The sequence below is a fragment of the Vidua chalybeata genome, chromosome 26, assembly GCF_026979565.1.
Source record: "Vidua chalybeata isolate OUT-0048 chromosome 26, bVidCha1 merged haplotype, whole genome shotgun sequence".
Taxonomy (NCBI): domain Eukaryota; kingdom Metazoa; phylum Chordata; class Aves; order Passeriformes; family Viduidae; genus Vidua; species Vidua chalybeata.
The window spans coordinates 4,034,306-4,173,338 of NC_071555.1; the positions used below are offsets into that span (position 1 = coordinate 4,034,306).

Sequence of the window (139,033 nt, forward strand, 5' to 3'; positions counted from 1 at the left end):
GTCAACCTTTGATTGACAGTCCACACTCACTTTGTGACCTCATTCCTCTGTTTGCACTGTACTGTGTTGTGATTGTCTCCAGAAGAAAGAACAAGTATGTTTGTTGCAAAAGTGGGCTGCCTACCTCTGTATGGCCCCTTCTCCAGCCACACTCCATTTCTCACAGTGCCTTCTTACCAACAGTCCTTGGTTGGGTCCCTGGCTATGTGTTATTGGTGTTTGAGACACTTTATCATCTGGGCTTCTGTGCCAGATGTGGCTCAAACATCCATATGGACTTGGACTGAAAAAGGAGAAGTAGAGAGAGAGATGGAGAACGGGGGAAAGCAATATAAGCTATTTCTGAATTTGGGGGTTAATTTCTTTATAATCCCCCACATTTTAATATACAATCTGATTACGAAAAGAAAAGGCAAAAAGGTTAACATCAGAAGGACAATCATAGGGTGCAACATTTTATTAAGAACTTCAGTTGCTCTTGGTGACCATCCAAATAAAATGTCCCAACAATGGTGTTCCCTATCTTTCTTTGGTTGCTCCATCACCCTGTGGATTTTTCTATATCAGGATGAATGGTAATCAAATTTTTCTGTCCATTTTCTCGAGCTTCCTTCAATAGCATTTTTCACATCCAAGTGAAGTTCATTCAGTAGGAATAGGCTGCTGCTCTTAAGTCGACGTATAAGTAAATCATAACAGTTCGTAAGATTTAAGAGGAGCTAAATAACTAAAATCACATCCCATAATGTCAACAAAGTTACAAGCACAAATACTAGGATACTTATATGTACAATAATGTTGCCTACAAATGCAAAATCACAAGGGGTTCTCACACAAGCACATCCATTCCATCAGGCCCATACTCTGTGCTCTAGGGTCTGGAGTGCATCTCCATTGGGACTTAATCCTGATACCATTATTTGGTATATGGTATATACTGAAGCACCATGTACTGTTATAATGAAAAGTGTGGCTTACTATTAGTGGGGTCATAAAGGAAAATTAATAGTTGCTACTATTATCTAGTTGCCAGAAGTGGAATTCCCTTTTGTATTATCCCAGGTTACCTTTAGAATGCCACCTTCCTTTGTAAATGCTGCCCCAGTAAATTGCACCCACAAGAGAGAAGTGTGTGTAGTGCAGAATGCATATGGTTACCATATTGATTAACATAAACAAAATAAGTGAGGGTTTCAACCTGTGGGTTGAGCTTGTTGATGTGTCAATCAAATTTGGTTCCTGCTGGCAATGACTGTTCCTACAAAAATGATAAGCAGTTCTTTGAGAAGTAACTCAATCTTCAGTGGGATGTGCTGGCACAATTCCCGGTAATGTTCCTGGAAAGATAAAACAGTACAAGTCTCAGCAGAGTTGGCCTAGACAGGTTACCCCTTAATTGCTCAAGGTGTATAACAGCAAGGAGTAACGACAAAAGTACCTTTTCCCACTCAGAGTATCTCTGTTCTGTCTCTTTAAATGCAGTGGAGTAGAATAATAAAAGTTACTTTATTATAAATAACACACTTGGCATGGAAATTGGTATAAATTATCTTCTACTGCAAAAACAGGGTAGTGCACTGTTGTTGGAAGTTAGGATTTTTCCTTTTTTTTTCCTTTCTCCCAGGGAATTTTTCTCCCATTTGTTGCCTAAGACATGGGAACAATGATACTTGGGAGAGAAAAGATGTGGCTTTGATGGGGAGGAGGGGGGAAGGGTGCACTTGGCTGCAGTCTCTGCACCCTCACTGGGGAGTGAGCTTGGTGGCTAGGGAGGTTTTCTCTTGGGAAGTGCAGAGACAATGTGGGACTTGGCTGGGGGTCAGGGACTGGGCTCAGCCCTTCTTGCCTTCTCTCTTGGGGGATCTGAGGGGAGACAGTTGTGGTCTTTGTGCTGGACTGCTGCTGTGGGGAGAATTTGATGCCACCTGCAGAGTTTCATCCTTCACTGCTTCTCCTTACCGTGGGTGAGCCTCTGCTCGCAAGGGCGGCCGTTGAACTGGGACCTTTCCTACTCCCGATCTCACTGGGAGGGACCCTCACCATCTGCTTGGGTGCTTCAGGGGAAGCCTGGGACCCTAATGTGCTCCCTCTCTCCAGAGGGAGCATCTCCTGGCTGCTTGCAGGAGCCCTGATGCTGCTGCCATCCCCAGGACATCACACGGGATACCTGTGAGCCAGGGAAAAACTCAAAACAACCCGCTCCCTCCACCGTTCTCGCTCCTTTTGGGGCGGCCCAGCTCCACTGTTTTCTGCCCCTGCTCTGGTGGTTTTTGCTACATTTTAATTCGACACCCTATCTCCACCTGGACCCCCGCTGCTCCTGTCATGGCTTCAGGGTTTTTTGCAATGCTTTGTTTGCCTCCACGAGCCTGCTCACTTCTGTTGTTCCAGCTTGCCACTCTGAGCTTCCTGCTGCAGCACATTTTGCCACCCGTAGTGGCACTGAGACCGGCTGCTCCCTGTGGGTTTTGCAAAGGGAGCCACCTCCCCTCTCCTCCATCGCCTGAGCCGCCATTACCGTGTGAGGGAGACACGGCCGAGCCGCGCCACAGCGCCCCCTGCTGGCACGGGGGAACCATCACACCTGCCCTGCCCGGCCGGGAGCCAGCAGCGCCCCTGCTGGCTGTGACCGGAACTGCACCAAAGGGGAAAGTGCCTGCGGCCGAGAGCGGCTGGGACTGGGTGTCTGGTTCTGTTTGCTGTTCCTGCCGCTGTCGTTGTTGTTTGTTTGCCTTGTTATACATATTCTAGTAAAGAACTGCTGTTCCTTTTCCTATATCTTGGTCTGACAGCCCTGTAATTTCAAAGTTATAATAATTTAGAGGGTAGGGTGTAATATTTTCCATTCCATGAAGGTTCTCACCTTCCTTGGCAGACACCTGTCTTTTAAAAAAGACAATTGTCAATATATGGTAGAGTGAAAGAGAAGCAAGAGAGAGACGTTAAATGAGAGAAAAAAAGGAAGACAGGTCACCAGTCCTGGCTCGAGCATTGATTCAGCTGATGGAGTATCCAGGCAGAACAAGGCCATTTATCTCAGAAAAGTGCTGTCCTGCCTCTACATGGCCCTTCTCCAGCCACATCCCATTTGTTCTCACAGCTTCTTAGCAAGAACCCTCAGGTTCTTGCACAGCCATCAATCTGTGGGTTTGAGACATGCGCAAGAGTCCCTCTTCTTCTGTGCTCCTACACCAGTGCTCAGTGAGATGGACACAGATGTTGTCTGTGCCATGAACTCTGGGCAGGAAGAGCATGGGGGAAACCAAACAAGATCCATGGGGACATTATGTGCCTGAATTCTTATTTTGAGTCCAGCTGTGCCTTCAGGAGTTTCTGAAGATGCTAAGAGAAAAAACAGGTTGTGGCTAGAGAAGGGGCCATACAGAGGTAGGACAGCATTTTCCTGAACAACCAGCCTTGCTGTAGTTCCTGAAGAGAAGCAAAATATGGGACAGTACAAGGAGATGAATGAGGTCACAATGTGCACATGGGCTGTAGGGGGGGATCAAGGTCACCAAAGACCCCTGAAACTTCCGATCCATTTCCAGAAAGGTCTGAAAGAACAGACTGTGTGTGAGAACTCATTTGCATAGAAAGCAAGAAACCTATAACTGGGGCAGACAAACCTATCCATGAAAAGGTGTTCCCCCAAATCTGGGCACTGCCCTCAGGACCTTGGACATCCAATGGACTGGACTAGCACAGATGGGTGGACGCTGAAGCCAGGACTGACATCTCACCCACTGGATTGATGCTGGTACCAGGATTTTTCATTCTCTCTGGTTCTCTCTCTTTATCTCTCTCTTTCCCTCTATTTCTTTCCATCTTTCCCTCATTAATTCATCTCTCCCTCTTTAATTTCTCTCTTCTCTTTCACCAAGCTACTTAATCCAAAACCGACTGCCATGTGCTTACATAGTAGGTCTGGGACTACTATACCATATCAAGATCCACAGTAAGTCTGTAATTTACAAATAAACCTTTATTTTTTAATGCAGACCCCCTGACTTTTGCCATGCCTTTTGACTGTGAGCATTTATGAACTTTAAGTGTTTTCTACACTTTAAGGGTGGGACTCCATGGTAACTTGATTGGCAGATACCGATCCCATCTTCTGCATCACCTCAGCCCTGCATGTCTGGACAGCAGCTGGGTCCTGCCAGGTGCTGAAGGACTCTGTGATGTACCTGTCTTGTCTGCCTTTGACCACATCTGCTGCTCATGGACCTTAGACTGGGTAATGCAGGGGAGGAGAAGGAAGAGATGAGGCTGTGGGCTGGTCCCAGACATTGCTGTTTCCCTTCCTCATTCATGCCACCCTTTGGAGCTATCTTTCCCCTGTTTGCCATTGGCCGTGGAGTAGCCAGGGATGTTCGTCATCAACTCCAATGGAAAAGGCAGAAAGGAAAATCCACTACAGGGACTCCCACACTCTGCCCATCCACCTTCTACCCTGAGCAGACTGAAACAGTTGCCACGGAAAGAAGGACAACTTAGAGGCCAAGGCTTGGATGCACAACTTTAATGAATATAAGGTAGAAACAGAGGTGGCTCACAGACAGCACCAGGAGCAGCCACAAAGATGCAGTGGAGTTCCTGCAGGGTGTCCACCTGCATGGAGGGAGAGAGGGCAACACGTCCCCATAGGCTGGCCTGGGGAGACACGGAGAGCAAAGGAAAGAAAAAAAAAGTAGAAGAGAACAATGGCTCAGACAGTAAATACCATGTCTTAAAGCTCTATCTGTGCCCAGAGCAAAGTTTTGGGGTGTTGGAAGTTCTTGCCTAAAGACTTCAGGCAGCTTTAGCAGGGAGAACATCTGCTACCACCATAGCGAGTGGTGATGCAGGAGAGGTCAAAGCCCCCGGAGCTGATGGACACTCCACCACAGCTGAGGATGCAGCCAACAGCAGCAGAGGTGGAAGATCCCACCACGGTGCTCTGTGGGAAGGAGCTGAGGATGGGGCCGGGCAGGGTCACCACCACAGCAGGTGGCTTAATGACAACAGTGGAGTCCTGGCACTGCCTGACACAGCACTCATTGCAGCTGCTGGCCAGCGGGCAGGGGCCGCAGGGCTGGTAGCAAGGGTGACAGGGCTTGCAGCAGGACATGGCTGATAAAATTCCATCATCCCACTGGGAGATGCTCTGCCCAGGTGAAGGAGCCAAACATTCCTACCTGGATACAATCTGACATTTGGAACACAACAGCAGCCTTTTCCCACTGCACTCACAGAAAAGCAACTTTCTTTTCCACTGGATTCCCAGAGGAAGGCCAGGCCCATCTATACCAACAGTGGACCTTCAGAGGAAAACTACACCCTTCTACAGGATCACTGCTTCAACAGAACCACACCTAGTACTGGAGGAGGGCTGCAGCCACCATTCAATGGGACTGCTGCCACCACCCTGATCCACAGGGTGTCAGGTTGTACTCTGACTCTGTCAGTTGTGATGCATTACTCCATTTTTATTTTATTTTTATTTTTACCCAATTAAAGAAATGCTATTCCTACTCCCATATCTTTGCCTGAGAGCCCCTTAATTTCAAAATTATAATAATATGGAGGGAGGAAGTTTACATTCTCCATTTCAAGGGAGGCTCCTGCCTTCCTTAGCAGACACCTGTCTTTTCAAACCAAGACTCATAGGGATACCCCAAAGAGAACCAGATCTTCCATACCTAATATCAGGTTGCCCATGGTCTCCAGGGAACAGCCTGTAGTGCCTGGGCCTTCTGTGCTGGCTCCAGAAAGCCTCCAGCAGGATGAGGGACCTGTGAGATGTTTAATCCTGCTCCTTGTTTCTCGTGCCTTGGGAAGTCTCCAAGGTTAAGGGAGAGAAAAAAAGCAAGCCCTGGCACTGGAAATGTGCAGGAGGAGTGGATAGTCAGGCCATGCTGCACAACACATGCCAGCTAGAGGAGAGACTGGGACACCCTAAGAATAAGTGGGATGAGAGAGCTTTTGTGTCCCTGCATCAACTATCAAAGGTCCTGTTTGTTTGGGTTGAAATGTAGGAAAATATTTACTACAAAGAGAGAACGAGATTCTGCAATACTTTTTCTTTGCATACGTCTTTGAAAGACTAGGCTGAGACAGATCAGGAGGAAGAGCCAGGAACAATGGAGGATTGGAGGAAGAAAAATGAGACAAGGGGTCTGAAATGATCAGGAGAGGAGATTGTTTTCCTCTCCCTTACTATTTCTAAATTTTCAAGTAGTAACAGCATCTAGACAAAACAGGCACAAACCAGCATATTAACTAATGTTTCCCATAATTTAAGACATAATTCAAGGCTTCAGTCAGGAAGACATTGATGGACAGGATATAGCCATCCATGAATGGGAGAAATGTGATTTAATACTGAAGCCATAAGTCCTTTGCAGTAACTCAACCAAAAGTCATTTACCAGACATTTACCCCGAGTATATGACTGGCACCAATCCTATCTTGTGAATTACCTCAGCCCTGCATGTCTGGACAGCTTTGCCTGCCTGTGCTGAGGGAGTGCATCTCATCTGCTTGTGCTCTTGTGTGGGAGCCACTGACCCTAGACTGTTGCAGTTCAAATTTATTTCATTGTTTCCTTGTTAAGTGGTTTGTTCTGTTGTACCCCTATGTTCTCCCAAGTGGGTTTGCCCCTGGATTGTACCCTCCCTCAAAGCTGTCCCTCATGCCATTCCCCACCCCTTGTTCCAGCTCTTTCCCTGCCTATCAAGGCAACCCAGCCCCTTATTCCTGAACCTTCCCTGCCACTCTTACCTTGGGCCAATCCCAGACTGCAACACTCCTTTGGAATTCTCCTAAACTTTGCAGCACCATTGGCCCACATGACTTGACCTCTCCTCCCACCTACTCTGACTGGTTCTGATCTGTTTATGTAATCCCCTCACACCTCCCCTGATAGCTCTCCATTGGTTGTTTGTTTGTATCCACCCCTCATGTGTAACTGTAGAAAACCCAAGCACAGTAGCACTTGAGGCTCTTTTCTTCCTGATCCCTTCACTTGGAACCTCACGTCTTCCCTGTTGGAACCTCAAGACTAGAGACCCTCTTCCTTCTCCTTTGCCTGATCCCTGCTGTGGCTGTGACATTCTTCACTATAGAGCAAGCTGCTCTTCAGGTTCAGTTGCAGGTAAAATTCAAACCTCAGTTGTTCCCCACTCCTGGTGTGGTGCCAGAGTTTCTCCAGAGGTAGCCCAGGATCCAGTGGCTGCATCACTAGACTAGGTAAGGGAGAAGAGGAGAAGGAAGAGATGAAGCTGTGGTCTGGACCCAAGAATTCCTGTTTCTCTTCACAACTGTTGCCTGATGGCCATCTCCCTGATGGCCTTTAGCTGCTGAGTAGCCAGGGGTGACCTTTTCAGCTCTAAGGAAAAGGGCAGGAAGAAAAATCCACTGCAGGGAATCCCACTCTCTGCTATCTCCACCTATTTTCCCTGAGTGGACTGGGAGATTTTCCAGAGAACAAAGAAGGACTTAGAGGCCCAGGCTTGGATGCAAAACAACTTTATTGAGTACAAAGAAGAAAAGGAGGTGGCTCACAGAGAGCATCAGATGCAGCCACTAAGATGCAGTGGAGCTCCTGCAGAGTGTGCATCTGCTTGCCCAAAAGAGGGAGCAAAGGTCACATGTCCCCATTAGACTGGCCTGAGGAGACATGGACAGCAAAGAGAAGAGGGACAAAAGGTGGAAGAAGGGAACAATGACTTGATGCTGTAAACACAATGTTCCAAATCTTTATCTCCTGCCCAGATCTATGTTCTGAGCTCTTGGAAGTTCTTGCCTAAAGACTTTGCCAACAGATTTAGCAGGGACGACATCTGCTGCCACCATAGCAGTTGGTGATGCAGGAGAGGTCAAAGCCCCCAGAACTGATGGGAACTCCACCACAGCTGAGGATGTTGCCAACAGCAGCAGAGGTAGAAGATCCCACGGCGGTGTTCTGTGGGAAGGAGCTGAGGATGGGGCCGGGCAGGGTCACCACCACAGCAGGCGGCTCAATGACAACGTGGGAGCTCTGGCACTGCCTGACACAGCACTCATTGCAGCTGTTGGCCAGTGGGGTGGGGCCACAGGGCTGGCTGCAAGGGTTGCAGGGCTGGCAGCAGGACATGGCTCGGGGTCACAGGTGCACCTGGCACAGAGGGCAGGGAGAAGCACAAAGTGAGGACACATGAGAAGCAGCACTGCACCCAAACGCCCTGCAGCCCAGGCACCTCCTGGCCCACACTGCAGTGCCCAGCTCAAAGCCCAGGAGCCACCTCAGCCAAGTCCCAGCCTCTCTCTGTCTGCACAAGACCTTCTCTCCCCTGCCCTCTCCCAGCAGAAGCAGCTGCCAGCCCTGGGCTATGACAGCCCCTCTCAGCTGAGACCCCCAGCCTGGCAAGAGCTGCTCTTGAAGCAGCAGCAGGAGGAGGAGAAGAGGCTTCCCACTCACCTGGTTCCTGAGGAGTAGGAGGTGAGAGAAGTGGTTGAGAGAGCAGAGACTTGGGCTGCCTTTTATAGCAGTCCTGGCCTGCCTCAGGCCCAGAGGCACCTTAGTGGAAGCAGTAATTTTCTGACCAGCTCATTTCAAATGCAAACTACCCCAGCTAATAATGGGGTTTCCTGCACTGCTGCCTTTTCATTTCCTGGCTAATTCCGCGTGCTTTTCTATATGAAGCTTTATTTCTGTAAGTGCTGGAATGAGAGCATCAGTGATTTCCGAGGCTGAAAGATGTCAGCACAGGCAGAAGTCTCAGATTGTTATTGGCCTCCCCTCTGGGCAGGTGATGTTTACCTCTGTCATTCCTGTGGTCTTTGCCGTGTCAAAGTTGTCAGAAAATGGGCATTGTTCTTGTACTTCTCTCCCACGTGCCCAAGGACTCTGCTCTGAGGGGACATACTGAGTCTTCACAATAGAGTTCTCATCTAATGATGTTTCCTGACCTTATTTGAATGTACAGGTTTTTTTTGTTCCATGAAGACATGTGTGAGCACACGCGTGTCAGTCTAGGCTTGTAGTAAAATCCCTGGTCAAATTAGCAGGAAGATAATTCTAAGAGGTATTCAGAAACACATGATTAACAAAGCAGTCATTTTTCACAACCAGTGTGAGTTCATGAGAGGAAAGTCCTGCTTGTCAAACCTAATTTCCTTTCACAACAAGGTAAGCCACCTAGCTGATGAATGGTAGCCAACTGATGCAATCTTTTTTGTATTTCTTTGAAATTTTTGATACTGGTTCTCACAGGATTCTTCTGGACAAAATGTCCAGGAGACAGCTGGATGAATACATTGTGTAAGGGGCGAGCAACTGGCTCATGGGTCAAGCACAAAGGGTGACAGTGGTGGAGTGACATCAGACTGGCAAATGGTCTCCAATAAGGTTCCTCACTTTTAGGGTCAATCGTCTTCAACACCTTTATGAACAACTGGCATGCAGAACTTGAACAAATACTATGTAAGTTTGCAGAGTATACAAAACTGGGAGGAGCTGTCAACTCCCTCAAAGGCAGAAAGGGTCTGCAAAGAGACCTCAACAAATTAGAGGTGGGCAATCACCAACCATATGAAGTTCAAGAAGGGCAAGTACCAGGTTCTGCACCTGGGATGGGGCAACCCTGGATGTACAGAGAGACTAGGGACAGAGAGGCTGGAGATCAGAGCTGAGGAAAGAGACCTGGGGGTCCTAGTTGATGGCAAGTTGGATATGAGTCAGCAGTGCCCTGGCAGCCAGGGGGGCCAATAGTGTCTGGGGGGGCATCAGGCGCAACAATGCCAGCTGGGCAAGGGAGGGGATTGTCCCACTCTGCTAAGCACTGGGGTGGACTCGCCTTGAGTTCTGGGGGTAGTTTTGGGCACCAAAATATAAGAAAGATTAAGCTGTTAGAGAGTGTCCAAAGGAGGGACACAAAGGTGGTGAAGGGTCTGGAGGGAAAGCCTTATGAAGAGTCACTGAGGTCACTTGATTTATTCAGTCTGGATAAGGGGAGGCTGAGGGGAGACCTCAGTGCAATCTATGACTTGTGGAGGGGCAGACACTGATCTCTTCTGTCTAGTGACCAGGGACAGGACTCAAGGGAAAGACATGAAGTTGTGTTAGGGGAAGTTTAGGTTGGCTATTAGGAAAAGGTTCCTCCCTCAGAGGGTTGTCAGGCACTGAACAGACTCCCAGGGAATGGTCACAGCCCCTATGGCTAACAGAGCTCAGGGAGCATTTGGACAATGTTCTCAGGCACAGGATGGCATTGTTGGGGTGTCTGTGCAGGCCCGGGTCCCTTCCAAATCAGGATATTCTGTGAGTCCATGAATCTATGACTTAATATCTGACAATGATATTAAGGAAATGGTCCTAATTAACTGCACCTGTTCCATTTCCTATAGGAATTAGAAAGGACATTAGATGGCTGGGTTTTTTGGAGCATTTCTTCCGATTCTTTAAGTGTGACTAATAATACAATTTTTCTTGAGAAGGTTTGGTAGTGGGGGAAGTAGATTGAAGGGGTGGTTATTGTAAGAAGAATCCAGGGACAGTCACACATAACAGAGTCTGCTTCAGCCAGCTCCTAAATGGATGCACTGTTGCCCCACATGAGCAAATTAGCAATGCTGGTGGTGTCTCCATGAAGGCACGTTCAGGAAAGGGCAGCACACTCCACCAGAAGTGAGGGATGACCCAAAAAATGTGAGACACCAAGATCAGAGAAAGGAGAGAAGGAGAAGTTGTGCCAGGTAATGGTGCAGAGGTTCCCAGGTAGCCCATGGAAGAGACCATGGTGCAGTAGATATCCACAGAGAAGCCCATGGATGGTCCCATGCCAGAGCAGCTAAATAGACCCTGTAGGAACTGTGGTCTGTGCAGAGCCCATGCTGAAGCAGGCTCCCGACAAACCGGTGGCCCCTGGAGGACTCAAGGTGGTACAACTGAAGCCCATGGACATGATGCACACTTGACATGATCCAATCTCAATAGTTTGCAGCCTCCTGCTTGAGCAGGAGAAAACAGTGAGAGGAAGGAACAGTTGTGTACAGACCACAACCCCACATTCTGCATCTCACTGCACTGCTTCAGGGTGGAGAAAATGGAAGAATGAAAGAGGGAAGTTGAAGCTGTGAAATAGGGGTGAGGATGGAATGAAGATGGAGGGGGGGGTTGGTGGCTTCTCACCATCCTGCTCTATTTTTAATTGGCAAAAAGTTAAATTAATGTTCCCCAAGTCAAGTCTCCTTTGCCCATGGCTGTTATTGATATGCAACCCTTCTGTCTTCATCTTGAGCCGTGACCATTTCCACCTTACTTTTGTTCGTGACCCACAGAGGAAGGAAAGGGAGGGGGCAAGCATCTGGGGCACTGGAAGCCAGCCAGGATCTTTCTGGTTTTACATTAACTATGGAAATTAGAGGTGCATGGAATATTTGTCCTTTACCTGCTATGTTTTCTGCTTCCTGTTTGTCCCAGCAGGAGCAGTCTTCTCCTACTGTTTTTCCCCTTGTTATGAATATTTTGATCAAATAATCAATTTTATTATATAAAAAAGGTTAGCTATGATTATAAGTAGAAAATAGTGAAGAATAAGGTATAGAGATATTAGGAGTGCTGTGTTTAGAATGTGCAACCATAGAAACCTCACCAAGAGGTTACTGGACCCTTATGTTTCAGTCAAGAAACTGTGGAGACCATTATGCTCACCTGTTATGCTTGGAAAGCCACTAGCCTTCCCATCTTGATTTTAATATCAAGGATTCCAATCAGTAGACCTTAGTTGAGATGAGCAATGATTGTTTTAGGATAAGAAAATTGATGAAGTTATTGACTATTGGAACCGATCAATGTAAAGGTTAAATTTAAGAGTAGCATAGTATGCATAATATGTAATTACAAGAACTTATGTAATGCTGATTCAACAGAAAAAGTTTATAAAATTAATGGGTTTTGTTTGTTAGGCAGAACATGATTTTGGAGGAGCTAGCCCTAGTGTTCTGGGCACTCACAACAAAGAAGCGTCTGCCTATTTGTATCAAATTGGTGCTGGATAAGTTTCTTAAGTGTCTGACTATTTGCATCAAATTGGTGCTGGATAAGTTCCTTTCGTCCCATTTGGTGATGTCCTCAGGGGATGGTGGGCAATGAGGTTAACTGGTCCTCGTACTTGTCAACCTGGAGACCAGTGGCAGGTTTACAGCTTTTCCTAACCCTCTGTCTCTCACTGTCTTTGACTTACAGCCATTCACTCTCCATGTTTCCCAGACAGGACAGTCCAGACTATCTCAGCTGTCTTTATAATCCCAAATTTCTGAGATTCCCCATGAGCTTCATGGGAGGTGGGAACTAGGAGGGCATGGTACAGTTCTCCTGTCTTGACACCCAAGCAGGAGGCCCTTCTGTGTGAGGCTGAGCTAGGGAAAAGGGCCTTAGTTCTCCCCTGACAGCCCAATTTCCCCCATACACCCAGAGATCAGCAAACAAAAATCCATTTTGTGTGAAGGTCTGGGGTTACTGCCTAAGGGAGAATGAAAAGGTGGTGTTCCAGTGCCTCACCAATGTCACAGTAAAGCATTTCTTCTTAATATTTATTTTAAAACTACCTTCCTTCATTCTAAAGCAATTTCCCTTTATCATATGACTACATGACCTTGTAAAGGTTCCCTCTCCAGCTTTATTTTAGAGGCTGTTTAGGTACTGGAAGGTGCAACAGGATCTCTCCAGAGCTTTCTCTTCTTCAGAGAACTCTTTAAACGTGTCTTCATAACAGAGGTGCTCCAGTCCTCTCATCTGCTTCATGGGCCTCTTCTGGACTCCTTCCAGCAAGTTCACATCCTTCCTGTGTTGGGGATCTGCTGTGATAGTGGTCCCAGACCTAGAGACAGTATTCCAGGTGGGGTTCAAGGCTGTTTGCTGCCTGGCACATGTAATGCAACATACATGTCAACACTTCACGCTTCCTTTTAGCCTTCTCTTGCAGTCTTGATTTGTATTAACTCAGGAAGCCAGAAGCTCCCTGAGGTGACAGAAGAAGCAGAATGCAACTTTGCAGCAACTGCCCAGGTCCTTCATTCCATTGGAAGAGTCCTGGTCCTAGCACTTCAGGCTCCTCCAGAGATTCTGAGTGGCTGCAGAGTGGTGATGTGAGAGCTGGGACCTCATCACAGTATTTTAGTAATTAAATGGGATCTACCAAGAACATTGAGAGTTTTTCAGCACAAGGACCCACATGGAGGGGCTGTCCATGGGGATCACATGCTGAGTGAAGAGGACCTGGAGATGATTTAAGTGCTGGCAACTGAGACTAGTGCGTGGGTCTCACTAGGAGCAGGTGAAGCCTTAGTTTCAGCAGATAGGGAGAGCGAATTCCTGATGGCTCTGAAGATCAACATGCTGGGCAAGATTGGGCCAATGAGAGAGGTCAGTAATGCCTCTGTGATGACATATTTAAGAAGAAAATCAAAACAAAGTCACACAGTTTTTCTCCTCGTAGGGAAGAGGAGGAGGTGAGAACATGTGAGGGAAACAACATGGCAACACAATGGTCAGTGGAGAAAGAGGGGCAGGAGGTGCTCCAGGCACCAGAGCCAAGATTCTTCTGCAGGCCGTGGTGAGACCATAGTGAAGCAGCTGTGCCCCTGCAGCCATGGGGATCCAGAGGGGAGCAGAGATCCACCCACAGCCCATGGGGATCCACGGGGGATGCAGAGATCCACCCACAGCCCATGGGGATCCATGGGAGATGCAGAGATCCACCCGCAGCCTGTGGGGATCCACAGATCTACCCACAGCCCGTGGTGGAGGTGCCCATGCTGGAGCGGGTGGATGCCTGGAGGACGCTGTGATCCAGTGGGAGACCCTGTGGAGAGAGGGGGCCCTGCTCCTCCAGCTTGCCCTTGAAGGACTGCACCCTGTGGAGAGACCTAGGTTGCACCAGTTTTGGGAGGACTGTGTGCCCATGAGAGGGACTCAAGTTGCAGCAGGTGTGGTAGGGCTGCTGCTCGTGAGAGTGGACCCACGCCAGAGAAATTCATGGAGAACTGTCTTCCATGGGAGGGGCCCCATGGCCTCACAGGGGAAGGACTCCTCTCCAGGAGCAGTGGAAGAAAATATTGGTGATGAGCTGATCCAAAAACCCCCATGCCCTGTCTCCCTGCACCGTCAGTGGGAAGGAGGGAGGGGCTGGGGAGGAAAAAGGTGTTCAAATGGATTATTTTGCTTCTCATTATCCTCCTCTGATTCTGGTAGTAATGAAGTCACTTTGCAACTTTAAGTTGAGCCTGTTTTGCCCTTGAAGTGTTTTCTCCTGGTTCTTATCTCACTTATAAATCCTTTGTTATATTTTTTTCCCTCTCCACTGCCCAGCTGTAGCAGAGGAGGGAGAGCTAGCGACTCTTCTGGGTGCCTGCCGTTGGGCCAGTGTCAAACCACGACACTTGCATAGCTTAAGCGTGCTTGATACCAATTCCAACTTCTGAAATATCTGAGAACTGAATATAACAACAGCAGCTGGATCTTTTAGCCATGTACTAAAGGAGGTATGAGGTACATATCTGTCCCTGTGTGCTGGCCATGTACACTGGGCAACAGAACAGAGAAAAAGGAAGAGATGAAGCTGTGAGCTGTTCCCCGGCACTATTGTTTTCTATCTCCACTGCCAATATATTTTGGATTGGTGGTCTAATTGCCATTGGCTGTAGAGTAGCCAGGGATGTCTTCATCAGCTCCAAGGGAAAGGGCACAAAGTAAAATCCACTGCAAGTACTCCCACCCTCTTCTTCCTCTATCTTTTTCCTGAGCAAACTGGAATAGTTCCTACAGGGAGTATGAGGGGCAGACACTAAGATGCAGTGGAGATCCTGCAGGTTGTCTGTCAGCCTCTCCTGAGGGAGCGCAACATGTCCTCACTAGACTGGCCTGGGAGATAAAGACAACAAAAGAAAGAGAAAAGTGGAAGAAGGAAATAGCAACCTGAAGCTCTGTCATGTGCCCAAACAATAGAGACCTTGGGCATGCAGGTGAGAAGCACAAGAGTGGTGCCCTTTCCTGACCATGTTGCCATAAACAAAGGCATGAAACAGGTTCACATCACCTGGCCACAGGGGATGCTGCCAGCCCTTGATCTGAGCATTGTGCCTGTGCTGATGTCTTCCTTCTTGAACCTCTCATCTTGACACTTACAGAAGTTTGCATAAAAGTAAGCACGTGAATTCATTAGGAAACAGGTTCACATCACCTGGCCACAGGGGATGCTGCCAGCCCTTGATCTGAGCATTGTGCCTGTGTGGATGTCTTCCTTCTTGAACCTCTCATCTTGACACTTACAGATGTTTGCATAAAAGTAAGCACGTGGAATGCATTAGGAAATGAAAAGGCAGCAGTGCAGGAAAACAGGACACAGCCCCATTATTAGCTGGGATAGTTTGCATTTGACATGAGCTGGTCAGAAAATTAGTGCTTCCACTAAGGTGCCTCTGGGCCTGAGGCAGGCCAGGACTGCTATAAAAGGCAGCCCAAGTCTCTGCTCTCTCATCCACTTCTCTCACCTCCTACTCCTCAGGAACCAGGTGAGTGGGAAGCCTCTTCTCCTCCTCCTGCTGCTGCTTCAAGAGCAGCTCTTGCCGGGCTGGAGGTCTCAGCTGAGAGGGGCTGTCGTAACCCAGGGCTGGGAGCTGCTTCTGCTGGGAGAGGGCAGGGGAGAGAAGGTCTTGTGCAGACAGAGAGAGGCTGGGACTTGGCTGAGGTGGCTCCTGGGCTTTGAGCTGGGCACTGCAGTGTGGGCCAGGAGGTGCCTGGGCTGCAGGGCGTTTGGGTGCAGTGCTGCTTCTCATGTGTCCTCACTTTGTGCTTCTCCCTGCCTTCCATCCTAGGTGTACCTGTGACCCCGAGCCATGTCCTGCTGCCAGCCCTGCAACCCTTGCAGCCAGCCCTGTGGCCCCACCCCGCTGGCCAACAGCTGCAATGAGTGCTGTGTCAGGCAGTGCCAGGACTCCCACGTTGTCATTGAACCCTCCCCTGTGGTGGTGACCCTGCCTGGCCCCATCCTCAGCTCCTTCCCACAGAACACCGTGGTGGGATCCTCCACCTCCGCTGCTGTTGGCAGCATTCTCAGCTCTGAGGGAGTGCCCATCAGCTCTGGGGGCTTTGACCTCTCCTGCATCACCAGCCGCTATGGTGGCAACAGATGTCGTCCCTGCTAAATCTGCAGCCAACATCCTTGGGCAAGAACCTCCAAGACCTCAGCACCTGGTCCTGGTCAGGAGATAGAGCTTTGGGACATTTTAATTAGAATTTCAAGCCATTGTTCCCTTCTTCTCCTCTCTCCTTTTGCTCTTTCTTTTGCTGTTCATGTCTCCTCAAGCCACTCCATTGGAGACCTGTTGCCCTCCCCTCCCTCTGCAGCGAAGCAGAGGGACACCTCCACTGCATCTTAGTGGCAGCTCCTGGTGCTCTCTCTGTGCCACTCTGAGTATTTTTTTCCTCTACAGTCAATAAAACTTTTTGCATCCATGTATGGGCCTCTGAGTCCTCCTTCATTCTGTAACAACCCTTTCAGTCTGCTCAGGGAAAATAGCTGGAGAAAGAAAATGGTGGGATTCCCTGTAGCAGATTTTCCTAGGTGCCTTTTCCCTTGGAGCTGACAGAGTCATCCATAGCTTCTCAGCAGCCAAAGGCCATCAGGGAGACTCTCTTCAAAGGGTGGCAGGAATGGGGATGGGAAAAACAATTCCTGGGACCAGCCCACAACCTCATCTCTTCCTTCTCCACCACTCCCTTACCTGGGTGAGGCTCCATGGCATGCAAACAGAAGCACAAGCAGATGAGATGCACTCCCTCAGCACAGGCAGGCAAAGCTGCCGTCCAGACAATGCAGGACTGAGACAATTCACAAGTTGGGATTGATATCAGCCATACTCAGGGTACGCAGTGGTAAATGACTTTTGGTTGAGTTTGTGCAAATGACTTACTGCTTCACTAAAGGTTCACATTTCTTCCACTTATGGACGGATGTTACCTGAACATCGTCTTCCCTCTTTACCAAACCAGTGCCCAGAGTATCAGGTAAAGGATGACAGATCCTGGTGAACAAATGGTCTGCCAGAGACAGCCCCGCGGATCATGATGTCATAGATGGTTTGGGTTAGAATGGATCATACAGAAAATCTAATTCCACCCAGGTGCCAGAATCACCAGTGCCTTTATCTAGATCAGGACATTCCCAGCCCCATATGTGAGAGACTGAAAGGATTGCTGGCTTGAAATATTTCACATGATTTTGCATGGAAGAAGGGGCAGCTTGGGCTCTGCCCTGGTGAGGCAATATCATACTCCATACACCCCATTCCCTGGACTTGTATCCCAACCCTTCAGAGGCTGCCAATCCCTGGAAAACCAGAGGCAATGCTCCACACCCTACCCCTGCAAAGCAAACTCACCCCAGGGTGTCCAGATGGGCTGGAAGTCCCACCAGGCCCTAGAAAAGTTAGAAGGACATTTAACCTTGTGAGACACAAGGCAAGCACGTATCTTGACCTTACTCTCACTGAAGCTGCAGGAAAAACACAAACCCTCCAACAACACTTCTAGTGATAGAGAATGAAAGTTTTACTTTATTCTGGCCAGGATGTGCAATGGAAATAATTTAGTCCACACATAGCCTCGCTGTGCAGAGAAAATTATTCCACGACACATTAATTTTACCAGATTTTTCAAAAACTTCATACAGTCAAAGCCCATAGAGATTCATTGGTTCAGTGATGATCAGTCCCAAGTTATGCCAGATGGCTGGAAGTCCCACCAGGACCCAGAAAAGTCAAAGGATATTTAATCTGAGACACAAGGCAAGCACGTGTCTTGACCCTACCTGTTCTTGGAATTTCTAGATGCTGAACACCATTGGAACCAGAAATGGTAGCTGTGTTTGTTACTTTCTATTTCTTTTCTTTCTCTCTTTCTCCTTCTTCTTCGAATTCCCCTCTCAGAATTTTGAGTAACTTAAAACAGATGGGCTTAAAGTCTGTTAAATTGAATAGATTTATGCTTTGAGAAGAAGTGTTTTGTATTGATTGTATGCTGCTTGAAACCTTTTGTCAAAGTTCTTTGATTTTCTAAAGTTGTCAGTAAAGGGTTTCTTGTTTTTTATGACCTCTTGAGAATATCTTCTTGGTGTTTCTCCCATATGTCTAACTCGGAGTACATGAAAAAACAAAACCCTTTTAAGTGTCACACTGAATGAGATTTTGGAGGGCCTTACATTTTAATTGGCACAGTGAGCAGGGTACTCTTGAGGTGATGAAGAGGTATTTTATACAGAGAGAACTGCTCCTTGCAGAATAAAGGAGAAATTAATTTTTGCTTGAAACCAGCAAAAAGATCATAAAATACTGAGTAAAAACTGATCTGACCTATTCTCCACTGTTATAATGTAATATATGTAATTGCTGGCTTTCGCATTTATGTACTGGCTTTTGCAAATTATTATTACTCACAACTATTTTAATATAGTACTATTTGTAACTATTTTTAACTGCTTTAATATAGTATAATATGTCAGTTTTTGTATGAAGTATGTAGTTTATATATAGCTTAGGCTTTTGCAAAGTATTAAAACAGAGACTGTGTATTAATGTTAAATGCCTTTATTTATGTTAGGAGCTATGTTGATTCAATGTGCTTGAGGAGTATCTTATCTGAATGATAACAGTGAAAAGAACCAAGAGAATAAATACCAAGAGAAAAATGCAAGGAGAGATTTAATACTGACCCTCCAGGTTATCAGAAAGTGTCAAACAACATAAAGAGCTTCGAGAAGAAATTAAATATATGAATTTCATTACAGGATGGCATGAAGACAAGTCAAAAGTCGAGCCAAGCAAAAAAATTCCCGGAACATGTAAACCCACAGGAATGTTTGAATATGTATAGTCCTCATGAATATGCATTTAACCGATGTAATGAAAAAATATGTAAGAAAATTGTTTTAAGTTAATGGGCTTCTCCTGGCAGTTTGCCAAGCACCTCAGCACTGGGTACTGTCTCTTTTATCCCTTATTAAACTTTAAAAAATTTTCAAGCGTGAGCCTTGTTTCTCACATCCACTGACAGAGCTGCTAAAAGCTTATAAACATTGTCCAACCTCATAAAGAGGGATGTGGGATAAGGAAAATTGGCAAAATCTGCAGTTAGTTGCAGAGAAAACTTGAAGTTTGGCAAAAGATGGGGGAAAACCCCAGCAAGGGAAAAGGCCTGGTATCCATACCAGTGGAGGCTGGACTCAAAGAGAAATATGTTGTGGAGCAGCAACAGAAAGATCTGATTGAGTTGCAAATAGCCTTGGGGGCTGAAACAATAGCCCACCTCAGGGCAGATTGAGGATGGAATGCCCAGAAGAAGCCAGCCTAAAACCTGAAAAACCAGTTAAACAGACCTGTCCAAAGCCAAAGAGTTTTGGAGTTGCAAATTAACAGTTGGGGAAGGTGTGGAAAATGAATTAGAGTTTGACAGCCCTGAGGAAAAGGTGGACCTCCTTAAACATGATGTCACAGTCCTCAGCCCCCGTGACTTTAATGCAGCAAAACCAAACCCTCCCTGCACTGTTAACTCCATCCACCTGTAAAAACTGAGGAGGCAGAGAGGAATGCAGGATTCCCTGAGCCTGGTATCACTCCACTCTCCAGACAAGGGGTTTGAATCAACAAAGCCAAGCCTCCTTCACTTCCCCCCAAGCTCTGCCCACTTCTAAAGACAAAATTCATTTATCAGGAGGCAGAGTACACAGCAATATTATCTCACTCTGCAACAAAACTGGTTAAGTTACAAGAGAAAATTTGCAATTGTCCCAGAGCAAATGCAACAGAGAAGGTTTTGAAAATTTCACTGATGGGAGTTGTCTTGGTTTAAGATAATTTAAAGAGCTGGGCAATCTAAAATGAGTAATCTTCCCTTAATTCCAACCAATCCCTTTCCACCAATAAAGAAAAAAAATATTAGTAGATATACGTGAACAAAATAACAGTTTACTAACAAACAGAACAGGCAAAAAATAACGTTAAATTACTGCTAGATTTTAATTACTAATTACTGCTATTGCTGAACCTCAAAAAAAATCCATGGGAACCAAGAGAGACATTAAATTCCAGAAATATCCTTCCCAAGATGTGTGCATGGCTTGAGGGACAAGGGGAAGATGGCATCACATCATTTCCTCCAAGATGGCAGGTGATCATGTGGGGAAAAAAGTGACAAGACAATGGTAAATCCTACCGGCAAAGCCAAGAACCTATAGAGCAGTTTTAGTGGTCGATGAAGACCACTAAAGCTCACGTGGGGTCTGCACTGCTGCTGCTTCCTCCTGCCATTCATGGGGCTCCCCTGGTACTGCTGCTGTGCTGTGCCTGTGGGCTGGAGTGAGGGGTGGTGCACCTGTACCCTAACTTGCCTCCTAAGCTGTAACCTGGAGCCCTGATCTCCACTGCACTGTCCAGCCCTCAAGCCCTCGTCCTTTACCCCTCAACCCCTCAGGCTCTGTGTGTCACCCTCGAGACCCCCTTTGCCCCTCAAGCCCCCTCTCAGCTGCCCCTCAGCTCCTGTGCGTCACCCTTAATCCCTCTCCTTTGCCCCTCAGCCCCCAGCTTCTCCGTGTCACGCTCCAGCTGCCCCTGCCCCCCTCAGCATCTCTCTGTCACCCACTGTCCCCTCTCCCTGTGCCTCCCTCAGCTCCCAGCCTGTCACCCTCAAGCCCCCACAGTGCCCCTCAAGCTGCCCCTCAGCCTTTATGTGCCATGCCATGAAAAGACCCCAAAAAAACATAGAAATTCCCTAAAAAAAAATCCTAATCTTCAAAATGTCCTAAAACCCCCACAAAAACATAAAAATAGCCTCAGAATACACATAAAATACAATAAAAATACCCTACTTCTAAAAAAACCCTAAAACACCCCTAAAAATCCCCAACAAACCTTTAAAAAACTCCTAAATATTCCTAAAAAAGCTCTAAAAATACCCCAAAAATCCTTAAAATGCCCTGATAAGACCCTAAAAAAACCTAAAAGTTCCCTCAAAAGACCTAAAAATACTCTAGTCCTAAGAGTCCTCCACATACCTGCAATAGTCCTAGAAAAGCCCTAAAAAATTTAAAATACTCCTAAAAAAGCCCCATGAACACTCAAAAAAGCCCATAACAATTATGATTAGTACTAAGAAAGCCCTTAAAATACCCTAAAATAAATATTTTACAAGCCCTAAAAGTATCCTAAATATTCCCAGAAAATTCCTAAAAAGCTCCGGTGAAAATAACCCTACAATACCCTTTAAAAGCCCTAAAAAAAACCAAAAAAAGTGCACAGTCCCCAACTTTTACCAGTCACTCTCTAGCCAGCAAACATCATCCCTACCTTTTCATTAGGGTCACTGCCTGCAGCTGCTGGGAGGGTTCTGGGGCTGGCCCAGCATTAGGGTCACTGCCTGCAGCTGCTGTTGAGGAACACTGGTGTTCCAGGGGTGTGTTTAGGGTGAGCTTAGGGTTGGGGTGAGGGCTGCTGCTGCACCCTAACCCTTCCTGGTACCCCGTGCCCTGTCCTTTGTACCCCTAACCCTCAGGGTCAGCTCTCCACCTGTCAAGTCCCCCCATTTTTGCCCCTCAGCCCGCAATGTCTGTGTGTCACCCCAAGCCCCCCGACACTGTCCCGTGGACCCCTGACCTCCACCGTGCACTCTCCACCCGGGTAGGGGTGGGTTTAAGGGTGAGGTTAAGGGTGCTGTGAGGGCTGGTTCACCTGTCACCCTCAGGCACCCCCCACTTTGTCCCTCAGGCACCCCCTGCTTCTCAGCCTCCTTGTGTCACCCTCAGGTTCCCACCGCAGCCTCTCAGCGTCCCTGTGCCACCCTGGAGCCCCCCTTTTTACTCCTAAAGACCCCTTCTGCCTCTCAGCTGCCCCCATGTTCTGTGTCACCCTCCAGCCCCTTCCCCTCAGCCCCAGCTGCCTTTGTGACACCGCACAGCCCACAGACGCCGTCCCTGCCTGTTTTCTTTGGGTGTTGTCCTGCTGCGAGGGCCGCACTATCCCCACGAGTCCGGGCTCCCATGTCCTGTTGCAGGGAGTCACACCTGGGCGGTGGGAGGAGTGAGGGATGGGGCAGGGGCGGGATGGGGAGGGGTGAAGGGTGGAGAGAGGGTGGGGATGGGGTGGGCTGGAAGGACAAGTAGGGGTGAGGGGTGGAGACCAGGAAACAGCAGAACAGGGCTGAGGGGAGGAGGTGAGGGTAGGAGGGGGCACCCCATATCTCCCAGACCAAAGCTGCAACACAATACAATTCTGATTGCTGGGGCAATGCCAAACACCACCTGCAAACTGACATCAGGATCCAGGGGTGGCAAGTTTTGTTTCCCAGGGAAAAGGGCCGGTGTTTGTGCTCAGGGGCCTGTGGCCCTGAGTGGGCAGCCGACTCCAAAAAATCCAAACAGCGAAGGATGTTTTGCGGACCCAACCTGCCCCCACCTCAAACTTGTGCTTCCCTGACAGTCCCAAGCGCACCCTGCAAACTGACGTCAGGAACCTGAAGTGGTGAGTTTTGTTTCCCAGGGAAAAGGGCCAGTGTTTGTGCTCAGGGGTCTGTGGCCCTGAGTGGGCGGCCACCTCCTGAAATTCCAGATGGCGCAGGATGTGTCCCAGACCCAGCCTGCCACCACTTGGAACTTGTGCTGCCCTGACAGTCCCAAGGGAACCCTGCAAACTGACATCAGGAACCTGAGCTGGTGACTTTTGTTTCAGAAGGCAAATGGCCCTCATTCGTGCCCAGGGCCCTGCACCCTCCCTGGGTGTCAGGCCTCGAGTGGCCTTTTGCCTCCTCTATTTCCAAACGTCATAAGATTTCTCCCAGACCAAATCTGCCACCCCCAAGGACTCAGAGTTTCCTTGGGGTGCCGAATGCCTCTTGCAAAATGACAGTACGAAGTTTGGGCCTTGGCTTTTTCTGTGCTGGATTTCTCCTTGACAAAGCTGCCAGCATGTAACCCTAACCCTATCCACAACCACTTCTCTGGGCCCAGAAATCACAACCTTCAGACCAGTGTGGGACCCAACCCCCTGCCCCTCCACTGCCACCTTTCCAAAGGATTCCACTGATACTCCGCATTTTCAGCGGGCATCCTGTCTGACCCTCATCCTGACCCTAAAAATACTCTAAGGAATTCTAAAGCAGCCCTTAAGAAGGTGTAACAATACCCTAAAAGATACCAGAAAAGTCCTAAAAAGACTTCCAAAATCCCCTAAATATTCCTAATAGTCCTGCAAAAAAACTCAAGGAAACCTGCTCTGCATCCAAACACTTTCTGTTGCTCTCTAGCCCACAGATGTCATCCCTACCTTTTTCTAGGGGGTCCCGTTGTCCTCTGAGGGTTCTGCCATTGTCCTGGTGTGAGGGTCACTGCCTTGTCCCAGCGGGAGGGTTCCGGTGTGCTCTCGCTATTAGGGTTGCTGTGTTGTGCTGCTGTTGGTAGGGGTGAAAAGGGAAAAAGCTGTTGTTAGGTGGGCTGTCCAGAGCAGCACAGGGTGGTCTGACCCCAGGAACTTGCTCGCTTCTTCACTGCTGGCAAAATTTTTGAAGTTCATTTCAAAAAAGTTTCTAATTGTGAAATGCAGTCTTTACAAGTGGCTACAGTTGTAAATTCAAAGTAACTACCTTCAAAGCCATGATCCCACCTCCACCAAAAGGTGAAGAAAAAGAGAAAAGAAGGTGAAGAAAAGAAAAAGGTGCCATGAAAGAGAAAGAGTCTCTGTTTCTGTATTCTTTCCTGGAGTGGGGGCTAATCCATCTTGACCAGCTTGCTGGGGCATGGCTGCCTGCAGTGACATGCAGCACCTGTGTGATTCACCTCCAGGCAGCTCAAAACTGCTACTTGTAGTCTCTCCGAGACAAGGGAAAAAAACAAAAAGAGAACCCAAAAATGAATGTCCTAGGGTGATGTTATGGTGCTTGTATCCCCAGTCATGTGTTCTGTTTATGCTTGATGTTTTGTACCTTCAGGACTGGCTCCAAAAAGTGAAAGTTTGTTTTGTCTTGTTATCAGCCGGCTCACCTCCTCCCATGGTTGGTGTCTAGGAGAGAGGCTAGGGCTTGCTGGCTTGCTTGCTGTGCTTTGCCCTCACTTCTGGTTTTTGCTTTTGCCCTTCCTTTTGCTTATTAGTTAGTTTAGCTAGGCAGACCAATTTTTTTTCCCTGGACTGTTTTCTTTCCCTTTCCTGAATACCATTCGAACCTGCTCCAGACTGGGACCTGGGAAACACCAAGAAACATCGAGAAACACTGAGAGCCTGCATTTTGTGATCTGCAGCAGCCATCCCCAGTGCCGGAGGGACCGATAACAGAGCGACCACCCACGGGAGAGACTTTCTGAATTTGTCATCTCTTCAGAGCAGTGAAAGATTTTTTGTCATCTGGTGTTGTTCATTTTTTTGTGCTGGGGAGTGCTTTGCCTGTTAAATAAACAGGTTTTTTCCACTACTCTCTGAGGAAATCCTTCCCAAACCAGGTGAGGGAAGGGGCTGTGGGGATTTGCTTTCTGGGGGGCTCCTTCCAGAGGTTTTCTCCCAAATTTGCCCGAAACCAGGACAATGAAGAAGCCTCTGCCCAAGCAGGACCAAAAGCCCAACCCATGGGGCTGTTTGGTTCACAAAAAGGGCAATGTGACTGCATAGCCTGAATATTGCAGATATTATTATTTTGTGATTCACCTCAGTCTTGCTTCAGTTCCAGTTCCTGTCTGGAAGGCAGCTAGGCCTTGCCAGGTGATGAAGTTTATGGGCTGCATATCTCATCTGTCTTTGACCATCTGTGCTCACCACAGACCTGTAGACTACGTGATGGAGGGGAAGAGAAGGCAGAGGTGAGATCACAGGCTGTTGCCAGGACTTTCCCATTTCTATTGCTGTGACCCTTCACAGCCAGGGTCTCCCTGAAGACCATTCTCTGTGGGGTAGCCAGGGAAAATTTTGACAGCTCCAAAAGAAAAGGCAGTAAAGGAGTAAAATTCACTGCAGGGAGTCTCAACACTTGCTTTCTCCAACTTTTTCCTTGAGTTGACTGGAAGAGTTGCCATGGAAAGAAGGAGGATTTGGAGGCCATGCCTTGGTTGCAAAACAACTTTACTAATTCTAAAGAAGAAAAGCAGGTGCCTCACAGAGAGCACTTGGAAGACCAATAAGATGCAGGTTGGCCATTTACCCACTCTAAAGAGGGAGGAAGGGGAAGGGCAACAAGTTCCCCATTCTGGTCAGAGGTGACACAGATAGAAAAAGAAAGACATTAAGAGGAGAGAGGAAAAGAAGGGGACAGAGGCTTGAAACTCAAATTACAATGTCCCAAAGGTCTGTCTCCTGCCCAGAACCATGTCCTGAGGTCATGGAGGTTTTAGCCAAGTATGTTGCCAGTAGATTTAGCAGGGACGACAACATCTGCTGCCACCATAGCAGTTGGTGATGCAGGAGATGTCAAAGCCCCCAGAGCTGATGGGCACTCCACCACAGCTGAGGATGTTGCCAACAGCAGCAGAGGTGGAGGATCCCACGGCGGTGTTCTGTGGGAAGGAGCTGAGGATGGGCCCGGGCAGGGTCACCAGCACAGCAGGCGGCTCAATGGCAACGTGGGAGCTCTGGCACTGCCTGACACAGCACTCATTGCAGCTGTTGGCCAGCGGGCAGGGGCCGCAGGGCTGGCAGCAAGGGTCGCAGGGTTTGCAGCAGGACATGGCTCGGGGTCACAGGTGCACCTGGCACAGAGGGCAGGGAGAAGCACAAAGTGAGGACACACGAGAAGCAGCACTGCACCCAAACGCCCTGCAGCCCAGGCACCTCCTGGCCCACACTGCAGTGCCCAGCTCAAAGCCCAGGAGCCACCTCAGCCAAGTCCCAACCTCTCTCTGTCTGCACAAGACCTTCTCTCCCCTGCCCTCTCCCAGCAGAAGCAGCTCCCAGCCCTGGGCTACGACAGCCCCTCTCAGCTGAGACCTCCAGCCCGGCAAGAGCTGCTCTTGAAGCAGCAGCAGGAGGAGGAGAAGAGGCTTCCCCCTCACCTGGTTCCTGAGGAGTAGGAGGTGAGAGAAGTGGATGAGAGAGCAGAGACTTGGGCTGCCTTTTATAGCAGTCCTGGCCTGCCTCAGGCCCAGAGGCACCTTAGTGGAAGCAGTAATTTTCTGACCAGCTCATGTCAAATGTGCACCATCCCAGCTAATGGTAGGGGCTGTGCCCTGGTTTCCTGCACTGCTGCCTTTTCATTTCCTGGCTAATTCTCTGTGCTTTCCTACATGAAGGGTCATTTCTCTAAGTGCCGGCAGGAGAGATTCAAGGATTTCCTGGGCAAAACCAATGCTGAGTGCATTTAGAATGCTCAGACCATCAGCTGGCAGCGTCCTCTGTGGACAAAGGTGTTCACCTGTGTCATTCCTGTGGGTTTGTTTTTGTCCAGGTTGTCAGGAAATGGGCATCAGTCTCGTGCTTCTTGCCCACATGGCCAAGGTCTGCCACGTGAGGGGTCATGACACATCCTTTTCTGTTGCTTTTCCCATCTCTCCATGATGCTCACTCACTGTTGCACACAGCTCTGCGTCTGCTGGGAGGGTTGGACCCTGTTGCTACTCTAAGAGTGCTCAGAGAATAATTGTGTTGGCCTCAGTTGGCTCATCATCTTTCTGTGCAATCTCTGTGGGTCCTCTGGGAATGCCAGGAGTGGTCTGGGGCCTGTTCCTTCTCCAGGATACCTGAGTAATTTTAATGAGCAGGACATCATCAAGTCTGTGCACGTGTGCAGAGCTGGGACCTTACTGGGATTTTGGAGAAAGCTGGGGTAGTAGCTCTCCTGTCTGTGATGTGCAGTGGTTGTGTAGAACAGAAGGCAAAATTGCTACCCTGAACTCCATAAACATTGTTTTTTATTGCCTTTGGGACCTGGCAAGAAGAATCCTTTAGGAAAGTGCCCTGGGGGTTCAAAGAGGCCCAGGGAGAATGTGAGATAATGCAGATTTCCAGGTAATAACATTATGGAAATGACCATAACTAGCTTGGTCTGTTCAACTTGCCAAAGACATGAAGTAGATCCACCAAGGGCTTTAGATGGTTGTATTTTCTTAAGTATTTCTTTCCAAATCCTACAGCATAATATCTCAATTTGAGATTATTCCACGTTGCATCTGCCCTTTATTGAAACCAAAACATTGTTTTCCTGTGGAATTTGAAAGTGACTAAATGAAATTTGCTTTCTAGTCTATTAAACCAGCCTGAACTGGTTCTTTCCTTCTACTTTTTTTTATTCACCCAAATTTGCTTTATACTCCCTTGTACCCCCTGTTATATGACCAGGTTTTTGTAACAGTGGGGAGCCTACGAGAAGATCTCAAGCGCTGCCCCCATGTTCTACAAAGCCCGATTCGGACAGCTAAAGAATGCAGTCAGTGCTGGCCAAGCCTGGACCTCTCAGGGACACTGGTCAAGTCTTCATGAAAACATATTTAAGAAAAGGCAAAGCACTGCACAGGAAGTGTGGGACGAAGAAAAACCATGTCTTCGGTCTCTTGATCGCTGTCCAGCCATCATCTCCCTGGCACCAAATGGGATGAAAATTCCCCTAGGGAAAATATACCCCAAAAACCTAAGCCCCAAGAGAAAGACTGAAGGAATGCAGTCTTTTCTCCCTGGAGAGCCAGAGGCTTGTGGAGGACCTCATCACAGTATTGTAGGAATTGAATGGCAGCTACCAAGAGGACTGGGACTTTCTCAGCACAGTTATAGACTCCTAGACTCATAGAAGATGCCGAGTTGGAAATGACCCATCAGGAGCATCAAGTGCAACTCGTGGCCCTACACAGGACATGCCAAGACTCCCAGCAAGCACCTGAGAGTGTTGTCCAAACACTTCTTGAGCTCTGTCAGGTTTGGTGCAGAGACCACTTCCCTGGGGAGCCTGTTCCAGTGCTTGACCACCAAATACCCTCTGGGTGAAGAACCTTTTCCTGATATCCAAGTGCAACCTCCCTCAACTCAGCTCCAACCCACTTCCTCAAGTCTTGACACTGGTCATGAGCGTGAAAAGTTTGGCTCTTGCCCCTGTACTGCCCCTCAGGAGGATGTCAAAGATGACAGTGATGTCTGACCTCAGTCTCATCTTCTCCTGGATGGATGGGTTTAGCGTCCTCAGGCACTCTTCATAGGGATCCTCCAGACCCTTTCCCATCCTTGTAGCCTCTTTTGGGCATTCTGTAGTAGCTTGTAGTCTTTTTTATGTTGTGGTTCCCAAAAGGAGCCATGCGGAGGGGTGGCCCGTGGGGGTCACACACACAGAAGGATGTGGAACTGGGGATGGTTTGGTTGTGGCAACTGAGACCAGTGCTTGGGCAGCAGGTCTCACGAGGAGCAGATGAAGCCTTGGTTTTGGGACAGAGCAAGGTGTGTCAGCATCCCATGAGATGGACAAAGGCTCTGTCTCTGCCTGGAGACGCCAGCAGGAGGAGCATGTGTGGAATGTCACGTGCATCACAGAGACCTGTGAACCCAAGCCCAGGGTATTTGGAGCCCAGCAATACCGTTAGGAGTTCATTTTCTGCACCCAAGAGAACCTGGCTACCCAGGGAATGATATTTGGACCATTGCCTGGGGCTGAAGGCCAAGGATTAATCAGAAATTTTCAAGTAGGGCGGAAAACATTCCTAAATGTTGGCATTAGGAGTGAAGCCACAAGTCATTTGCAAAGGGAAGATGGACACCTAGAAGAAAACATGAGATCCTTTTGGAGGTGTTGGGTTCCCAGCGATGGAGACTCCAGTGCACAGACTGAGTGTGTTACCAATCCTTTACTTGTGAATTCCCTCAGCCCTGCGGGTCTGGGCAGCCGCTGGGCCGTGCCGAGTGCGGAGGGAGCGTGTGAGGTTTGGATCTCATCTCCTTGTTGCCAGGTGTGCTGGCCACAGACCCGAGGCCAGGCAATGAAGGAAGGATAGGAAGAGATGAGTTGTGGGCTGTCCCTAATTGTTGTTGTTTCCCATCGCCACTCCTTTGGAGCCAAAGTCTCCATCGTGGCCTTTGGCTGCTGAGGAGCCAGGGATGTTCTTCACCAGCTCCAAGGGAACAGGGCACCAAGTAAAATCCACTGCAGCGAGCCCCAGGCATTTTATGTCTCCACTTTTTTCCTGAGCAGACTGGAGGAGTTGGCCCAGAACAATAGACGACTCAGAGGTCAAGGCTTGAATGCAACACAGTTTTAATAAGTTTAAAGAAGAAAAGGAGATGGCTCACAGAGAGCACCAGGAGCCGCCACTAAGATGGAGCTCCCATGTGCTGTTCTTTGCACTGCTCCGCGGAGGAAGGAAGGACAACAAGTCCATATTAGCCTTGGGAAGAGAAGGACAGAAAAGGAGAGGAGAGTAGAACAAGGAAGCGATGGTCCAAGGCTGTGAATACAATTTTCTGAAGCTCTATCTCCTGCCCAAAACCGTGCTTTGAAGTCTTGGACGTTCTTGCTGAAAGACATTGCCAGCAGCTTTAGCAGGGACGACATCTGCTGCCACCATAGCAGTTGGTGATGCAGGAGAGGTCAAAGCCCCCGGAGCTGATGGGCACTCCGCCACAGCTGAGGATGTTGCCAACAGCAGCAGAGGTAGAAGATCCCACCACCGTGTTCTGTGGGAAGGAGCTGAGGATGGGGCCGGGCAGGGTCACCAGCACAGCAGGCGGCTCAATGGCAACGTGGGAGCTCTGGCACTGCCTGACACAGCACTCATTGCAGCTGTTGGCCAGCGGGCAGGGGCCGCAGGGCTGGCAGCAAGGGTCGCAGGGCTTGCAGCAGGACATGGCTCGTGGTCACAGGTGCACCTGGCACAGAGGGCAGGGAGAAGCACAAAGTGAGGACACACGAGAAGTAGCACTGCGCCCAAACGCCCTGCAGCCCAGGCACCTCCTGGCCCACACTGCAGTGCCCAGCTCAAAGCCCAGGAGCCACCTCAGCCAAGTCCCAACCGCTCTCTGCCTGCACAAGACCTTCTCTCCCCTGCCCTCTCCCAGCAGAAGCAGCTCCCAGCCCTGCGCTATGACAGCCCCTCTCAGCTGAGACCTCCAGCCCGGCAAGTGCTGCTCTTGAAGCAGCAGCAGGAGGAGGAGAAGAGGCTTCCCCCTCACCTGGTTCCTGAGGAGTAGGAGGTGAGAGAAGAGGATGAGAGAGCAGAGACTTGGGCTGCCTTTTATAGCAGTCCTGGCCTGCCTCAGGCCCAGAGGCACCTTAGTGGAAGCAGTAATTTTCTGACCAGCTCATGTCAAATGGGCACCATCCCAGCTAATGGTAGGGGCTGTGCCCTGGTTTCCTGCACTGCTGCCTTTTCATTTCCTGGCTAATTCTCTGTGCTTTCCTACATGAAGGGTCATTTCTCTAAGTGCCGGCAGGAGAGATTCGAGGATTTCCTGGGCAAAACTAATGCTGAGTGCATTTAGAATGCTCAGACCATCAGCTGGCAGCGTCCTCTGTGGACAAAGGTGTTCACCTGTGTCATTCCTGTGGGTTTGTTTTTGTCCAGGTTGTCAGGAAATGGGCATCAGTCTCGTGCTTCTTGCCCACATGGCCAAGGTCTGCCACGTGAGGGGTCATGACACATCCTTTTCTGTTGCTTTTCCCATCTCTCCATGATGCTCACTCACTGTTGCACACAGCTCTGCGTCTGCTGGGAGGGTTGGACCCTGTTGCTACTCTAAGAGTGCTCAGAGAATAATTGTGTTGGCCTCAGTTGGCTCATCATCTTTCTGTGCAATCTCTGTGGGTCCTCTGGGAATGCCAGGAGTGGTCTGGGGCCTGTTCCTTCTCCAGGATACCTGAGTAATTTTAATGAGCAGGACATCATCAAGTCTGTGCACGTGTGCAGAGCTGGGACCTTACTGGGATTTTGGAGAAAGCTGGGGTAGTAGCTCTCCTGTCTGTGATGTGCAGTGGTTGTGTAGAACAGAAGGCAAAATTGCTACCCTGAACTCCATAAACATTGTTTTTTATTGCCTTTGGGACCTGGCAAGAAGAATCCTTTAGGAAAGTGCCCTGGGGGTTCAAAGAGGCCCAGGGAGAATGTGAGATAATGCAGATTTCCAGGTAATAACATTATGGAAATGACCATAACTAGCTTGGTCTGTTCAACTTGCCAAAGACATGAAGTAGATCCACCAAGGGCTTTAGATGGTTGTATTTTCTTAAGTATTTCTTTCCAAATCCTACAGCATAATATCTCAATTTGAGATTATTCCACGTTGCATCTGCCCTTTATTGAAACCAAAACATTGTTTTCCTGTGGAATTTGAAAGTGACTAAATGAAATTTGCTTTCTAGTCTATTAAACCAGCCTGAACTGGTTCTTTCCTTCTACTTTTTTTTATTCACCCAAATTTGCTTTATACTCCCTTGTACCCCCTGTTATATGACCAGGTTTTTGTAACAGTGGGGAGCCTACGAGAAGATCTCAAGCGCTGCCCCCATGTTCTACAAAGCCCGATTCGGACAGCTAAAGAATGCAGTCAGTGCTGGCCAAGCCTGGACCTCTCAGGGACACTGGTCAAGTCTTCATGAAAACATATTTAAGAAAAGGCAAAGCACTGCACAGGAAGTGTGGGACGAAGAAAAACCATGTCTTCGGTCTCTTGATCGCTGTCCAGCCATCATCTCCCTGGCACCAAATGGGATGAAAATTCCCCTAGGGAAAATATACCCCAAAAACCTAAGCCCCAAGAGAAAGACTGAAGGAATGCAGTCTTTTCTCCCTGGAGAGCCAGAGGCTTGTGGAGGACCTCATCACAGTATTGTAGGAATTGAATGGCAGCTACCAAGAGGACTGGGACTTTCTCAGCACAGTCATAGACTCCTAGACTCATAGAAGATGCCGAGTTGGAAATGACCCATCAGGAGCATCAAGTGCAACTCGTGGCCCTACACAGGACATGCCAAGACTCCCAGCAAGCACCTGAGAGTGTTGTCCAAACACTTCTTGAGCTCTGTCAGGTTTGGTGCAGAGACCACTTCCCTGGGGAGCCTGTTCCAGTGCTCGACCACCAAATACCCTCTGGGTGAAGAACCTTTTCCTGATATCCAAGCGCAACCTCCCTCAACTCAGCTCCAACCCACTTCCTCAAGTCTTGACACTGGTCATGAGCGTGAAAAGTTTGGCTCTTGCCCCTGTACTGCCCCTCAGGAGGATGTCAAAGATGACAGTGATGTCTGACCTCAGTCTCATCTTCTCCTGGATGGATGGGTTTAGCGTCCTCAGGCACTCTTCATAGGGATCCTCCAGACCCTTTCCCATCCTTGTAGCCTCTTTTGGGCATTCTGTAGTAGCTTGTAGTCTTTTTTATGTTGTGGTTCCCAAAAGGAGCCATGCGGAGGGGTGGCCCGTGGGGGTCACACACACAGAAGGATGTGGAACTGGGGATGGTTTGGTTGTGGCAACTGAGACCAGTGCTTGGGCAGCAGGTCTCACGAGGAGCAGATGAAGCCTTGGTTTTGGGACAGAGCAAGGTGTGTCAGCATCCCATGAGATGGACAAAGGCTCTGTCTCTGCCTGGAGACGCCAGCAGGAGGAGCATGTGTGGAATGTCACGTGCATCACAGAGACCTGTGAACCCAAGCCCAGGGTATTTGGAGCCCAGCAATACCGTTAGGAGTTCATTTTCTGCACCCAAGAGAACCTGGCTACCCAGGGAATGATATTTGGACCATTGCCTGGGGCTGAAGGCCAAGGATTAATCAGAAATTTTCAAGTAGGGCGGAAAACATTCCTAAATGTTGGCATTAGGAGTGAAGCCACAAGTCATTTGCAAAGGGAAGATGGACACCTAGAAGAAAACATGAGATCCTTTTGGAGGTGTTGGGTTCCCAGCGATGGAGACTCCAGTGCACAGACTGAGTGTGTTACCAATCCTTTACTTGTGAATTCCCTCAGCCCTGCGGGTCTGGGCAGCCGCTGGGCCGTGCCGAGTGCGGAGGGAGCGTGTGAGGTTTGGATCTCATCTCCTTGTTGCCAGGTGTGCTGGCCACAGACCCGAGGCCAGGCAATGAAGGAAGGATAGGAAGAGATGAGTTGTGGGCTGTCCCTAATTGTTGTTGTTTCCCATCGCCACTCCTTTGGAGCCAAAGTCTCCATCGTGGCCTTTGGCTGCTGAGGAGCCAGGGATGTTCTTCACCAGCTCCAAGGGAACAGGGCACCAAGTAAAATCCACTGCAGCGAGCCCCAGGCATTTTATGTCTCCACTTTTTTCCTGAGCAGACTGGAGGAGTTGGCCCAGAACAATAGACGACTCAGAGGTCAAGGCTTGAATGCAACACAGTTTTAATAAGTTTAAAGAAGAAAAGGAGATGGCTCACAGAGAGCACCAGGAGCCGCCACTAAGATGGAGCTCCCATGTGCTGTTCTTTGCACTGCTCCGCGGAGGAAGGAAGGACAACAAGTCCATATTAGCCTTGGGAAGAGAAGGACAGAAAAGGAGAGGAGAGTAGAACAAGGAAGCGATGGTCCAAGGCTGTGAATACAATTTTCTGAAGCTCTATCTCCTGCCCAAAACCGTGCTTTGAAGTCTTGGACGTTCTTGCTGAAAGACATTGCCAGCAGCTTTAGCAGGGACGACATCTGCTGCCACCATAGCAGTTGGTGATGCAGGAGAGGTCAAAGCCCCCGGAGCTGATGGGCACTCCGCCACAGCTGAGGATGTTGCCAACAGCAGCAGAGGTAGAAGATCCCACCACCGTGTTCTGTGGGAAGGAGCTGAGGATGGGGCCGGGCAGGGTCACCAGCACAGCAGGCGGCTCAATGGCAACGTGGGAGCTCTGGCACTGCCTGACACAGCACTCATTGCAGCTGTTGGCCAGCGGGCAGGGGCCGCAGGGCTGGCAGCAAGGGTCGCAGGGCTTGCAGCAGGACATGGCTCGTGGTCACAGGTGCACCTGGCACAGAGGGCAGGGAGAAGCACAAAGTGAGGACACACGAGAAGTAGCACTGCGCCCAAACGCCCTGCAGCCCAGGCACCTCCTGGCCCACACTGCAGTGCCCAGCTCAAAGCCCAGGAGCCACCTCAGCCAAGTCCCAACCTCTCTCTGTCTGCACAAGACCTTCTCTCCCCTGCCCTCTCCCAGCAGAAGCAGCTCCCAGCCCTGGGCTACGACAGCCCCTCTCAGCTGAGACCTCCAGCCCGGCATGAGCTGCTCTTGAAGCAGCAGCAGAAGGAGGAGAAGAGGCTTCCCCCTCACCTGGTTCCTGAGGAGTAGGAGGTGAGAGAAGAGGATGAGAGAGCAGAGACTTGGGCTGCCTTTTATAGCAGTCCTGGCCTGCCTCAGGCCCAGAGGCACCTTAGTGGAAGCAGTAATTTTCTGACCAGCTCATGTCAAATGGGCACCATCCCAGCTAATGGTAGGGGCTGTGCCCTGGTTTCCTGCACTGCTGCCTTTTCATTTCCTGGCTAATTCTCTGTGCTTTCCTACATGAAGGGTCATTTCTCTAAGTGCCGGCAGGAGAGATTCAAGGATTTCCTGGGCAAAACTAATGCTGAGTGCATTTAGAATGCTCAGACCATCAGCTGGCAGCGTCCTCTGTGGACAAAGGTGTTCACCTGTGTCATTCCTGTGGGTTTGTTTTTGTCCAGGTTGTCAGGAAATGGGCATCAGTCTCGTGCTTCTTGCCCACATGGCCAAGGTCTGCCACGTGAGGGGTCATGACACATCCTTTTCTGTTGCTTTTCCCATCTCTCCATGATGCTCACTCACTGTTGCACACAGCTCTGCGTCTGCTGGGAGGGTTGGACCCTGTTGCTACTCTAAGAGTGCTCAGAGAATAATTGTGTTGGCCTCAGTTGGCTCATCATCTTTCTGTGCAATCTCTGTGGGTCCTCTGGGAATGCCAGGAGTGGTCTGGGGCCTGTTCCTTCTCCAGGATACCTGAGTAATTTTAATGAGCAGGACATCATCAAGTCTGTGCACGTGTGCAGAGCTGGGACCTTACTGGGATTTTGGAGAAAGCTGGGGTAGTAGCTCTCCTGTCTGTGATGTGCAGTGGTTGTGTAGAACAGAAGGCAAAATTGCTACCCTGAACTCCATAAACATTGTTTTTTATTGCCTTTGGGACCTGGCAAGAAGAATCCTTTAGGAAAGTGCCCTGGGGGTTCAAAGAGGCCCAGGGAGAATGTGAGATAATGCAGATTTCCAGGTAATAACATTATGGAAATGACCATAACTAGCTTGGTCTGTTCAACTTGCCAAAGACATGAAGTAGATCCACCAAGGGCTTTAGATGGTTGTATTTTCTTAAGTATTTCTTTCCAAATCCTACAGCATAATATCTCAATTTGAGATTATTCCACGTTGCATCTGCCCTTTATTGAAACCAAAACATTGTTTTCCTGTGGAATTTGAAAGTGACTAAATGAAATTTGCTTTCTAGTCTATTAAACCAGCCTGAACTGGTTCTTTCCTTCTACTTTTTTTTATTCACCCAAATTTGCTTTATACTCCCTTGTACCCCCTGTTATATGACCAGGTTTTTGTAACAGTGGGGAGCCTACGAGAAGATCTCAAGCGCTGCCCCCATGTTCTACAAAGCCCGATTCGGACAGCTAAAGAATGCAGTCAGTGCTGGCCAAGCCTGGACCTCTCAGGGACACTGGTCAAGTCTTCATGAAAACATATTTAAGAAAAGGCAAAGCACTGCACAGGAAGTGTGGGACGAAGAAAAACCATGTCTTCGGTCTCTTGATCGCTGTCCAGCCATCATCTCCCTGGCACCAAATGGGATGAAAATTCCCCTAGGGAAAATATACCCCAAAAACCTAAGCCCCAAGAGAAAGACTGAAGGAATGCAGTCTTTTCTCCCTGGAGAGCCAGAGGCTTGTGGAGGACCTCATCACAGTATTGTAGGAATTGAATGGCAGCTACCAAGAGGACTGGGACTTTCTCAGCACAGTCATAGACTCCTAGACTCATAGAAGATGCCGAGTTGGAAATGACCCATCAGGAGCATCAAGTGCAACTCGTGGCCCTACACAGGACATGCCAAGACTCCCAGCAAGCACCTGAGAGTGTTGTCCAAACACTTCTTGAGCTCTGTCAGGTTTGGTGCAGAGACCACTTCCCTGGGGAGCCTGTTCCAGTGCTCGACCACCAAATACCCTCTGGGTGAAGAACCTTTTCCTGATATCCAAGCGCAACCTCCCTCAACTCAGCTCCAACCCACTTCCTCAAGTCTTGACGCTGGTCATGAGCGTGAAAAGTTTGGCTCTTGCCCCTGTACTGCCCCTCAGGAGGATGTCAAAGATGACAGTGATGTCTGACCTCAGTCTCATCTTCTCCTGGATGGATGGGTTTAGCGTCCTCAGGCACTCTTCATAGGGATCCTCCAGACCCTTTCCCATCCTTGTAGCCTCTTTTGGGCATTCTGTAGTAGCTTGTAGTCTTTTTTATGTTGTGGTTCCCAAAAGGAGCCATGTGGAGGGGTGGCCCGTGGGGGTCACACACACAGAAGGATGTGGAACTGGGGATGGTTTGGTTGTGGCAACTGAGACCAGTGCTTGGGCAGCAGGTCTCACGAGGAGCAGATGAAGCCTTGGTTTTGGGACAGAGCAAGGTGTGTCAGCATCCCATGAGATGGACAAAGGCTCTGTCTCTGCCTGGAGACGCCAGCAGGAGGAGCATGTGTGGAATGTCACGTGCATCACAGAGACCTGTGAACCCAAGCCCAGGGTATTTGGAGCCCAGCAATACCGTTAGGAGTTCATTTTCTGCACCCAAGAGAACCTGGCTACCCAGGGAATGATATTTGGACCATTGCCTGGGGCTGAAGGCCAAGGATTAATCAGAAATTTTCAAGTAGGGCGGAAAACATTCCTAAATGTTGGCATTAGGAGTGAAGCCACAAGTCATTTGCAAAGGGAAGATGGACACCTAGAAGAAAACATGAGATCCTTTTGGAGGTGTTGGGTTCCCAGCGATGGAGACTCCAGTGCACAGACTGAGTGTGTTACCAATCCTTTACTTGTGAATTCCCTCAGCCCTGCGGGTCTGGGCAGCCGCTGGGCCGTGCCGAGTGCGGAGGGAGCGTGTGAGGTTTGGATCTCATCTCCTTGTTGCCAGGTGTGCTGGCCACAGACCCGAGGCCAGGCAATGAAGGAAGGATAGGAAGAGATGAGTTGTGGGCTGTCCCTAATTGTTGTTGTTTCCCATCGCCACTCCTTTGGAGCCAAAGTCTCCATCGTGGCCTTTGGCTGCTGAGGAGCCAGGGATGTTCTTCACCAGCTCCAAGGGAACAGGGCACCAAGTAAAATCCACTGCAGCGAGCCCCAGGCATTTTATGTCTCCACTTTTTTCCTGAGCAGACTGGAGGAGTTGGCCCAGAACAATAGACGACTCAGAGGTCAAGGCTTGAATGCAACACAGTTTTAATAAGTTTAAAGAAGAAAAGGAGATGGCTCACAGAGAGCACCAGGAGCCGCCACTAAGATGGAGCTCCCATGTGCTGTTCTTTGCACTGCTCCGCGGAGGAAGGAAGGACAAGAAGTCCATATTAGCCTTGGGAAGAGAAGGACAGAAAAGGAGAGGAGAGTAGAACAAGGAAGCGATGGTCCAAGGCTGTGAATACAATTTTCTGAAGCTCTATCTCCTGCCCAAAACCGTGCTTTGAAGTCTTGGACGTTCTTGCTGAAAGACATTGCCAGCAGCTTTAGCAGGGACGACATCTGCTGCCACCATAGCAGTTGGTGATGCAGGAGAGGTCAAAGCCCCCGGAGCTGATGGGCACTCCGCCACAGCTGAGGATGTTGCCAACAGCAGCAGAGGTAGAAGATCCCACCACCGTGTTCTGTGGGAAGGAGCTGAGGATGGGGCCGGGCAGGGTCACCAGCACAGCAGGCGGCTCAATGGCAACGTGGGAGCTCTGGCACTGCCTGACACAGCACTCATTGCAGCTGTTGGCCAGCGGGCAGGGGCCGCAGGGCTGGCAGCAAGGGTCGCAGGGCTTGCAGCAGGACATGGCTCGTGGTCACAGGTGCACCTGGCACAGAGGGCAGGGAGAAGCACAAAGTGAGGACACACGAGAAGTAGCACTGCGCCCAAACGCCCTGCAGCCCAGGCACCTCCTGGCCCACACTGCAGTGCCCAGCTCAAAGCCCAGGAGCCACCTCAGCCAAGTCCCAACCTCTCTCTGTCTGCACAAGACCTTCTCTCCCCTGCCCTCTCCCAGCAGAAGCAGCTCCCAGCCCTGGGCTACGACAGCCCCTCTCAGCTGAGACCTCCAGCCCGGCAAGAGCTGCTCTTGAAGCAGCAGCAGGAGGAGGAGAAGAGGTTTCCCCCTCACCTGGTTCCTGAGGAGTAGGAGGTGAGAGAAGAGGATGAGAGAGCAGAGACTTGGGCTGCCTTTTATAGCAGTCCTGGCCTGCCTCAGGCCCAGAGGCACCTTAGTGGAAGCAGTAATTTTCTGACCAGCTCATGTCAAATGGGCACCATCCCAGCTAATGGTAGGGGCTGTGCCCTGGTTTCCTGCACTGCTGCCTTTTCATTTCCTGGCTAATTCTCTGTGCTTTCCTACATGAAGGGTCATTTCTCTAAGTGCCGGCAGGAGAGATTCAAGGATTTCCTGGGCAAAACCAATGCTGAGTGCATTTAGAATGCTCAGACCATCAGCTGGCAGCGTCCTCTGTGGACAAAGGTGTTCACCTGTGTCATTCCTGTGGGTTTGTTTTTGTCCAGGTTGTCAGGAAATGGGCATCAGTCTCGTGCTTCTTGCCCACATGGCCAAGGTCTGCCACGTGAGGGGTCATGACACATCCTTTTCTGTTGCTTTTCCCATCTCTCCATGATGCTCACTCACTGTTGCACACAGCTCTGCGTCTGCTGGGAGGGTTGGACCCTGTTGCTACTCTAAGAGTGCTCAGAGAATAATTGTGTTGGCCTCAGTTGGCTCATCATCTTTCTGTGCAATCTCTGTGGGTCCTCTGGGAATGCCAGGAGTGGTCTGGGGCCTGTTCCTTCTCCAGGATACCTGAGTAATTTTAATGAGCAGGACATCATCAAGTCTGTGCACGTGTGCAGAGCTGGGACCTTACTGGGATTTTGGAGAAAGCTGGGGTAGTAGCTCTCCTGTCTGTGATGTGCAGTGGTTGTGTAGAACAGAAGGCAAAATTGCTACCCTGAACTCCATAAACATTGTTTTTTATTGCCTTTGGGACCTGGCAAGAAGAATCCTTTAGGAAAGTGCCCTGGGGGTTCAAAGAGGCCCAGGGAGAATGTGAGATAATGCAGATTTCCAGGTAATAACATTATGGAAATGACCATAACTAGCTTGGTCTGTTCAACTTGCCAAAGACATGAAGTAGATCCACCAAGGGCTTTAGATGGTTGTATTTTCTTAAGTATTTCTTTCCAAATCCTACAGCATAATATCTCAATTTGAGATTATTCCACGTTGCATCTGCCCTTTATTGAAACCAAAACATTGTTTTCCTGTGGAATTTGAAAGTGACTAAATGAAATTTGCTTTCTAGTCTATTAAACCAGCCTGAACTGGTTCTTTCCTTCTACTTTTTTTTATTCACCCAAATTTGCTTTATACTCCCTTGTACCCCCTGTTATATGACCAGGTTTTTGTAACAGTGGGGAGCCTACGAGAAGATCTCAAGCGCTGCCCCCATGTTCTACAAAGCCCGATTCGGACAGCTAAAGAATGCAGTCAGTGCTGGCCAAGCCTGGACCTCTCAGGGACACTGGTCAAGTCTTCATGAAAACATATTTAAGAAAAGGCAAAGCACTGCACAGGAAGTGTGGGACGAAGAAAAACCATGTCTTCGGTCTCTTGATCGCTGTCCAGCCATCATCTCCCTGGCACCAAATGGGATGAAAATTCCCCTAGGGAAAATATACCCCAAAAACCTAAGCCCCAAGAGAAAGACTGAAGGAATGCAGTCTTTTCTCCCTGGAGAGCCAGAGGCTTGTGGAGGACCTCATCACAGTATTGTAGGAATTGAATGGCAGCTACCAAGAGGACTGGGACTTTCTCAGCACAGTCATAGACTCCTAGACTCATAGAAGATGCCGAGTTGGAAATGACCCATCAGGAGCATCAAGTGCAACTCGTGGCCCTACACAGGACATGCCAAGACTCCCAGCAAGCACCTGAGAGTGTTGTCCAAACACTTCTTGAGCTCTGTCAGGTTTGGTGCAGAGACCACTTCCCTGGGGAGCCTGTTCCAGTGCTCGACCACCAAATACCCTCTGGGTGAAGAACCTTTTCCTGATATCCAAGCGCAACCTCCCTCAACTCAGCTCCAACCCACTTCCTCAAGTCTTGACGCTGGTCATGAGCGTGAAAAGTTTGGCTCTTGCCCCTGTACTGCCCCTCAGGAGGATGTCAAAGATGACAGTGATGTCTGACCTCAGTCTCATCTTCTCCTGGATGGATGGGTTTAGCGTCCTCAGGCACTCTTCATAGGGATCCTCCAGACCCTTTCCCATCCTTGTAGCCTCTTTTGGGCATTCTGTAGTAGCTTGTAGTCTTTTTTATGTTGTGGTTCCCAAAAGGAGCCATGTGGAGGGGTGGCCCGTGGGGGTCACACACACAGAAGGATGTGGAACTGGGGATGGTTTGGTTGTGGCAACTGAGACCAGTGCTTGGGCAGCAGGTCTCACGAGGAGCAGATGAAGCCTTGGTTTTGGGACAGAGCAAGGTGTGTCAGCATCCCATGAGATGGACAAAGGCTCTGTCTCTGCCTGGAGACGCCAGCAGGAGGAGCATGTGTGGAATGTCACGTGCATCACAGAGACCTGTGAACCCAAGCCCAGGGTATTTGGAGCCCAGCAATACCGTTAGGAGTTCATTTTCTGCACCCAAGAGAACCTGGCTACCCAGGGAATGATATTTGGACCATTGCCTGGGGCTGAAGGCCAAGGATTAATCAGAAATTTTCAAGTAGGGCGGAAAACATTCCTAAATGTTGGCATTAGGAGTGAAGCCACAAGTCATTTGCAAAGGGAAGATGGACACCTAGAAGAAAACATGAGATCCTTTTGGAGGTGTTGGGTTCCCAGCGATGGAGACTCCAGTGCACAGACTGAGTGTGTTACCAATCCTTTACTTGTGAATTCCCTCAGCCCTGCGGGTCTGGGCAGCCGCTGGGCCGTGCCGAGTGCGGAGGGAGCGTGTGAGGTTTGGATCTCATCTCCTTGTTGCCAGGTGTGCTGGCCACAGACCCGAGGCCAGGCAATGAAGGAAGGATAGGAAGAGATGAGTTGTGGGCTGTCCCTAATTGTTGTTGTTTCCCATCGCCACTCCTTTGGAGCCAAAGTCTCCATCGTGGCCTTTGGCTGCTGAGGAGCCAGGGATGTTCTTCACCAGCTCCAAGGGAACAGGGCACCAAGTAAAATCCACTGCAGCGAGCCCCAGGCATTTTATGTCTCCACTTTTTTCCTGAGCAGACTGGAGGAGTTGGCCCAGAACAATAGACGACTCAGAGGTCAAGGCTTGAATGCAACACAGTTTTAATAAGTTTAAAGAAGAAAAGGAGATGGCTCACAGAGAGCACCAGGAGCCGCCACTAAGATGGAGCTCCCATGTGCTGTTCTTTGCACTGCTCCGCGGAGGAAGGAAGGACAAGAAGTCCATATTAGCCTTGGGAAGAGAAGGACAGAAAAGGAGAGGAGAGTAGAACAAGGAAGCGATGGTCCAAGGCTGTGAATACAATTTTCTGAAGCTCTATCTCCTGCCCAAAACCGTGCTTTGAAGTCTTGGACGTTCTTGCTGAAAGACATTGCCAGCAGCTTTAGCAGGGACGACATCTGCTGCCACCATAGCAGTTGGTGATGCAGGAGAGGTCAAAGCCCCCGGAGCTGATGGGCACTCCGCCACAGCTGAGGATGTTGCCAACAGCAGCAGAGGTAGAAGATCCCACCACCGTGTTCTGTGGGAAGGAGCTGAGGATGGGGCCGGGCAGGGTCACCAGCACAGCAGGCGGCTCAATGGCAACGTGGGAGCTCTGGCACTGCCTGACACAGCACTCATTGCAGCTGTTGGCCAGCGGGCAGGGGCCGCAGGGCTGGCAGCAAGGGTCGCAGGGCTTGCAGCAGGACATGGCTCGTGGTCACAGGTGCACCTGGCACAGAGGGCAGGGAGAAGCACAAAGTGAGGACACACGAGAAGTAGCACTGCGCCCAAACGCCCTGCAGCCCAGGCACCTCCTGGCCCACACTGCAGTGCCCAGCTCAAAGCCCAGGAGCCACCTCAGCCAAGTCCCAACCTCTCTCTGTCTGCACAAGACCTTCTCTCCCCTGCCCTCTCCCAGCAGAAGCAGCTCCCAGCCCTGGGCTACGACAGCCCCTCTCAGCTGAGACCTCCAGCCCGGCAAGAGCTGCTCTTGAAGCAGCAGCAGGAGGAGGAGAAGAGGTTTCCCCCTCACCTGGTTCCTGAGGAGTAGGAGGTGAGAGAAGAGGATGAGAGAGCAGAGACTTGGGCTGCCTTTTATAGCAGTCCTGGCCTGCCTCAGGCCCAGAGGCACCTTAGTGGAAGCAGTAATTTTCTGACCAGCTCATGTCAAATGGGCACCATCCCAGCTAATGGTAGGGGCTGTGCCCTGGTTTCCTGCACTGCTGCCTTTTCATTTCCTGGCTAATTCTCTGTGCTTTCCTACATGAAGGGTCATTTCTCTAAGTGCCGGCAGGAGAGATTCAAGGATTTCCTGGGCAAAACCAATGCTGAGTGCATTTAGAATGCTCAGACCATCAGCTGGCAGCGTCCTCTGTGGACAAAGGTGTTCACCTGTGTCATTCCTGTGGGTTTGTTTTTGTCCAGGTTGTCAGGAAATGGGCATCAGTCTCGTGCTTCTTGCCCACATGGCCAAGGTCTGCCACGTGAGGGGTCATGACACATCCTTTTCTGTTGCTTTTCCCATCTCTCCATGATGCTCACTCACTGTTGCACACAGCTCTGCGTCTGCTGGGAGGGTTGGACCCTGTTGCTACTCTAAGAGTGCTCAGAGAATAATTGTGTTGGCCTCAGTTGGCTCATCATCTTTCTGTGCAATCTCTGTGGGTCCTCTGGGAATGCCAGGAGTGGTCTGGGGCCTGTTCCTTCTCCAGGATACCTGAGTAATTTTAATGAGCAGGACATCATCAAGTCTGTGCACGTGTGCAGAGCTGGGACCTTACTGGGATTTTGGAGAAAGCTGGGGTAGTAGCTCTCCTGTCTGTGATGTGCAGTGGTTGTGTAGAACAGAAGGCAAAATTGCTACCCTGAACTCCATAAACATTGTTTTTTATTGCCTTTGGGACCTGGCAAGAAGAATCCTTTAGGAAAGTGCCCTGGGGGTTCAAAGAGGCCCAGGGAGAATGTGAGATAATGCAGATTTCCAGGTAATAACATTATGGAAATGACCATAACTAGCTTGGTCTGTTCAACTTGCCAAAGACATGAAGTAGATCCACCAAGGGCTTTAGATGGTTGTATTTTCTTAAGTATTTCTTTCCAAATCCTACAGCATAATATCTCAATTTGAGATTATTCCACGTTGCATCTGCCCTTTATTGAAACCAAAACATTGTTTTCCTGTGGAATTTGAAAGTGACTAAATGAAATTTGCTTTCTAGTCTATTAAACCAGCCTGAACTGGTTCTTTCCTTCTACTTTTTTTTATTCACCCAAATTTGCTTTATACTCCCTTGTACCCCCTGTTATATGACCAGGTTTTTGTAACAGTGGGGAGCCTACGAGAAGATCTCAAGCGCTGCCCCCATGTTCTACAAAGCCCGATTCGGACAGCTAAAGAATGCAGTCAGTGCTGGCCAAGCCTGGACCTCTCAGGGACACTGGTCAAGTCTTCATGAAAACATATTTAAGAAAAGGCAAAGCACTGCACAGGAAGTGTGGGACGAAGAAAAACCATGTCTTCGGTCTCTTGATCGCTGTCCAGCCATCATCTCCCTGGCACCAAATGGGATGAAAATTCCCCTAGGGAAAATATACCCCAAAAACCTAAGCCCCAAGAGAAAGACTGAAGGAATGCAGTCTTTTCTCCCTGGAGAGCCAGAGGCTTGTGGAGGACCTCATCACAGTATTGTAGGAATTGAATGGCAGCTACCAAGAGGACTGGGACTTTCTCAGCACAGTCATAGACTCCTAGACTCATAGAAGATGCCGAGTTGGAAATGACCCATCAGGAGCATCAAGTGCAACTCGTGGCCCTACACAGGACATGCCAAGACTCCCAGCAAGCACCTGAGAGTGTTGTCCAAACACTTCTTGAGCTCTGTCAGGTTTGGTGCAGAGACCACTTCCCTGGGGAGCCTGTTCCAGTGCTCGACCACCAAATACCCTCTGGGTGAAGAACCTTTTCCTGATATCCAAGCGCAACCTCCCTCAACTCAGCTCCAACCCACTTCCTCAAGTCTTGACGCTGGTCATGAGCGTGAAAAGTTTGGCTCTTGCCCCTGTACTGCCCCTCAGGAGGATGTCAAAGATGACAGTGATGTCTGACCTCAGTCTCATCTTCTCCTGGATGGATGGGTTTAGCGTCCTCAGGCACTCTTCATAGGGATCCTCCAGACCCTTTCCCATCCTTGTAGCCTCTTTTGGGCATTCTGTAGTAGCTTGTAGTCTTTTTTATGTTGTGGTTCCCAAAAGGAGCCATGTGGAGGGGTGGCCCGTGGGGGTCACACACACAGAAGGATGTGGAACTGGGGATGGTTTGGTTGTGGCAACTGAGACCAGTGCTTGGGCAGCAGGTCTCACGAGGAGCAGATGAAGCCTTGGTTTTGGGACAGAGCAAGGTGTGTCAGCATCCCATGAGATGGACAAAGGCTCTGTCTCTGCCTGGAGACGCCAGCAGGAGGAGCATGTGTGGAATGTCACGTGCATCACAGAGACCTGTGAACCCAAGCCCAGGGTATTTGGAGCCCAGCAATACCGTTAGGAGTTCATTTTCTGCACCCAAGAGAACCTGGCTACCCAGGGAATGATATTTGGACCATTGCCTGGGGCTGAAGGCCAAGGATTAATCAGAAATTTTCAAGTAGGGCGGAAAACATTCCTAAATGTTGGCATTAGGAGTGAAGCCACAAGTCATTTGCAAAGGGAAGATGGACACCTAGAAGAAAACATGAGATCCTTTTGGAGGTGTTGGGTTCCCAGCGATGGAGACTCCAGTGCACAGACTGAGTGTGTTACCAATCCTTTACTTGTGAATTCCCTCAGCCCTGCGGGTCTGGGCAGCCGCTGGGCCGTGCCGAGTGCGGAGGGAGCGTGTGAGGTTTGGATCTCATCTCCTTGTTGCCAGGTGTGCTGGCCACAGACCCGAGGCCAGGCAATGAAGGAAGGATAGGAAGAGATGAGTTGTGGGCTGTCCCTAATTGTTGTTGTTTCCCATCGCCACTCCTTTGGAGCCAAAGTCTCCATCGTGGCCTTTGGCTGCTGAGGAGCCAGGGATGTTCTTCACCAGCTCCAAGGGAACAGGGCACCAAGTAAAATCCACTGCAGCGAGCCCCAGGCATTTTATGTCTCCACTTTTTTCCTGAGCAGACTGGAGGAGTTGGCCCAGAACAATAGACGACTCAGAGGTCAAGGCTTGAATGCAACACAGTTTTAATAAGTTTAAAGAAGAAAAGGAGATGGCTCACAGAGAGCACCAGGAGCCGCCACTAAGATGGAGCTCCCATGTGCTGTTCTTTGCACTGCTCCGCGGAGGAAGGAAGGACAAGAAGTCCATATTAGCCTTGGGAAGAGAAGGACAGAAAAGGAGAGGAGAGTAGAACAAGGAAGCGATGGTCCAAGGCTGTGAATACAATTTTCTGAAGCTCTATCTCCTGCCCAAAACCGTGCTTTGAAGTCTTGGACGTTCTTGCTGAAAGACATTGCCAGCAGCTTTAGCAGGGACGACATCTGCTGCCACCATAGCAGTTGGTGATGCAGGAGAGGTCAAAGCCCCCGGAGCTGATGGGCACTCCGCCACAGCTGAGGATGTTGCCAACAGCAGCAGAGGTAGAAGATCCCACCACCGTGTTCTGTGGGAAGGAGCTGAGGATGGGGCCGGGCAGGGTCACCAGCACAGCAGGCGGCTCAATGGCAACGTGGGAGCTCTGGCACTGCCTGACACAGCACTCATTGCAGCTGTTGGCCAGCGGGCAGGGGCCGCAGGGCTGGCAGCAAGGGTCGCAGGGCTTGCAGCAGGACATGGCTCGTGGTCACAGGTGCACCTGGCACAGAGGGCAGGGAGAAGCACAAAGTGAGGACACACGAGAAGTAGCACTGCGCCCAAACGCCCTGCAGCCCAGGCACCTCCTGGCCCACACTGCAGTGCCCAGCTCAAAGCCCAGGAGCCACCTCAGCCAAGTCCCAACCTCTCTCTGTCTGCACAAGACCTTCTCTCCCCTGCCCTCTCCCAGCAGAAGCAGCTCCCAGCCCTGGGCTACGACAGCCCCTCTCAGCTGAGACCTCCAGCCCGGCAAGAGCTGCTCTTGAAGCAGCAGCAGGAGGAGGAGAAGAGGTTTCCCCCTCACCTGGTTCCTGAGGAGTAGGAGGTGAGAGAAGAGGATGAGAGAGCAGAGACTTGGGCTGCCTTTTATAGCAGTCCTGGCCTGCCTCAGGCCCAGAGGCACCTTAGTGGAAGCAGTAATTTTCTGACCAGCTCATGTCAAATGGGCACCATCCCAGCTAATGGTAGGGGCTGTGCCCTGGTTTCCTGCACTGCTGCCTTTTCATTTCCTGGCTAATTCTCTGTGCTTTCCTACATGAAGGGTCATTTCTCTAAGTGCCGGCAGGAGAGATTCAAGGATTTCCTGGGCAAAACCAATGCTGAGTGCATTTAGAATGCTCAGACCATCAGCTGGCAGCGTCCTCTGTGGACAAAGGTGTTCACCTGTGTCATTCCTGTGGGTTTGTTTTTGTCCAGGTTGTCAGGAAATGGGCATCAGTCTCGTGCTTCTTGCCCACATGGCCAAGGTCTGCCACGTGAGGGGTCATGACACATCCTTTTCTGTTGCTTTTCCCATCTCTCCATGATGCTCACTCACTGTTGCACACAGCTCTGCGTCTGCTGGGAGGGTTGGACCCTGTTGCTACTCTAAGAGTGCTCAGAGAATAATTGTGTTGGCCTCAGTTGGCTCATCATCTTTCTGTGCAATCTCTGTGGGTCCTCTGGGAATGCCAGGAGTGGTCTGGGGCCTGTTCCTTCTCCAGGATACCTGAGTAATTTTAATGAGCAGGACATCATCAAGTCTGTGCACGTGTGCAGAGCTGGGACCTTACTGGGATTTTGGAGAAAGCTGGGGTAGTAGCTCTCCTGTCTGTGATGTGCAGTGGTTGTGTAGAACAGAAGGCAAAATTGCTACCCTGAACTCCATAAACATTGTTTTTTATTGCCTTTGGGACCTGGCAAGAAGAATCCTTTAGGAAAGTGCCCTGGGGGTTCAAAGAGGCCCAGGGAGAATGTGAGATAATGCAGATTTCCAGGTAATAACATTATGGAAATGACCATAACTAGCTTGGTCTGTTCAACTTGCCAAAGACATGAAGTAGATCCACCAAGGGCTTTAGATGGTTGTATTTTCTTAAGTATTTCTTTCCAAATCCTACAGCATAATATCTCAATTTGAGATTATTCCACGTTGCATCTGCCCTTTATTGAAACCAAAACATTGTTTTCCTGTGGAATTTGAAAGTGACTAAATGAAATTTGCTTTCTAGTCTATTAAACCAGCCTGAACTGGTTCTTTCCTTCTACTTTTTTTTATTCACCCAAATTTGCTTTATACTCCCTTGTACCCCCTGTTATATGACCAGGTTTTTGTAACAGTGGGGAGCCTACGAGAAGATCTCAAGCGCTGCCCCCATGTTCTACAAAGCCCGATTCGGACAGCTAAAGAATGCAGTCAGTGCTGGCCAAGCCTGGACCTCTCAGGGACACTGGTCAAGTCTTCATGAAAACATATTTAAGAAAAGGCAAAGCACTGCACAGGAAGTGTGGGACGAAGAAAAACCATGTCTTCGGTCTCTTGATCGCTGTCCAGCCATCATCTCCCTGGCACCAAATGGGATGAAAATTCCCCTAGGGAAAATATACCCCAAAAACCTAAGCCCCAAGAGAAAGACTGAAGGAATGCAGTCTTTTCTCCCTGGAGAGCCAGAGGCTTGTGGAGGACCTCATCACAGTATTGTAGGAATTGAATGGCAGCTACCAAGAGGACTGGGACTTTCTCAGCACAGTCATAGACTCCTAGACTCATAGAAGATGCCGAGTTGGAAATGACCCATCAGGAGCATCAAGTGCAACTCGTGGCCCTACACAGGACATGCCAAGACTCCCAGCAAGCACCTGAGAGTGTTGTCCAAACACTTCTTGAGCTCTGTCAGGTTTGGTGCAGAGACCACTTCCCTGGGGAGCCTGTTCCAGTGCTCGACCACCAAATACCCTCTGGGTGAAGAACCTTTTCCTGATATCCAAGCGCAACCTCCCTCAACTCAGCTCCAACCCACTTCCTCAAGTCTTGACGCTGGTCATGAGCGTGAAAAGTTTGGCTCTTGCCCCTGTACTGCCCCTCAGGAGGATGTCAAAGATGACAGTGATGTCTGACCTCAGTCTCATCTTCTCCTGGATGGATGGGTTTAGCGTCCTCAGGCACTCTTCATAGGGATCCTCCAGACCCTTTCCCATCCTTGTAGCCTCTTTTGGGCATTCTGTAGTAGCTTGTAGTCTTTTTTATGTTGTGGTTCCCAAAAGGAGCCATGTGGAGGGGTGGCCCGTGGGGGTCACACACACAGAAGGATGTGGAACTGGGGATGGTTTGGTTGTGGCAACTGAGACCAGTGCTTGGGCAGCAGGTCTCACGAGGAGCAGATGAAGCCTTGGTTTTGGGACAGAGCAAGGTGTGTCAGCATCCCATGAGATGGACAAAGGCTCTGTCTCTGCCTGGAGACGCCAGCAGGAGGAGCATGTGTGGAATGTCACGTGCATCACAGAGACCTGTGAACCCAAGCCCAGGGTATTTGGAGCCCAGCAATACCGTTAGGAGTTCATTTTCTGCACCCAAGAGAACCTGGCTACCCAGGGAATGATATTTGGACCATTGCCTGGGGCTGAAGGCCAAGGATTAATCAGAAATTTTCAAGTAGGGCGGAAAACATTCCTAAATGTTGGCATTAGGAGTGAAGCCACAAGTCATTTGCAAAGGGAAGATGGACACCTAGAAGAAAACATGAGATCCTTTTGGAGGTGTTGGGTTCCCAGCGATGGAGACTCCAGTGCACAGACTGAGTGTGTTACCAATCCTTTACTTGTGAATCCCCTCAGCCCTGCGGGTCTGGGCAGCCGCTGGGCCGTGCCGAGTGCTGAGGGAGCGTGTGAGGTTTGGATCTCATCTCCTTGTTGCCAGGTGTGCTGGCCACAGACCCGAGGCCAGGCAATGAAGGAAGGATAGGAAGAGATGAGTTGTGGGCTGTCCCTAATTGTTGTTGTTTCCCATCGCCACTCCTTTGGAGCCAAAGTCTCCATCGTGGCCTTTGGCTGCTGAGGAGCCAGGGATGTTCTTCACCAGCTCCAAGGGAACAGGGCACCAAGTAAAATCCACTGCAGCGAGCCCCAGGCATTTTATGTCTCCACTTTTTTCCTGAGCAGACTGGAGGAGTTGGCCCAGAACAATAGACGACTCAGAGGTCAAGGCTTGAATGCAACACAGTTTTAATAAGTTTAAAGAAGAAAAGGAGATGGCTCACAGAGAGCACCAGGAGCCGCCACTAAGATGGAGCTCCCATGTGCTGTTCTTTGCACTGCTCCGCGGAGGAAGGAAGGACAAGAAGTCCATATTAGCCTTGGGAAGAGAAGGACAGAAAAGGAGAGGAGAGTAGAACAAGGAAGCGATGGTCCAAGGCTGTGAATACAATTTTCTGAAGCTCTATCTCCTGCCCAAAACCGTGCTTTGAAGTCTTGGACGTTCTTGCTGAAAGACATTGCCAGCAGCTTTAGCAGGGACGACATCTGCTGCCACCATAGCAGTTGGTGATGCAGGAGAGGTCAAAGCCCCCGGAGCTGATGGGCACTCCGCCACAGCTGAGGATGTTGCCAACAGCAGCAGAGGTAGAAGATCCCACCACCGTGTTCTGTGGGAAGGAGCTGAGGATGGGGCCGGGCAGGGTCACCAGCACAGCAGGCGGCTCAATGGCAACGTGGGAGCTCTGGCACTGCCTGACACAGCACTCATTGCAGCTGTTGGCCAGCGGGCAGGGGCCGCAGGGCTGGCAGCAAGGGTCGCAGGGTTTGCAGCAGGACATGGCTCAGGGTCACAGGTGCACCTGGCACAGAGGGCAGGGAGAAGCACAAAGTGAGGACACACGAGAAGTAGCACTGCGCCCAAACGCCCTGCAGCCCAGGCACCTCCTGGCCCACACTGCAGTGCCCAGCTCAAAGCCCAGGAGCCACCTCAGCCAAGTCCCAACCTCTCTCTGTCTGCACAAGACCTTCTCTCCCCTGCCCTCTCCCAGCAGAAGCAGCTCCCAGCCCTGGGCTACGACAGCCCCTCTCAGCTGAGACCTCCAGCCCGGCAAGAGCTGCTCTTGAAGCAGCAGCAGGAGGAGGAGAAGAGGTTTCCCACTCACCTGGTTCCTGAGGAGTAGGAGGTGAGAGAAGTGGATGAGAGAGCAGAGACTTGGGCTGCCTTTTATAGCAGTCCTGGCCTGCCTCAGGCCCAGAGGCACCTTAGTGGAAGCAGTAATTTTCTGACCAGCTCATGTCAAATGGGCACCATCCCAGCTAATGGTAGGGGCTGTGCCCTGGTTTCCTGCACTGCTGCCTTTTCATTTCCTGGCTAATTCTCTGTGCTTTCCTACATGAAGGGTCATTTCTCTAAGTGCCGGCAGGAGAGATTCAAGGATTTCCTGGGCAAAGCCAATGCTGAGTGCATTTAGAATGCTCAGACCATCAGCTGGCAGCGTCCTCTGTGGACAAAGGTGTTCACCTGTGTCATTCCTGTGGGTTTGTTTTTGTCCAGGTTGTCAGGAAATGGGCATCAGTCTCGTGCTTCTTGCCCACATGGCCAAGGTCTGCCACGTGAGGGGTCATGACACATCCTTTTCTGTTGCTTTTCCCATCTCTCCATGATGCTCACTCACTGTTGCACACAGCTCTGCGTCTGCTGGGAGGGTTGGACCCTGTTGCTACTCTAAGAGTGCTCAGAGAATAATTGTGTTGGCCTCAGTTGGCTCATCATCTTTCTGTGCAATCTCTGTGGGTCCTCTGGGAATGCCAGGAGTGGTCTGGGGCCTGTTCCTTCTCCAGGATACCTGAGTAATTTTAATGAGCAGGACATCATCAAGTCTGTGCACGTGTGCAGAGCTGGGACCTTACTGGGATTTTGGAGAAAGCTGGGGTAGTAGCTCTCCTGTCTGTGATGTGCAGTGGTTGTGTAGAACAGAAGGCAAAATTGCTACCCTGAACTCCATAAACATTGTTTTTTATTGCCTTTGGGACCTGGCGAGAAGAATCCTTTAGGAAAGTGCCCTGGGGGTTCAAAGAGGCCCAGGGAGAATGTGAGATAATGCAGATTTCCAGGTAATAACATTATGGAAATGACCATAACTAGCTTGGTCTGTTCAACTTGCCAAAGACATGAAGTAGATCCACCAAGGGCTTTAGATGGTTGTATTTTCTTAAGTATTTCTTTCCAAATCCTACAGCATAATATCTCAATTTGAGATTATTCCACGTTGCATCTGCCCTTTATTGAAACCAAAACATTGTTTTCCTGTGGAATTTGAAAGTGACTAAATGAAATTTGCTTTCTAGTCTATTAAACCAGCCTGAACTGGTTCTTTCCTTCTACTTTTTTTTATTCACCCAAATTTGCTTTATACTCCCTTGTACCCCCTGTTATATGACCAGGTTTTTGTAACAGTGGGGAGCCTACGAGAAGATCTCAAGCGCTGCCCCCATGTTCTACAAAGCCCGATTCGGACAGCTAAAGAATGCAGTCAGTGCTGGCCAAGCCTGGACCTCTCAGGGACACTGGTCAAGTCTTCATGAAAACATATTTAAGAAAAGGCAAAGCACTGCACAGGAAGTGTGGGACGAAGAAAAACCATGTCTTCGGTCTCTTGATCGCTGTCCAGCCATCATCTCCCTGGCACCAAATGGGATGAAAATTCCCCTAGGGAAAATATACCCCAAAAACCTAAGCCCCAAGAGAAAGACTGAAGGAATGCAGTCTTTTCTCCCTGGAGAGCCAGAGGCTTGTGGAGGACCTCATCACAGTATTGTAGGAATTGAATGGCAGCTACCAAGAGGACTGGGACTTTCTCAGCACAGTCATAGACTCCTAGACTCATAGAAGATGCCGAGTTGGAAATGACCCATCAGGAGCATCAAGTGCAACTCGTGGCCCTACACAGGACATGCCAAGACTCCCAGCAAGCACCTGAGAGTGTTGTCCAAACACTTCTTGAGCTCTGTCAGGTTTGGTGCAGAGACCACTTCCCTGGGGAGCCTGTTCCAGTGCTCGACCACCAAATACCCTCTGGGTGAAGAACCTTTTCCTGATATCCAAGCGCAACCTCCCTCAACTCAGCTCCAACCCACTTCCTCAAGTCTTGACGCTGGTCATGAGCGTGAAAAGTTTGGCTCTTGCCCCTGTACTGCCCCTCAGGAGGATGTCAAAGATGACAGTGATGTCTGACCTCAGTCTCATCTTCTCCTGGATGGATGGGTTTAGCGTCCTCAGGCACTCTTCATAGGGATCCTCCAGACCCTTTCCCATCCTTGTAGCCTCTTTTGGGCATTCTGTAGTAGCTTGTAGTCTTTTTTATGTTGTGGTTCCCAAAAGGAGCCATGTGGAGGGGTGGCCCGTGGGGGTCACACACACAGAAGGATGTGGAACTGGGGATGGTTTGGTTGTGGCAACTGAGACCAGTGCTTGGGCAGCAGGTCTCACGAGGAGCAGATGAAGCCTTGGTTTTGGGACAGAGCAAGGTGTGTCAGCATCCCATGAGATGGACAAAGGCTCTGTCTCTGCCTGGAGACGCCAGCAGGAGGAGCATGTGTGGAATGTCACGTGCATCACAGAGACCTGTGAACCCAAGCCCAGGGTATTTGGAGCCCAGCAATACCGTTAGGAGTTCATTTTCTGCACCCAAGAGAACCTGGCTACCCAGGGAATGATATTTGGACCATTGCCTGGGGCTGAAGGCCAAGGATTAATCAGAAATTTTCAAGTAGGGCGGAAAACATTCCTAAATGTTGGCATTAGGAGTGAAGCCACAAGTCATTTGCAAAGGGAAGATGGACACCTAGAAGAAAACATGAGATCCTTTTGGAGGTGTTGGGTTCCCAGCGATGGAGACTCCAGTGCACAGACTGAGTGTGTTACCAATCCTTTGCTTGTGAATCCCCTCAGCCCTGCGGGTCTGGGCAGCCGCTGGGCCGTGCCGAGTGCTGAGGGAGCGTGTGAGGTTTGGATCTCATCTCCTTGTTGCCAGGTGTGCTGGCCACAGACCCGAGGCCAGGCAATGAAGGAAGGATAGGAAGAGATGAGTTGTGGGCTGTCCCTAATTGTTGTTGTTTCCCATCGCCACTCCTTTGGAGCCAAAGTCTCCATCGTGGCCTTTGGCTGCTGAGGAGCCAGGGATGTTCTTCACCAGCTCCAAGGGAACAGGGCACCAAGTAAAATCCACTGCAGCGAGCCCCAGGCATTTTATGTCTCCACTTTTTTCCTGAGCAGACTGGAGGAGTTGGCCCAGAACAATAGACGACTCAGAGGTCAAGGCTTGAATGCAACACAGTTTTAATAAGTTTAAAGAAGAAAAGGAGATGGCTCACAGAGAGCACCAGGAGCCGCCACTAAGATGGAGCTCCCATGTGCTGTTCTTTGCACTGCTCCGCGGAGGAAGGAAGGACAAGAAGTCCATATTAGCCTTGGGAAGAGAAGGACAGAAAAGGAGAGGAGAGTAGAACAAGGAAGCGATGGTCCAAGGCTGTGAATACAATTTTCTGAAGCTCTATCTCCTGCCCAAAACCGTGCTTTGAAGTCTTGGACGTTCTTGCTGAAAGACATTGCCAGCAGCTTTAGCAGGGACGACATCTGCTGCCACCATAGCAGTTGGTGATGCAGGAGAGGTCAAAGCCCCCGGAGCTGATGGGCACTCCGCCACAGCTGAGGATGTTGCCAACAGCAGCAGAGGTAGAAGATCCCACCACCGTGTTCTGTGGGAAGGAGCTGAGGATGGGGCCGGGCAGGGTCACCAGCACAGCAGGCGGCTCAATGGCAACGTGGGAGCTCTGGCACTGCCTGACACAGCACTCATTGCAGCTGTTGGCCAGCGGGCAGGGGCCGCAGGGCTGGCAGCAAGGGTCGCAGGGTTTGCAGCAGGACATGGCTCAGGGTCACAGGTGCACCTGGCACAGAGGGCAGGGAGAAGCACAAAGTGAGGACACACGAGAAGTAGCACTGCGCCCAAACGCCCTGCAGCCCAGGCACCTCCTGGCCCACACTGCAGTGCCCAGCTCAAAGCCCAGGAGCCACCTCAGCCAAGTCCCAACCTCTCTCTGTCTGCACAAGACCTTCTCTCCCCTGCCCTCTCCCAGCAGAAGCAGCTCCCAGCCCTGGGCTACGACAGCCCCTCTCAGCTGAGACCTCCAGCCCGGCAAGAGCTGCTCTTGAAGCAGCAGCAGGAGGAGGAGAAGAGGTTTCCCACTCACCTGGTTCCTGAGGAGTAGGAGGTGAGAGAAGTGGATGAGAGAGCAGAGACTTGGGCTGCCTTTTATAGCAGTCCTGGCCTGCCTCAGGCCCAGAGGCACCTTAGTGGAAGCAGTAATTTTCTGACCAGCTCATGTCAAATGGGCACCATCCCAGCTAATGGTAGGGGCTGTGCCCTGGTTTCCTGCACTGCTGCCTTTTCATTTCCTGGCTAATTCTCTGTGCTTTCCTACATGAAGGGTCATTTCTCTAAGTGCCGGCAGGAGAGATTCAAGGATTTCCTGGGCAAAGCCAATGCTGAGTGCATTTAGAATGCTCAGACCATCAGCTGGCAGCGTCCTCTGTGGACAAAGGTGTTCACCTGTGTCATTCCTGTGGGTTTGTTTTTGTCCAGGTTGTCAGGAAATGGGCATCAGTCTCGTGCTTCTTGCCCACATGGCCAAGGTCTGCCACGTGAGGGGTCATGACACATCCTTTTCTGTTGCTTTTCCCATCTCTCCATGATGCTCACTCACTGTTGCACACAGCTCTGCGTCTGCTGGGAGGGTTGGACCCTGTTGCTACTCTAAGAGTGCTCAGAGAATAATTGTGTTGGCCTCAGTTGGCTCATCATCTTTCTGTGCAATCTCTGTGGGTCCTCTGGGAATGCCAGGAGTGGTCTGGGGCCTGTTCCTTCTCCAGGATACCTGAGTAATTTTAATGAGCAGGACATCATCAAGTCTGTGCACGTGTGCAGAGCTGGGACCTTACTGGGATTTTGGAGAAAGCTGGGGTAGTAGCTCTCCTGTCTGTGATGTGCAGTGGTTGTGTAGAACAGAAGGCAAAATTGCTACCCTGAACTCCATAAACATTGTTTTTTATTGCCTTTGGGACCTGGCAAGAAGAATCCTTTAGGAAAGTGCCCTGGGGGTTCAAAGAGGCCCAGGGAGAATGTGAGATAATGCAGATTTCCAGGTAATAACATTATGGAAATGACCATAACTAGCTTGGTCTGTTCAACTTGCCAAAGACATGAAGTAGATCCACCAAGGGCTTTAGATGGTTGTATTTTCTTAAGTATTTCTTTCCAAATCCTACAGCATAATATCTCAATTTGAGATTATTCCACGTTGCATCTGCCCTTTATTGAAACCAAAACATTGTTTTCCTGTGGAATTTGAAAGTGACTAAATGAAATTTGCTTTCTAGTCTATTAAACCAGCCTGAACTGGTTCTTTCCTTCTACTTTTTTTTATTCACCCAAATTTGCTTTATACTCCCTTGTACCCCCTGTTATATGACCAGGTTTTTGTAACAGTGGGGAGCCTACGAGAAGATCTCAAGCGCTGCCCCCATGTTCTACAAAGCCCGATTCGGACAGCTAAAGAATGCAGTCAGTGCTGGCCAAGCCTGGACCTCTCAGGGACACTGGTCAAGTCTTCATGAAAACATATTTAAGAAAAGGCAAAGCACTGCACAGGAAGTGTGGGACGAAGAAAAACCATGTCTTCGGTCTCTTGATCGCTGTCCAGCCATCATCTCCCTGGCACCAAATGGGATGAAAATTCCCCTAGGGAAAAAATACCCCAAAAACCTAAGCCCCAAGAGAAAGACTGAAGGAATGCAGTCTTTTCTCCCTGGAGAGCCAGAGGCTTGTGGAGGACCTCATCACAGTATTGTAGGAATTGAATGGCAGCTACCAAGAGGACTGGGACTTTCTCAGCACAGTCATAGACTCCTAGACTCATAGAAGATGCCGAGTTGGAAATGACCCATCAGGAGCATCAAGTGCAACTCGTGGCCCTACACAGGACATGCCAAGACTCCCAGCAAGCACCTGAGAGTGTTGTCCAAACACTTCTGTCAGGTTTGGTGCAGAGACCACTTCCCTGGGGAGCCTGTTCCAGTGCTTGACCACCAAATACCCTCTGGGTGAAGAACCTTTTCCTGATATCCAAGTGCAACCTCCCTCAACTCAGCTCCAACCCACTTCCTCAAGTCTTGACACTGGTCATGAGCGTGCAAAGTTTGACTCTTGCCCCTGTACTGCCCCTCAGGAGGATGTCAAAGATGACAGTGATGTCTGACCTCAGTCTCATCTTCTCCTGGATGGATGGGATTAGCGGCCTCAGGCACTCTTCATAGGGATCCTCCAGACCCTTTCCCATCCTTGTAGCCTCTTTTGGGCATTCTGTAGTAGCTTGTAGTCTTTTTTATGTTGTGGTTCCCAAAAGGAGCCATGCGGAGGGGTGGCCCATGGGGGTCACACACACAGAAGGATGTGGAACTGGGGATGGTTTGGTTGTGGCAACTGAGACCAGTGCTTGGGCAGCAGGTCTCACGAGGAGCAGATGAAGCCTTGGTTTTGGGACAGAGCAAGGTGTGTCAGCATCCCGTGAGATGGACAAAGGCTCTGTCTCTGCCTGGAGACGCCAGCAGGAGGAGCATGTGTGGAATGTCACGTGCATCACAGAGACCTGTGAACCCAAGCCCAGGGTATTTGGAGCCCAGCAATACCGTTAGGAGTTCATTTTCTGCACCCAAGAGAACCTGGCTACCCAGGGAATGATATTTGGACCATTGCCTGGGGCTGAAGGCCAAGGATTAATCAGAAATTTTCAAGTAGGGCGGAAAACATTCCTAAATGTTGGCATTAGGAGTGAAGCCACAAGTCATTTGCAAAGGGAAGATGGACACCTAGAAGAAAACATGAGATCCTTTTGGAGGTGTTGGGTTCCCAGCGATGGAGACTCCAGTGCACAGACTGAGTGTGTTACCAATCCTTTGCTTGTGAATCCCCTCAGCCCTGCGGGTCTGGGCAGCCGCTGGGCCGTGCCGAGTGCTGAGGGAGCGTGTGAGGTTTGGATCTCATCTCCTTGTTGCCAGGTGTGCTGGCCACAGACCCGAGGCCAGGCAATGAAGGAAGGATAGGAAGAGATGAGTTGTGGGCTGTCCCTAATTGTTGTTGTTTCCCATCGCCACTCCTTTGGAGCCAAAGTCTCCATCGTGGGCCTTTGGCTGCTGAGGAGCCAGGGATGTTCTTCACCAGCTCCAAGGGAACAGGGCACCAAGAAAAATCCACTGCAGTGAGCCCCAGGCATTTTATGTCTCCACTTTTTTCCTGAGCAGACTGGAGGAGTTGGCCCAGAACAATAGACGACTCAGAGGTCAAGGCTTGAATGCAACACAGTTTTAATAAGTTTAAAGAAGAAAAGGAGATGGCTCACAGAGAGCACCAGGAGCCGCCACTAAGATGGAGCTCCCATGTGCTGTTCTTTGCACTGCTCCGCGGAGGAAGGAAGGACAAGAAGTCCATATTAGCCTTGGGAAGAGAAGGACAGAAAAGGAGAGGAGAGTAGAACAAGGAAGCGATGGTCCAAGGCTGTGAATACAATTTTCTGAAGCTCTATCTCCTGCCCAAAACCGTGCTTTGAAGTCTTGGACGTTCTTGCTGAAAGACATTGCCAGCAGCTTTAGCAGGGACGACATCTGCTGCCACCATAGCAGTTGGTGATGCAGGAGAGGTCAAAGCCCCCGGAGCTGATGGGCACTCCGCCACAGCTGAGGATGTTGCCAACAGCAGCAGAGGTAGAAGATCCCACGGCGGTGTTCTGTGGGAAGGAGCTGAGGATGGGCCCAGGCAGGGTCACCAGCACAGCAGGCGGCTCAATGACAACGTGGGAGCTCTGGCACTGCCTGACACAGCACTCATTGCAGCTGTTGGCCAGCGGGCAGGGGCCGCAGGGCTGGCAGCAAGGGTCGCAGGGCTGGCAGCAGGACATGGCTCGGGGTCACAGGTGCACCTGGCACAGAGGGCAGGGAGAAGCACAAAGTGAGGACACACGAGAAGTAGCACTGCGCCCAAACGCCCTGCAGCCCAGGCACCTCCTGGCCCACACTGCAGTGCCCAGCTCAAAGCCCAGGAGCCACCTCAGCCAAGTCCCAGCCTCTCTCTGCCTGCACAAGACCTTCTCTCCCCTGCCCTCTCCCAGCAGAAGCAGCTCCCAGCCCTGCGCTATGACAGCCCCTCTCAGCTGAGACCTCCAGCCAGGCAAGAGCTGCTCTTGAAGCAGCAGCAGGAGGAGGAGAAGAGGTTTCCCACTCACCTGGTTCCTGAGGAGTAGGAGGTGAGAGAAGTGGATGAGAGAGCAGAGACTTGGGCTGCCTTTTATAGCAGTCCTGGCCTGCCTCAGGCCCAGAGGCACCTTAGTGGAAGCAGTAATTTTCTGACCAGCTCATGTCAAATGGGCACCATCCCAGCTAATGGTAGGGGCTGTGTCCTGGTTTCCTGCACTGCTGCCTTTTCATTTCCTGGCTAATTCCGCGTGCCTTCCTATATGAAGTTCTACTTCTGTAAATGCTGGGATGTGAGGTTAAACGATTTCCTGGGCAGAAAGACGGCAGCACATGCTGAAGACTCTGATCAAGGGCCAGTGGCATCCCATGTAGACACCTGATGTTTACCTGTGTCATTCCTGTGGGTTTGTTTTTGTCGAAGTTGTCAGCAAATGGGCTTCACTCTTGTGCTTCACTTCCACATGCCCAAGGACTCCCATGTGTGGGGTCATACTGTATCTCCACAGCAGAGTTCCCAGCTGGTTATGTTTCTTGGCCTTATATGAGAGTACAGATTTTTGTTTGCCTCCTTGCAAATATCTGTAAGCACACCTGTGTCTGTCTGAGCTCGGGAACCCTCCTCCTCAGGGCATGTGCAGGTCATGGCCAGGGGACTCTCCCCTGGTGTGTCCTTGAGCCCCACAGTGTTGCCCGTTGCACTTCTAGAAGGAGCCAATTTACAGCTGAATAGTGCAGCCTTTGGCCTTGTAGAGAAGTGTCCATGGGACTTAAACACAGCCTCTGCCTCCTACACCCTTCCTTTCTTGCTTTATATTCAGGGAGAAAGGCCCGTAAATCCTGCTGTAGGCTCTCATTCCAGAATCAACCCTTTCTGGTGCAGTGTTGCTGGTGACCAAGATGGGACACAGCCCTCTCATGTCAGTGCCAATGCAAGATGCTCTTCTACAGCTCAGCAACCTGGTGCTGAAGCAAAGGTTGAGACCTTTCTACAAGTATGTCTTGAACTGAAGGCACAATGTTCATAGTTTGCTTTTCTGTGAGATGTAGGAGAGTTTCTCTGGAGGAGTAAACAGATATGAGTCAAAACCCTTGGGTTTTCTAGCCCAGGTTTTCTACATACCCCCCTCAAAAAACTGAATCTCAGGGCCTAGCAATTCTGCCTTGGGAGCAAGAAGATGTGAGTTTGGACAAACTGATGAATTCCTGCTTCATTTTCTTATGCAGGTCTGGCAGTATTGCACAGAAAGAAACTGTTGCATACCAACTGCAACCCTCCATTCTGCATCCCACTGTGCTGCTTAAGGGTGGTGGAAATAGAAGAGCCAGGAACAAAGGAGAGGAAAAGAAAGAAAAATAGGTGGGGATGGAGTAAAGGCATTTTAGTGCTTTTTTTTTTTTTTTTTTTTTTTTTCTGTTTCTTGCAACAGGATGAATGTTCTCCAAGTCAAGTCTGGTTTTTCCTCTGATGGTAATGGTGAGTAATCCCACTGTTTTTACCTTAACTCACAACCTTTTTCAAGTTACTTTCCCATGACCCATAAAAGATGGAGAGTGAGACAGCAGCTGGGTGCGTCTGAAAGCTAGTTAAGGTCTCTGTTGTTTTGTAACAATTATGATAATGAGAAGTGTCTTTAGTGTTTTTCATTTACATGGGATTTTTCTGATTTCTATGTGTGCCAGCAGGAGCAAATCTCTTTCTCCCACTGTTCCCCTCAGAGGACAGTGGGCAATGCTGTCATTTTACTTTTGTGCTTGTGGTGCACCCTTTCTTGCAGGACATGTTGAGTGAGGATCCAGACAGAAAAGGACCACACTGTCCCAGTTTAGAGGCAAGTTTAGGAGAAAAACACTCTGGAATGAGTGTTTAGTCTAAAAAAATAGTTCCAGTAATCACTTTCCACCAACAAGAAATGAATGCTAGTGAATGAAAGTGAAGAAAACCCCAACCATTTATTGACAGAGTGCCCACACAGCATGGGAAAAGGTAAATAAATGGTAGATATTGAACTGTCAGACCTTGCTCCCCTCCTCCCCCCCTCCACCAGAACAAAAACCCAAAATGCCAGGGAAAGAGAGAAAAAAAAAAAAAAAAAAAAAGACCACAACGGTTTGTCATGTGGTGGGGAGAAAGATGGTGCTGGCTCCTTTCTCAGGGGAAAAAAAAATAAAAAAAATTTCATGCATCTTCTTGGGAAAACAGATGGGAACCTACTGAATCTCTGGTTTTGGTCCCCCCTTCACAGCAGATAAAGCAGGTGGGCTTTCTGTGCTTTGTCTCTCCAGCTCAGCTTTCTCCAAAGTCCAGGGCCAAAACAGAGCGGCCCCTCACGTTTCCCACCACCAGTCCTGGTCAACTCCTGTCCTGCTGGTCATTCTCCCTGATCTTGGACCAAAAGCAAACCATGCAGTTCACTTCAAAAAAGCTGCTGAAGAATTGCTGCAGCAGCTTCTCTAAGGCCAGGGAAGGGAAAAAAACTTCTTGCCTAAACTAACAAAAAAACAAGCTGACCAAGCAAAAAAATCAGTGTGCCAAGCACTCCTGATGTTTGGGGAGTGGGCTTGGAAAAAGTCGAACACCTGAAGGCTCCCCCCTCCCCTGTGACCCACCTTAGAGATAAAGCAACTATTTTTTGGACGTGAAGCAGATGATAAGGGAATAGACTAATCATGGTAAAACCACCCCAAGACACACACAGTGCCAGAAGCTGGAATGCAGTAGATTTTAGTGAGTCTAAAGAGAAAAATAAATTTTGGAGAGGAGGCAAGATTAAAAAAAGCTCAGCATGGACAGCTGAAGGTCAGTCCCCAACAGAGACAGAAGTGAGGGAAGTCTGCCCTAGGCAAGTATTAATAAGGATCAAGGCTAACAGCAGCAGAAAATAAAAAAAGGGAAAAGTGGGAAAGGAGAAAGCAGAGGAAAGAAATGAGAGGCAACACCCTTTGAAGCAGGAGAGACAAATGTTTAGTCCCTCTGAAAGCCACGGCCTCAAAATCCTTATTTGGAGTCTGGAATCATATTCAGAGCCCCTTGTCTGGGGTTTCATTGAAGTCTTTAGCAAGGAGGGCATCTCCTGCTGCAATCGTAGCAGTTGGTGATGCATAAGATGTCAAAGGCTCCGTAGCAGATGGGCACACCATCAGAGCTGAAGATGCTGCCAAGGGCAGCAGAGGTGAAGGATCCAGTCAGTACAAGACACCACACACTCAGCCTCCCGTTCCTTCTCTGCAGGAACCTGGAGAGGGCCACGGCACCCACATCTCACAAGGACAATCCCAAAGCCAGGCCATCCCTTTGATGCCACCTCCAGGCAGCCTTGGGGCCCCCAGCTGTTTCCCAGTGTCCTTGTACCTGCCTCATGGGGAGGCTTGGAGGTGACAGGGTTCTGGTGGCTCTGTGGGGACGAGGCAGTCCAGTGGCCACAGTGGCCTTTGGCCAGAGCCAGGAGCTGTGGGAAAATGATGCTGTCAAAGAGATTGAGTCAAGTGGAGAAAAACATTTGACCATGTCTGGGCAGCAGAAGCCGACAGATGGGAGAATTTCTCCTCTCCCACATCCAGAAGGGGAAAGAGTGGCAGACTCCACCACATTGGGAGGCTGGTTTTGGCTCTTTCCTCATGCTTAGTTGATCCTGGGACACCACTCAGCCCTGCCTGTCTGGTTAGAAGCTGAGCAGAAGGCTACTAATGTGAGAGAGGTGTTTGAAGAGTGGAGGTTGTGGACTATCCCCAGGCACTGCTGTTTCCCATTCCCACTCCTGTGACCTTTGACATCATCTTCTCGTGATGATCACTATTTTGGGGAAGCCAGGGATTTGTTTGGGAGCTCCCATAGAAAAGGCCCACGGTAATGGCCACCAGGAAATGTCCACCCTTGTCTTCCTCCAGCTTTTGTCCTGAGCTGAATGGAAGAGTTCTCACACAAGGAAGAAGAAAGCAGAGGGCCAGGTTTGGATGCAAGACAACTTTATTGAGTCTAAGGAAGAGAAGGAGGTAGCTCAAAGAGGACATCAGGAGCAGCCAGCGGGGTGCAGTGGGGGTGTCCATTTGCTGGGCTTGAAGAGGGACAGAGGGAGGCAAACAGGTCCCACAAGGCTGGCATTGCGTGGTGCTGACAAGAAATGAAGGGAAGAGAAGAGAGTGGAAGAAAACAGCAGCAAACCAAGGGCACAAATCCATTGTTCCAAAGATCCATCTTCAGTGCAGCTCCACATTTGAAGGTTCTGCAGGTTCTTGCCCAAGGATGTTGGAGGCAGATTTAGCAGGGGGGACAGCATCTGCTGCCATAGCAGTTGGTGATGCAGGAGATGTCAAAGCCCCCGGAGCTGATGGGCACTCCGCCACAGCTGAGGATGTTGCCAACAGCAGCAGAGGTAGAAGATCCCACGGCGGTGTTCTGTGGGGAGGAGCTGAGGATGGGGCCGGGCAGGGTCACCAGCACAGCAGGCGGCTCAATGACAACGTGGGAGCTCTGGCACTGCCTGACACAGCACTCATTGCAGCTGCTGGCCAGCGGGCAGGGGCCACAGGGCTGGCAGCAAGGGTCGCAGGGCTTGCAGCAGGACATGGCTCGTGGTCACAGGTGCACCTGGCACAGAGGGCAGGGAGAAGCACAAAGTGAGGACACATGAGAAGCAGCACTGCATCCAAATGCCCTGCAGCCCAGGCGGCTCCTGGCCCACACTGCAGTGCCCAGCTCAAAGCCCAGGAGCCACCTCAGCCAAGTCCCAGCCTCTCTGTCTGCACAAGACCTTCTCTCCCCTGCCCTCTCCCAGCAGAAGCAGCTCCCAGCCCTGCACTATGACAGCCCCTCTCAGCTGAGACCTCCAGCCAGGCAAGAGCTGCTCTTGTAGCAGCAGCAGCAGGAGGAGAAGAGGCTTCCCACTCACCTGGTTCTTGAGGAGTAGGAGATGAGAGAAGTGGATGAGAGAGCAGAGACTTGGGCTGCCTTTTATAGCAGTCCTGGCCTGCCTCAGGCCCAGAGGCACCTTAGTGGAAGTCATAATTTTCTGACCAGCTCATGTCAAATGTGCACCATCCCAGCTAATGGTAGGGGCTGTGTCCTGGTTTCCTGCACTGCAGCCTCTATTTCCTGGCTTCTGCCCTGTGCGTTCCTATCTGAAGACTCCTTCTCGGGCCAGGAATGGACGTCCAAGCAGTTCCAGGATATAAACACGTCAGAGTAGGCAGAATGCTGGGATGATGGTCTGGTGGCATTCCATGCAGACACATGACCTGAACCTGTGTCATTCCTGTGGGTTTCTTTGTGGCAAAGTACTCCGGGCATCACTCTCATTCTTCCTCTATCGCTGCCCATCTCTCCCGCATCTCTTTGTGACATCCCATGAGTTTTCACGTGCAGCCTGTTTTCCTGGCCCATTTGGGGAATGGATAGGGGACATAAGGTATTCTTTGTGGTCTTGCTTCCCCTCTAATACAACTCCCTTTGGTCAGCAGTCCATGCCTGCTTCTGCAGCTTGTTCCTGCTCTTGCCCTGGGCTGGATTAGCAGCTGTGCTCGGTGGCCCTTGGCTGGATGGATGGTGCCCAGCAAGTTGCTTTATCAATCCCCTTCCTTTCTCCAGGGAACAGAGCAGATAAATCAGAGAACAATTTGAAACTTGATAGAAGGCAGTTTGCTAAAGCAAAAGTGAAAGGTTATGCATGCACAAGTACACTAGGGAAAAAGAAAATTCCTGGCCTCCTTCGTCAGGAAATGATGGCTGGCAGTTTCCCAGGAAGCAGGGCTTCCTCCTGTGTTCTCGTTGCTCACAAGGAAAAACTTGGTAACTAAGGCTGCAGAAATGGGCTTTGTGAGAAGCATGCAGTGTCTCCAGCCATGTCTGACTGAGTCAGCTCCAGCTGTGTCCAAAGGGGACTCAGACCGGCCCAACACTGAGCACATTTGTCACACTGCTGATGCCTCTGGGAAAGCAGATTTCATTAGAAATGGTTTGGCCTGGAAGGCAACTTCAAGACATTTCTTTCCATTCCTCCCGCCCTTAACAGTTGGGCACCCACTAAAGCAGCTTGCTCAAAGCAGTGTTGCACCTTATCTTGCACACTTGCAGTGCTGAGCATCCAAAACCTTTCTGGGCAATTTAGTACCATGCCCCACCGTCCTCACAGAGAGGGACATGTTTGTGAGCTCCAAGGGAAAAGGAACTGACAAAATTGAACTGAAAAAAACTGCACCGAGAATGTTGCAGAGATGGCAATGCTGGGCTTCCTCCACCCTTTTGCAAGTGAGCAAACTGGAAGAGTTGCCACAGAAGGAAGGACAAATCACAGGCCAAGGTTTGAATGCAGAAGCAACTTTATTGAGTCAAAAGAAGAAAAGGAGGAGGCTCAGAGAGAGCACCCGAGGGCAGCAACTCAGATGCACCAGTGATGTCTGACATCCTGGCCTGCCAAGGGAAGGAGGCAACAGTCCCACTAGGCTGGCATTGAGTGTTGCAGACAGGAAAGGAAGGGAAGAGAGAAATGAGAGCAGGAGAAGAAGAAGAAGGAAACAACAGTCTGAAGCTCTAAATCCAATGTCTTAAGTTCTGACTTCATTCCAGCAGCATGTTCTGAGGTCTTGGAGGTTCTTGCCTAAGGATGTCGGCAGCAGCATTTTTAGCAGGGACGACAACATCTGCTGCCACCGTAGCAGTTGGTGATGCAGGAGATGTCAAAGCCCCCGGAGCTGATGGGCACTCCCTCAGAGCTGAGGATGCTGCCAACAGCAGCGGAGGTGGAGGATCCCACGGCGGTGTTCTGTGGGAAGGAGCTGAGGATGGGCCCAGGCAGGGTCACCAGCACAGCAGGCGGCTCAATGACAACGTGGGAGCTCTGGCACTGCCTGACACAGCACTCATTGCAGCTGCTGGCCAGCGGGCAGGGGCCGCAGGACTGGCTGCAAGGGTTGCAGGGCTGGCACTGCTGGCACTTCTCAGAGCAGGACATGTCTGGAGCCTGGCGCCGCACCTGGCACAGAGGGCGGGGAGGAAGCAGAGCACACGCACACCTGAGACACAGCCCGCAAGGCACCCCCAGCAGGACAAGGCCCCCGCTGCCTGCGGAGCTCCAGGCTGTGCAGGCCCAAGCTGGGCATCCTTGGCCTGAGCCCAGCACGGTCCTTCCGAGCTCAGCCAGGCCCAGCTGTGCTCCTGCCTAACCTGGATGAAAATCAGCACCTCAGCCCAGCCTCAGCCTCTGGCCAGAGCACACGGTCTCCCCTCTGCCCATACCACCACCACTGCAGAACACCCCCAGGAGGACAAGGAGCAGGAACAAGGGCCAGAAAGCTCAGTGCTGTTGTGGAGAGGGTGGAGGAGAAAGAGGCTTCCAACTCACCTGGTTCGCAAGGAGAAGGAGGTGACAGAAGTGGTTGAGAGAGCCACCAGTTAGGCTGCCTTTTATCCTGGCCCCACAGTGCCTCAGGGCCCACACTTGTGCTGTGCAAGTGACGATATTCCTGCATGATCCCAAATGAACGGAAACATCTCTGGGAATGGTATGGCATGAGTTGGTTTTTCCTTCTACAATGACTTTGCATTTCCTGGCTCACATCATTCCCATTCCCTCATGGACACTTCTTCTGAATGCTGGTATGCGAGATCCCATGTTTCCTGGGGCCAAGGATGTGTCAGTGCGAGTAAGAGACGTGAAATAAGTGGATAAAGCATCACAAGGAGCCCGGTGATTCCAGCCTGAGGCATTCTTTTGGATATTTTCTATATTTTCTGTTCCTGCTGGCTGCAAGGGCCTCCTCTGCTCTCAGCCCTCCAGTCTTTTGCTCACCACCTAATGGCTCCTCTGTGTGATTTGTCCTTTTAATGAAACCTCTTGGTCTTCCTCCTTGGCCTTCACAGTGCAGGAGACTCCTGTAGCACTGCTGCCTCCGTGTCTGTGCTGCTTGGGGTTCCCAGAATCTGCTCTGACTGGGTGCTTCCCAGCACCTCCTCAGTCACATCCCTTCCTAAGGCCTCTGCCCCGTGTGCTGCCCCGCAATAATGTGCGTGGCAGCGTGGCTGTGCCCCAGTGTGTGCGAGTGTCTGCACATGCCTGTGCTTGTGCCCTGCTGGGAACAGCCCCTGAGAGCCTCTGGCCTGCACGGGGATGGTTGTGCACAGGGCAGGGCAATTGTGTGCAACCCCCCTGCCCGTGTGCCTGTGCCCGTCTGCTGGGCTCCGTGCCTCTGGGGTCATCTCTGAGCACACCTGGGCAGGCTGGCAGTGTGGCAGTGCCCCTGTGTGTGTGTCCACAGCTGGGCCTGAGCTGAGCTCTCAGCCCAGCCCTTGCAAGCCCCGTAGGGCCTTCCCTGCCCAGCAGTGCCAGCCACTCCCACACACTCAGCCTCCCGTTCCTTCTCTGCAGGAACCTGGAGAGGGCCACGGCACCCACATCTCACAAGGACAATCCCAAAGCCAGGCCATCCCTTTGATGCCACCTCCAGGCAGCCTTGGGGCCCCCAGCTGTTTCCCAGTGTCCTTGCTCCTGCCTCAGGGGGAGGCTTGGAGGTGACAGGTTTCTGGTGCCTCTGTGGAGATGGAGGTGGCCTATGGCCACAGTGGCCTTTTTCCTGAGCCAGGAGCTATGGCAAAATATTTCTGGCAAAGAGAATGTGGCATGTGGAGAAAGGACTTTGACCATGTCTGGGAGGTGGAAGTAGGGAGGTTGAAAAGGACAATTGAATAGAACAGCATTTTAGTCTGATAAGAGTAGTATCCCAGAACACTACAGCCTTGGAGAAATACCTTAAGGATATAACTTAGGCAAATGGAAGTCATGCAAAAGGCAAGCTGGTTGCCATCTCAGCTCTGGAAGTGTGACAAAACAGAAGTTCTGCTAAACAATGATATTGAGCTTAGTCAAAAGTTGCACTTGAGTACCAGCTACCTAAAAAAGACATCAGACTTGAGGACAGACCCCAAAGAAGCATAGTAGTACAGCCAGTATATATGACAACTATATAAAATAACATCATGTGATTTGGGCTAGCTAATGAATATGTAATCAGTGTGTATGATAAAAACTCTCTTTACCTGATGCTGGTTGCTGAATTTGAGGAAGGATTCCCCGAGTGCACTCTGTTAGAGCATGAATCCCCTAGTGACCCCCACTGCAATGAAAAATTTCTTTCTTTAAGTAATTCTCATACTAAAACTTTCTAATACTCAAAACTAAGTTATAAATTGTCTGTCTGATTTGAGAATCAATTTTGGCCACTCAGACAGGACACTCTACCTGATCTCCTGTGGATCTGAGGTATCTCTGACAAGCACCTAGACTTTCCTGGAGAAGACCACAGACCCTTGGACCAGTCTGGGATGCAAGTAAGATGCCATTTGATAATAAGGTCTTCCTTTGGCAATCCTGCCTGTATAAGGAATGTGATCTTCTGGTGCTGGACATAGTTTTTTTTGTATTCTGGAATTTGATATTTGACTTGGTTTATCAATTGATAACAGTTTTGTGTTTGTATTTGCTTCAGTATAGTTATATTTTTGGTCTAGTACTTGGAAATCGGTAGTGGACAATCTAAAGGTGGCATGGTAAAAAAAAATCCTCACTTGGTTGCATTTTGTGACATTGGAGAAAGTTTGGCAGTTCTGGGATGAACCAGCAAAGGATCCCACAGAAAAGTTCTTCCAAATCAGTTATTTTGTATAGCTGATACAAATCCTAACACATGAAACCCCTCAGCACTATCTGTCACAACAGAAGCTGTGCCAAACATTAAGTGTGAGGGTGGTGTTGGAAGGGAGAAGGTTGTGGGCTATCCCAGGCCTTGCTGTTTTCCATTCCCTGCCACTTTCTACCTGATGGTCATTTCTGTGGAGTAGCCAGGGATGTGCTTGTCAGCTCCAATGGAAAGGACACCAAAATCCACTGCGTAGTGCCCACTCCTGTCTTCTTCCACCTTTTGCCCTGAGCTCAATGAAAGAGTTCCCACAGAAGGAAGAACAAAACAAAGGGCTATTGTGGTGTTATATTTTAGTTAAATGGTATGCTCTGTCTCACCCCTTGAAAATGTACAGTTTATTCCAAGCCTGTAATCTTCCCCTAAACTATCATGTATCTGTAATCCCACTGGCCCAAATCTTATTCCACACCCACTTTGAATCTCCCTGTTAAGTGTGCTGGGGGGACCAGGCTCTCTCTTGGCCCTTTTCTCCCTAGCTTCTCCCTCTCTCCCCCTGTCTCCTTCCCCCTCCCTCCCCCTTCCCCCCCCTCCCTCAGAAACCATGCTGCTTCCCGGGGGGAGGACCCCAAATAAACCCTCATCTAATTAGCACCCTCAGAAGCCGTGTGGAGTCTCCTTGCCTGCCTACTGCTACCAGAAAACATACAGCTTAGGGGGACCCCACCGGGGACCCCCCCGGGACCATAAACTCACTGCAAGTTTGCATGTAAAACAACTTTATTGAGTCTAAGGAAGAAAAGGTAGAAATTCACAGGGGGCAGCAAGGGCAGACGCTAAGATGCAATGAGGGTGTTTGTCTGCTTGGCCTGCAGAGGGAGGGAGGCAAAGAGGTCCTCTAGGCTGTCATTAAATGATGACAAGAAAAAAAGGGAAGAGAAAGGGAACAGAGTGGTAGAGGACAAAAGGAAGATAACAGAATAATGTTCCAAAAACTCCATTTTCATTCCAGCAGCATGTCCTGAGGTCTTGGAGGTTCTTGCCTAAGGATGTCAGCAGCAGCATTTTTAGCAGGGACGACAACATCTGCTGCCACCATAGCAGTTGGTGATGCAGGAGAGGTCAAAGCCCCCAGAGCTGATGGGCACTCCGCCACAGCTGAGGATGTTGCCAACAGCAGCGGAGGTGGAGGATCCCACGGCGGTGTTCTGTGGGAAGGAGCTGAGGATGGGCCCGGGCAGGGTCACCAGCACAGCAGGCGGCTCAATGACAACGTGGGAGCTCTGGCACTGCCTGACACAGCACTCATTGCAGCTGCTGGCCAGCGGGCAGGGGCCGCAGGGCTGGCTGCAAGGGTCGCAGGGCTGGCAGCAGGACATGGCTCGGGGTCACAGGTGCACCTGGCACAGAGGGCAGGGAGAAGCACAAAGTGAGGACACATGAGAAGCAGCACTGCATCCAAACGCCCTGCAGCCCAGGCACCTCCTGGCCCACACTGCAGTGCCCAGCTCAAAGCCCAGGAGCCACCTCAGCCAAGTCCCAGCCTCTCTCTGCCTGCACAAGACCTTCTCTCCCCTGCCCTCTCCCAGCAGAAGCAGCTCCCAGCCCTGGGCTATGACAGCCCCTCTCAGCTGAGACCTCCAGCCCGGCAAGAGCTGCTCTTGAAGCAGCAGCAGGAGGAGGAAGAGAAGAGGCTTCCCACTCACCTGATTCCTGAGGAGTAGGAGGTGAGAGAAGTGGATGAGAGAGCAGAGACTTGGGCTGCCTTTTATAGCAGTCCTGGCCTGCCTCAGGCCCAGAGGCACCTTAGTGGAAGCAGTAATTTTCTGACCAGCTCATGTCAAATGTGCACCATCCCAGCTGATGGTAGGGGCTGTGTCCTGGTTTCCTGCACTGCAGCCTCTATTTCCTGGCTTCTGCCCTGTGTTCCTATCTGAAGACTCTTTCTCAGGCCAGGATGAGACGTCCAACAATTTCCAGGATATAAACATATCAGAGTAGGCAAAATGCTGGGATGATGGTCTGGTGGCATTCCGTGCAGGCTCATGACCTGAACCTGTGTCATTCCTGTGTTGGAAGAAGCCAACACCAATCTCCACACTACCTCCTTCTAGGTAGTAGCAGAGATTGATATAGTCTACACTAACTCTTACAGATAGTGGTAGACAGTAATGGTAGGCCAAAAAAATCCAATTCCCTCCATAATGGAGACATTTCATCAGAGGTGATTTGGAAAAGAAGAGAACGCTGTGTGAGAGCTGCCAAAGAGCAAAAAGCTATGGTGGGACGCCTACTGAGCCAGGCATCTCTCTGCAGTCTGACATGGGAATGGATGGAGATCTGTCCATTTGGGGGTTGACACATTCCTGAGATAAGGCTGGGTCACCGTTACAGACAGCATGAAAGATGCTTCTTTAGGCAAAACACTCTGACCCCTTTCTGAAAAAGTAGAGAGAGGTGCTGGGAATGGCCTTCCTTCCACATCCCATGCAGAGACCAATTGCCTCTCTCTATGGAGCAGATACCAGGCACAGTCCTTCAATTCTTCCAGGAGGACAGGTGCTCTGAATAAGAAGATGTGGTCATGGAAAGCTCCGACCCCTGTTCCATAGAGGCCAAACCCCACTCTAGTGAGTACCAGCAATGAAGAGAGTTGTCTCCAGGCTCCCTGGATTGAATGTGCTCACCCCATCTTCCCTTCAGCAGGGACTCAAAGAATTAAGATCCTGGCATTCAGCTTCTTCCTGCTTTAATCCCCAAACCTCATGCTCATACAGACAAAGGAGCAAGCTCTGAAACTGAGCTGCCAATCACTAACATGTAGCCTTTAATCCCCAGGACACCCAGAGCCTCCAGGGAAGCCCAGAGTCCCAAGCCCAGCTCCAGCACCACTTTGGTGGCCCCTGAGCCTCTGAACTCCAGTCAAAACTTGGACTAGGAAGCACTGACCAACACTTCTACTTTTCCTTGCTGTAATCTGGAATATTGTTGTCTCTAGACATCACTCAGAGTGCAGCAATGCATAAATGGAATCCCCCAGCATGTGGTTGCAGACAAGTGCTCTCCCCTGTACAAAACACTCCCAATGTAGGACTGCAGCACTCGGGGATGTGTTTACGCAAGTGCAAAAGCACATGGCTGCGTAGATATTCACACACACTGTGATTCAGGCAGCAGTGCAACAGGTGCCACAGGGACTGTGCAGGCAGAGAAGGAATCCAAAGAGATTTTAAGAGAAGGACAAGGCACATAGTCAAGAGAGGCCAAGGGAGATAATCCAAAGACTGGAGAGCTGGCAAAGGAGGGGCCCTTGCAGGCATCAGGAATATAAAATATCCAAAATATTGCCCCATGTGGTCATCAGCTGCCTCCTCAAAATCCCTTCTACACTTAGTTCATGTCTATTGCCCAGTCTGACACATCTTCACCCCCAGGAAACATGTGATACAAGCATTCAAAAGAAGTGTCAATGAGTAATGATGTGAGCCAAGAAAGGCAAAGTCATGGTAGAGGGAAAAGCCAACTCATGCCATACCATTCCCAGAGATGTTTCCGTTCATTTGGGATCATGCAGGAATATCGTCACTTGCACAGCACAAGTGTGGGCCCTGAGGCACTGTGGGGCCAGGATAAAAGGCAGCCTAACTGGTGGCTCTCTCAACCACTTCTGTCACCTCCTTCTCCTTGCGAACCAGGTGAGTTGGAAGCCTCTTTCTCCTCCACCCTCTCCACAACAGCACTGAGCTTTCTGGCCCTTGTTCCTGCTCCTTGTCCTCCTGGGGGTGTTCTGCAGTGGTGGTGGTATGGGCAGAGGGGAGACCGTGTGCTCTGGCCAGAGGCTGAGGCTGGGCTGAGGTGCTGATTTTCATCCAGGTTAGGCAGGAGCACAGCTGGGCCTGGCTGAGCTCGGAAGGACCGTGCTGGGCTCAGGCCAAGGATGCCCAGCTTGGGCCTGCACAGCCTGGAGCTCCGCAGGCAGCGGGGGCCTTGTCCTGCTGGGGGTGCCTTGCGGGCTGTGTCTCAGGTGTGCGTGTGCTCTGCTTCCTCCCCGCCCTCTGTGCCAGGTGCGGCGCCAGGCTCCAGACATGTCCTGCTCTGAGAAGTGCCAGCAGTGCCAGCCCTGCAACCCTTGCAGCCAGTCCTGCGGCCCCTGCCCGCTGGCCAGCAGCTGCAATGAGTGCTGTGTCAGGCAGTGCCAGAGCTCCCACGTTGTCATTGAGCCGCCTGCTGTGCTGGTGACCCTGCCTGGGCCCATCCTCAGCTCCTTCCCACAGAACACCGCCGTGGGATCCTCCACCTCCGCTGCTGTTGGCAGCATCCTCAGCTCTGAGGGAGTGCCCATCAGCTCTGGGGGCTTTGACATCTCCTGCATCACCAACTGCTACGGTGGCAACAGATGTTGTCGTCCCTGCTAAAAATGCTGCTGCCGACATCCTTGGGCAAGAACCTCCAAGACCTCAGGACATGCTGCTGGAATGAAGACAATATATTGTAACATGGAATTTTGACACTTTTGCTATAAGTTCCTTCTTCTGCTCTCTGCTTTCCTGTCACCACCTGCCAATGCCATCCTAGTGGGTCTGTCCCCCCACCCCTCCTCTCCCTCTGTCCTGCAGCCTGGGCAGACACACACCCCCCACTGCATCTTAGCGGCTGCTCCTGCTGTTCTCTTTGAGAATCGACATCTTTTCTTCTTTAGACTCAATAAATTTCTTTTTGCGTCCACCCTTGGGCCTATTTTTTCTCCTTTATCTCTGAGGACTCATCCAGTCACCTCAGGAGAAAGTGGGAAAAGCAGAGAGCAGGACTCACTGCTATGGGTTTTCTTGTGCCCTTTTCATTGGAGCTGACACGGATACCCTGACATTGAGGGTGATGCGGCACTGGAGCAAGTTGCACAGAGAAATTTCTTCTCATTCCTGGAAATGTTAAGGCAAGGTTGCTGAGGACTTTGAGCCACTTGAGTTTGTGGGTGCCATCCTTGTCCATATTTTGTGGGGTGGGTGGAGTGTTGCAAATGAAAGAAAATGTTGTTTAGGTTCCCTTCCATCTCAAGATTTGGAGTTGACACTGTCAGGTAGATGGAACAACCACAAAACCATGGTAGAAAGGCAAAGAGCAAACTTATTTCCTTGCCTCTCTCCACAGAAAAGACCAAAGGAACGCTTAGGTGGAGATGCACAAATGGGAATATTTTTCCCCTTTGGCTCAGTCCTTGCTAGCAGGGCTCCTCTTTACACCAGTGCTGTGATCTCCCTGGGCTTTTTGTGATCTCTGAGCTTTGATCTTACCTCTCCCAAAACAGGGAACTCAAGCACATCTGTGAGAGGGCCTCCAAGTCTCTCCCAACACTGGCATTGTCTCTACACAGAGATTCTACTTCTCAAAACACAGGTTAAAGCAGTAGTGGGCATGCTTTTGCTGTTTCCCACACTGATACTCTCCAGGCTGTGGCATTCTCAGCTGCAAGGTCACTTGAGCCTACAATCATCCTCCTAATTCTTCTGAGTTTAACCCTTTCCTCCCAAACGAAACCATTCCTAATGAAATGTGCTTCCACAGAGGCATCAGCAGTGTGACAGATGTACTCTGTGTTGGGCTCAGCAGCGCTGAGTCCCTTTTGGACACAGCTGGAGCTGGTTCAGTCAGCCATGGTGGGACTCTTCAATGACACAGAGCCCATTCCTTCAGCCTTCTTCCCCAGCTTCCAAATCATTCAGCTTCCAAATCATTCCAAATCACTCTTCAATGACACAGAGCCCATTCCTTCAGCCTTCTTCCCCAGCTTCCAAATCATTCAGCTATTACACAAGGGACAGGATCCATCACAGTGTGAAGCAAAATGTCAAGAGGAAAGTATTATGGAAGTGTTACTGTCGCCAACCGCCTTACCTCACACTTCAAATTTTTTTTGCACCTCGGTTTTAACTCCCTGTCCACTTCAGAAGTTGGAGTGCTAGTGTGGCCGTAGAGCACTGGCCATCCAGCCAAGGTCAACGCAGCAGAGATGGTAATAATAAGCAAGGATTGTCAGTAAAGAATATATGGTGAGAAAGACCAGCATGTGGCTGGAGAAGAGACCCTATGGAGGTAGGGCAGCACTTTTGTGGGAGAAGCATTCTTGCTGTGGCTCCTGTAGAGAAGCAAAACACAGCACAGTGGAAGAGCAAGAATGTGGTGGAGAATGTGTGTGCATAGACTTGACAGAAGGCTGACCCAGTAGGGAGGAATTGAGATACATAATGTGACCTCATGGAATGCCACCAGACCATGATCCGAGCAGTCAGTCTGTGCTGATGAGTTTATATCCCGGAAATTCTTGAGCCTCTCATCCCAGCCCTAACAGAAGTCCTCAGATAGGAACGCACAGGGCAAAAGCCAGGAAATGAAAAGGCAGAAGTGCAGGAAACCAGGACACAGCCCCTACCATTAGCTGGGATGGTGCACATTTGACATGAGCTGCTCAGAAAATTATGACTTCCACTAAGGTGCCTCTGGGCCTGAGGCAGGCCAGGACTGCTATAAAAGGCAGCCCAAGTCTCTGCTCTCTCATCCTCTTCTCTCACCTCCTACTCCTCAGGAACCAGGTGAGTGGGAAGCCTCTTCTCTTCCTCCTCCTGCTGCTGCTTCAAGAGCAGCTCTTGCCTGGCTGGAGGTCTCAGCTGAGAGGGGCTGTCATAGCCCAGGGCTGGGAGCTGCTTCTGCTGGGAGAGGGCAGGGGAGAGAAGGTCTTGTGCAGGCAGAGAGAGGCTGGGACTTGGCTGAGGTGGCTCCTGGGCTTTGAGCTGGGCACTGCAGTGTGGGCCAGAAGGTGCCTGGGCTGCAGGGCGTTTGGATGCAGTGCTGCTTCTCATGTGTCCCCACTTTGTGCTTCTCCCTGCCCTCTGTGCCAGGTGCACCTGTGACCCCGAGCCATGTCCTGCTGCAAACCCTGCGACCCTTGCTGCCAGCCCTGCGGCCCCTGCCCGCTGGCCAGCAGCTGCAATGAGTGCTGTGTCAGGCAGTGCCAGAGCTCCCACGTTGTCATTGAGCCGCCTGCTGTGCTGGTGACCCTGCCCGGCCCCATCCTCAGCTCCTCCCCACAGAACACCGCCGTGGGATCTTCTACCTCTGCTGCTGTTGGCAACATCCTCAGCTGTGGCGGAGTGCCCATCAGCTCTGGGGGCTTTGACATCTCCTGCATCACCAACTGCTATGGTGGCAGCAGATGTTGTCGTCCCTGCTAAAGCTGCTGGCAACATCCTCAGGCAAGAACCTCCAAGCCCTCAGCATGTGGAGCTGGAATGAAGACAGAATTTTGGGACATTAAATGTAGGACTTATGACTTTTGTTTCCTTCTTGTCTTCTCTTTTTTCTCTTCCATTCCTTTCCTGTCACCAGCACTCAGTGCCCGCCTAGTGGGACCTCTAGGCCTTCCTCCTTCTTTCTGTCTGGAGGGCAGGCAGAGGGACACCCCAAATGCACCTCAGTGGCTGCTCCTGGTGCTCTCTGGGAACCACCTCCTTTTTCTTGCGTAGAGTCAATAAAGTTGTTTTGCATCCTAGCCTTGGCCTCTGATTCTCTCTCCATCTGTATCAACTTTTCCAGTGTGCTCAGGGCAAAAGGTGGAGGAAGCAGAGCTTGGAACTCCCTGCAGTGGATTTTACTTTATGCCTTTTCCCTTGAAGCTCACAAACACATCCCTCAGTACGCCACTACAACTACCAGGGGGGGAAGATGGTTCTCCAACTTGACAGAAATGGGGGGTGAAAGGGGTGCGTGGGAATCAGCAATGCTTGGGGACAGCCCACAGCCTCCTCTTTTCTGACACCTCCCCCACATTTACTGTTCTGCCCAGCTGCTGTCCAGACACACAGGACTGCGGGGTTTCATAGGTTGGGGTTGGCAGCACCCACACAGATGGGCTGATTGGGGTCAGCTGTTCTGTGGTGTCACCGTATGATGGGTTGGATTCAAACCTATACAGGGGACCCTCAGCCAACCCTGTTCAAGCTTAGATGCAGGCACATCACCAGCCAGACATCTGCGCAGAGAGTGATCTCAACCAGTCAGCTGTTTTAACCTGGAGTTTCAACCCCCCTACATGAAGAGCCTTCCCTAATAAACCGCTGCTCTTTGCTGATGACTCTCAGTGTGTGGTGTCATATGTCTGTCTCCACACACGGCCCCACGTAACCTCTGGGGCCCTTTGCAGGTGAATCTACCATGAAAGAAGCTGTGACCCCATGAGGAGCCTGCAGCAGAAAAGATTCCTGGCAGGAATGTCCACTGCAGTAGAGACAAGGCCACAGTGGTGAAGTCTTGCTCACAGGCATTCTTCCCCTGTTGGGGAGGTACCATGGAGCATTGTGTTCTTGAACAAGTGCACTCCTGGGAAATGACCCTCACTTCCCATGGGAATCCTTGGAATGAAAGCGGCCCCATCCTTTTTGTTGGAATCCTTGAACTGCTGGAAAACTGGATGGCGTTCTCCAAAACCTTTTACTTTCTAGAGAGAAAAGGCTCCGCATCATCACTCATAGCACAGGTTCTCCAGCACCTTGGTCTTCTCTGACACATGCAGAGGGGTTGCAGTGGCTGCTGGATTGGGATTTGACACATTCCTCACATAGTCCTGGCTCACTGCTCAGACTGGCACAAAGATGCATCTTTAGACAAAACAATGCCTTTCTGAAGAAACAAAAGAAGGGTGTGGGAATGGCCCCACTTGCCCACCCTGTGCAGTGAACATTTCACACTCCACGTGGAACTGTAGCCAGGCTCTTCAGTAGCCACTGGAGGAGAGGTGCTCTGTGCTGCCAGGGAAGCCCAGTTTCCCAAATCCAACTCCAGCACCCCCATCGTGGCCCCTGAGGCTCTGGGCATGAAGTAGGAAGCAATGTCCAACATTACTTGACCTGCTCTGTCTATGATATTGTTGTCTTTGGACATCGCTCTCAGCGCAACAATACATAAATGGAGTGGATCAGAGTGTGTATTTCTGCGTGTGCCTTGATTTCACTCCACTTAGTTTCCCCAAGGAAATACTGCTGCAGCAACAAAGCAAGAAAGTTACTCAGAGTACCTGGCACAGCATGAATACAGTAGTCATGCCAGATGATGGACCTGAACAAGCAGGATTGGAGGTATGCCAAGGAGAAACGCATTTTTACCGTTCACATTTGAATTTCCAAATGAAACACCTATGTCCACATATTCCAACTGCTTTGCCATTTAAGTTTCCTACATTTCTCTCATGATCCTGAAGCCTATTTTACATAAAACTGTAGGCTACACTAAGATTGAGGACAGAACCAAAACCATCCTCCCACCTTCCTGGAAGCTCCCACTGTTTTCCATTCTCAGTGTCACAGATGAGCAACTCTTCCATCTTCTGGCCACCACCGCCCAGAAAGGGTCAAACACTTTCTCCAGGTGCTTCACTCTCTTTAACAGCATCAATTTCTATACCTAGTGGTTCAGGCCAAAGGCCACTGTGGCCACTGGACCGCCCCGTCCCCACAGAGCCACCAGAACCCTGTCACATCCAAGCCTCCCCATGAGGCAGGAACAAGGACACTGGGAAACAGCTGGGGGCCCCAAGGCTGCCTGGAGGTGGCATCAAAGGGATGGCCTGGCTTTGGGATTGTCCTTGTGAGATGTGGGTGCCGTGGCCCTCTCCAGGTTCCTGCAGAGAAGGAACGGGAGGCTGAGTGTGTGGGAGTGGCTGGCACTGCTGGGCAGGGAAGGCCCTACGGGGCTTGCAAGGGCTGGGCTGAGAGCTCAGCTCAGGCCCAGCTGTGGACACACACACAGGGGCACTGCCACACTGCCAGCCTGCCCAGGTGTGCTCAGAGATGACCCCAGAGGCACGGAGCCCAGCAGACGGGCACAGGCACACGGGCAGGGGGGTTGCACACAATTGCCCTGCCCTGTGCACGACCATCCCCGTGCAGGCCAGAGGCTCTCAGGGGCTGTTCCCAGCAGGGCACAAGCACAGGCATGTGCAGACACTCGCACACACTGGGGCACAGCCACGCTGCCACGCACATTATTGCGGGGCAGCACACGGGGCAGAGGCCTTAGGAAGGGATGTGACTGAGGAGGTGCTGGGAAGCTCCCAGTCAGAGCAGATTCTGGGAACCCCAAGCAGCACAGACACGGAGGCAGCAGTGCTACAGGAGTCTCCTGCACTGTGAAGGCCAAGGGGGAAGACCAAGAGGTTTCATTAAAAGGACAAATCACATAGAGGAGCCATTAGGTGGTGAGCAAAAGACTGGAGGGCTGAGAGCAGAGGAGGCCCTTGCAGCCAGCAGGAACAGAAAATATCCAAAAGAATGCCTCAGGCTGGAATCACCGGGCTCCTTGTGATGCTTTATCCACTTATTTCACGTCTCTTACTCGCACTGACACATCCTTGGCCCCAGGAAACATGGGATCTCACATACCAGCATTCAGAAGAAGTGTCCATGAGGGAATGGGAATGATGTGAGCCAGGAAATGCAAAGTCATTGTAGAAGGAAAAACCAACTCATGCCATACCATTCCCAGAGATGTTTCCGTTCATTTGGGATCATGCAGGAATATCGTCACTTGCACAGCACAAGTGTGGGCCCTGAGGCACTGTGGGGCCAGGATAAAAGGCAGCCTAACTGGTGGCTCTCTCAACCACTTCTGTCACCTCCTTCTCCTTGCGAACCAGGTGAGTTGGAAGCCTCTTTCTCCTCCACCCTCTCCACAACAGCACTGAGCTTTCTGGCCCTTGTTCCTGCTCCTTGTCCTCCTGGGGGTGTTCTGCAGTGGTGGTGGTATGGGCAGAGGGGAGACCGTGTGCTCTGGCCAGAGGCTGAGGCTGGGCTGAGGTGCTGATTTTCATCCAGGTTAGGCAGGAGCACAGCTGGGCCTGGCTGAGCTCGGAAGGACCGTGCTGGGCTCAGGCCAAGGATGCCCAGCTTGGGCCTGCACAGCCTGGAGCTCCGCAGGCAGCGGGGGCCTTGTCCTGCTGGGGGTGCCTTGCGGGCTGTGTCTCAGGTGTGCGTGTGCTCTGCTTCCTCCCCGCCCTCTGTGCCAGGTGCGGCGCCAGGCTCCAGACATGTCCTGCTCTGAGAAGTGCCAGCAGTGCCAGCCCTGCAACCCTTGCAGCCAGTCCTGCGGCCCCTGCCCGCTGGCCAGCAGCTGCAATGAGTGCTGTGTCAGGCAGTGCCAGAGCTCCCACGTTGTCATTGAGCCGCCTGCTGTGCTGGTGACCCTGCCTGGGCCCATCCTCAGCTCCTTCCCACAGAACACCGCCGTGGGATCCTCCACCTCCGCTGCTGTTGGCAGCATCCTCAGCTCTGAGGGAGTGCCCATCAGCTCCGGGGGCTTTGACATCTCCTGCATCACCAACTGCTACGGTGGCAGCAGATGTTGTCGTCCCTGCTAAAAATGCTGCTGCCGACATCCTTAGGCAAGAACCTCCAAGACCTCAGAACATGCTGCTGGAATGAAGTCAGAACTTAAGACATTGGATTTAGAGCTTCAGACTGTTGTTTCCTTCTTCTTCTTCTCCTGCTCTCATTTCTCTCTTCCCTTCCTTTCCTGTCTGCAACACTCAATGCCAGCCTAGTGGGACTGTTGCCTCCTTCCCTTGGCAGGCCAGGATGTCAGACATCACTGGTGCATCTGAGTTGCTGCCCTCGGGTGCTCTCTCTGAGCCTCCTCCTTTTCTTCTTTTGACTCAATAAAGTTGCTTCTGCATTCAAACCTTGGCCTGTGATTTGTCCTTCCTTCTGTGGCAACTCTTCCAGTTTGCTCACTTGCAAAAGGGTGGAGGAAGCCCAGCATTGCCATCTCTGCAACATTCTCGGTGCAGTTTTTTTCAGTTCAATTTTGTCAGTTCCTTTTCCCTTGGAGCTCACAAACATGTCCCTCTCTGTGAGGATGGTGGGGCATGGTACTAAATTGCCCAGAAAGGTTTTGGATGCTCAGCACTGCAAGTGTGCAAGATAAGGTGCAACACTGCTTTGAGCAAGCTGCTTTAGTGGGTGCCCAACTGTTAAGGGTGGGAGGAATGGAAAGAAATGTCTTGAAGTTGCCTTCCAGGCCAAACCATTTCTAATGAAATCTGCTTTCCCAGAGGCATCAGCAGTGTGACAAATGTGCTCAGTGTTGGGCCGGTCTGAGTCCCCTTTGGACACAGCTGGAGCTGACTCAGTCAGACATGGCTGGAGACACTGCATGCTTCTCACAAAGCCCATTTCTGCAGCCTTAGTTACCAAGTTTTTCCTTGTGAGCAACGAGAACACAGGAGGAAGCCCTGCTTCCTGGGAAACTGCCAGCCATCATTTCCTGACGAAGGAGGCCATGAATTTTCTTTTTCCCTAGTGTACTTGTGCATGCATAACCTTTCACTTTTGCTTTAGCAAACTGCCTTCTATCAAGTTTCAAATTGTTCTCTGATTTATCTGCTCTGTTCCCTGGAGAAAGGAAGGGGATTGATAAAGCAACTTGCTGGGCACCATCCATCCAGCCAAGGGCCACCGAGCACAGCTGCTAATCCAGCCCAGGGCAAGAGCAGGAGAAGCAGGCATGGACTGCTGACCAAAGGGAGTTGTATTAGAGGGGAAGCAAGACCACAAAGAATACCTTATGTCCCCTATCCATTCCCCAAATGGGCCAGGAAAACAGGCTGCACGTGAAAACTCATGGGATGTCACAAAGAGATGCGGGAGAGATGGGCAGCGATAGAGGAAGAATGAGAGTGATGCCCTGAGTACTTTGCCACAAAGAAACCCACAGGAATGACACAGGTTCAGGTCATGTGTCTGCACGGAATGCCACCAGACCATCATCCCAGCATTCTGCCTACTCTGACGTGTTTATATCCTGGAACTGCTTGGACGTCCATTCCTGGCCCGAGAAGGAGTCTTCAGATAGGAACGCACAGGGCAGAAGCCAGGAAATAGAGGCTGCAGTGCAGGAAACCAGGACACAGCCCCTACCATTAGCTGGGATGGTGCACATTTGACATGAGCTGGTCAGAAAATATGACTTCCACTAAGGTGCCTCTGGGCCTGAGGCAGGCCAGGACTGCTATAAAAGGCAGCCCAAGTCTCTGCTCTCTCATCCTCTTCTCTCACCTCCTACTCCTCAAGAACCAGGTGAGTGGGAAGCCTCTTCTCCTCCTCCTGCTGCTGCTTCAAGAGCAGCTCTTGCTGGGCTGGGGGTCTCAGCTGAGAGGGGCTGTCATAGTGCAGGGCTGGGAGCTGCTTCTGCTGGGAGAGGGCAGGGGAGAGAAGGTCTTGTGCAGGCAGAGAGAGGCTGGGACTTGGCTGAGGTGGCTCCTGGGCTTTGAGCTGGGCACTGCAGTGTGGGCCAGGAGCCGCCTGGGCTGCAGGGCATTTGGATGCAGTGCTGCTTCTCATGTGTCCTCACTTTGTGCTTCTCCCTGCCCTCTGTGCCAGGTGCACCTGTGACCACGAGCCATGTCCTGCTGCAAACCCTGCGACCCTTGCTGCCAGCCCTGTGGCCCCTGCCCGCTGGCCAGCAGCTGCAATGAGTGCTGTGTCAGGCAGTGCCAGAGCTCCCACGTTGTCATTGAGCCGCCTGCTGTGCTGGTGACCCTGCCCGGCCCCATCCTCAGCTCCTCCCCACAGAACACCGCCGTGGGATCTTCTACCTCCGCTGCTGTTGGCAACATCCTCAGCTGTGGTGGAGTGCCCATCAGCTCTGGGGGCTTTGACATCTCCTGCATCACCAACTGCTATGGCAGCAGATGCTGTCCCCCCTGCTAAAAATGCTGCCTCCTACATCCTTGGGCAAGAACCTGCAGAACCTTCAAATGTGGAGCTGCACTGAAGATGGATCTTTGGAACAATGGATTTGTGCCCTTGGTTTGCTGCTGTTTTCTTCTACTCTGTTCTCTTCCCTTCATTTCTTGTCAGCACCACCCAATGCCAACCTAGTGGGACCTGTTTGCCTCCCTCTGTCCCTCTTCAAGCCCAGCAAATGGACACCCCCACTGCACCCCGCTGGCTGCTCCTGATGTCCTCTTTGAGCTACCTCCTTCTCTTCCTTAGACTCAATAAAGTTGTCTTGCATCCAAACCTGGCCCTCTGCTTTCTTCTTCCTTGTGTGAGAACTCTTCCATTCAGCTCAGGACAAAAGCTGGAGGAAGACAAGGGTGGACAATTCCTGGTGGCCATTACCGTGGGCCTTTTCTATTGGAGCTCCCAAACAAATCCCCACCCTATGCCACCTTAGTGGGGCCTGTTGCCCCCACTCCCTTCCTCCATTTATGCAGACACGCAGATGGACACCCCCACTGCATCTTAATGGTTTCTCCTAATGTTCTCTCTGTGAACTGTCTCCTTTTTTTTCTTTATACTCAATAAAGTTCTTTTTGCATTGCAACCTGGGCCTCTGATTTCTCCTTCATTCTGTGACAACTCTTCCAGTGTCCTCATCAGAAAGGCAGAAATGCAGACAGCTGGACTCAATGGTATGGGTTTTCCTTGTAGCTGACAAAGATATCCCCGACAGTAAGAGTAATGAGGCACTGGAACAGAGATGTTATTTGTCATTCCTGGAAGTCTTTAAGGCAAGGTTACTCAGGACTTTGAGCCACTTGGTTTGGTGGGGGCAATTCTTGCCCATGGTTTGTGGGGTGGGTGGAGTGTTGCAAATAATAAATTATTTAAGTTCCCTTCCATCCCAAGTATTTCAGTCAACACAGTCAGGCACCTGGAACAACCACAAAACCATGGTGGAAAGACAAACAGTAAATTTATTGCCTTACTTCACTCCGCAGAGGAGGCTGGCTTAACGCTCGGGCAGGGATGTACATTGTCCTGCTTCAGATCAGTCCCACAGGGGTGCACGGGCAGGAATTTCATCAGCCTAAGGCACAGTCCTTGCTGGCAGGGCTCCTCTTTGCACCAGTGCTGTGATCACCCTGTGCTTTTTGTGATCTCTGAGCTTTGATCTTCCCTCTCCCTAAACAGGGAGCTCAGGAATTTACATGAGAGGGCCTCCAAGTCTCTCCAAACACCTGCCTTGTCTCTTCACAGAGATTTTACTTCTCCAAACAGAGAGAGGATAAACAGCAGGTGCAGAGTAAAATGATCTCTGCACAGGGTGGGCAAGTGGGGCCATTCCCACACCCTTCTTTTGCTTCTTCAGAAAGGCATTGTTTTGTCTAAAGATCCATCTTTGTGCCAGTCTGAGCAGTGAGCCAGGACTGTCTGAGGAATGTGTCAAATCCCAATCCAGCAGCCACTGCAACCCCTCTGCATGTGTCAGAGAAGACCAAGGTGCTGGAGAAACTGTGCTATGAGTGATGACGTGGAGCCTTTTCTCTCTGGAAAGTTGGAAAACTCTATCCAGTTTTCCAGCAGTTCAAGGATTCCAACAAAAAGAATGGGGCCTCTTTCATTCCAAGGATTGCCATGGAAAAGGGCGGAACCCCTTCTAAAGGGGTTCCTCTAGAAAATGGATTCAAGCGGCCCCTCCCCCAACTACTTCAGGAAAATATTTCCTGTGTGAAAAGTGGAAAAAACCTCTTTATTTAACAGGAAAAGTATTCACCAAAAAGTCCCCTTCTTGAGCTCACTCAAGTCTCTTATCAGTCCCTCCAGCACTGGAAATGCCACGACCCAGGGCCAACCCGGTGGGCCACGGGTGTGAACTGCTGGTGTTCTTTTGGGTGTTCAGCCCAGGGCAGGTTTAAACAGTTCCAAGAAAAAGAAAAACCGTAGTCCAGGGAACTTCTAAGCCTCAGCTAATTAAACTAAAAGCAAAGGACAGCTCTGTCCTGCAGTCTGTCCATCTGCAGACACCACAGACCAGGAGTTGGAATGTGGAGGAGTGAATGCAGTTTCTGAAAGCAAACTATGTGCTTCTTTCCCCCCCCCGATGCTCTCAGAACAAGTCTTAAAGGTGCAAAAGTTATTTCTGGGCTAAAGAGATGAATGAGGACACAATTAAGCTTAATAAAGTCACCCCAGGAGAGTGGGTCATTTCCAAAGGGTTCCCTTGTTCAAGAACATAATGCTCCAGGGCAGGTCACCAACAGGGGAAGAATTCCTGACAGTAGGACAGGCTCCATTTTGACTGTTTTTCCAGTGCAGAGGACATTCCTGGCAGGAATCTTTTCTGGCACATGTTCCTCATGGGGTCACAGCTTCCTTCATGGTTCATTCACCTGTAAAGGGCTCCACAGAACAGCTGACCCCAATCAGCCCATCTGTGTGGGTGCTGCCAACCCCAACCTATGAAACCCCGCAGTCCTGTGTGTCTGGACAGCAGCTGGGCAGAACAGTAAATGTGGGGGAGGTGTCAGAAAAGAGGAGGCTGTGGGCTGTCCCCAAGCATTGCTGATTCCCACGCACCCCTTTCACCCCCCATTTCTGTCAAGTTGGAGAACCATCTTCCCCCCCTGGTAGTTGTAGTGGCGTACTGAGGGATGTGTTTGTGAGCTTCAAGGGAAAAGGCATAAAGTAAAATCCACTGCAGGGAGTTCCAAGCTCTGCTTCCTCCACCTTTTGCCCTGAGCACACTGGAAAAGTTGATACAGATGGAGAGAGAATCAGAGGCCAAGGCTTGGATGCAAAACAACTTTATTGACTCTACGCAAGAAAAAGGAGGTGGTTCCCAGAGAGCACCAGGAGCAGCCACTGAGGTGCATTTGGGGTGTCCCTCTGCTGGTCTGCAGAGAAATAGAGGGAGAGAAGCCAACAGGTCCCACTAGACTGGCATTGAGTGCTATTGACTGGAAAGGAACGCAAGAGAGAGAAGAGAGGAGGAGAAGGAAACAAAAGTCAAAGGCCCTACATACAATGTCCCAAGGTTCAGTCTTAATTTCAGCTCCAAGTTCTGAGGTCTTGGAGGTTCTTGTCTGAGGATGTTAGAGGCAACTTTAGCAGGGACGACAACATCTGCTGCCACCATAGCAGTTGGTGATGCAGGAGATGTCAAAGCCCCCGGAGCTGATGGGCACTCCGCCACAGCTGAGGATGTTGCCAACAGCAGCGGAGGTGGAGGATCCCACGGCGGTGTTCTGTGGGGAGGAGCTGAGGATGGGCCCGGGCAGGGTCACCAGCACAGCAGGCGGCTCAATGACAACGTGGGAGCTCTGGCACTGCCTGACACAGCACTCATTGCAGCTGCTGGCCAGCGGGCAGGGGCCACAGGGCTGGCAGCAAGGGTCGCAGGGCTGGCAGCAGGACATGGCTCGGGGTCACAGGTGCACCTGGCACAGAGGGCAGGGAGAAGCACAAAGTGAGGACACATGAGAAGCAGCACTGCAACCAAACACCCTGCAGCCCAGGCACCTCCTGGCCCACACTGCACTGCCCAGCTCAAAGCCCAGGAGCCACCTCAGCCAAGTCCCAGCCTCTCTCTGCCTGCACAAGACCTTCTCTCCCCTCCTCTCCCAGCAGAAGCAGCTCCCAGCCCTGGGCTATGACTGCCCCTTGGAACTGAGACCTCCAGCCAGGCAAGAGCTGCTCTTGAAGCAGCAGCAGGAGAAGGAGAAAAGGCTTCCCACTCACCTGGTTCCTGAGGAGTAGGAGGTGAGAGAAGTGGATGAGAGAGCAGAGACTTGGGCTGCCTTTTATAGCAGTCCTGGCCTGCCTCAGGCCCAGAGGCACCTTAGTGGAAGTCATAATTTTCTGACCAGCTCATGTCAAATGTGCACCATCCCAGCTAATGGTAGGGGCTGTATCCTGGTTTCCTGCATTTCTGCCTTTTCATTTCCTGGCTTCTGCCATGTGCATTCCTATCTGAGGACTTCTCTTAGGGCCAGGATGAGAGTCCCAAGAATTTCTGGGATATAAACTCATCAGAGTAGGCAGAATGCTCAAGGATCATGGTCTCGTGGCATTCCATGCAGGCACATGTTGCATCTTAATTCCTTCCTACTGGGTCAGCCTACTTGGTCAACTGTCCATGTCCCTTTCTTCACCTCATTCCCACTCTTTTCTTGTGCTGTGTTTTGTTTCTTCCCAGGAGCCACAGCAAGGACACTTCTCCCAGAAAAGTGCTGACCTACCTCCACATGGCCCCTTCTCCAGTGGCATGCTGGTCTTTCTCACCACATGTTTTTACCAACAATCCTTGGTTGTTATTCCCAGCTGTGTTGGGTTGATCTTGGCTGGATGGCCAGTGCCCTGCAGCCACTCTATGAGTCTCCATTCTGAGGTGAACCGGGCTTGGGAAAATAAGAAGGAAAACAACTAGATTATTAAGATTTGAATATTTGCTAAAACATAATCAAAAGGTTGTGCATGCAGTAGTAAACTGGAAAAAAAAATCACTTCTTATGTTCTACTTCCAATCAGAAAGTTCTATCTGGCCACTTCCCAGGAAGCAGGGCTTGAGCACATGTAGTGGTGTTACTTGAAGGTAAACATTGCAAATTACAAATGCCTGCCTTTGTTTCTCCTTTCCCTAGCTCTTGTGTCTGAGATCATGTCATATGGCATGGAATATGCCATACTTTTACTCAGTTTGGGTCAACTGTCGGAGTTTTTCCACTCCCAGAATCTTGCCACCCTCCAGCTCCTGATGGGGAAAGGAATGCTGGAGAGACAGTGCTGGTGCTGTGTGAGCAGTGCTCAGCAGGAGCCAAAGGACTGGAGTGTTACCAGCACCTTTGTAACATCCAGCGCAGAGCACAGCCCTGCCAGGGCTGCTGTGGGGAACATGAACTGCATCTCTGCCAGACCCAACATGCCCACAAACCTTGGCTGGTTCCAGGGGCATCCATCTCTCTGTGTTTCAGGCATACACATCAGCCCTTATCTCCTAGACTTGTCCATTGGAATGGGACACAGTCTCTTCCTGTCCAGGCCAATGCTACCACTCAGAGTGGTGCTGAGTGAGGTGGGGGCCAAGACCTTACAACAAATGGGTGAATAGAATTGAAGGGATCAGGGTACAGATATTGCCTTGCTCTCAGTGGTAGGATAGATGTTCTGGGTGGCACTGGGACAGTCAAGAAGCTGTGAACTCTCTTTAGTGTTCAAGCATCAGGACATCCATATCGCCCGAAAATGGTGTTCCCAGCAACTATGTCCAGGAAAGCAATGACACATCATTCAGGACCAAAAGGCCAAAAACACAGCTCCTCTTTCAAGGAGGAGGTCAGGAAAATTCCCTCTTTGCTGTGGGACCACTAATATAATTTTTCTTTAGGTTATTGAAAGTTACATTCATCCCAGTCTTAAGCCTGGACTACTGTGTGGCTGTTAGAAATTTTATTCATTCATTGGTTTTCATACTGTGATGGATCTTCCCTCTTGTGTAGAAGTGGTGAAGTTTGGCAGCTGGGTAAGAAGGCTGCAGGAATGGGCTCTGGGACAACATTCCAGCAGCTCTCGCCACGTCTGACAGTCAGCTCCGACTGTGTCCAAAAAAAACCATAAAGGATACCTACTGCTGTTTTATCCTGAGTTTGAAGAAGCAGAATCTGTGTAGAAACAATGTCGGTGTTTAGAAAGCCATGGAGGCACTCTCACAGACATACTTGAGCACTGGTCAAAGAGGAGCATTGCCAGCAAGGACTGAGCATAAGGGGGACAATGTTCCTACTTGTGTATATCTCCCAAGCATTGCTTCGACCTCCTCCATGGAGTGAGGTATGGAAATAAATTGAATCTTTGCATTTCCACCTGGTTTTGGGTGTTCCTTCTGTGCAACTCTGTCAACTCAAGGGAACCTAAATAACATTTAATTTCATTTTCAAATCCACAGCAACCCCACAAATGAGGCATTGACTGCATCCAACAAACCAAGAGGCTCAATGTCCTCAGCAGCCTTCCTTGAATATTTCCAGGAATGAGGAATCTACAATTTCTCAAGGCAACTTGTTCCAGTGCCTCATCACCCTCACTGTCAGGGATGTCTTTGTCAGTCCGAAGGGAAAGGGCACAAGGAAAATCCATAGCGGTGAGTCCCAATCCCTGCTTTTCCAGTGTACTCCTGAGGAGACTGCAAGAGTTGTCACAGAATGAAGGAGAAATCTGAGGCCAAGGTCTCAATGCAAAAAACTTTATTGAGCCTAAAGAAGAAAAACGGGTAGGTAAGGGAAAGCACCAGGAGCAGCCACAAAGATGCAAGGTGGGGGCGTCCAGAGGCCTGGCCAGCAGATAGAGGGGGGGAAGGGGTTGGGGAAGACGGTACCATGAGGCTGGTAATGGGTGGTGGTGAAAGGAAGGGAAGGGAAGAGAAGGGAAAGGAAAGGAAAGGAAGGGAGGAGAGAAGAGAATATGGAATTAATAGCAAAAAAGTCTAAATTTAATGTCCCAAAATTCTGTCTTCATTCTAGCAGCATGTTCTGAGGTCTTGGAGGCTATTGCCTGAGGACATTGGCGGCAGCATCTCTAGCAGGGACGACAACATCTGCTGCCACCATAGCAGTTGGTGATGCAGGAGATGTCAAAGCCCCCGGAGCTGATGGGCACTCCGCCACAGCTGAGGATGTTGCCAACAGCAGCGGAGGTGGAGGATCCCACGGCGGTGTTCTGTGGGAAGGAGCTGAGGATGGGGCCGGGCAGGGTCACCAGCACAGCAGGCGGCTCAATGACAACGTGGGAGCTCTGGCACTGCCTGACACAGCACTCATTGCAGCTGCTGGCCAGCGGGCAGGGGCCGCAGGGCTGGCAGCAAGGGTCGCAGGGCTGGCAGCAGGACATGGCTCAGGGTCACAGGTGCACCTGGCACAGAGGGCAGGGAGAAGCACAAAGTGAGGACACATGAGAAGCAGCACTGCAACCAAACACCCTGCAGCCCAGGCACCTCATGGCCCACACTGCAGTGCCCAGCTCAAAGCCCAGGAGCCACCTCAGCCAAGTCCCAGCCTCTCTCTATCTGCACAAGACCTTCTCTCCCCTGCCCTCTCCCAGCAGAAGCGACTCCCAGCTCTGGGCTATGACAGCCCCTCTCAGCTGAGACCTCCAGCCCGGCAAGAGCTGCTCTTGAAGCAGCAGCAGCAGGAGGAGAAGAGGTTTCCCACTCACCTGGTTCCTGAGGAGTAGGAGATGAGAGAAGTGGATGAGAGAGCAGAGACTTGGGCTGCCTTTTATAGCAGTCCTGGCCTGCCTCAGGCCCAGAGGCACCTTAGTGGAAGTCATAATTTTCTGACCAGCTCATGTCAAATGTGCACCATCCCAGCTAATGGTAGGGGCTGTGTCCTGGTTTCCTGCATTGCTGCTTTTTCATTTCCTGTCTAATTCCATCTGAATTCCTATCTGAAGACTTCTGTAAGTGCTGGGATGAGAGGCCCAAACATTTCCAGGATATAGACATATCAGCTCAGGCAGAAGGCTCAGATGGTGGCATTCCATGTGGTCAGTTGATGTGAACCTGTGTCAGAAGCCCTGTGTGAGTTTTTGTACTGGAATTGCCAGGAATGTACACTGCTCTCATTCCTGCATGCTCAGGACTGCCATGTGAGGGGACATTAAGCATTCTTTTCTTTTTTTCTCCCTGAATCTCCCTGACAGTCAGTCATTGCTGCACTGAAAATTTTCTTACATACTCTTTCTTTACATTATTTAGATTCATGATCATAGGGAATATACATATTGAAACATTCCTGCGCGTTGTTATACATGTTCCGGGAATTCTTTAGCTTTTTTCAACCCTCGACCCATCATGCAATAGTGTAGATTTGATTTCTGGCAGTCGTGGATGTCATTTCCTCACAATGTATATGCCATTTTCTTACAACATGTATGCCTTTACCCCACAATGATAAACAAGGAATTATCGATCGCCGTAGGGTCAGTGGCAGGAGTCTTTTTCACATACTTTCTTTCAATTTTATTTATGTGGTTCCTTCAATGTTATCTAATCATAGACAGTTTTAGCTATTTCCACAAACTTATCTGAGCTTCCTCATGATTGTCAGCTAGCTACAAAGATAAAAACATTCTGCAGAAGTTCATATTACATAGTCTGTATTTTATATTTTATGAAAGCCAAAACTACAATATATTTATCAAACTAATATATATAAACTACAGATGGCCAGAGCATTGGCCGCAAAAGCAGACAAATTACACTATATCCAAAACCAGTTAAAAATGACTACAAATTGTACGGCATCAAAAATGTTGTGATTAATAATAATCTGCAAAAGCTAATACATAACAGCAAAAGCCAACAACTATCCAGTTTATTTATAACACACTTAATTCTCCAAGACTACATTGTTCCATTAATTTGGTAAGAGTAAAATGCTGTTCTGTTCTACTGTTCTTACCAGGCATTCAAACATTTGGCCTTGATTTCAGGGCCTCATGGCCTCAGGGAACAGAGGGGAACTCCAGCATCAGCTGGCATCACCACACAGGGAAACCACCCACTGTCTCTCCTCTTGAAAGGTTTTCATTAAAAGCAAGCTTCCTGGCAAAATGATTTGGCCTTTGGCAGATGCAGCCTTTCCTCTGCAGAAGCTGCACCTCCCTACTCTGACTCCTGCCAAGTTCAGCTGCTTGCTATCAGTGTTTCCAGGTAACCTGCAGCCTTCCTTTCCCCAGAGGCTTACATTCCTAGAAAGGCCACTATCTACATCTGAACCCAGTCCCTAAGCCACTTCCTTCACTCCTTTTGACCTTGAGCATTTAAGAATCCTGAGCATTTCCCTCTCCTTAATGAAGGAAAGGTGCCACCCCACAGTCTGCTCAACTTGATTGGCAGATACCGATCCCATCTTCTGCATCACCTCAGCCCTGCATGTCTGGACAGCAGCTGGGTCCTGCCAGGTGCTGAAGGACTCTGTGATGTACCTGTCTCGTCTGCCTTTGACCACATCTGCTGCTCATGGACCTTAGACTGGGTAATGCAGGGGAGGAGAAGGAAGAGATGAGGTTGCGGGCTGGTCCCAGACATTGCTGTTTCCCTTCCTCATTCATGCCACCCTTTGGAGCTATCTTTCCCCTGTTTGCCATTGGCAGTGGAGTAGCCAGGGATGTTCGTCATCAACTCCAATGGAAAAGGCAAAAAGGCAAATCCACTACAGGGACTCCCACGCTCTGCCCCTCACCCCTTTACTCTGAGCAGACTGGAAGAGTTTCCATGGGGAAAAAAGGAAGATATGGAGGCCAAGGCTTGGATGCAAAACAACTTTATTGAGTGTAAAGTGGAAAAGGAGGTGGCTCACAGAGGCCAAAAGGAGCAGCCACTAAGATGCAGCAGAGCTTGTGCAGGGTGTGCATCTGCCTGCCCTGCAGAGGGAGGGAGGGAGGGCAACATCTCCACACTAGACTGGCCTTGGAAGACACAGAGAGTGAATGAAAGAGAGGGGAAAGTAGAAGAAGGAAAGAGAAGCCTGCAGCTCTAAATACAACGTCCCAAAGCTTTATCTGTGCCCAGAATCGGGTTCAGAGGTCAGGAGAGGTGCCCAAGGATGCTGCCAGGATATTTAGCAGGGACGGCATCTGCTGCCACCATAGCAGTTGGTGATGCAGGAGATGTCAAAGCCCCCGGAGCTGATGGGCACTCCGCCACAGCTGAGGATGTTGCCAACAGCAGCGGAGGTGGAGGATCCCACGGCGGTGTTCTGTGGGAAGGAGCTGAGGATGGGGCCGGGCAGGGTCACCAGCACAGCAGGCGGCTCAATGACAACGTGGGAGCTCTGGCACTGCCTGACACAGCACTCATTGCAGCTGCTGGCCAGCGGGCAGGGGCCGCAGGGCTGGCAGCAAGGGTCGCAGGGCTGGCAGCAGGACATGGCTCGGGGTCACAGGTGCACCTGGCACAGAGGGCAGGGAGAAGCACAAAGTGAGGACACATGAGAAGCAGCACTGCGCCCAAACGCCCTGCAGCCCAGGCACCTCCTGGCCCACACTGCAGTGCCCAGCTCAAAGCCCAGGAGCCACCTCAGCCAAGTCCCAGCCTCTCTCTATCTGCACAAGACCTTCTCTCCCCTGCCCTCTCCCAGCAGAAGCAGCTCCCAGCCCTGGGCTATGACAGCCCCTCTCAGCTGAGACCTCCAGCCAGGCAAGAGCTGCTCTTGAAGCAGCAGCAGGAGTAGAGGATTCCCACTCACCGGGTTCCTGAGGAGAAGGAGGTGAGAGAAGTGGATGAGAGAGCAGAGACTTGGGCTGCCTTTTATAGCAGTCCTGGCCTGCCTCAGGCCCAGAGGCACCTTAGTGGAAGCAGTAATTTTCTGACCAGCTCATGTCAAATGGGCACCATCCCAGCTAATGGTAGGGGCTGTGTCCTGGTTTCCTGCATTGCTGCTTTTTCATTTCCTTTCTAATTCCATCTGAATTCCTATCTGAAGACTTCTGTAAGTGCTGGGATGAGAGGCCCAAACATTTCCAGGATATAGACATATCAGCTCAGGCAGAAGGCTCAGATGGTGGCATTCCATGTGGTCAGTTGATGTGAACCTGTGTCAGAAGCCCTGTGTGAGTTTTTGTACTGGAATTGCCAGGAATGTACACTGCTCTCATTCCTGCATGCACAGGACTGCCATGTGAGGGGACATTAAGCATTCTTTTCTTTTTTTCTCCCTGACTCTGACATTCAGTCATTGCTGCTCTGACCCCATTGCTGCACAAACGTTGCTCTTAGGAAAATTCATTTGGTCTCATTTGCCTCATACTCTTACTGTGGCATTTCTGTTGGTCATCTGTGGACACCAGCAGTGTGTCTGCGACCTGGTCTTTCCCTGGTATACCTGAGTCCTCTCCCACCAGAGTTGCTCCCAACATGTCCTCAGCAGAGTTCTGAGTTCCTAGTATTTGTATGGCCTTCTGTGAATACATAGAGTTTGCTTGGCTCCATGCAGCCATGCATGAGCACACATGAGCACACAGTCTCTGTGTGTGTGTATGCATTTGTGTGTGTGTGAACCTCATCATGAGGGCACATGAGGATTCCCTCTGTCAGCCCTGCCCATGGTGTGTCCTTCAGCACCACAGAGTAGCTGGGTATCTTTGCCAGAAGAAGCCAATCTACAACTGAATGATGCTGGCAGAGAAGTACCCACAGAACTGAAATGCAGCCTCTGCCTCTATCAACCTCCATTTCTTGTTATATGTTCAGGGAAAATAGTCCAAGAATGTCTTCCCACCTCTGCAGATTTTCATTCCTTAATTGGAAATTGAAGATGGAGATAATGGCATTGTCTCCATTTGAAAGACAGATGTCTGCCAAGAAAGGCAGGAACCTCCCTTGGAATGGAAAATATGGCCCCCTTCCCTCCAAATTATTGTAACTTTGTAATTAAAGGGCTTTCAGGCAAAGATAGGGAAAAGGAGTAACAGTTCTTTACCAGTATGTATGTATCTAACACGGCAAACAAACAAACAACAACGGCAGCAACAACAAACAAGAACCCAGAAAACCCAATAAACAATCTCTTCCTGCTCTCCAAGCAATTTCCCCTTTGGTGCAGTTCCGGTCACAGCCAGCAGGGGCGCTGCTGGCTCACGGCCGGGCAGGGTGGGTGCGATGATTCCCCCGGGGTTGCAGGGGGCGCTGTGGCGCGGTTCGGCTGCCTCTCCCTCACACGGTAATGGTGGATGGGACGGATGGCGAAATGGGCTGCAGCAGGAACCACGCAACTGTGGCTGGAACGGCAGGGCGGGCTCACCCTGGGCAGCATGTTGGTAATGGCAGCACAGCCAGCAGAGATGGAGAAGGGGCTGTCTTTACAAACCCACAGGAGCAGCCGGTCCTGGTTTCCCTCTGGATGGCAAAAGGAGATGTAGCAGGAACATCAGAAGCAACAAGCTGGAACAGCAGGGACGAGCAGACCCTGGAGCAGCAAACAAAATATATCAGAGGCTCTGCACTGTAGCAGGAGCTTCGAGGTGTCCCGGTGGGCAGGGCATGTGGGCTTATAGTTCAGGGAAGAACCCAGAGCTGTGGCAGAGATGTGGTGGAGCTGGGCCAGGGCAGCCAGGCTCCTGAACACAGCAGAGAGGCTCTCTTGAAAAGGAAAGGGGCTCGTGGATCCTGGGCTTCCCCTGAGGCACCCAAGCAGATGGTGAAGGGTTGCCTGTTTGATGAGGTAGGGTGTTAATAAGGTCCCAGTGCAGTGGCCACTCTTAAAGCAGAGCTCCACTCACCGTAGGAGAAGGCAGCAGGAAGCAGAACCCCACAGTGTTGGTGAGTTCTTCCCACAGCGTACACAGTCTCCTTCTCCTCCAAACGTAAGGGAGCAAGATACAGGAGCTACGCCCAGCCCCCTTTTTTTTCCCAGACCCAATTCTTAAGGTATCTCTGTCCCTCTGAAGGAAACCCTCAGATAAGAGAGTAGCCAGCTGCACCCTTTCTGGGGCAACTTTGTTTGTCTCTTGTGAAAAATGTGTATTCTATTATTGGCTTTTCACAAATATTAAAATGAATATTATATGTGTTATGTTAGAAAGTTATGCTGTATTAATTCTCTTAAGTAGTGTGTTAAATATAGCTTTAAGTTATAGCATAGTGTTAAAATAGAAACTATGCAATGTAAGATACTTTTTAACTAGCTCAAGCAAGAGATGAGATAATCAAGAAACTCTTTGCACAGAGATAACAGCGACAGGGCACATAAAGAGTTACAGCCTCCTTATTGGAAAAGGCAAACATCCTTCCACCTTCTCTCTGTCTTTATGCAACCACCAGGATTAAGAGGAAGAAGTTCACAAAAACCAGAAAAATTCTTAATTTGCAAAAAAATTATGCATCACGTATGAGATATATGAATATGCAACAGGCTGTTGCTTTTAAGCGTTATTCCTTTGTTCACAAGGCATGATTTGGCAGCTTAATGCCCAAAAACATCCAGACATCCCTAATTCTTTGCTTTTTATTGTCTCGTAGTGTCCTAATCCCAATTGTCCAAATTTTTATTACTCTAATTTTATTACTATTTTTTGACTATTTTGTTACTTTTAAAATTTTAAAAAACAAGTGATTACCATTTTTCACATCTCTCTTAAGTACCTGGTTGTTATTGTCTCTTAGCAACAACATGAGAGAAAATTCCCTAAAAGAAAGAAAACAAAAGGAAGAACTCTAACCTCCAACAGGCTAGAAGCTCTAAATACCATGTCCTAAAGCTCTGTCTTCTGGCCAGCATCATGTTCTGAGGTCTTGGAGGTTCTTGCCTCCAAGGACACGCCCAACATCTTTAGCACCCTTTCACCCTGGGTCTTCTGTGATTGAAAATAATTTCATGTCCCAATGGAGTGAAAAAGTAGAAATCCAGCAAGCACAGTTTGTGCAATCGTTGGGCAATATTTATACACATTTGGGAGTCTGATAAAGGTGTATTGCCTTCAATTCCAGTCAAGTCTGAATTGACATGTCATGTTCCCAGCATGGAATAAAAGCCCATTTCTTTTACATCCCCGGTTGCCATCCATGAGTGTGGGAGGCTTTCTGAATTTGAGTTTCCAGGTGTACAGAATTTAGCACAGCAGCAGTTAAAGATGCAGTGTTGGCATGATGCCAAAATCATTCCGATATAAATTTGTTCACACAGTGTTGACTACCAGGCATTCTTTATTGCAGTGCTGGGCACTCAGAGGATCCTTCTTCTAATCAAGTGCACCAAGAGTAGGGTAAACTCTTTCTTATTATACACACTGGTTACATATTCATTTTCTATCCCAGCTGAATTGATAGATATGCAAGACTTCATTTTACATAGTCACACCCCTTATTTCAAGTCCTTATTTGATCTTCTGGGGTCTTTTCATCATTGTGGTCATCAATGCCTGGTGTCCAAAAAATTTTAGGGGGCTGTTCCTTGACCTCAGCTTTTGAGTAATGCACAATACCATTGTTTTGTATGACTTCTGTTTTGTCAGCCTTATTGTGAGAAAAAAGGCTCACTACTTAAAATTTTTTAAACTTTAATAAAGGATAAAAGGGACAATATCAGTGCTGGGGGACCTGGCAAACTGCCAGAAGCACACTGTTAGCTTAAAACCATTTTCTTATATACTTCTCATTACATTACTTAGATGCATGATCATGAGGATTATACATTTTCAAACATTCCTGGGAGTTCTTTTACACGTTACGGGAATTCTTTAGCTTTTTTCAACCCTCGACCCATCATGCAATAGTGTAGATTTGATTTCTGGCAGTCGTGGATGTCATTTCCTCACAATGTATATGCCATTTTCTTACAACATGTATGCCTTTACCCCACAATGATAAACAAGGAATTATCGATCGCTGTAGGGTCAGTGGCAGGAGTCTTTTTCGCATCCTTTCTTTCAATTTTATTTATGTGGTTCCTTCAATGTTATCTAATCATAGACAGTTTTAGCTATTTCCACAAACTTATCTGAGCTTCCTCATGATTGTCAGCTAGCTACAAAGATAAAAACATTCTGCAGAAGTTCATATTACATAGTCTGTATTTTATATTTTATGAAAGCCAAAACTACAATATATTTATCAAACTAATATATATAAACTACAGATGGCCAGAGCATTGGCCGCAAAAGCAGACAAATTACACTATATCCAAAACCAGTTAAAAATGACTACAAATTGTACGGCATCAAAAATGTTGTGATTAATAATAATCTGCAAAAGCTAATACATAACAGCAAAAGCCAACAACTATCCAGTTTATTTATAACACACTTAATTCTCCAAGACTACATTGTTCCATTAATTTGGTAAGAGTAAAATGCTGTTCTGTTCTACTGTTCTTACCAGGCATTCAAACATTTGGCCTTGATTTCAGGGCCTCATGGCCTCAGGGAACAGAGGGGAACTCCAGCATCAGCTGGCATCACCACACAGGGAAACCACCCACTGTCTCTCCTCTTGAAAGGTTTTCATTAAAAGCAAGCTTCCTGGCAAAATGATTTGGCCTTTGGCAGATGCAGCCTTTCCTCTGCAGAAGCTGCACCTCCCTACTCTGACTCCTGCCAAGTTCAGCTGCTTGCTATCAGTGTTTCCAGGTAACCTGCAGCCTTCCTTTCCCCAGAGGCTTACATTCCTAGAAAGGCCACTATCTACATCTGAACCCAGTCCCTAAGCCACTTCCTTCACTCCTTTTGACCTTGAGCATTTAAGAATCCTGAGCATTTCCCTCTCCTTAATGAAGGAAAGGTGCCACCCCACAGTCTGCTCAACTTGATTGGCAGATACCGATCCCATCTTCTGCATCACCTCAGCCCTGCATGTCTGGACAGCAGCTGGGTCCTGCCAGGTGCTGAAGGACTCTGTGATGTACCTGTCTCGTCTGCCTTTGACCACATCTGCTGCTCATGGACCTTAGACTGGGTAATGCAGGGGAGGAGAAGGAAGAGATGAGGCTGTGGGCTGGTCCCAGACATTGCTGCTTCCCTTCCTCATTCATGCCACCCTTTGGAGCTATCTTTCCCCTGTTTGCCATTGGCCGTGGAGTAGCCAGGGATGTTCGTCATCAACTCCAATGGAAAAGGCAAAAAGGCAAATCCACTACAGGGACTCCCACGCTCTGCCCCTCACCCCTTTACTCTGAGCAGACTGGAAGAGTTTCCATGGGGAAAAAAGGAAGATATGGAGGCCAAGGCTTGGATGCAAAACAACTTTATTGAGTGTAAAGTGGAAAAGGAGGTGGCTCACAGAGGCCAAAAGGAGCAGCCACTAAGATGCAGCAGAGCTTGTGCAGGGTGTGCATCTGCCTGCCCTGCAGAGGGAGGGAGGGAGGGCAACATCTCCACACTAGACTGGCCTTGGAAGACACAGAGAGTGAATGAAAGAGAGGGGAAAGTAGAAGAAGGAAAGAGAAGCCTGCAGCTCTAAATACAACGTCCCAAAGCTTTATCTGTGCCCAGAATCGGGTTCAGAGGTCAGGAGAGGTGCCCAAGGATGCCGCCAGGATATTTAGCAGGGACGGCATCTGCTGCCACCATAGCAGTTGGTGATGCAGGAGAGGTCAAAGCCCCCAGAGCTGATGGGCACTCCGCCACAGCTGAGGATGTTGCCAACAGCAGCAGAGGTGGAGGATCCCACGGCGGTGTTCTGTGGGAAGGAGCTGAGGATGGGGCCGGGCAGGGTCACCAGCACAGCAGGCGGCTCAATGACAACGTGGGAGCTCTGGCACTGCCTGACACAGCACTCATTGCAGCTGTTGGCCAGCGGGCAGGGGCCGCAGGGCTGGCAGCAAGGGTCGCAGGGCTGGCAGCAGGACATGGCTCGGGGTCACAGGTGCACCTGGCACAGAGGGCAGGGAGAAGCACAAAGTGAGGACACATGAGAAGCAGCACTGCGCCCAAACGCCCTGCAGCCCAGGCACCTCCTGGCCCACACTGCAGTGTCCAGCTCTAAGCCCAGGAGCCACCTCAGCCAAGTCCCAACCTCTCTCTGTCTGCACAAGACCTTCTCTCCCCTGCCCTCTCCAAGCAGAAGCAGCTCCCAGCCCTGGGCTATGACAGCCCCTCTCAGCTGAGACCTCCAGCCAGGCAAGTGCTGCTCTTGAAGCAGCAGCAGGAGTAGAGGATTCCCACTCACCTGGTTCCTGAGGAGTAGGAGGTGAGAGAAGTGGATGAGAGAGCAGAGACTTGGGCTGCCTTTTATAGCAGTCCTGGCCTGCCTCAGGCCCAGAGGCACCTTAGTGGAAGTCATAATTTTGTGACCACCTCGTGTCAAATGTGCACCATCCCAGCTAATGGTAGGTTCTGTGCCCTGGTTTCCTGCATTTCTGCCTTTTCATTTCCTGGCACATGCCATATTCTTTCCTCCTTGAGGGGTTTTGTAATAGCAGGGAGGAAAAGCCCATATTTCCGAGACTTAAATATATCAGCACCTGCAGGTCAAGGGCTGTTGGCATTCCATATGGTCAGCTGATGTGAACCTGTGGCTTTGTCTTGTGGGTTTGTGTCAAAGTTGCTAGGAAATGGGCATCACATTTGTGCTTCTTGCCCAAGGGCTGCCATGTGAGGGGACATGCTGTGTCAGCAGAGACTCCAGGTGCTGACTTCTTCCTGTCCTCATATGAGCACACATATTTTTGAGTTGTTCCAGGCAGACCACTGAATTGAAGTCCCTGAATGGATCCTCTTATGCTGGAGTGTTGCTGGTGACTGGGATGGGACACAGGTTCCTCCACCCCAGACCAATGCCATATGCACTTGTACAGCTCATCTCCCTGGTGCTGAGTGAGGAAGTGGTTGCATCTCACAGCAAATGGGTGTTGACTTGAATGGACTGGGACTTGGGTTGTGCTCTTTTGTGAGATGTAGAACAGTCTCTCTTGTGTGGTACAGGGGAAGTCAAACATCTTTGGGTCAAACTCCTTTCATGTTCAAGGACCAGGACCTCCATACCCCCCCCCAAAATTGCATGTCTAGCAACTGTGTCTGGAAAGGTAAGAAGGTGTGATTTTTTTTTTTTTTTTAAGGCTAACTGCCAAAATTCTGCTGCTTTTTCATGATCAGTTCTGTTAAAGTTGATCTTTGCCCAAAAAATAACTGTTGTGTTCTGACTGCAAGCCCTTATTCTCTATCCTACTGTGCTGCTTAAACATGGAGGAAATAGAAGATAACCAGGGACGAGGAAGAACAATTGCATCACTGAAAAAGAGTTGGAGATGAAGTCATTTTAGTGGTTTTTTTGCACAGTCTTGCTTTGTTTTGTTTGTAAAGTGTACAATAATGTTCCCCAAATCAAGCCTTGTTTTTTCTGCTGCAAATTGGTAAGAAATCCCTCTGTCTTTATCTCAACCTACAATATTTTCTCCTTACTTTTTTTTCTGATAGAGAAATACCTCTTTCTCTCAGAGAAGCCAGATACTGCTCTTCGAGCACAGCCTTGGAGTGCCCTGTGCAGCCCCAGATGTTCATTGCACACATTTTCAGGGCTAAGGCATCTTGCAGAGAGCACATTCCCAACTCTCATCACACAGAGCACCTCTGGAAGAGGAAAGGTTATTCACATGGGCTGGCAAGATGACACAGACAAGCCACCACCTGTACCTGCCATGGTCCTGGAAAGAGAGCACCAATCAGAACAACCCTTGCTCTCTCACTGCAATTGCAATCCCATCCTGGAACAGTTCCATGGCAGAAGCTCTTTCCTCCACCATTTCCTCTTCCCTGAGGCAGTAATCCCTGCCCCTCACAGCAAGAGGAAATTTTCCCATCTCTGGGTGCATGGGGAAAATTGGAATGCCAGGGGAGAACTGAGGCCCCTTCCTGCAGAGCTCAGCCTTGCACCAAAGGGTGCAAGGTCCTCCTGCCTGGATGCCAACACAGGAGAATTCTACTTTGCGTCTCTCCCTCTATGGGTATTCTCAGTTCAGTCAGAGAGAAAAAGAGACATTTCTACCAGGCTGGGCCTGGGAGAGAGTTGGAAAAGAATGTAAATAATTCTCTCTCTTGTTCACATTGTTTATAGATAAGTTCTGCCACCGTGCATCATTCACTGTGCACCAATGGTGTGAGATGTTTTTACTTTAAGACCAATGAAATTAGTCTGCACGATGTTCTCTATAAACAGAGTGGTGCATTTGAAATAAGGGACTTTTCTTCTCACCTTCTGATCTTGGAGTTCTTCTGTTCCCATCCTGCCTCAACAGCAACATCCCTCTCTCCCACCTCTCCTGAAGTGTGGAGCTCATAGGGAACACCCTTTAGTGCTCAAACCTCAGAAATTTGGGACTACAAAGACAGTTGAGGTCTTCTGAAAGGCCTGTCTGGGAAACATACAGAGTGGACTGGCCAGAAGGGAAGGTCAGTGAGGGATAGATGGTTGGGAAAAGAAAAAAAATAGAGTTGAGTTGGGGAACATTTGTTTAAGACACTGACAATGAAAAAATAAAACAGGATATTGAGAAACAGCAGAAAAGAAAAGAAAAAAAAAAAAAAAAAAAAAAAAAAAAAACACGCAACCCCCTCTCCCCCAAAACAACCAAACAACCCTTGAATTAATTTCAGTGTCCTTGCCCATGGCAGGGGGGAGTTGGACTAGATGATCTTTAAGGTCCCTTCCCACCCTTAACATTCTATGATTCTATGATTCAGTTCATCCACACCTGTTTCTTAAAGATTCAACTTCCATCCTTCATTAATGAATTTGCTATTTCCTCCAGTCCTCCATGGCACTGTGAGGTGTGGAATGGGTGAGTTTTGGTCAGTGCACAACTGTTCTTTTCTGCCTCCTTACATTTTTCTCTGTTCCAAGATGAGCCCATCCTATATGCTGCAGTCCTTCAAGGTTGACATGCATGCCAATACAGGACAACTCTACTTTGCCACTTCAGCCTTGCCATATTTTTGAATTAACAATCCCATAGAAATTACACAGCTTTACATTACATGCGTGCATGGGATGCTACCAGCCCTGGACTTGAACATTCTGCCCATTTTTATGATCCCAGAAATTCTTGGCCCTCTCATCTCAGCACTTACAGAAGAATTCATATAGGAAAGCAAGTGGTATGTGCCAGGAAATGAAAAGGAGGCATTGTAGGAAACTAGGACACATCCGCCACCATTAGCTGGGATGGTGCACATTTGACATGAGCTGGTCAGAAAATTACTGCTTCCACTAAGGTGCCTCTGGGCCTGAGGCAGGCCAGGACTGCTATAAAAGGCAGCCCAAGTCTCTGCTCTCTCATCCACTTCACTCACCTCCTACTCCTCAGGAACCAGGTAAGTGGGAAACCTCTTCTCCTCCTTCTACTGCTGCTTCAAGAGCAGCTCTTGCCTGGCTGGAGGTCTCAGCTGAGAGGGGGTGTCATAGCCCAGGGCTGGGAGCTGCTTCTGCTGGGAGAGGGCAGGGGAGAGAAGGTCTTGTGCAGGCAGAGAGAGGCTGGGACTTGGCTGAGGCGGCTCCTGGGCTTTGAGCTGGGCAGTGCAGTGTGGGCCAGGAGGTGCCTGGGCTGCAGGGCGTTTGGATGCAGTGCTGCTTCTCATGTGTCCTCACTTTGTGCTTCTCCCTGCCCTCTGTGCCAGGTGCACCTGTGACCCTGAGCCATGTCCTGCTGCAAGCCCTGCGACCCTTGCTGCCAGCCCTGCGGCCCCTGCCCGCTGGCCAGCAGCTGCAATGAGTGCTGTGTCAGGCAGTGCCAGAGCTCCCACGTTGTCATTGAGCCGCCTGCTGTGCTGGTGACCCTGCCTGGCCCCATCCTCAGCTCCTTCCCACAGAACACCGCCGTGGGATCCTCCACCTCCGCTGCTGTTGGCAACATCCTCAGCTGTGGTGGAGTGCCCATCAGCTCTGGGGGCTTTGACCTCTCCTGCATCACCAACTGCTATGGTGGCAGCAGATGCCGTCCCTGCTAAATCTGCTAGCAACGTCCATGGGCACAGACCTCCAAGGCCTCAGAACCTAGTTCTGGGCAGAAGATAGAGCTTTGGGACATTGTATTTATATCTTCAAGCCATTATTCCCTTCTACTTTTCTTTCTCTGTTTGCTGTCCATGTCTCCCCAGACCAGTCTAGTGGGGACATATTGCCCCGCTGTCCTCTGCACACTCTGCAGTAGATGCACACTCTGCAGAAGCTCCACTGCATCTTAGTGGCTGCTACTGGTGCTGTGAGCCACCTCCTTTTCTTCTTTTGACTCAATAAAGTTGTTTTGCATCCAAACCTCGTCCTCCAAGTTCTCATTCTTTCTATGCCAACTCTTCCAGTCTGCTCAGGATAAAAGTTGGAGAAGCAGACGGTGGGAGTCCCTGCAGTGAATTTTACTTTGTGCCCTTTTGCCTTGGAACCGAGGAAAACGTACCTGGGCACTGCAGTCAATGGTCATCAGGAACAGCAAGGCTCCAAAGGGTAGCAGGAGTGGGTTTGTGTGTGAATTGATACGTCCAAGTCACCAAACCACAGCTGAAATGGAAAGAGTAGATTTATTTCATTACCTCATTAACTCAAGGGTCCCAAGGCACTGCCAGGCTGCAGAGACACATAAGAGAGGAACAGTGGCACCATTAGGGTCAGTCCAATCCTGGCGAGTCACTGACTGTCCCAATATCTCAAGGGGCCTCATGCACATACAGTTTATCACAATGCTGTGCTTTTATGACCTTTGAGTTTTTTGATCTCTCCCAGCAGGAGGCTCAAGACTGTCTGTGAGAGATGCCTCTTGTGAAAAATGCATGCTAAATTATTGGCTCTTCACAAATATTAAATTGAATACTACATGTGTTATGTTGGAAAGTTATATTGTATTGATTTCTTTGCAATATTACTGTACTAACCTCTTTTAAGTAGTGTGGTAGATATGGTTTTAAGTTATAACATAATGTTAAAATAGAAACCATGCGATGCAAGATATTTTTTTAACTAGCTCAAGAAACAGATGAGATAATCAAGAAGTTGTTCCCACAGAGATAACAGCAACAAGACACCTAAATGCCCAAAAAAAAGAGTTACTGCCTTCTTATCAGAAAAGACAAACATCCTTCCACCTCCTCTCCATCTTTAAGGAGCCACCAGGAATAAGGAGAAGAAGTTGACAAAAACCAGAGAACACCCTTTGTTTGAAAATAATTTATGCATCATGTATGAGATATATGAATATGCAACAGGCTTCAGCTTTTGAGGGTTAATCCTTTGTTAGCGTGAGTGCTTTCAGGACTACATTGCCCTAGAAGGCACCCAGACAGTCAGTATTTCTTTGCTTTTTATTGTCCTTTATTGTCTGAACTCCGATTGTCCAAATTCTTATTACTCTATTTTTATAACCATTTTATTACTAATAAACTTTTTAAAATTTTAAAACAAGTGATTGGCATTTTTCATACCTCTTAAGGTTCTGATAGCTTTTATATTATGTCTCAGAAGAGAGACAGGATAATCAGCAGTAAGTATGTGAAGTTTCCCACATGGATGTTCTCAGCCTCCCTACCTACAAGGTCACTTTGCGCAAATCTATCATCCTCCTCTCCAAGTCTTTCCGTTTCAACCTTTTCCTCCCAACAGCTGGGAAACGACAATGTGTGGAAACAGCAATGTGTGGAAACAGCCCACAACCTCATCCCTACCTTCTCCTCCCCTCCATTACCCAGTCTAGGGTCCACAGCCTGCACACAGCAGCACAGGCAGATGAGGCACACATCTCATAGGGGCTCTCAGCTCATGCAGTGCCCATCTGTGTCCTAAGATGAAGTGCTGAGATATTTCAGAAGTTAGAATTGGTATCAGCCATACTCAGGATATGCAGTGGTAAATGACTTTAGGTTGAGTTTGTGCAGAAGACTTAGGGCTTCACTATTAATTCACATTTCTGCCATGAACAGAATTACATCTGTCCATCAATGCCTTCCCAACTGAAGCCTTTAACCAAACCTGTGCCCAACGGGGACTGCAAGACAGACAAAGGAAGATGGACCGTGATGAAGACAGGGTCTGCCGTGGACCAACCACAGAGTCATTGAAGGGTTTAGGTTAGACAATCTTGTCTAACCGCTGCCATGGGCAGGGACACTGTCCACCAGACCAGGCTGTTCAAAGCCCCACTGCCACCAAAAACTGGGAAATAAACTCTCCAACCAATTTCCTGTGTCAGAAAGCTGACATTACTTTATTAGCAGAGCTGGATACATGGGGATGTTTCCTCTAAGCATGCCCACTGACCTAGCAGACCAGGCTGTATTCCAGAAACTAATACAAATTCATCACTTTTTTGAATACATGCGCATATGTTAATTATGTCCATGGACTTGATTGGATATGGTTCCAGATCTTCTGATGTATCTTTTCTTTTTGAGAGTATCCCAAATATGTGGTCAGGTCATAATGTACTTCTCTTATCATTCTTCACTCTGACAAACAATCCTTGTTCTCATGTTGGGGTTTAGGATTTTTCCTTTTGTTTCTCTCTCTCATGGGATTTTCTCCCATCTTTTGCCAAGAAACCATAACAACCAATACTTGCGATAGACAAGAGAAATTGCCATGGGAAGGGTGTGGCTGGCTACTCTTTCAACTGGGGAGTTTTTCTTGGAGAGGCAGAGATACTGCCAGGTTTCGGCTGGGTTAAAGGGAGCTGGGTACAGCTCCTAGCTCTCTTGCTCTCTCGGCATTCAGAGGAAAGCAGGCTGCGGTCACTGTGGGGTGAGTCCACCAGAACAGTGAGGCTCCCTCTCCTGCTGACTTCTCCTACCATGACTGAAGCTCTGCTTGTGGGGGCGGCTATTGCACTGGGTCCTTATTAACACTCCATCTCACTAGAGTGGGACCCTTTTCACCATCTGCTCACATGCCTCAGGAAAAACTTTGGGACCCCTGGGCCCTTTCCTTCTCCAGGAAAGCCTCTCCTGGCCCAGTTTAAGCTGCTGCTGCCGAGTTTCTGCTGCTTCTTGCTTGCTGCCCAGGGTGAGCCCACCTGGCGGCTGTTCCAGCTGCTGTTCCAAGGTTCCTGCTGTAGCCCATTTCACCATCCGGCCTATCCACCATTACCGTGTGAGGGAGACACGGCCGAGCCGCGCCACAGCGCCCCCTGCAGCCCCGGGGGAATCATCACACCTGCCCTGCCCGGCCGTGAGCCAGCAGCGCCCCTGCTGGCTGTGACCGGAACTGCACCAAAGGGGAAAGTGCCTGCGGCCGAGAGCGGCTGGGACTGGGTGTCCGGTTCTGTTTGCTGCTGCTGCTGTTTGTTTGCCTTGTTATACACACACATACTAGTAAAGAACTGTTATTCCTTTTTCCATATCTTTGCCTGAAAGCCACTTAATTTCAAAGTTAATATAATTTGGAGAGAAGGGGGTCATATTCTCCATTCCAAGGGAGGTTCCCACCTTCCTTGGCAGACTATGTTCCAAACCAAGACATCGCAAAACTAAGATACTGGTTAATACATATTAATCACTGATATAAGTAAATAAGGAAATATTAGCTGATACAAGACTTATCAGTCACAGATGTAGGGAGTTAACACAAGGTGACATTAATCTCTGGTATATATACTAGGCAAATACCTGCTGCTACAAAACTAAGCATTAACCATGAATATAGAGATCATACACTATGTGCTAAAGTCAAAAGAATTTTCTAGCATCTTCCCCCACAGATGTGAAGACTTCTTGAAGAAATAGAACTTGTTCAGTAACAAATTCCCCCTTTGAGACTTAATATAATTTCTTTAAAGTGTCATATGCAGTTATTTTATTGACCGAGTATGCACAGCAGTAAGCACTGAATTAAACCACAAGTGATTAAGGTCATGAGTACCACATCACATCATGATAAGCCAAAGAGATTGTTTTAACCATCCTAAGTTTCGAGTGTGTTGCCATGAAGCCAACCAAGAGAAATCTAGTTCTTCTGTCTCTGTAGCACTTGTGGCTGGTTTCTTTAGTTGTTTCTTTCTTTTCTACTAGTGAGGAGTTATTGGAAAGGTTGAACCAATGCATGCCTTTAAATTCTTCACATCCCTGATTATGTCCTAACACCTAGTCAATTGCTGCTCAATTTTCAAAGGCAGCTTCTCCAACTTTGTGTTTTTTGTACTTTCTGTACAAAAAAGTCATTTCTGTACTTAGGGCTGTTAATGCTTGTGAAGTGTAATTTATATATTTAACTAAAGCACACATGGTTCTCTTCATGGTGTGATAGTTCACAGCTACCCCAACTCCAGGTATTCAAAAGGCAGCAGCAATCAGTTCACTCTCACTATATAGGGCAACCTGGGAATCACAAGTTCTCCTCAGTCAAGTGATAAGCTGAACACTTTTCTCTTTTGTGCTTCACATACTCTTGGTGAAATAGTAGAGAAGTTAATCTACCAATGGCACAGGGTCCTCGAGAAATATTGGCCACAACATATGAGAAGGCCAGTCAGCCACACAGCAAAATCCATCCTATAGGTAACTTTGTGTGCTCCCAGGCATAAGAAATTTGCTCTGTGCTATTGCATTTTAAGGGAAATTGTAGCTGTGTTAGATGTTAATACTCAGAGGAGCAATTAAAAAATGTTACACATTGATTTTCTCTGCACAGCCTGATTGTGGCAGACACTGATCCCAACTTGTGAATCACCTCAAGCCCTGCATGTCTGGAACAGCAGCTGGGCCCTGCCAGTACTGAAGGATTATACAGATGTCATAAGGGTGTCATGTCTTTGACCACATGTGCTGCTCATGGACCAGGTAATGGAGAGAAGGAGAAGGAAGGGATGAGGCTGTGGGCTGTTACCCCCAAAATGAAGATTGTTTCTCATATTCACTGCTGCAACTCTTTGCATCCAGGGTCTCTCTGATGGCCATTGGCTGCAGAGGAGCCAGGGATGTCCTAATCAGCTACAAGGGAAAGGACACAAAGTAAAATCTGCTACAGGGACTCCTGCTCACAGCTTCTCCACCTTTTTCACTGAGCAGAATGAAAGTGTTGCCACAGAACGAAGGATTAAAAGGAGTCCCAGGTAGGGAGGCAAAATAATTTGGTGAGTCTAAGGAAGAAAAGGAGGTGGCTCACAAAAGGAACCAGGAGCAGACACTAAGATGCAGTGGAGCTCCTGCCTATACATCTGTCCATCTGCCTCTCAGGCTGAGGGCAACACATCCCCTCTAGACTGGCATGGAGAGACATAGACAGCAGGTGGAAAGAAGGAGATGAGTGGAAGAAGGAAACAACATGCCAAACCTGTGTCATATCCCCTCATGCTGCAGTTCTTGGGCATGTGACCAAGAAGAACAAGACCAGAGCCCCTTTCCTGACAATTGTGCAACAAACAAACTACTCAGAAATTACACAAGAGAACATCACCTGCCCACAAAGGATGCTGCTGGCACCTGATCAGAGACTTTTGCCTGCGCTGACGTCTTTCTGCCCCGGAAATTCTTAAGCTTATCCTGCCACCACTTACAGAAGTAGCCTTTCATATAGGAAAGCAAGCGAAATTACCAGGAAATGAAAAGGACACAGTGCAGGAAACCAGGACACAGCCCCTACCATTAGCTGGGATGGTGCCCATTTGACATGAGCTGGTCAGAAAATTATTTCATCCACAAAGGAGCCTCTGGGCCTGAGGCAGGCCAGGACTGCTATAAAAGGCAGCCCAAGTCTCTGCTCTCTCATCCTCTTCTCTCACCTCCTACTCCTCAGGAACCAGGTGAGTGGGAAACCTCTTCTCCTCCTCCTGCTGCTGCTTCAAGAGCAGCTCTTGCCGGGCTGGAGGTCTCAGCTGAGAGGGGGTGTCATAGCCCAGGGCTGGGAGCTGCTTCTGCTGGGAGAGGGCAGGGGAGAGAAGGTCTTGTGCAGGCAGAGAGAGGCTGGGACTTGGCTGAGGTGGCTCCTGGGCTTTGAGCTGGGCACTGCAGTGTGGGCCAGGAGGTGCCTGGGCTGCAGGGCGTTTGGGCGCAGTGCTACTTCTCGTGTGTCCTCACTTTGTGCTTCTCCCTGCCCTCTGTGCCAGGTGCACCTGTGACCCCGAGCCATGTCCTGCTGCAAGCCCTGCGACCCTTGCTGCCAGCCCTGCGGCCCCTGCCCGCTGGCCAACAGCTGCAATGAGTGCTGTGTCAGGCAGTGCCAGAGCTCCCACGTTGTCATTGAGCCGCCTGCTGTGCTGGTGACCCTGCCCGGGCCCATCCTCAGCTCCTTCCCACAGAACACCGCCGTGGGATCTTCTACCTCTGCTGCTGTTGGCAACATCCTCAGCTGTGGCGGAGTGCCCATCAGCTCCGGGGGCTTTGACCTCTCCTGCATCACCAACTGCTATGGTGGCAGCAGATGTCGTCCCTGCTAAAGCTGCTGGCAATGTCTTTCAGCAAGAACGTCCAAGACTTCAAAGCACAGTTTTGGGCAGGAGATAGAGCTTCAGAAAATCGTATTTACAGCTTTGGACCATCGCTTCCTTGTTCTACTCTCCTCTCCTTTTCTGTCCTTCTCTTCCCAAGGCTAATATGGACTTGTTGTCCTTCCTTCCTCTGCGGAGCAGTGCAAAGAACAGCACATGGGAGCTCCATCTTAGTGGCGGCTCCTGGTGCTCTCTGTGAGCCATCTCCTTTTCTTCTTTAAACTTATTAAAACTGTGTTGCATTCAAGCCTTGACCTCTGAGTCGTCTATTGTTCTGGGCCAACTCCTCCAGTCTGCTCAGGAAAAAAGTGGAGACATAAAATGCCTGGGGCTCGCTGCAGTGGATTTTACTTGGTGCCCTGTTCCCTTGGAGCTGGTGAAGAACATCCCTGGCTCCTCAGCAGCCAAAGGCCCACGATGGAGACTTTGGCTCCAAAGGAGTGGTGATGGGAAACAACAACAATTAGGGACAGCCCACAACTCATCTCTTCCTATCCTTCCTTCATTGCCTGGCCTCGGGTCTGTGGCCAGCACACCTGGCAACAAGGAGATGAGATCCAAACCTCACACGCTCCCTCAGCACTCGGCACAGCCCAGCGGCTGCCCAGACCCGCAGGGCTGAGGGAATTCACAAGTAAAGGATTGGTAACACACTCAGTCTGTGCACTGGAGTCTCCATCGCTGGGAACCCAACACCTCCAAAAGGATCTCATGTTTTCTTCTAGGTGTCCATCTTCCCTTTGCAAATGACTTGTGGCTTCACTCCTAATGCCAACATTTAGGAATGTTTTCCGCCCTACTTGAAAATTTCTGATTAATCCTTGGCCTTCAGCCCCAGGCAATGGTCCAAATATCATTCCCTGGGTAGCCAGGTTCTCTTGGGTGCAGAAAATGAACTCCTAACGGTATTGCTGGGCTCCAAATACCCTGGGCTTGGGTTCACAGGTCTCTGTGATGCACGTGACATTCCACACATGCTCCTCCTGCTGGCGTCTCCAGGCAGAGACAGAGCCTTTGTCCATCTCACGGGATGCTGACACACCTTGCTCTGTCCCAAAACCAAGGCTTCATCTGCTCCTCGTGAGACCTGCTGCCCAAGCACTGGTCTCAGTTGCCACAACCAAACCATCTCCAATTCTACTTTTCTGTGTGTGTGACCCACACCAGCAACCCCTCCACATGGCTCCATTACAAAAACCTTCTGCCCTCTCAAATAATCCTTATAGCCAAACTGGGGAGATAGAAGCTGGAGAAGTGGAGTTTAAGGTGGCTGAAAATTCCACTAGATGTCCAGGCTCAGAAGATTCTTACCAGAGGCAAATACTGCATCTCCCACACAAGCACTTTGAGCCACTAAATCTGCATTACCAGAATATCTTGAGTTTACCAGAAACAAAGGACAAAGGTTCAAACAAAAGAATACAGAAAGAAATGCACTGTCTTGAGAGCTGATTAAAATCTTCCTGTTTACCATCTCCAGTGCCAGTAAAAATAAACAAGGCAACAAAACTAAAAAGCTCCCTAATTAACCACATGGGAAGGATTTGTCTTCTAATTCTTAATGAGTAGTGAGAAACATTCCACACTTCATTTGGGGCAGGGCCACGTGATGCCTTTAGGGGGATCACACATTTTAAAGCCATTTCAGGCAACCCAGGCAGACAGAGCTCTGAGTCTGATGCTACTGTACAAAAACTATTCTTCTGGGAACTCTAGATAGACCCATCTGTGCCAAGGGGATCCATTTCTGTATAATATCTCCTCAGGAGTGCAGTGAACAGCACAGATTCAATACCAGTATTACACCCAAGTGAAAGATGAATAAAGAGGTAGGTAAAGGATGCTGTTGATCTCTTTTGAGAGTTAAAGATTATTTGCATGACTTTATCAAGTATTTCCTGTCCTTGCTCAGTACCCCTCATTCAACACAGACATTTCTCTGGCAATCAAAACCAAATCTCCACCTGCAACACAAAGCCTGCAATCAGGTTTTCATCCACAGAATGAGTTCTTTTCTATTCAGTCTTTTCCAGCTTGGGCCCTCACACCCTAACTTCATCCCAGAGCTGTGTAGTCACTCTAGAAACACTTTTGGGCATTAGCCCTAGAGCCCACATCAAAGAGCAGCAAATGGCATTGCTCCAAAGGCAGGGCAAGCTCAGCAGCCTTCTTCTGCAACAAGAAACCTCTCAAGACATCAGGTCAGGTTAGGAGACTGCCTCTTAAGATTCCTAAGAGAAGGAGTCTCCTGAAGATGTTACAGGTATTTTCTCCTTCAAGGAGGAAAAATTGTTAGAGCACAGGTCCCTCTGGCAAATTCCCAAATGTGTCTTTGTCCTCACCAGTTTGCAGGTGGCAGCACCTGCTCTGAAGTTAAAGTCCACAGGGGAGCAGAAGCCTCTTTCTATTGCCAAAAATCACCAGCTTCCAGCATTCCTCCCCCTGACCTGGTTGGCCATGGTCCCCATCTGCCCTGCCTTCCTTGCTCTGTGCAGCTGAAGCTCTTGACTCCATGAGACAGGCAGCAATCAGGTGCTGGGAGGGAGAGAGGGAAAAAGACATGGTGTGTCCTCACAAATGGGATCCATTTGGTGTCTAGACAAGGATTGCAGGGCTGAGAGGAGCTTGGCCTTTTGTCAGTGTGGTTGAAAACACCATCCCAGGACTGCCCCAGGCCACTGGTCCTGGTCTGTAGAGGACTCTTCCAGCAATTGGTGTGAGTGTTCTGCCCACAATTACATGCTCCTGTCCCAGAAATTTTAGGAAATCTCATTTTAACCTCAAAACAAACATCTATGAGGGAAATATCATAGTGTAAACAAGGAAGTGAAAGGCACCAGGAACCTGAAACACAGCCTGTATCATCTGGGATGCCTACATTTCAGAAGAGCATGTCAAAAATTTTTCTGTCTGCTTGGGCAACCTCCTGAGCCTGGGGCAGTATAAAAACCAATGCAGGTCCTTGGTCTCTCATCCACTTCACTCTCATTTTTCTCCTTAAAAACTAGGTGAGTCTGCAGCCCCTTTTCCTTCTGCTACTCCTAGAGGATGAAGCCATTACTCAGTGGACAGGTGTTGTGGTTTAACCTCAGCCAGCAACTGAGCATGACAGAGCTGCTCACTCACACTGCCCCAGCAGGATGGGAAAGAAATTCAGAACAGTCAAGGTGAGGAAATCCATGAGTTGACATAAAAACAGTTTAACAGGCACAAGAGAACCCAGCACACAAGAAAAGCAGACCAAGGAGTTCATTCACCATTTCCCAAGGCAGGTGGGTGTTTAGCCAACACCAGGAAGGTAGGGCTCCAATATGTGGAACCCTGACTTGGGAAGATAAACACCTTAACTCCAAACATCCCCTTCACCCTTCTTCTTCCACATATTTATATGCAAAGCATGACACCATATGGTCTGGAATATCTCTTTGGTCAGTTGGAGTCAGCTGTCCCAGCTGTGTCCCCTCCCAACTCCTTGTCCACCCCCAGCAGGTGGGGTGGCGTGAGGAGTGGAGAAACCCTTGACTGTGTAAACATCAGTCAACAATAACAAAATCATCCCTGTATATTCAAACATGTTTCCACCACAAATCAAAGCATGAAGAAGATGGTATGGAATAACGGGTGGAGAATATACTGGTTTGGGCTTGGATAGAGTTAAATTTCTTTAGGGTGGCTGGTATGGGGCTGAGTTTTGGGTTTGTTCTGAAAACTCTGGTAATAATACACCTGAGATCCTGTCGCAAAGGAAGCTGAACTTCATGAGGTGTTTAGCAATGTGGTGAATGGGCTCCTCTCCTTGGAGCCAGCTGCTGCCTGATAGAACATCCTGTCCTCTCTACTGGTACCAGATCATAGTGTAAAAGTTAGAGCTCTGATAGGTGTGAGTGGTCTGGAAGGTGACTCTGTCACACCATGACTTGGCCCTTTTTCTGAGTCCTGGTGTCTGGAAAAATGCAAGAAACAGTAAAAGTGCAAGAAAAGTCTCCAGGAAGCAAGCCTAGATATCTGATCCAAGTTCTTATGGAAGAATTTTCCTTGTTCCCTGTTTATCAGCAAGAACTCAAGGGCTAGGGACAGCAAAATAGAGACAGCAAGAGCTCTCAGTTCTCAGCTCAGTGTGGTTCCACAATGCAGTAAGGACCTTCACCTCACATAAGGTTGTCCTACAGGACAAATGTATGTGGTCCCACTCCCAGATTCCTGCTCTCTTGTTCCACAAAATTCCCAGGGAACTGTCTGTTGTGTCACCACGGTTCTGGGATCTATGGAGCAGCTGAGAAAGTTACATCCTTCCTCCAATTTCCTGTTACCTGGGGTCCAAATATCCACAAACCAAAGCCAGAATGAAGGAAAGCAGGATCTCTGGCAGTTTTGACACACAAGAAGAAATCCGTAGCCACAGCTGTACGTACCAGACAGAAGAGAGAGTAGGGCTGCCTGTTAGTGTCAATGGGCACAGCTGCATCTTCAAAATACAGAATCCATGTTTAGAGGGCAGAAAATTCAAACAGCAGTAGAGAACTTCCTCAGAGACACAAGTGAGAAACCATGGCCTGAATGAATTAGAAGGTGAGGCAGAGATGAATGGAGGCAGAGAGGGCGCAAGGAAGGGAAGAACAGGGAAAGAAAAGCAATAGTTAGTGTGCAACGACTTAGGCCCCACGGCCATGTCCTGGGCAGTGCTTGCTGCTGCTCTTACAGCTCTGCCAGAAGGGCCCAGATACAACCAGATGGAGCCAGGCCAGATTCTATTCTATTCAGGAATACCTGAGACAGGAATCAGGTACCAACCCTGGCAACAGAGTACTGGGGACAGGTGGGGACCTCTCAGGAACTGGCAAACTCATGCCCCAGTAAAGAATCCCTGTATCCCTTCAGCCTCAGGACCAGTCTTAGATTAATTCCCTGATGCATCTTTTTGCCCTTACTGGAGCAAAGTGAGAGCACCTTTTCTGAAAGAGCAGTCCCACAGGTGAGCTGTGCCTGTCCTCACACACAGGAATCCTTGGCTGTCTGGTCAAGGATTGCACGGCTGGAAGGAGCTTGGCTTTGTGTGCCCCATCAGCTTGCCTGGAAACACCCCACAGAAGTATGCCAGGCCAATGATTCCAGCCTGCAAGGGAACCCTGCAGGACTTCCAATGTGGTTTATGGTAGCAGTGACGTACTCCTGCAATGGGAATTCTCAGAATTCTTATCAGCCCTCAGAGTAAATATCCATGGGGGAATGAACATAAACACAGGAATCAAAAGTTAACAATACAGGAATCTGAAACACAGACCATATCATTAGCTGGAATGTTTTGCAAGTAATTTCAGGAAATTATTGCTTCCACAAGAGAAAAGCTCAAGGCCTGAAGCAGTGCAGGACCAGACCAATTATTAACTCTCCCATCTATTTGTTGGAGGTTAGGATTTTTTTTTTTTTGTGCGTATTTTCTCCCATCTGTTGCCTAAGAGTTAATAACAACTAGTACTTAAGAGACAAAAGAAGTGGCCAAGGTGGGGAGAAGGAAGCAGCTGCACTCTCCTAGCTGAGGGACTTTCTCTTGGAAGGGCAGAGATACCATGAGATTTTGGCTGGAGGGTGAGGAAGTGGGCTTGGCTCCTGTCTCTCTCACTCTCGGGATTGGAGGGGAATGGTCGAGTTGCTGCTACCGAGGGAAGAATTCACCACCACCGTGGAGTCCAGCCCGGCACTGCTTCTTCTTTACCGCAGGTGAGCCTCTGCTCATTAGAGCAGCCAGTGAACTGGTACCTTAGTAACACTCGATCTGACTGGAAAGGACCCTCTTCATCTACTCAGGTGCCTCAGGGGAAAAACCTGGGACCCCAACCCCCTCCCCCTTCCTGAGGGTGTGTCCCCCAGCTGCGTGCAGCAGCTTCTACAGAGAAGCCCAGCTGCTGCTGCCCAGCCCACTGCTTTCTGCCACTGCCTTGGGCTTTTTTGCTACATTCTAACCCAACACTCCATTTCCACCTGACCCCCACTGCTCCTGCTAAGGCTGTGGAGTTTTCTGTTACATTTTTTTCACCACCTCGGGGTATGCCTGCCTCTGCCATTCCAGCCACCACTCCTGCTACACCCCATTTCACCATCTGGAGGGGCACCAGGACCAGCTGCCACGGGTGGTTTCTGAAGGGAGCCCCTTCTCCATCCCTTCCACTGCCTGAGTCACCATTAACAGTGTGAAAAGGCCGAGCTCATGTCACAGCGCCCCCTGCTAGAGCGGGGGAATCATCACACCTGCCCTGCCCGGCCGTGAGCCAGCAGCGCCCCTGCTGGCTGTGACCGGAACTGCACCAAAGGGGAAAGTACCTGCGGCCAAGAGAGGCTGGGACTCGGTGTCTGGTTCTGTTTGCTGCTGCTGCTGCTGTTGTTTGTTTGCCTTGTTACATATCTATTGATTAGTAAAGGACTGTTATTCTTTTTCCTATATCTTTGTCTGAAAGTCTCATAATTTCAAAGTTATAATAATTTGGAGGGAAGGTGGTCACATTTTCTATTCCAGTGGAGGTTCCCACCTTCCTTGGCAGACACCTGTCTTTCAAACCAGGATACTCTTCACTCCCCTTTCCTTCATTCTGCAACAGATGAGATGGAGCCCCTGTTCTCTTCCACCAGGATGTGGACTTGTGTGAATGGATCCTGTGCTCTGGGCTCAACAGACTGTTCATGGGTATAGCTGTTATTTGCAGAGTGCTTGGGACCTAAAGGCAAGGATTAGATCTGCTATCCTACATAGCACCTATTTTACATAAATGGGCTTAATATAAGAGCCCTGTGTGCCATCCCACTGCTGGGCATGACTGTGTGCTCTGACAGAGGTGCTGGGCTAGTTTGATTTCTTTGGAATCCTTGCTACATCGCTCTTGCAGTTTTGACAATTGCATCACAGTGCAAGGTTTAACTTAGTTGCTACAGTGGGCTTTACCTCATAAATTAATTCAGTTTTTACAAATTGGCAGAGTTTAGGGTGAGGTGGGGAGTCTGCCTTTACTGCATCAAACTCCTCTGACAATGAATAAAGGATGGGGAGATCATATTGAGTGAAGTCTGCCTCCCTCTCTACCTCATCAGCAAGGCTAGAAAACTACTCCTTATTTTCCAGCTCCCCACTTAGACAGGAAGTTTGCAAATTTAATTCTCTTTCTCTTTGTAAAAAGCCATACAACTGGTCCTTCAAGTTTTCAGCCAATCTCTTTTTAGCATTCAATTCCTTTTCAGCTTTCTCTTCAAGGTGTTCAATTTCTAATTTGTGAAGTTTTAGTTAAGTAAAACAAAGACTAAATGCCTTATTTCATTGCTTGGCAACATACTTCTCTCACCAAAATGGCAGCATGCTTTTCCTTTTCAATTACCATGTCCCTGGTTTTCTTGACTAGACTGTGCCTCTGTAAATACTCTGTTTTGTCTGTTTCTCAACGTTTGCCATCCTGCCAACTACACCAAATTGTCACTGGTGGAGAGGGAGCTTCTATTAGAGAAGTCCTGTTGAATTGTGAGGTGCTGAGACAACACCCTGGCTTTCTAAATTCCTCCTCAGAGAGGAGTCTGGGTTAGGCTGCATCCAATCTTAGCCCTAGACTGTGAGTGGTTTACATAACTTTGTCCCACAGTATTAATTATGTAAATTTTTAGATACATACATATATATATGTAAAATAACTATTACAGCAAATTATTAGGCAAAATATATTAATCAGAATTATTTATATACACAGTATAAAACCTAAAAGTGTTAGTACTGTGTAGAATATGATAGGATAGTGCACTATATCAAAGCAATTTTATTAAAGCATTATATTAAAGCTCACAAAAATAAAGAACTATTGAAATAGATATTGGTGCAACTCAGCATACCAATGCTCATGGGCAGATCTTTTTTACTTGACATAAAGGAGTAGTCTTGAAGGGATATTTCCACTCCAAGCCAGGAAAGTTCATACACACGTCCAAGCAGGAAAATGTTAGAAGAACTTATTGTCTAAATTAGACTGGACTTCTGTAATATAGAGTGATTGACTCTCAGTCATGTGTCTGTCATTGTAGCAGTGTAAGAATGTTGATTGATGTTTGGTGAGCCAGATAAAGAGCCCCCCCTCAGTCCATTACTGATAGCCTGGCAAATAAGGCATTCTCCAAGTTGCTTGCCCACATTACAGGGCAGAATATCCTGCTAGTGTCTCACTCTTCCATCACTCAAGGAAACCCAGGGCTCTCATCTATGCCTACCCCATTCCCCCAGAGCAACACCTTTCTCTCTGGCAGCTAGGGACAACATAGGGAGAGACAAGGACCACACAGAGGCACAGGCTGAGATGCAGCAAAACTTTAATGAGTTGGAAGAAGAAAAGCAGGTCCTCTGAGTGGGCACAGTAGTGCTGAGATAAAGGAGACTCTGTCCCTTGGCCATGGTGCAGTTCACACCTTGGATGGAGCTTAGCCAGTGATCACAGCCCAGGGGAGGACAAAACAGCAGAGAAGAAAAAGAAGAGCAGGAGAAAGAGGCAATTTAGACAAGGACCAAGGTTTCAGAGAGCCCAGACACCCCTCCTCCAGTAGAGGTGGAGTCAAAGATGGTCAGTGCCTCTGAAAGCAATGGTCAGGATCTCCACGCTCAGTCCATTTTCATATTCTGGGTTCTGGGGGTTCCTTCAGAGGGCAGCCACCAGCAGCTTTAGCAGATCCTGTTCCAGTGGCGCCTGGTGATGCAGGAGAGGTCAAAGCCCCTGGAGCTGATGGGCACTCCCTCAGAGCTGAGGATGCTGCCAACAGCAGCTGAGGTGGAGGATCCCACAGCGGTGTTCTGGGAGAAGGAGCTGAGGATGGGGCCAGGCAGGGTCACCACCACGGGCGAGGGTTCGATGATGATGGTGGAGCTCTGGCACTGCCTGACACAGGGCTCATTGCAGCTGTTGGCCAGCGGGGTGGGGCCACAGGGCTGGTAGCAAGGGGTGCAGGGCTGGTAGCAAGGGTTGCAGGGCTGGTAGCAAGGGGTGCAGGGCTGGTAGCAAGGATTGCAGGGCTGGTAGCAAGGGGTGCAGGGCTGGTAGCAAGGGGGGCAAGGCTGGCAGCTGGACATGGCTCTGAGTCACAGGTGCACCTGGGAGAGAAGAGATAAGATGGGGATGGCTAAGGAGCCACCTCTCCACCCACCATAAGGGAGCCAAGACACAACCTGGCCTGGGAGATGCAGCCAGTGCAGGAACAACCACACAACTCTTTGCCTGGTCCCCACCACTGGGCAAGGACAGACAGGCCCACAAAAGCACTTTCTTAGTCAAGAGAACATGAGTTCCCCCAGCCCAGACACAGCCTCTCTCCACACCAAACCCTCTCTCTACCCTCCCCAAACAGGCAGCCCCAAGCCCAGTATAAGACAGAGCTTCCAACTCACTTGCTTCCAAAGGAGAAGGACAGTGAAGTGGATAAGAGAGTGAAAAGCTGGGATGCCTTTTATACTCATCCTGCACTGCCCCAGGTCCAGAGGAAGTCTCTCTGGAAACAATAATTTTCTGAGAAGCTCATTTCAAGTGCAAAACACTCCAATTAATGTGTTTTGTTTTCCTGTATGGCCACATTTTCATTGCCTTCTCTGGCCACACACGTTTCTCCCTGAAGGTTCCTTTTTAGAGCTGGGCATGGAAGCCCACGGACTTGTGGGACAGGAGCTCATTGGTGCCAGCAGAAGATGAGTCTTGAGTGCCAGAGGCATTGCCTGCAGTCTGGGGACATTGGCTTGGGGCACGCCTGTGGGCTTGTTTGCAGCCCTGTGGGCAGGAAGGGCCCTGCTGCTCCAAGCCCTGGAATGCTTGCTCAGATGCTAAAGGGCTACTGAACATGTTGATGTGCCACGTCCTCTTCTTCCTACCCTCCAAAATCTCTGATTGACAGTGCCCATTGCTTTTACAGTTTGGTTGTCAGCACTGCTGTCTTGTCTCTCTTCCTCTTAATGCTGCTCTCAGAAGTCCTTGGTGCACCTGTTGGGCATCATCTACTCCATGGACTGTCTCTGATAGTCCCGCAGTAACACAAACAACCTCATTGTGTCGTCTCCCAGGATGCTCCAGCCTTGCCCACCCGAGAGGTTTCTCTGAGTCTCCTTTGCCACACAAGCTCACAGCTGCTCACAATGCTGGCAGCGCTCTTTGGTCAGTGGTGCTTCCACCACATCAAGGCCTTTTCTGCTTCTCACATTGCCACCGCCCCTCCCCCCCCAAGTGGGGCACAAGAAGTGTGGAGGGGACATAGCTGGGACAGCAAAAGCAATGGGCACTGTCAATCAGAGATTTTGGAGGGTAGGAAGAAGGGGACATGGCACATCAACATGTTCAGTAGCCTTTTAGCATCTGAGCAAGCATTCCAGGGCTTGGAGCAGCAAGGCCCTTCCTGCCCACAGGGCTGCAAACAAGCCCACAGGCGTGCCCCAAGCCAATGTCCCCAGACTGCAGGCAATGCCTCTGGCACTCAAGACTCATCTTCTGCTGGCACCAATGAGCTCCTGTCCCACAAGCCCGTGGGCTTCCATGCCCAGCTCTAAAAAGGAACCTTCAGGGAGAAACATGTGTGGCCAGAGAAGGCAATGAAAATGTGGCCATACAGGAAAACAAAACACATTAATTGGAGTGTTTTGCACTTGAAATGAGCTTCTCAGAAAATTATTGTTTCCAGAGAGACTTCCTCTGGACCTGGGGCAGTGCAGGATGAGTATAAAAGGCATCCCAGCTTTTCACTCTCTTATCCACTTCACTGTCCTTCTCCTTTGGAAGCAAGTGAGTTGGAAGCTCTGTCTTATACTGGGCTTGGGGCTGCCTGTTTGGGGAGGGTAGAGAGAGGGTTTGGTGTGGAGAGAGGCTGTGTCTGGGCTGGGGGAACTCATGTTCTCTTGACTAAGAAAGTGCTTTTGTGGGCCTGTCTGTCCTTGCCCAGTGGTGGGGACCAGGCAAAGAGTTGTGTGGTTGTTCCTGCACTGGCTGCATCTCCCAGGCCAGGTTGTGTCTTGGCTCCCTTATGGTGGGTGGAGAGGTGGCTCCTTAGCCATCCCCATCTTGTCTCTTTCTTCTCTCCCAGGTGCACCTGTGACTCAGAGCCATGTCCAGCTGCCAGCCTTGCCCCCCTTGCTACCAGCCCTGCACCCCTTGCTACCAGCCCTGCAATCCTTGCTACCAGCCCTGCACCCCTTGCTACCAGCCCTGCAACCCTTGCTACCAGCCCTGCACCCCTTGCTACCAGCCCTGTGGCCCCACCCCGCTGGCCAACAGCTGCAATGAGCCCTGTGTCAGGCAGTGCCAGAGCTCCACCATCATCATCGAACCCTCGCCCGTGGTGGTGACCCTGCCTGGCCCCATCCTCAGCTCCTTCTCCCAGAACACCGCTGTGGGATCCTCCACCTCAGCTGCTGTTGGCAGCATCCTCAGCTCTCAGGGAGTGCCCATCAACTCCGGGGACTTTGACCTCTCCTGCATCACCAGGCGCCACTGGAACAGGATCTGCTAAAGCTGCTGGTGGCTGCCCCTCTGAAAGACCCCCCAGAACCCAAAAGATGGAAATGGACTGAACATGGTCATTTAGAGGCACTGAGCATCCATGGCATTTGGGAAGAGCTGTGTCAGGGCTCCCAAACCATGGCCTTTGTCTAACTTGCCTGTTTCCTTCCTGTTCTTTCTTGTCCCTGCTCTCATGTCCTCCCCTGGGCTGTGATCACTGGCTAAGCCCCATCCAAGGTGTGAACTGCACCATGGCCAAGGGACAGAGTCTCCTTCATCCCCCTGGTGCTCCCTGCACTACTGTGCCCACTCAGAGGACCTGCTTTTCTTCTTCCAACTCATTAAAGTTTTGCTGCATCCTAGCCTGTGCCTCTGTGTGGTCCTTGTCTCTCACTAAGTTGTCCCCAGCTGCCAGAGAGAAAGGTGTTGCTCTGGGGGGATGTGGCAGACTCAGATCAGAACCCCGTCCCTCCCTGGGGTGATGGAAGAGTGAGACACAGGGGTGTGTTCAGCTATGAAATATCAGGGGTCCTGAGGGACACGATACTGCTTGCACCTACACTGCATCGCTAGCTGTATGGAGGGTTGGACTGAAAACACACATCCTGCTGAGTCCATGAGCTCCCTTGAGACCTGGTGTACAATGGAAGGAGGTATTTGTTTGCTGCAGCAGATGGAAGCAGCTCATGCCCTGACCACAGGATCTGATCCTGAAGAAGAAGCACTAATGGGAAGTATCAAAACGCAGTTTGTGAAGGGGGCACCGATGAATTGAAACCAGCAGTCACATATGGTACAACATAAGTTGTCACAGTGAGGGTGGCTGCGATAAACCTCTCTGATTCTCTGATTTTAGGGTGAGGGTGGTGAAAATAAAAAGCAGAAGGTTCAATGAAGTTGCCCAAAAAGTAACTTTAATAAAGAGTGAAAAAACAACAAATGTGGAGAAGTCGAGCACAGTACAAGGGGCAGGATCCAAAGACCCCAAACAAGGGGAAAGCAACAATATATACACTTGGGGGTAGAACATTCTAGAACTATAACCATATAGAAGAAATAAGTAACCAATAGGGGAGCAGAACTTGGACAACTTAACGTAATCACACCAAAGGCTTATGGGGGAACTCTCAGGCTCACCCTAAGTTAAACAAATGATTCCCAGGGCTTGAAACTAACACCCGGTTCATTTGGGGTAAAGTGTGGCTGATTCCAAGTCACAGCTAGGCCAATTCCCACAGTAAGTGCCTTAACAAATGCCTGGAAGGATACTGGAGCTGTGACCCCAGAGCTGGCTGTGCAGGTAGTGAGAAAGGATAGGCCAGCAAAGCTAAAAAGAATCACTTAGTGGGAGACAAGGAAACAAATGTGGATTGATTGAGTGCAAGCTGCTGTTCCACAGTCAGAAATAAATGGAATTACAACATCAGAAATGTTTCGCCATTGACATCTGTCAATGTTGACAATTGACAATCTGTCAAATTTGACATCTGCAGGAAGAAGTAATCCCCCCCACCAAGCCTTCTGCCACCACAGAGCTTCATAACTCCTGACAGATGCCAAAGTAGCAGGAGCAGCAGGTTGGCGGGTCCCCTCAAATGGCAGCATTGTAGCCTCTCTTTGGGAGCAGGTCGTTAGTCATGATGCCCCCATGTTTCTCTAACTATGAATTGGCATCTGGAGGAACTCTGCATGGTCAATTCTGCTGGATACAGGTGCAGGAGTTACTGCATTACATGGTGATATTGCTCCTAATGAAGAGACTTCCCAGACCTGTGCCTTGGGAGGCAGCTCCACCCCCACCCTCCAAGCTATGGTTCTCCAACAATAGGAGACACCACCCCATTTGTCATGAAGGTGTTAATTGCCCCAGTTAAAGAATATATCTTGGGCATCGCTGTGCTGGCAGGGTGCACTGTTGAAACACTGAATGATCACTTTTGTTTCAAGACTCCACAAGTGAGATTTCCCACTCAATCTGTGTCTGCTTTGTGTGGGCTCCCAGAGTGTCCTGATTGAGTGTGCTTGAGATTGCTCAAAAAATCACCAGCAAGGGTATGAACAAAAGTCTTGTTTAATATTAAACTACAAAGCACAATTGATTCTTTATCAGGATTCACTCTACTTGCAAAGGACAACTAGGGACAACAGGAGGACAACAAAGGTACAACAAGGCACAACAAGAAAGAAGCGAGCAACAACAAAACAAAACAAAATCCAGGCAATCAAAACAGAAGTGAATTGAAACTACCTAGGGGTAGGGGGTGTGTCTGTGTTTAAAAGTGTAAACAAGGTTGAAAAGGAATGCGGCCTAAAGCTTAACAACACTTAAACTTAACAGTACTTTAACTTAATGTATACCTTAATTTATATCTTAAACTTAACAATATAACAGAGAAATAACACTTAATAGCATCTAGCCTAAAGTATAACTTAATCTAACTTCCAGATTTGCTATAGCATATGCTCAGAGGGTATGCACACAGACATAATCAGTGCAAGATAAGGTACCTGTGGAAAAATTTCCCTCAGAAGTCAGTGAAAATATTCACTTCAGATGATTTTGCATCTCCTGACAGGCAAAGGATTGGGCCTCGAGGAGTGAGGGTATTGGACCATGACATGTTGTGGTTCGGTGATCCTCTGTTGCTGTTTTCCTCTGGTTGCATCAGTGGTGGTGGTGGATGCAACCTTCCTCTAGAGCATCTTGTGCCAATGGGGAGGAGCCATGAGAGCACCAGCACACACACACACACACACACAGGCAGACACAGACAGACAGACACACACACACACACAGACACACACACGAACACACCCACACACAGCAGCTCGGCAGTGAAGGCGTGGGAGGGTCCTGGCATGGAGTTCCACCGTGCTTTATTTCAGGCAATGCTGAAGGAGTCCGGGGGTCAAAGACTAAGGAGGGTCTATGGGTGTAACAGTTTAGTCAGAAACAGATAGCTTTTCCAGGCATCATCCTGGGGAAAATCGTGAGAATGCTCAGAGAAAAGAATTAAAACAATTCTTATCTTAGTCCCCACACCCAGTGTTTGTGAACATGTGGAATGATTGTACGTGATGTTTATGGAAAGAAGGTATTGTTCCTAATTAACCAATGGTGTGAGGGATGTTGTTAAGAACCAATCAGGTTCTGGGTGAATGATCCTGCCTACAAAATATAGCTCCTAATAAAATTCCTAATAAAATTCCTAATAAAGCTCCTAATGAAGCTCACTTTATGCCTCCTGAGCATGGAGTCAATGTTGCTTTCCTTCAGCCATTCCTAACTCAACGGCAAGAGGTCTAGGGTATAAATACAGGGAAAGAGGGGGCAGAGAAGAGCATCGGGGATCCAATGGTCTGAGGGCTCAGGGGGGGTACACTGGGAAGGGACCAATAGGGAATGCCAGAGTGGATAGGTGGGGTTACAATGGCCAATGGGATAACAGGGAAGGAAGAACATTCTAGAACAAGAACATATAGAGGTGGGAAAGACCAATGGGAAGACAGAACTGGGACAAAATAACACAGTACTGCAGAGCACCATGGGGAAAACTTCTTTCCTCACCCTGAGCTGTGAGGAATGCCTGGAGCCTAAGGTGCTTCTCTGCAGGGGATCATTGTTGCTCTCTCCCCAGTAGGCCCATGGGTCCCCCAACTCTCTCTTTTTGTTGAATTAAAAAGGCTTCTCCTATCTCTTCAAGCACTTTACAAAAGAAGGGAACATAAGTAACATGACAACAACAGTAACTAAAACTCATAAAAGTATTAAAGCAATAACTCAAAGAAGTAATAGTACATAAAATTAGGATACAACTGAAACAACTGAATGGGTAAGAACTAATTAAACAACGTCGCTAGTAGGGTGTACACATGGGTCTTCTGTTTCTCAGCAGCAGATCTAGTTTGGATATCGGAAAAAGAGTCTTTCCCTAGAGAGTGGTCAGATATTGAACAGGTAATGGTCACAGTCCTAAGGCTGCCAGAGCTCAAGGAACATTTTAACAATGCTCTCAGGCACAGGGTGGGATGGCTGTGGTGTCTGTGCAGGGCCAGGATTTGGACTCGATGATCCTCGTGGGTGCCTTCCAGCTCAAGTTATTCGGTGATTCTGTGAAGGCTGAGCTCTGGGCGCAGTTGCTATTTCACCTCCACAGCCAGACATGTCCAGTCAATGAACCTCCTTCTGATAGCAGCCACTTTTCAGAGGATGGACAGAGGGATGAAAAGATTCTGAGGTGGAAATTTTATCCTTCCATATCCCAAGACCACACTTCCTTGTAGACTAGCCTACGTTGACCTGGCCTCACTGCACTGTTCCAAAGGCTGAAAGAAACTATTAAAGGCTCCACTAAGTCCAATACTTCAGTGACAAAAACTTTTTTGGTCTTTGCAGAGGTTTTTGTCCCACAACAAAAAAAAGAGGGATTGTTTCCAGGTGGAGCATTTAAGCATAAGTAAATGGATTCTGGCATGCAGTTTTTGTGGGTAGTGGACTCTCTAGTGACAAAGTGGAAATTTCATGGCATAGAAAGGATTGGCACATATGGACCAAGTTACACTGGTGCACTAGAGAAAGAGTGGCGCTCTGTATAAACTTTCCATCCACAGAGATTAAAGTTGGCCCTGGATGCCATTAGCAATAAAATCCCTTTGGCATCTGGAATGTCATCATCCTGCTAGTTTTGCAAGATTTAGAAAGCAGAAAGTAATCCAGTGTCTGACTAAGCAAACTTAATGTAAGCCTGTGCTACCAGTCACTTCAGAGCCACCCTCAAACACCTCTCAGAACAAAGACTGAGCAACATCTCTTTCCCTGGTTGTCTTGGGAGAGCATCTGCAGGAAAAATGACACAGAGGCAATGGCTCAAATGCAGCATAACTTTAATGAGTCAAGAGAGGGAAATTAGGTCATTTCGAGCGGTGGTCATGGTGCAGTGAGTACGAGGGACAGATAAGAGATTGTACCCCATGGCTGTAGCTGAGAAGCCTCTAGAAGTCCATCTGCCCTACAGAGGGAGCAGGGCCAGCAGGTGCTCCCCAGGCTGGATGTGTGAGGCTCACAACCCAGGGAGCACAAGGGAACAAGGACACAGGAGGGAGATGACAGAGGGGAAGAGGGCAGAGACAGGGATGAGCTGTGCTTCCCAAGAGTCCTTTTGCAAGGGCTGCTGGGGTTGCTCAGCCCCTCAGGAAGCAAGAAGCCGATGCTCCATCCCCAGTGAAGTACCATCTTGCTGAGTCCATAGGTTCACACCCTGGAATCATCACCAGCAGCTTCAGCAGGGGAAGCACCTCCTGCCACAGAGGCCACTGCCCAAGCCAGAGAGGCCAAAGCCCCCAGAGTTGATGGGCACTCCCTGAGAGCTGAGGATGCTGCCAACAGCAGCCGAGGTGGAGGATCCCACGGCGGTGTTCTGTGGGAAGGAGCTGAGGATGGGGCCGGGCAGGGTCACCACCACAGGAGAGGGCTGGATGGCCACATGGGAGTCCTGGCACTGCCTGACACAGGGCTCATTGCAGCTGTTGGCCAGCGGGGTGGGGCCGCAGGGCTGGCAGGGCCGGCACGGGCTGTAGCAGGACATGTCTTGGGGCTGCAGGTACACCTGGCAGAGAGGACAGGGGGGTAGAAAAATATAACTGAGTAGAAGTCTCTAACACCACCACAAGGAAAAGAAGACATGAGCTCACACAAAGAGCTGGAAGGATCATAAAGAGGCCCACAGGCTTCTCATTCTCCAAAGCCCAAAAGAGACCTGCAAAGTGCAACCAAGCTCTAGGAGATCCCTTCCTAGCCCATACCACAGGAGACACCTAACTGACCTCTAACCTCTCTCCATGTCGCCCCTTTTGCACCTTTCCCTCTCCCATAGAAAGCAAGCCCAAAATCAGGTATAGAACAGAGAGATAGCTTTGTGCTGAAAAATCCCATAGAAGCATAATGATGAGAATGAATAAAAGAATAAAGAGCTTCAGACTTACCTTGTTCCCAAGGAGATTGTGTGCAGGAGAGGAGTGGATGAGGCAGTGAGAAGATGGAACAGCTTTTATACTGCTCCTGTGCCGCCCCAGGCCCACAGTCACTGCATGAGGACAGTAATTTTCCAACAGACTCATCTCCAAAGCAAAATATCCCACCTAATGCCCCAGGTTGTGTTTTGTTTTCCATCACCATTGCCAGTACATTTACTCATTTCTGACGTGCCCATTATGCTATGTAGGCTCCTTTCAAGTTCCAGGATGACAGATCCAATGATTTCCCAAGATGGATCATGTCACTATCACCAGAAGATGTATCCTCAAGTGCAGGAGGGCTCTGTGCAGATGTAGGGCATGTTCCTTTCAAACCCCATTACTGAAAGGTTTGACTCTCCCCCTGCCAGACAGGAGTCTGTCCTGGGTGCACAAAGGCTCCTGTGCCTAATGATGTGACTTATCCTTCTCCCTCAATCCTTTACAGATTTGCTTGGAAGAGTCATCCCCTCTCATGGCACTCTGTGGGGGTCTCATATCACTGCCTTCAGTCACCATGAAGAAAGAAAATGTCATCCTTCCTAAGGACCATGATTACAGTTCTGGTGGAGTCAGGTCTCCCCTCACTACATGAGGGGCATGTTGGGGCTTGGCACAGCACCTTGTTTGTCCAGTCTCCTCACAGTGTCATGAGCTTTGGCTGCATGCCTTAAACCCTGACCAGCAGGAGAGACTTTTCCAAAACATGTTGACTGTCCTGTGAGCCCCTGAAGCTGTGGGAGTGTTGGCAAGGAGGTCATGCTGTCAGCAGTGGTTGTTGTGGCTGCCTGAAGCTGTGTACTCAGGTCCAGCCCAGTGCTTGCACCAGCTTTCCTGGGTTATGGATGCATCTGCCCTTGCTGGAGGGCAGTTGTGTCCCTGCAATGGACATGGGTCTACAGACAGCACACCCTCCTGGCTTGGCCTCACACCAAAAGGCTCAGACACGGCCAACCCAAAATTAGAGCCTGACTTGTCACTGGTAGGGAGAGTCTCTCCCTGGAAATTTGCCTACTGAAGGCATTTCCTTGCTCTCCTGGAACACACCCCCACTGCTTCCATGTCTGCAGGGCAGAGAAGTGCATCACTCCTTGATGTGGTTTGAGAGCTGGTTTTGTACCCAGGGCCCTTATGAGCACATCCCCTCCCTCAGTGTTCTGAGGTACGTGGCACTGCAGGGGTTGTCACTGACAGCTCTCATTTACTAGGGAGTTGGACAAGTTCCTGCTTCCCCAAGGGTGCTGGGTTGCTCTCCAAGCGAGTCTTTTTGGGCATGGCAAACAAAGTATGCTGAAACACAGATGCCAAGAGAATACTCAATGCACGGGACCATTGATGAGTCCCAGCCAGTGCGGAGATGTTTTCTGCAACCCCTTCTATCCCTCCACAGAGCATTCAGGAGAGCTCCTCAACACAGCATGGTCTCTTTGGCCAGGAGAATGAGACTTCTGCGTCCACTTCACCCTCCAACCTCTCCCCAAGGCATATCTCTCATAAGAGGAAAAAGAGCTGAGGCTCTAAGACTGTAGCATAGCTCAGTCTCCAGCCCATACTGCTGGAAGAGGTTTTTCATTTCCAAGAGCAGATCTTGCCATTTGTCCTTCTTGAGTGCTAGAGGGCTCCTGTGGCCCAGTTCTCCAGATAGTTGATAACTCATTTATAGAAGCCATGGAATGCATTAGAAGGCTTTCACTGGTTAACTCTTGTCAGGCAGTCTTTTTTTTTTGACAGCCATTCACTCCTGAGAAGGCTTCCTCACCTTCTCAGAACTCTTTTAGGGGATGCAGCAGCCTGGGAGATCCTGTAGGTGAAGACTGAGAGAATCACTGTCTCCTCTATCTCTGCACTTCCGAGATTATCTTCCATCACCTGAAAGACACCTTATTCCTGAGCAGCCCAGGATATTGTCCGATGCCATTTCCACAAGGGCCCAGGGCTGTCCCATGGTGCCCTCCAGACCCCCTGTCCTCTGCTACGAAGCTCATTGGCAGCCAATGATCTCCAGCCTGTAGAGGGGAGGAGATTTTTCTTCCCCCAGTGCAGGACCTTGCATAAAGGAGTTAAAAAGTGCTGGCCCCCATCTAGGCCCTGAGTGCACCAAGTGTGAGTGTCTGCCAGCTGGACTTTGTGCCCCTCATGCCAACCCTTGGAGACCAACAATATTCACAGAGTTCAGTCCTCTGTACTACTCACTTCCCCAGCCTGTATTTCATCCATTTGTCTCCCAGGATTGTTACAGGCAATAGCATCAAAGGCCTAAGTTAGATGAGGTGAACATTTGTTGAACTTCCCTCACCCTCTACAGCTAGGCACAAAATCTGACAATGTAATGAGATTTGTCAAGCCTCCAGAAATCCATGCTGACTCCTCACAGGCAACTTCTTTTATCCTGAGAAGTTGCTGCCAGGTTGGTTTGCTCCATTGCTTTTGTAGGGATTGAGGTGAGGCTTGGCTCCTTCTTCATGGCCTTCTTGAAAACAAGAGGTCCACTGGCTTTCTCTCAGTCCTGAGATGTATTCTGTGAGTGCCAAGTCTTTCAAAGGGAGTTGAGAGCAACCAGACACCAACCATCCCTCCTGTGGTGCACAGAATCAAACCACACACACTCATCTCAGTCCATCTGTTAATATGTTCCCACACTGATCCTGCCCTAGTGCAGGTGAGCCTTTCCTGCTGATGACTTTCCATGGAGCCCAATGTCTTGACAGCAATTCCTGCTAGTAAAGACCAAGAATCCCTTGAGTACCTCCATTTTCCTGTAACCCTCATCTTCAGCGAAGCTGCTCCAATCATCTTTTGGACTTTTCATCTACCTCGAAGAATTTCTTGTGCCCATCATGTATTTTGCCTGGTGCAAACCCAGGCAGGCTTTGGTTGTCCCTAGTCCTGCATACTCAGTCAAAGTGGCAAACATTCTCCCCAGAAAAAAGCTCAATAATAGGAAAAGAGCTGAAACTTCTTGCTACAAGGGGAGCTGTATACAATTGCAATTCACTCCAAGCCAACATCCCCTGTGCTCATGACACCCCACCACACTTCAAACACATCTTCTGCCTTCACTGACACAGCATCACCCAGAATATCCTTGGGTGCCTCATCTCAGCTCATGAAAGCAGAACAGGAATGTTGAAAATGAGGAAATGAAATGGCAGCACAGGTTGACAGAAACCAAAACACAACCTACACCACTACGTAGAACATTTTGTTTTTGAGGTGAGTGTTGGAAAATTACTGCTGTCATGCAATGTCTGTGGGCCTGGGGCAGTGCAAGAGCAGTATAAAAGCAGGTCCTTCTCCTCACTCTCTCATCCACTCCTCTCGCCTCCATCTCCTTCAGTACAAGGTGAGTCTGAAGCTTTTTCTCCTCTTTCTCTTCATATTCCTCCAATGCACCTCAGCTCATACCTGCCCCAGTCCTACGTGGGGTCTTGGAACTGCTATCATGGGAGAAGGAAGGGGAAGAAGTTCTGTCATCACCAGAGCTGAAACTTGGTTAAGTGTCTCATGAGCTATGGGCAAGGAAGGAACTTCTTTGGGCTTGGTTGCTGTCCAGAGGGTTCTTTTGGGCAGAAAGTAATGTGATACCTGTGGATCTCACTGCAAAGTTCCCAGCTCTTTTCTCCAACTTGTGACCTATCTCACTCTTAGTGGGGGAGAAGACTGCTCTTCATCCACAGTTTCTGTTCTGCTCCCCTCTTCCCTGTCTCACAGGCGCATCTCCAGCCCCCAGACATGTCCTGCTACAGCCCGTGCCGGCCCTGCCAGCCCTGCGGCCCCACCCCGCTGGCCAACAGCTGCAATGAGCCCTGTGTCAGGCAGTGCCAGGACTCCCACGTGGCCATCCAGCCCTCTCCTGTGGTGGTGACCCTGCCCGGCCCCATCCTCAGCTCCTTCCCACAGAACACCGCCGTGGGATCCTCCACCTCAGCTGCTGTTGGCAGCATCCTCAGCTCTCAGGGAGTGCCCATCAACTCCGGGGGCTTTGGCCTCTCTGGCTTGGGCAGTGGCCTCTGTGGCACGAGGTGCTTCCCTTGCTAAAGCTGCTGGTGATGATTCCAGGGTGTGAACCTATGGACTCAGCAAGATGGTACTTCACTGGGGATGGAGCATCAACTTCTTGCTTCCTGAGGGGCTGAGCAACCCCAGCAGCCTTTACAGAAGGACAGGGCCAGCCTGAGCTCTTGGGAAGCACAGTCCATCCCTGCCTCTGTCCCCTGCCACTTTCCTTTCCCTCCTCTGTCCTTGTTCCCTTGTGCTCCCTGGGGCTGTGATCCCCGCCCAGCCATTCTGGGGAGCACCTGCTGGCCCTGCTCCCTCTGTAGGGCTGGCAGATGGACATTGTCTGAGGTCTCCACCACAGTTATTTGGTGCAGACTCCTATCTGCCTCTGGTGCTCCTTTAACTCAGATTTACCTAGTTTTCATCTTTTGACTCATTAAAGTTCTGTTGCATTTGAGACATTGCCTTTTTGTCATCTTTTCCCCTGTACTTGCCCTCACAAAATGACATGGGGGGTTATTGAGTATGCTGGTACGGGGACAGTTATCACAGGATAGCTTTGACTAAGCTTAGAGGGTGATCCTCTGTTTTTCAAACTTCTCTACCTATCTAGGGCTGGATGGAATGATTCAACACAGTTCAATGACTAGAGCTCCATCAGAGTTGCTGCCACATGAAAAAGGGAGATTTCCTCAACTCTTATGTTTAATTTGTCTGTCAGAAAAGCTGAGACCCTTGTGCCCAACCCTCTGCCAGTGACCAATAAGGGGGGCCCTGCACTGAGCCATCCTGCTGGATTGGAGGCAAGATCGACTGACTCAGTCAGGAAAACACCATCAGAGTCAGGGAAACCCCTCAGTAGGTCTTCCCACTTTTTGACCCCTTAGTGGGTCTTCCACTGTATTCAAGTATGTTCCCTGCTGCCAGAGACTGCAAACACCAGTGAAGGACTGACACTGACAGTTTATGGAATAATACTCTGAATAACATAAAATTGTGACAGGTTACGGTTCGAGGATTGGCAGTGATAGTATCTGACTGCAGAAATGTATTCAAAGACAAGCTCTAATCGCCAATAAAATTATTCAGTGCGCACAGAGTGTGGTTCTTATCGAATAAGCATCCCAAGTTCAGCCTGTGGACTATCCCAGCAGTTATGATGGGAGTCTAGGCTCATGTTCCACTGATGTTAACCAGCACCCCCAGGTCCTTTCCCCCAGGCAGCTTTCCAGCCATTCTGCCCCAAAACTGTAGAGATGTAGGGGACTTTTGTGACCCAAGGTCTGGACCCAGCATTTCTTCTTATTGAACCTTATACAATTGGCCTCAGTCCGTTGATGCAGCCTGTCCAGATCCCTCTGTAAAACCTTTCTACCCTCCTGAAGATCAACAGTGACATCCAGCTTGGAGTCTTCTGCAAAATTATTGAGGATACACTTGATCCCCTGGCCCTGGTCATCCATGAAGATATTGATCAGAAGTGGACCAAATACTAGGGCAACACCACTAGTGACTTGCCATCAATTGGACTTAACTCTATTCATCACCACTCTCTGAGCACCACCATAAAGCCAAATTTTTATCCAGTGAACACAACCCCCATTAGAGTCAGGAGCAGTCAGTTTCTGTGGAGGTCCATGAGCCTACTGGGGAGAGGGCACCAGGAATGCCCTGCAGAGAAGCACCTTAGGCTCCAGGCATTCCTCACAGCTCAGGGTGAGGAAAGAAGCTTCCCCCATAGTGCTCTGCAGCACTATGTTAATTTGTCCCAGTTCTGTCTTCCCGTTGGCCCATTGGTGTTCCCTACCTCTTTTACCCCTATATGTTCTTGTTCTAGAATGTTCTTCCTTCCCTGTTATCCCATTGGCCTTTGTAATCCTGCCCATCCACCCTGGCATTCCCTATTGGTCCCTTCCCAGTGTACCACCCCTAAGCCCTCAGACCATTGGATCCCTGATGCTCTTTCCACCCCCTCTTTCCTTGTATTTATAACCTGGACCCTCCTTTGTCTTTGGCCCATGGACTCCTTCAGCATTGCCTGCAATGAAACACGTTAGAACTCCATGCCTGGACTGTCCCATGCCTTCACTACCAAGCTGCTGCGTGTGTGCCTGTCTGTCTGTCTGTCTGTCTCTCTGTGTGTGTGTGTGCATGTGCTGGTGCTCTTGTGGCTCCTGCCTGTTGACACAAGGCGCTTGCAGGGAAGGTTGCATCCACCACCACCACCACAGACAGCAACAAGTTTCTCCAAGAAAATTTGGTGGGAAATGGTGTCAAAAACTTTACTAAAGTCCAGGTAAACAACTGCTACAACATTTCTCCTGTCCTCTTGGGTAATCTTGTCACAGGAGATCAGGTTAGCCAAGCAGGGTGTGTGTTTCATAAAGACTTCTGACTGGGCCTGATCACCTGGCTGTCCTGAATGTGCCATGTGATTGCACTCAAGATGAGCCACTCCGTAACCTTCACTGGTGCCAAAGTCAGACTGGCAGGCCTGTAGGTCTCTGGATGCTCCTTTTAGCCCTTCTTGCAGATGCATCTTTCTCTCATTAGACCCCAAAACTCACTACAGTATTCTAGATGCCATCAGCCAAGTTCTGAGTGGAGTGGGATCATCACCCCATTGATCTCCTGACTATGCTCTTGCTCATGTATTCCAGGATGCTGGTGCCAGTCTTTGGTGTCTGGAAATAGTTCTGGTGTCTGGAGATAGCCCTGCCAGTGGCACCTGTTTAGAAGGCATTGCCACAAAAGCATTTTTTCCTGGCCTTGCATTTGGGCTGCTGTTACTCAGAGGGAGAAGGACAACTGACTGCTACCAAGCCGGCTTCTGATGAGGGCTCTGGAGGGATGTGTGTCACCACACCCAGCTGTATCCTGCAGCGGCTCAGCCACTCCCCTCTCTCAGCTGCAAGTCTCTACAGCCTGTGTTTCTGTCACTGCACTGCTCAGGAGAGCTCCTGGACAGCTCTTTGAGATACTCAGCACACACCTGCTGACTGTCTTCCTGCCCTGGGTTTCTCCCTGCATCCATCTCTCAATATAGTTTTCCAGGAAGCCCTAGGCACAGGCAGAGAAGGAGGAAGGTGAGAGGAACAAGAGCTGCCTGTGGGTCTGTGTGGTGTGTTGATCTCAATCAGCACTAAGCTCCCACAGGCCATTCATATTCCCTCCACTGTCACAGAACCAAGAACTGAAAAAGCGAGAGTGAAATACCCTCAGGTCAAGAGAAGGGCTGTTTGAGAAGCAAAGGGACAAAAGAGAAAAAAAACACAAGTTGTACAAATGCAGTCACCCACCACCTTGCACCAGCAGACCAATGCCCAGCCAGGCTCTGAAGAACAGCTACTTTGGAGAGCATGTCTATAGTTTTTTGCTGAGCATGTCATACGGCATGGCACAGGCTTTACATCAATTTAGCTAAACCAGAGGGAAGACATTCCCACTTGATTCTTCTTCACTGGCACAGTGACAGCCAGAGAAGGAGGAATTGTTACTTTACCTCTCTCCTCTCATGTTCTCATCTCTCCACTCTTTACCTTGCCTTCCATTGCCTTTAGAAGTCATGGATGACCTCAAACCTCCAAATCATAGCACCCAAAGGAGACCCACTGCACAGTGCCCCATCCTCCCTTCCTTTTGTGACTGTTGAAGGCTCACCATGCACCCCAAACTTCCCCAGGGCAATGCTCTCCTCACCACTGGTCCTACAATGTCCACAGAAAAGGCAGTAAATAATCATTCTTACGGTGGTTTGGTTTTATTTGACTACTAGGTGGTGGATTCATAATTATTAACTTATTGATCACATCCACAGGGATGCCTCAACATCCCCCAAGCCATTTCACTCCCAATAAACACATCTCCTATGCAGGTCCTTTGACCTGGCTTCATTTCATGGGCAATTCACTTCCAGAAGAATTGGAATTATTCTTTTACTCTTCTCAAACACTTCTTCTGCAAGAAAACTGACAGACTTCTTTCAGCTGTCTTCCCTCCTCAGCTCATGTACACTACTTTCCACCTCGGAGGCAGGCTCTTAGCACCCCACTTCCTCCATCCTCCCCAGGAAGAACCAGGGGGGCCATCCAGTGCAGTCCTGGACCTCAGTGGGAGAGCACAGGTGACATGGGTCACCCTTCCGCCGCCCCTCCCAGCTGAGGTGCTGGCCTGTGAGCACATGGAGAGAGATGTTTCTCTAAACTTTAAGAACCAGGAAGATGCTCTTCCACACATGGTGCATCCTCTTTGCTGAAGGACTGGATTCCTGACCAGACCTTTCTCCCCTTGACTCAATTCACCAGTGAGATGGTCCCATTCACCTCCTTGTCCACGATTTTTTTCCACTACCGGGACAATTACCATAGGTGTTGTTTGGGTCCCTACCTCAGCCCTGGTGTTCTCATGTGTGATTTGGGTGTCTGCCTCAACTACTGTGTTCTTAAATGCAGTTCAGATGCATGACTCACTCGTGACATTCTCAGAAGTGATTTGGGCCCCTGTCTGGACCCCCATCCTCTGATAGCACTGGTCAAGCTCCAGGGTTGTGTTAAAAGATGCCACCAGCCACCTCAGGACAAGTTTCACTGTTGCCACATCAAAAAATTCTCTCATCTTACACCACCCTGACACCAGATACCTCAAACACCACATTAAGTCAATAGAGTTAATTAGTATTTTTCAACTCCTCACACTAAGATGGGAAAGGACTTTCTGAGCCTGCACAACAAAACAACTTGCATCACTCATGGATGAGAATGGAGAGTTCTATTTGCTTATCCCCCACACAGTCTCATGTTTCCTGGACCTCAGGTGCCCATCAAAATGTTCAATCACTCCCTTTCCTCAGAGAGTATGGTCGGAGAAGATAATATACTGTGTGTGGAGATAAAGGTAGTTTAATGAAGAAAAGCAAGGAAAGACTGCAAAAACACAGGAGGAAAAAGAGTTGTATTATCACCTTCCATCAATTGTCAATTTCCAGCCTCTCCTGGGAAGCAGGGACACAGTACACTTAGCAGTTTCTTTCTTGACAAACAATGTATTAATAAATGCCCTCCTGCCAGCCCCCTCTTCCTTTCTCAGCATTTTTTGCTGACCATGATGTCACAAGGTATCAAATATCCCTTTGGTCAGTGAGGGTCAGGCAGCCTGGCTATGTCCTCTCCCAACATCTTGACCACATCCACCTTCATGGCCTTTTGCAGAAGAGGGTGGAAAGATAGGGTTGATGCTGGGCAAGCACTGCCCAGAAGAACCCAAAATATTTTTGTGTTATCAGCACCATTCTAGCTCCAACTGTGAAGAACCAGAGAATGGTTAATTTGGTGAAATTGAACTCCATCTTGTGTAGAACCTAGACAAGGCTATTATCCATCACTGCATATTCATCCCAAGCAAACCCACACAAAAACAGCTCTTAAAAACATATTTTCCCCTGGGCATATTGAGAAAGAACCTGCAGAGGAAAGAATGACACAAACATATGGGCTGGGATGCAGCAGAAATTTAATGAAACAAAACACAGAAACAAGGTTGGTCCGTCGGGAGGTCCCAGTGCAGAGAGCATGAGGGACAGAAGGAAATCTGTGCCCCAGCTGGTGTCCATCTGCCAGATCCAGAGAGGGAGCAGGGCCAGCAGGTGCTCCCCAGGATGGCTGGGTGGGGATCACAGCCCCGGGGAGCACAAGGGAACAAGGGCACAGGAGGGAAAGGAGAGAGAGGCAGGGGACAGAGGCAGGGATGGGCTGTGCTTGCCAAGAGCCCAGGCTGGCCCCGTCCCTCTGCAAGGGCTGCTGGGGTTGCTCAGCCCCTCAGGAAGCAAGAAGCCGATGCTGCGTGCCCAGGGCGGTTCCATCCTGGGAGTCCCTGGGTTCCTTGCCCAGGGCCAGCGGCAGCAGCTTCAGCAGGGGAGGCACCTCGTGCCACAGAGGCCACTGCCCAAGCCAGAGAGGCCAAAGCCCCCGGAGCTGATGGGCACTCCCTGAGAGCTGAGGATGCTGCCAACAGCAGCCGAGGTGGAGGATCCCACCACGGTGTTCTGTGGGAAGGAGCTGAGGATGGGGCCGGGCAGGGTCACCACCACAGGAGAGGGCTGGATGAACACGGTGGAGTCCTGGCACTGCCTGACACAGGGCTCATTGCAGCTGTTGGCCAGCGGGGTGGGGCCGCAGGGCTGGCAGGGCCGGCACGGGCTGTAGCAGGACATGTCTTGGGGCTGCAGGTGCACCTGGCACAGAGAGCAGAGAGGAGCAGACCGTGAGCGGTGTTTGAAGTGCAACCTGTCACCACACCATGACTCAAGCCAAGATGGAGACAAGAGCTGCAGATGCAAGGATGCCCACAGGTTTTTCCTCACATTTAGCCCGTAGGTTCCCTGCCAAGAGCAACCAATCTCAGAATGTTCCTGCCCAGACTATCACTCACTTCAGCAAAGCCCCAGCCTCCCTCCATATGACCCTCTTTCACATTTCACCTCTCACAGAGAGCAGTCCCATGATGCAGCATAGGACCAAGTGACAGGTAAGCACTGGAAAACAGGAGGAGGAAGAGGAAGGAGAGTAGAAAAGTGACCTGACTCACCTTGATCCCAAGCAGACTGAGGCAAGAGGAGTGGATGAGTGAGTGAGGACAAACTCTCTCTTATATTGCCCCTGCTCCACCCCAGGCTCACAGTCACTGCACAAGGGTAGTAATTTTCCTACAGACTCACCTCCAAAGCAAAATATCCTACCTAATGCCACAGGCTGTGCTTTTCTTTCCATCAACATTGCCATTTGTTTTCCTCATCCCCGACATAATCATTAGGCATCCAAGGATCCTTTCAAGTATGGAGATGAAAGACCAAAGGCTTTCCCAGGAAGGGATACAGCACAGGCAGAGGATGTACTGGAGGTGTCTCTGGAAGGAAGGGATCATGGGACCAGGGAAAAATGGTAACACTGATTTCCACCCTCTTTTACAGACAGTAAGGTCCTGGTGGGGGCAAGGTGTGTTGTGTGGTTGTTTGGAGCTCTGGGCTTGGCTACAGCCCAGTACTGGAGATGTTTTCTCTCTGCATGGCTGGAGCTGCCCTTGCTGGAGGGGAACTCATCCTGGCCTAGAAGAAAGCCTGCAGACATCACACACTCCTGGCTTGGCCTCACACCAAAAGGCTGACACACAAGCCAACCCAAAATTAGAGCATGACTCGCTACAGGTGGAGAGAGTCCCTCCCTGGAAATTTGCCTATTGAAGGCATTCCCTTGCCCTCTGGGATGCATCCCAGCTGCCTCCATGTCTGCAAGGCAGGGAAGTGCAGCACTCCTTGATGTAACCTGGTTTTGTACCCAGGGCTCTCTTGAGCACATCCCCTATTCTCAGAGCTCCTCTTGGTTTCTTGTGTTTTTCCTGGACCTTTCTTAATCCTTGGCCACACGATGCCTAAGCTGTTGCAAGCTTTTCTAACCTCTTTTACTCTTCACAGGTGCCTCCATCCTGCCAGATGCCTGACTGAGTGTAAGAAAAGATCTTAAAAAAAAAAAAATCTTACACTCAGTCAGGCATCTGGCAGGATGGATGGGAGCTGTACATTGCTACCCATTTCCTCCCTGACATCAGCTCTTCCTCTCCACTTTCTGTGGTGTGACAGCCAAGACTGCCCTTGATTCCAGTGTTCACATCCAGTTCTTCCTTCTCAGAGGCAGCTGTGCATCACTGTTTTTTCCCCATGACAGACTGAGACTGGAAGGAACCTCTGGAGATCACCTAGTCCAACCACCCCTCTGCACAGCATGATCAGCTCTTGGAGGATACTCAGGGCCAAGTCCTGAATTTCTACAAGCACAAACAATCCTCAACCTGCCCGTGTCAACCACAGGCAAGTTCTTTATCATCCTCACACTAATAATATCTTCTTTATGTTTCCCCGGAATTTCCCTATTTCCAGTGTGCCTATTTCCTCTTGTCCCTTCTCTGGAGAAGACTCAGCAGAGCCTGGCTCTGTGTTCTGGACTCCTCCCACAGCTCTTTTAGCCACTGCTGAGCAGTGACCCCAGATGCCCCCTCTCGTCCAGGGTGGACAGTCAAGCAGCCCCTCCTGTTCCAGGGGTTCCAGTCAACTCATGGGCTCTGAGACCCTTTGCTGGACCTGCACCAGTATGATTGTGCCTCTCTTCTACTGGGCAACTGCTCTTTATGGCACTGATTTCTCAGCACTGTAGAGCCAAGGAGAGGGGTCACATTCCACAGTTGGAGAACAAACCCCTTCCTAACGCAATCTTGGATGCTGTCAGGTGCCAGTTCCACAAAGGCCCAGGGCTGTGTCATGACGCCCTGCAGGACCCCCTTTGGTCTTTGCTCTTTGCTCTTTGCTCTTTGCAGCTCTTTGGCTGCCCCACAGCCCCAGCCTGTGGGGGACAGGAGTTTCTCCCTCCAGCCTTGCAGGACTTTGCCCAAAGGGGTTAAACAGTGCTGGCCCCAGTCTGAGCCCTGTGGTGCACCAAGAGTGAGTCTCTGCCAGCTGCACTTCAGCCCATTCATCAGAACCCTTGGAGACCT

At 49.8% G+C, this 139,033-nt stretch overlaps 5 protein-coding genes, 1 long non-coding RNA gene and 19 pseudogenes across 7 annotated transcripts in view; 9 read left to right on the top strand and 16 right to left on the bottom strand.

Moving 5' to 3' along the window:
• Nucleotides 1-4,801: 4,801 nt before the first annotated feature.
• LOC128800033 (feather keratin Cos1-1/Cos1-3/Cos2-1-like) lies at nucleotides 4,802-5,110 on the bottom strand. Its single transcript, XM_053964916.1, has one exon. It carries the CDS (start codon nucleotides 5,108-5,110, stop codon nucleotides 4,802-4,804), a length of 309 nt encoding a protein of 102 aa, XP_053820891.1.
• A 2,697-nt stretch (nucleotides 5,111-7,807) lies between these two features.
• On the bottom strand, nucleotides 7,808-8,573 carry LOC128800304 (feather keratin Cos2-2-like; annotated as a pseudogene).
• A 4,766-nt stretch (nucleotides 8,574-13,339) lies between these two features.
• On the top strand, nucleotides 13,340-16,167 carry LOC128800034 (feather keratin Cos1-1/Cos1-3/Cos2-1-like; annotated as a pseudogene).
• Nucleotides 16,168-17,176: 1,009 nt separating this feature from the next.
• Nucleotides 17,177-19,245, top strand: LOC128800345 (uncharacterized). Its single transcript, XR_008434956.1, has 3 exons — nucleotides 17,177-17,279; nucleotides 17,694-17,878; nucleotides 18,807-19,245. It is a non-coding gene; the product is annotated as an uncharacterized LOC128800345 (long non-coding RNA).
• Nucleotides 19,246-25,193: 5,948 nt separating this feature from the next.
• LOC128800330 (feather keratin Cos1-2-like) lies at nucleotides 25,194-26,169 on the bottom strand (annotated as a pseudogene).
• A 705-nt stretch (nucleotides 26,170-26,874) lies between these two features.
• On the bottom strand, nucleotides 26,875-30,259 carry LOC128800333 (feather keratin Cos1-2-like; annotated as a pseudogene).
• Nucleotides 30,260-30,964: 705 nt separating this feature from the next.
• On the bottom strand, nucleotides 30,965-34,483 carry LOC128800338 (feather keratin Cos1-2-like; annotated as a pseudogene).
• A 571-nt stretch (nucleotides 34,484-35,054) lies between these two features.
• Nucleotides 35,055-38,439, bottom strand: LOC128800337 (feather keratin Cos1-2-like; annotated as a pseudogene).
• Nucleotides 38,440-39,144: 705 nt separating this feature from the next.
• LOC128800336 (feather keratin Cos1-2-like) lies at nucleotides 39,145-42,529 on the bottom strand (annotated as a pseudogene).
• A 705-nt stretch (nucleotides 42,530-43,234) lies between these two features.
• LOC128800335 (feather keratin Cos1-2-like) lies at nucleotides 43,235-46,619 on the bottom strand (annotated as a pseudogene).
• Nucleotides 46,620-47,324: 705 nt separating this feature from the next.
• On the bottom strand, nucleotides 47,325-50,709 carry LOC128800334 (feather keratin Cos1-2-like; annotated as a pseudogene).
• A 3,324-nt stretch (nucleotides 50,710-54,033) lies between these two features.
• Nucleotides 54,034-56,494, bottom strand: LOC128800331 (feather keratin Cos1-2-like; annotated as a pseudogene).
• A 284-nt stretch (nucleotides 56,495-56,778) lies between these two features.
• On the bottom strand, nucleotides 56,779-59,116 carry LOC128800035 (feather keratin Cos2-2-like; annotated as a pseudogene).
• Nucleotides 59,117-62,957: 3,841 nt separating this feature from the next.
• LOC128800297 (feather keratin Cos2-2-like) lies at nucleotides 62,958-73,040 on the top strand. Of its 2 annotated transcripts, none has more exons than XM_053965421.1 (2): nucleotides 62,958-63,090; nucleotides 72,409-73,040. In XM_053965421.1, the coding sequence occupies exons 1-2, from the start codon at nucleotides 63,016-63,018 to the stop codon at nucleotides 72,757-72,759; spliced, it is 426 nt and encodes a 141-aa protein (XP_053821396.1). In that variant the 5' UTR covers nucleotides 62,958-63,015; the 3' UTR covers nucleotides 72,760-73,040. The 2 variants fall into 2 exon arrangements, with proteins under 2 accessions (XP_053821396.1, XP_053821394.1); XM_053965419.1 differs by lacking the exon at nucleotides 62,958-63,090 and adding an exon at nucleotides 71,446-72,039.
• Nucleotides 69,412-70,309, bottom strand: LOC128800301 (feather keratin Cos2-2-like; annotated as a pseudogene).
• A 2,114-nt stretch (nucleotides 73,041-75,154) lies between the features above and the next one.
• LOC128800326 (feather keratin Cos2-2-like) lies at nucleotides 75,155-75,807 on the top strand. The gene has a single exon (XM_053965439.1). It carries the CDS (start codon nucleotides 75,259-75,261, stop codon nucleotides 75,568-75,570), a length of 312 nt encoding a protein of 103 aa, XP_053821414.1. The 5' UTR covers nucleotides 75,155-75,258; the 3' UTR covers nucleotides 75,571-75,807.
• A 5,523-nt stretch (nucleotides 75,808-81,330) lies between these two features.
• Nucleotides 81,331-82,095, top strand: LOC128800303 (feather keratin Cos2-2-like; annotated as a pseudogene).
• Nucleotides 82,096-85,217: 3,122 nt separating this feature from the next.
• On the bottom strand, nucleotides 85,218-85,984 carry LOC128800302 (feather keratin Cos2-2-like; annotated as a pseudogene).
• A 2,699-nt stretch (nucleotides 85,985-88,683) lies between these two features.
• On the bottom strand, nucleotides 88,684-90,581 carry LOC128800036 (feather keratin Cos2-2-like; annotated as a pseudogene).
• A 1,146-nt stretch (nucleotides 90,582-91,727) lies between these two features.
• Nucleotides 91,728-93,920, bottom strand: LOC128800037 (feather keratin Cos2-2-like; annotated as a pseudogene).
• Nucleotides 93,921-98,140: 4,220 nt separating this feature from the next.
• LOC128800038 (feather keratin Cos2-2-like) lies at nucleotides 98,141-100,819 on the bottom strand (annotated as a pseudogene).
• A 618-nt stretch (nucleotides 100,820-101,437) lies between these two features.
• Nucleotides 101,438-102,540, top strand: LOC128800039 (feather keratin Cos2-2-like; annotated as a pseudogene).
• Nucleotides 102,541-108,178: 5,638 nt separating this feature from the next.
• On the top strand, nucleotides 108,179-108,955 carry LOC128800332 (feather keratin Cos2-2-like; annotated as a pseudogene).
• A 17,112-nt stretch (nucleotides 108,956-126,067) lies between these two features.
• Nucleotides 126,068-130,534, top strand: LOC128800321 (feather keratin 1-like). Its single transcript, XM_053965436.1, has 3 exons — nucleotides 126,068-126,092; nucleotides 129,802-129,839; nucleotides 130,208-130,534. Exons 1-3 carry the CDS (start codon nucleotides 126,068-126,070, stop codon nucleotides 130,532-130,534), a joined length of 390 nt encoding a protein of 129 aa, XP_053821411.1.
• Nucleotides 130,535-136,701: 6,167 nt separating this feature from the next.
• LOC128800319 (feather keratin 1-like) overlaps nucleotides 136,702-139,033 on the top strand; it is a 4,062-nt gene continuing 1,730 nt past the window's right edge. Inside the window, exon 1 of the mRNA XM_053965435.1 lies at nucleotides 136,702-136,726. Coding sequence (XP_053821410.1) covers nucleotides 136,702-136,726 — 25 coding nt within the window. The remainder of the gene's footprint in view (nucleotides 136,727-139,033) is intronic.

Coding starts and splice junctions, on each gene's coding strand:
- LOC128800033 (XM_053964916.1), bottom strand. CDS start 5,110: ATGTCCTGCTGCAAGCCCTGTCACCCTTGCTACCAGCCCTGCGGCCCC.
- LOC128800297 (XM_053965419.1), top strand. CDS start 71,848: ATGGTAGAGGGAAAAGCCAACTCATGCCATACCATTCCCAGAGATGTT. Junction 72,040..72,408: donor TCCTTCTCCTTGCGAACCAG/GTGAGTTGGAAG, acceptor CCTCTGTGCCAG/GTGCGGCGCCAGGCTCCAGA.
- LOC128800326 (XM_053965439.1), top strand. CDS start 75,259: ATGTCCTGCTGCAAACCCTGCGACCCTTGCTGCCAGCCCTGCGGCCCC.
- LOC128800321 (XM_053965436.1), top strand. CDS start 126,068: ATGTCTTGGGGCTGCAGGTACACCT. Junction 126,093..129,801: donor TTGGGGCTGCAGGTACACCT/GGCAGAGAGGAC, acceptor CTCCTCACTCTC/TCATCCACTCCTCTCGCCTC. Junction 129,840..130,207: donor TCCATCTCCTTCAGTACAAG/GTGAGTCTGAAG, acceptor CCTGTCTCACAG/GCGCATCTCCAGCCCCCAGA.